The sequence below is a fragment of the Lampris incognitus genome, chromosome 2, assembly GCF_029633865.1.
Source record: "Lampris incognitus isolate fLamInc1 chromosome 2, fLamInc1.hap2, whole genome shotgun sequence".
NCBI lineage: Eukaryota > Metazoa > Chordata > Actinopteri > Lampriformes > Lampridae > Lampris > Lampris incognitus.
Window position 1 is genome coordinate 4,873,078 of NC_079212.1, and position 144,179 is coordinate 5,017,256.

General features: G+C 46.8%; 3 protein-coding genes across 7 annotated transcripts; 1 reads left to right on the top strand and 2 right to left on the bottom strand.

Annotated features, from left to right (window-relative positions):
- The first annotated feature begins 11,526 nt into the window (after nt 1-11,526).
- Nucleotides 11,527-59,115, top strand: LOC130107674 (PDZ domain-containing protein 4-like). Its single transcript, XM_056274386.1, has 8 exons — nt 11,527-11,586; nt 37,652-37,705; nt 43,410-43,723; nt 45,304-45,391; nt 45,523-45,621; nt 46,083-46,145; nt 47,816-47,917; nt 57,184-59,115. Exons 1-8 carry the CDS (start codon nt 11,527-11,529, stop codon nt 59,113-59,115), a joined length of 2,712 nt encoding a protein of 903 aa, XP_056130361.1.
- A 6,225-nt stretch (nt 59,116-65,340) lies between these two features.
- Nucleotides 65,341-101,175, bottom strand: kdm5c (lysine (K)-specific demethylase 5C). Of its 3 annotated transcripts, none has more exons than XM_056302190.1 (29): nt 100,749-101,175; nt 98,895-99,042; nt 98,689-98,766; nt 98,466-98,588; nt 96,529-96,699; nt 96,220-96,354; nt 92,195-92,251; nt 90,851-90,974; nt 90,334-90,623; nt 86,446-86,604; nt 86,225-86,344; nt 79,710-79,868; nt 79,406-79,587; nt 78,446-78,608; nt 78,190-78,309; nt 77,846-78,040; nt 77,492-77,673; nt 74,811-74,935; nt 74,546-74,693; nt 74,211-74,301; nt 73,628-74,010; nt 73,338-73,476; nt 72,928-73,107; nt 72,152-72,280; nt 71,267-72,016; nt 71,088-71,130; nt 70,796-70,995; nt 66,353-66,541; nt 65,341-66,215 (listed from the first exon to the last, which is right to left on the bottom strand). In XM_056302190.1, the coding sequence occupies exons 2-29, from the start codon at nt 99,036-99,038 to the stop codon at nt 66,207-66,209; spliced, it is 4,788 nt and encodes a 1,595-aa protein (XP_056158165.1). In that variant the 5' UTR covers nt 99,039-99,042; nt 100,749-101,175; the 3' UTR covers nt 65,341-66,206. The 3 variants fall into 3 exon arrangements, with proteins under 3 accessions (XP_056158165.1, XP_056158164.1, XP_056158166.1); XM_056302189.1 differs by having other exon boundaries at nt 100,439-101,175; XM_056302191.1 differs by lacking the exon at nt 92,195-92,251 and having other exon boundaries at nt 100,439-101,175.
- Nucleotides 101,176-119,794: 18,619 nt separating this feature from the next.
- iqsec2b (IQ motif and Sec7 domain ArfGEF 2b) lies at nt 119,795-138,416 on the bottom strand. 3 transcript variants are annotated; one of them, XM_056273239.1, is made up of 14 exons: nt 137,631-138,416; nt 136,871-137,162; nt 133,447-133,764; nt 131,376-132,427; nt 129,690-129,851; nt 127,511-127,633; nt 127,248-127,414; nt 125,209-125,348; nt 123,124-123,249; nt 122,882-122,981; nt 122,178-122,339; nt 121,743-121,934; nt 121,459-121,508; nt 119,795-121,110 (listed from the first exon to the last, which is right to left on the bottom strand). In XM_056273239.1, exons 1-14 carry the CDS (start codon nt 137,675-137,677, stop codon nt 119,926-119,928), a joined length of 4,116 nt encoding a protein of 1,371 aa, XP_056129214.1. In that variant the 5' UTR covers nt 137,678-138,416; the 3' UTR covers nt 119,795-119,925. The 3 variants fall into 3 exon arrangements, with proteins under 3 accessions (XP_056129214.1, XP_056129215.1, XP_056129216.1); XM_056273240.1 differs by lacking the exon at nt 122,178-122,339; XM_056273241.1 differs by lacking the exon at nt 121,459-121,508 and having other exon boundaries at nt 120,978-121,110.
- Between the last annotated feature and the right edge of the window lie 5,763 nt (nt 138,417-144,179).

Here is a 144,179-nt window from a genome sequence, read left to right on the forward strand (position 1 = left end):
AGACGTTACACACTGAGACCTGACGCTGAGACGTTACACACTGAGACCTGACGCTGAGACGTTACACACTGAGACGTTACACACTGAGACATTACACACTGAGACCTGACGCTGAGACATTACACACTGAGACCTGACGCTGAGACGTTACACACTGAGACCTGACGCTGAGACATTACACACTGAGACCTGACGCTGAGACGTTACACACACTGAGACCTGACGCTGAGACGTTACACACTGAGACCTGACGCTGAGACGTTACACACTGAGACCTGACGCTGAGACGTTACACACTGAGACCTGACGCTGAGACGTTACACACTGAGACCTGACGCTGAGACGTTACACACTGAGACCTGACGCTGAGACGTTACACACACTGAGACCTGACGCTGAGACGTTACACACTGAGACCTGACGCTGAGACATTACACACTGAGACCTGACGCTGAGACGTTACACACTGAGACCTGACGCTGAGACGTTACACACTGAGACCTGACGCTGAGACATTACACACTGAGACCTGACGCTGAGACATTACACACTGAGACCTGACGCTGAGACGTTACACACTGAGACCTGATGCTGAGACGTTACACACTGAGACCTGATGCTGAGACATTACACACTGAGACCTGATGCTGAGACATTACACACTGAGACCTGACGCTGAGACGTTACACACTGAGACCTGACGCTGAGACATTACACACTGAGACCTGACGCTGAGACGTTACACACTGAGACCTGACACTGAGACGTTACACACTGAGACCTGACGCTGAGACATTACACACTGAGACCTGACGCTGAGACGTTACACACTGAGACCTGACGCTGAGACGTTACACACTGAGACCTGACGCTGAGACGTTACACACTGAGACCTGATGCTGAGACGTTACACACACTGAGACCTGACGCTGAGACGTTACACACTGAGACCTGACGCTGAGACGTTACACACTGAGACCTGACGCTGAGACGTTACACACTGAGACCTGACGCTGAGACATTACACACTGAGACCTGATGCTGAGACGTTACACACACTGAGACCTGACGCTGAGACGTTACACACTGAGACCTGACGCTGAGACGTTACACACTGAGACCTGACGCTGAGACGTTACACACTGAGACCTGACGCTGAGACATTACACACTGAGACCTGACGCTGAGACGTTACACACTGAGACCTGACACTGAGACGTTACACACTGAGACCTGACGCTGAGACATTACACACTGAGACCTGACGCTGAGACATTACACACTGAGACCTGACACTGAGACGTTACACACTGAGACCTGACGCTGAGACGTTACACACTGAGACCTGATGCTGAGACGTTACACACACTGAGACCTGACACTGAGACGTTACACACTGAGACCTGACGCTGAGACATTACACACTGAGACCTGACGCTGAGACGTTACACACTGAGACCTGACGCTGAGACGTTACACACTGAGACCTGACGCTGAGACATTACACACTGAGACCTGACGCTGAGACGTTACACACACTGAGACCTGACGCTGAGACGTTACACAATGAGACCTGACGCTGAGACGTTACACACTGAGACCTGACGCTGAGACGTTACACACTGAGACCTGACGCTGAGACGTTACACACTGAGACCTGACGCTGAGACATTACACACTGAGACCTGACGCTGAGACGTTACACACTGAGACCTGACGCTGAGACATTACACACTGAGACCTGACGCTGAGACGTTACACACTGAGACCTGACGCTGAGACGTTACACACTGAGACCTGACGCTGAGACGTTACACACTGAGACCTGACGCTGAGACATTACACACTGAGACCTGACGCTGAGACGTTACACACTGAGACCTGACGCTGAGACGTTACACACTGAGACCTGACGCTGAGACATTACACACTGAGACCTGATGCTGAGACGTTACACACACTGAGACCTGACGCTGAGACGTTACACACTGAGACCTGATGCTGAGACGTTACACACTGAGACCTGACGCTGAGACGTTACACACTGAGACCTGATGCTGAGACGTTACACACTGAGACCTGACGCTGAGACATTACACACTGAGACCTGACGCTGAGACATTACACACTGAGACCTGACGCTGAGACATTACACACTGAGACCTGACACTGAGACGTTACACACTGAGACCTGACGCTGAGACGTTACACACTGAGACCTGATGCTGAGACGTTACACACTGAGACCTGATGCTGAGACATTACACACTGAGACCTGATGCTGAGACATTACACACTGAGACCTGACGCTGAGACATTACACACTGAGACCTGACGCTGAGACATTACACACTGAGACCTGACGCTGAGACATTACACACTGAGACCTGACGCTGAGACATTACACACTGAGACCTGATGCTGAGACGTTACACACTGAGACCTGACGCTGAGACATTACACACTGAGACCTGACGCTGAGACATTACACACTGAGACCTGACGCTGAGACATTACACACTGAGACCTGACACTGAGACGTTACACACTGAGACCTGACGCTGAGACGTTACACACTGAGACGTTACACACTGAGACCTGACGCTGAGACATTACACACTGAGACCTGACGCTGAGACGTTACACACTGAGACCTGACACTGAGACGTTACACACTGAGACCTGACGCTGAGACATTACACACTGAGACCTGACGCTGAGACATTACACACTGAGACCTGACACTGAGACGTTACACACTGAGACCTGACGCTGAGACATTACACACTGAGACCTGACGCTGAGACGTTACACACTGAGACCTGACGCTGAGACGTTACACACTGAGACCTGACGCTGAGACGTTACACACTGAGACCTGACGCTGAGACATTACACACTGAGACCTGACGCTGAGACGTTACACACTGAGACCTGACGCTGAGACATTACACACTGAGACCTGACGCTGAGACGTTACACACTGAGACCTGACGCTGAGACGTTACACACTGAGACCTGACGCTGAGACGTCACACACTGAGACCTGACGCTGAGACATTACACACTGAGACCTGACGCTGAGACATTACACACTGAGACCTGACGCTGAGACGTTACACACTGAGACCTGACGCTGAGACGTTACACACTGAGACCTGACGCTGAGACATTACACACTGAGACCTGATGCTGAGACGTTACACACACTGAGACCTGACGCTGAGACGTTACACACTGAGACCTGATGCTGAGACGTTACACACTGAGACCTGACGCTGAGACATTACACACTGAGACCTGACGCTGAGACATTACACACTGAGACCTGACGCTGAGACATTACACACTGAGACCTGACACTGAGACGTTACACACTGAGACCTGACGCTGAGACGTTACACACTGAGACCTGATGCTGAGACGTTACACACTGAGACCTGATGCTGAGACATTACACACTGAGACCTGATGCTGAGACATTACACACTGAGACCTGACGCTGAGACATTACACACTGAGACCTGACGCTGAGACATTACACACTGAGACCTGACGCTGAGACATTACACACTGAGACCTGACGCTGAGACATTACACACTGAGACCTGACGCTGAGACATTACACACTGAGACCTGACGCTGAGACGTTACACACTGAGACCTGATGCTGAGACGTTACACACTGAGACCTGATGCTGAGACATTACACACTGAGACCTGACGCTGAGACATTACACACTGAGACCTGACGCTGAGACATTACACACTGAGACCTGACGCTGAGACATTACACACTGAGACCTGACACTGAGACGTTACACACTGAGACCTGACGCTGAGACATTACACACTGAGACCTGACACTGAGACGTTACACACTGAGACCTGACGCTGAGACATTACGCCCAGACGTTACGCTGAGACGTTAAACTGAGACGTTATGCCCAGACGTTATACACTGAGACGTTACGCCCAGACGTTACGCCGAGACGTTACGCCCAGACGTTATACACCCAGACGTTACGACGAGACGTTATATACTGAGACGTTACGCTGAGACATTACGCCCAGACGTTACGCTGAGACGTTAAACTGAGACGTTACGCCCAGACGTTATACACTGAGACGTTACGCCCAGACGTTACGCCGAGACGTTACGCCCAGACGTTATACACCGAGACGTTAGGCTGAGACGTAAGCATCTGACGGCTGGTCTTCCCTAGCAAAAAGAGGCTTCTGCTGTCACAAGCCGCATCAGATCACGCCGCTCTGAGAGCCCTTAATCGGGGTCAAAGGTCAGAAGGGAACGCCAAGTGTTGCCCGCCGGGCCGGGCCGGGCGGGAGGCAGCTGCTCTTCCTCTGTGCCCGATGAAAGGTGAAGGAAGTGCAGGGAGGAGCAATGGATGGTGAAATGGCAAACATTGGTATTTAAGCTGGAAGTGGACTGTGACATGTGAGCTTTAAAGGTCTGTTCCCGTCCACTAAATGCATCCTGTCTTCTGCTCTTCCTCTGTCTCAGCGAACAGACAGCTGGTATTTTAGACTGCTTCGCCCCTTGGTTCTGACCTTTATGTTGAAATAGAGATCTGAGGCAGATTCATGTATTGGGGCGGATTTGCATGAGTAAAACGGATGAGGGCAGGTTCTGTGTGTGTGTGTGTGTGTGTGGGGAGATTGTTGTGTGCGTGTGTGTGTGTGGGGGGCTAGTTATAGCTGTGTGTGCATGTGTGTGTGTGCGTGTTTGTGGGGTGGGGGGGTAGTTATATCTGTGCGTGTGTGTGGGGGGGGGTAGTTCTCTGTGTGAGTGTGTGTGGGTGGGGGGTAATTATATCTGTGTGTGTGTGTGTGCGCGTTATAGCTGTGTGTGTGTGTGGGTGAGGGGTAGTTATATCTGTGTGTATGAGGGGTGGGGTGGGTATTCAGTATAAGAAGCTCTGCAGCATTCTCAGAGGCTGATGTGCGTGTAAGCCTGTTGAACCAGTGAACCAGACACACAATACACCGTGAAATCCTGTTTGAAACCAGCTCCAGAACGGGGTTTACAACAAATATGCCATCGGGTATTTTCATGCATAGGGGGATTTGTGTAGGCGCGTGTGCGTACATGTGTGTGCGTGAGTCTGTGTGTGGGCCAGAGGAAAAGTGGCAACACAGAATAGCAGACTGTCCTCCACCAAAAAAAACCACCCCATAGGTGGTCTGTACAAGCAGCATATTACCACCTATAGTGACGTTTTCAGCTACGTCCTCGTGGTCCTCTGTAATTATAATACGCTACTTCCCTGTAACAATAAGCGACCTGTCAAGAGAACGAGTATTCATAAAAGCAAAGTTTAATGTCACATAGCGGTTATAACGTCCACGCTAGCTGACTTTCTAACTTGTGGTTAACGTTAAGTTAGCTCTTATGACGTCATTCATAGGTAAACAATCTTAGTTACGATACTAGACGGTGAAACAACACAAAACCCCACTGACTATATTCTATTGTTCTCACGTTGTTTTAAAAACCCACAATGCACAGAGGCGAAAAGTATCTGTGGCATATCTTCTGCCGCCGGTAGGGGGCGCTAATTTAGGAAACGCTCCTGTGGGTCGTATTAGAGGACAAACGACCTACGCTATATGTACAAAAGTATTGGGACACACCTCTTAATCATTGAATTCAGGTGTTCCATTCAGACCCATTGCCACGGGTGTGTAAAATCCAGCAGCTAGCCATGCAGGCTGCATTTCCAAACATGTGTGAGAGAATGGGTCCTTCTGAAGAGCTCAGTGAATTCAAGTGTGGTACTGTCATAGGATGCCACCTTTGTAATAAGTCAGTTGGTGAAATCTCTTCCCTGCTAGATATTCCACGGTCAAGTGTAAGTGGTATTATTGAAAAGTGGAAGCGTTTAGGAACAACAGCAACTCAGCCACGAAGTGCCAGACCGCGCAAAGTCGCGTTATTATGGATCCCACTGCTTTTCTGGGCAAGACACGCCCTGCGTAGCATCCAGGCGCTAGGATTCTAGGAAGACCCACCCCTACTCTGCCTCTGATTAGCTAACCTTAAACCTAACTCCGCCCTAACCCTAACCTTAACCAACCCAACCAACGGAGGCAACGAGTACTGGCCAATCAGAGGCAGAGTGCCCAGAAAAGCAGTGGGATCCATAATAACGCCGTGAAGTCACACAGCGGGGTCAACGAGTGCTGAGGCGCACAGTGCGTAAAAGTCGCCAGCACTCTGTTGACTCAGTAACTGCAGAGTTCCAAACTTCCTCCGGTATTAACATCAGCACAAAAACTGTGCACCAGGAGCTTCATGGAATGGGTTTCCATGGCCGAGCAGCTGCATGCAAGCCTTACATCACCAAGCATAATGCCAAGTGTCAGATGGAGTGGTGCAGCACGCTGCCACTGGACTCTTGAGCAGTGGAAACGTGTTCTGTGGAGGGATGAATCACACTTCTCTGTCTGGCAGTCGGATGGACGAGTCTGGGTTTGGCGGACGCCAGGAGAACGTGAACCTGCCTGACTGCATTGTGCCAACTGTAAAGTTTGGTAGAGGAGGGATAATGGTATGGGGTTGTTTAGGGGGGTTGGGCTAAGCCCCTTAGTTCCAGTGAAGGGACATCTTGATGCTTCAGCATACCAAGACATTTTGGACAATTCTATGCTTCCAACCTTGTGGGATCAGTTTGGGGAGGGCCCTTTTCTGTTCCAGCATGACTGTGCCCCAGTGCACAAAGCAAGGTCCATTAAGACATGGTTGGGTGAGTTTGGTGTGGAAGAACTTGACTGGCCCGCACAGAGCCCTGACCTCAACCCCATCGAAAAAACATGGGGATGAACGAGAATGGAGATTGCGAGCCAGGTCTTGTTGTCCAACATCAGTGCCTGACCTCACAAATGCTCTTCTGGATGAATGGGCAAAAATTCCCAGACACACTCCGAAATCTTGTGGAAAGCCTTCCCAGAAGAGTGGAAGCTGTTATAGCTGCAAAGGGGGGGGGGGCAACACCATATTAATGCCTACTGAGTTAGAATGAGATGTCATTAAAAGCTCCTGTAAGGGTAACGGCCAGGTGTCCCAATACTTTTGTACATATAGTGTCTGTGGCCGTATGGGTTGGAGGACTTGTTGGAGAATAGGAAACACGTTTAACGTCCTCATTAAAGAAACCGCTGAGGTGTGTTGTTCGCGGTAGGCAGAGCTGTCTTCAGCCTGCATCCTCTCCTCTCATCCTCCGCCCCGTGGTCTGTCTCACTTCTTCCATCCCACAGATACTTGGCAGTGACACCGCCGTAAATCTGCCAGCAAAGCTGTTTTCAGGGCATCAAATGAGCCAGCGAGCGGTGTTACTGTGTGAAGGAGGAGGTTAAAGTAGGAGGTGACAACAGGATATGGTTTATAAATCTCTCTGTGGCTGAAGCAGGAGTGTAAATCTGTTTCCATCTGCCTTTCCTCTCTTCCCCTTAGCGGGTACAGTGAGACAGGCTCAATTTGTATAAGCAATTCATGTCGAGGGCTATCACAAAAAAAAAAACAAAAGCACACGTTTTCTGCTCCACCCCCTTCACCTCCATCGCTCTCCCACCCAGCCATTTGCATTTCACCCCCTAGGCTCTCACTCCGTATCTTCAAATTCATCCTAGCGCACCTGTTTATCCACTTCTTTTCTCTACTTTCTCCCTCCTTCTTTTCTCTCGTCCCTACTTTCCCCCTCTTCCCTCCTTCTTCCCCCCTTTCCCCCCTCTTCCCTCCTTCTTTGTGGCAGCGCAGCAGCCTCATTTAAATGCGAGGCCAGGCGTTGGCTCTCCACCTGCAACCGAGTGTCGCTATTTGTCTCGAGCGGTGTCTAGTCACCCCGTTTCCCCCCCCCCCACAACACCCCCCCCCAGCTATGGAGGCGACACGACGGGGGGAAGCGGGTGGTGACACGGGGTTGCTCGCACGCCGTCGGATGTGCGAATCTGTTCCCAGCTGGACTGGCTGCGTCTCAGTGACGCTATGCATGAAATACACTTTGGCATCTCCTTCACTTCTGTGCAGCTTTTGGCGGTTATCTCTTACTGTCCTGCACGCACGCACAGGCTTTCCAGTTCTCGTCCCTTCTCGGCTGCCTGCAGTGGCAGACTGGAAGAAAAAGAGGGGGGCAGGAGAGAGTATGGAAAGAGGAGGAGGGGGCAGTCAAAAGGAGAGCAAATGAGGTGTGGGCAAAGGAAAAAAAATGTTGGGGGGACTTGGAGAGAGCAGCAGCCCAGCCCTAGAAAGAGGAGGAGGGGGTGGGGGGGGGCAAGTGAGGGAGGGCGAGAGAGAAAGAGAGGGGGATTTTCCAGCGTTGGATCCAGTTGGATGCAGCTGTACTGACAGGGTGGCGCACAGATCGGCAAGCTCCTACACCGGCCGGCAACAGCCTCCTTTGTGCTCCCCGCCGCAGCGGAGGCTTGGTGGCGAGGCTGGGGGTGTGGGGGAGCACATTTACCCGTCGCGCCTGAGGGGAAACCGCCGAGAAGGGTCCTCCAATCAGCCGTCAGTGTTTCTCCCCGGCTCTGCGAGGCTCGCAGACCCCACCTGGAATACCCACCGAGCTTCCGGTCCTCCTTCACATCCGATGTTGAAACAGAATGATCCGACATACACCCTCACCCCCACCCCCCCCCCAAAAAAGAACAAGTGACTTGACGGACTAGAAGGACTTACGCACTGTCATTCTTGAATTTCTAGTTTTCTTCTCTGCAAGTCTGAAGACGGACTAACTTTCTTTGCTGGTTTGTGAAGAGCGTCCCGGGGGACGGGGGGGGGGGACGGGAAGACGGGCGTGCTCGCGCTGTCTTAGTGCCGTCTTCGGTCCCCTCGCCACGTGTCCCGCCGTGTCCGCTGTACGTGCGACCCGGCGCGGCGCGGCGCGGCGCGCAGGGGTGGATCCCACGGACTCCCGTTTCTAGCGGACGCGTGTATTAATTAACTAGACTCGCGGGTGCCGCTCGGGTGCAGTACGCCTCGAGCCGTCACACGGGGCACGGGGGACCGCTTTGCTCGGACAAGGTGAGCAGTCGGCACGTTTAACGCGCCTCGGTTGGCTCGTGGCGCCCGCTGAGGGGCGTCCGGCACGTCCCGCAGCGTCTTGGACCCGTGCGGGTTCCTCGCGTGGAGTTTCCCGTGTTCCGTGCCTGGGCCAGGGTGTGGTGGGCGCACGTATGCCTGTGCGTGCGTGCGTATGCTGGGAGACGAGGATAAGGGCGCCTCTGGAGAGAATCCGGATGCAGAGGTACCTTGGATGAAGATTAATGTGTTGCTGGCTGCAGAGATCGCGCCCCGCAGATCCGGTTCCTCATCCACGTGCCGACAGGCGGCTCTCGCCGTGGGGATTTACAGATAACAGGTTTTAAAAAACTAAGGCGATGAGAACAGGGAGGGACCGGCGAGTCCCGTCGCGACCTGGTTCCAATTCCCCGCGTTATTCCCGAGGGACACGAGGGGTTGGACGCTGATCCCGCGCAGGCCGGTCCATTGTAACGCGCGCGGATAAAGAGACTCGCTTGCCCTTGGATAACGGGTCGGACCCTTCAGTCGACAGGCTAACGTAGTCGCCCGTGGTGCGGGAGACCCGGGTTCGCGTCCCGGCTGCAGCGGTTCCCGACTGCGCCCCCCCCCCCGAATTCGCGCCATCATCTCGGTAGACTTAAGGCGATTTGCAGAAGCTGGAGAGGAGGGGGGGGCAAAGTACTGAAACACTAGGAAAAGCGCACGAACAGCCGGAATAAAAACGGATCGCGCGTAATTTGGAGAGATCCGTGGCAAAACGCACGTCAGGGCTCCGGGGACCGGAAGGTAAACTGTACTGATATAACCCTTCGTATTGATCTCTGCACGTGGCCGTGCTGGAGTGTGTGGTCTACTCTCCTTCAGAGGTCAGTCATTTCAACCCGTCATCCCGTCGCATCCCGGAGCAGGAGGCCCTCCGTCGTGGAGAGAACTGGAGGCGCATCGGCTCAGAGAATCAATGAGCAGCCACTTGTTGCGTCTGACAGCAGATTAGAGAAAACCCCGCGAGATCCCTGCAGCTCATTTACATCCATTCATTCATTAACAGGCTTTTCCACGCCAGTCTACCCCCCCCCCACGTCCCCCACAGGTTCACCCAGCGTGCTGAGGAAAAACTAGCCTTTGTTGAACATTTTAAAGTGGTCCTTGTGGGTGGCCTCTGCAGCCTTTGGGCAGATTATGTGCGCCACTGGCGAAAGAACAGGTGTTGTTACGTCACTCTGACGCATCCGTGTGAGTGCGTGCGTGCGTCTTCTGGATTTTGGGTCTCCTCTGCCACACGTGGCTTATCTTAGCGCCACAGCCAGGACTCTTACAATCCCGTTTAAGGGTTCAGTGGGCAGACCCCAACCCCCCCCCCCCCCACCTCACATCGCCACACACCTTTTCAGCCTTTCCACTCGGTGACTTTGAATGAACTTAAAAATCGACAGGCATCCTTCAAACCACACACACACACACACACACACACACACACACACACACACACCTCGGAGCGTGCGTTCAGAAGTCTTATTGATTCTGCGCTGAAGGAACCGGACCGATCCAGGCCGGCGTCTATTCCTCGGCGAATCTGGGGAGCCTAGAGTGGAAGGTGGGAAAGTTGATGTGGGAGACAGACACAGAGAGAGAGAGACAGAGAGACAGAGAGAGAGAGAGAGAGAGAGAGAGAGGGGGGAGAGGAAAAGAAGCTGGGCCGAGTTCTTCGACTGCGGCGCCGTTCGCACCTGGAAGCTTCAGAGTGTTTTCTATGAAGCGGCGCCGCCGGGGAGGTCTCGGCGCTCCGAGTGTGGAAGCGGGAGCGCGGCTGCGTGGGCGACTCTCCGTCTGACTTCCTGTGGGAGACTCTCCCGTCCACCCTCTGCAAACTCAGCACCGCACACACCGAGGACGGTGGACCAACACGGTCCACCCGTCATTTCCGTCTCACCTAGTCATCTTCTCCTCCAGCTCCCCCACCAGGTCACCTCACTGAAACATCATCTTCATCTTCATCTTCATCAAGAAAGAGTCCAAAGCCAAAGATGGTGGTGTGACCTGACCTGATGAAATAAGACTAAGTCACTCCAAGCCCACAAGCTTCTTTTTTTTTTTTTTGTACATGGACCATTTCTGCAGAAGATGGAGACGGAGACGGACGGGTGGACCTTTGACCCTCAGATCTTTGTTGACCCTTTCCAGCAGCGCTTGGATTACCGTACCTGAATTTGGCAAAGGAAAAGGATGAAGCGAGGAGAACTGCCACGCAGCAAGTGAAACTTCTCCAGTGTGTGTGTGTGTGTGTGTGTGTGTGTGTGTGTGTGTGTGTGTGTGTCTGGAAGGGATGCGCGGCGTGTCTTTCTGAGGAGGGAGTCGTGTAGAGGAGCAGAGCCCCGTGGATGAGGGTGGGGCTCTCTCCCGCAAACAAAGGCCTTGACAGAGAGCGCCGTTTGTGGAGACTTCTGGTTCGGATCTGGGGGCTGTTCAGCGCCAGGTCAAAGGTCACCATGGGGTGCAACATGTGTGTTGTTCAGAAGCCCGAGGAACAATACAGGGTCATGTTCCAGGTGAGCTCTCTCTCTCTCTCTCACCTTCAGTCTCTTTCTTAGTCTCTCTCTCTCGGTGTCTCTCTTAGTCTCTCTCTCTCTCTCTCTCTCTCTCTCTCTCTCTCTCTCTCTCTCTCTCTCTCTCTCTCTCTCTCTCTCTCTCTCACCTTCAGTCTCTTTCTTAGTCTCTCTCTCTCTTAGTCTCTCTTAGTCTCTCTCTCTCTCTCTCTTTCTTGGTGTCTCTCTTAGTCTCTCTCTCTCGGTGTCTCTCTCTCTCTCTTGGTGTCTCTCTTAGTCTCTCTCTCTCTTGGTGTCTCTCTCTCTCTCTTGGTGTCTCTCTTAGTCTCTCTCTCTCTCGGTGTCTCTCTCTCTCTCTTGGTGTCTCTCTTTCTCTTGGTGTCTCTCTTAGTCTCTCTCTCGGTGTCTCTCTTAGTCTCTCTCTCTCTCTCTCTCTCTCTCTCTTAGTCTCTCTTAGTCTCTCTCTCTCGGTGTCTCTCTTAGTCTCTCTCTCTCTCGCTTGGTGTCTCTCTTAGTCTCTCTCTCTCTTCCAGTTCAGTTCACTGTACTGGCATGGCGAAGGTGATGGATGTGTGTTACTGAAGCACGGTGAACATGTACATCACAAGTAAATCAAAACTGTGTAACTGACAGATGTGAGACCGACAATGTGGTGGAACAACAGCAGCTTTGATAGAAATAACAACAGTTAAAACGGCTTTGACAAAATAAACCAGTAATTTTGAACTTCCCACATCCAGGGAACACGAGATTGTTTACCCGATACAATCCCATTTGTGCTGTGTATCATGTCCCGCTGTGTGTGTGTGTGTGTGTGTGTATTGTCCACTTACTTTTTACTCATACCTCTCTCTCTCTCTCTCTCTCTCTCTCTCTCTCTCTCTCTCTCTCTCTCTCTCTCTCTCTCTCTCTCTCTCTCTCTCTCTCTCTCTCTCTCTCACTCTAGCACTCTGTCTGTCTAGCACTCCCTTTCTCTGTCTGTCTGTGTCTATCTCTCTTGCTTTGGCACTCTCTCTGTCTGGCTGTCTCTCACTCTAGCACTCCCCCTCTCTCTCTAGTAATCCCCGTCTCTTGCTCTAGCACTCCCTCTCTCTCTGTTTTCTAGCTCTAGCACTCCCCCTCTCTCTAGTAATCCCCGTCTCTTGCTCTAGCACTCCCTCTCTCTGTTTTCTAGCTCTAGCACTCCCTCTCTCTCTGTTTTCTAGCTCTAGCACTCCCTCTCTCTCTCTAGTAATCCCCGTCTCTTGCTCTAGCACTCCCTCTCTCTGTTTTCTAGCTCTAGCACTCCCTCTCTCTCTGTTTTCTAGCTCTAGCACTCCCTCTCTCTCTCTAGTAATCCCCGTCTCTTGCTCTAGCTCTCCCTCTCTCTCTGTTTTCTAGCTCTAGCACCCCCTCTCTCTCTCTCTAGTAATCCCCGTCTCTTGCTCTAGCACTCCCTCTCTCTCTGTTTTCTAGCTCTAGCACCCCCCCCTTTCTCTCTAGTAATCCCCGTCTCTTGCTCTAGCACTCCCTCTCTCTGTTTTCTAGCTCTAGCACTCCCTCTCTCTCTCTGTTTTCTAGCTCTAGCACTCCCTCTCTCTCTCTAGTAATCCCCGTCTCTTGCTCCAGCACTCCCTCTCTGTCTTCTCTCTCTAGCAATCCCTCTCCATCTCTCGCTCTCTAACACTACCTCTCTCTCTGTCTTCTCGCTCTAGCACTCCCTCTGTCTGTCTGTCTCTGTCTGTCTCTCGCTCTAGCACGCTGTCTGTCTGTCTCTCTCACTCTGGCATGCCCTGTCTCTCTCAATTCATTGAGCTTTATTGGCATGATGTATACGTGCATATTGCCAAAGCATGGATTTGATCATAAAAACAAAATAAGGTGAAATAAAGTAAATTGCAGTGTGGACTGACAGATTCCTCTTATAATTTGTTCTGCTTAGCAACCGATGATGTAAAAAAAAAAAGAGAGAAAAAAGCAGGATACCTGTGCTCATTAGGAAACAGATGGCAGAGTTCAGGTTCATGGCATGACGTTACACATCGTGCAGGGTTGTAACGTTTCAGGTGACACATCTTGAATTTCTCACTGTGCTGTATTCTGTTGACTTTCCTCTTTATGATACCCCTCCTTCTGTGCCTTTATCCCCAACTCGTCCCTTTTCCCCACTGATGGTGCAGTGACTGCTCAGACAGCCGTGGTGATGGTGTCATGCACCGTCTCTGCAGACATGGACAGAGTCATTAAAAAGGACGCGTCACGCGGACACACTCATTTACCCCACAGTAAAGGCCACGACTTGTTAATAACTCGTGGATTTAAGACCCAAAGCAAATTTTAGCACACGTTACTCACCGGTAACATCCTTACAGCTCTGTTACATGAAGTGACACTGAAAACTGCCAACAAGTCCTCCAACCCATATGACCACACAGGTCCTCCGACCCATACGACCACACAGGTCCTCCAACCCAACCATACGACCACACAGGTCCTCCAACCCAACCATACGACCACACAGGTCCTCCGCCCCATACGACCACACAGATCCTCCATCCCATACGACCACACAGGTCCTCCAACCCATACGACCACACAGATCCTCCATCCCATACGACCACACAGATCCTCCATCCCATACGACCACACAGATCCTCCATCCCATACGACCACACAGGTCCTCCAACCCATACAACCACACAGATCCTCCATCCCATACGACCACACAGATCCTCCATCCCATACGACCACACAGATCCTCCATCCCATACGACCACACAGATCCTCCATCCCATACGACCACACAGGTCCTCCGACCCATACGACCACACAGGTCCTCCGACCCATACGACCACACAGGTCCTCCAACCCAACCCATACGACCACACAGATCCTCCATCCCATACGACCACACAGATCCTCCATCCCATACGACCACACAGATCCTCCATCCCATACGACCACACAGGTCCTCCGACCCATACGACCACACAGGTCCTCCGACCCATACGACCACACAGGTCCTCCAACCCAACCCATACGACCACACAGGTCCTCCGACCCAACCCATACGACCACACAGGTCCTCCGACCCATACGACCACACAGGTCCTCCGACCCATACGACCACACAGGTCCTCCTACCCAACCCATACGACCACACAGGTCCTCCGACCCATACGACCACACAGGTCCTCCAACCCATACGACCACACAGGTCCTCCGACCCATATGACCACACAGGTCCTCCAACCCATACAACCACACAGGTCCTCCAACCCGACCCATACGACCACACAGGTCCTCCAACCCAACCCATACGACCACACAGGTCCTCCAACCCATACGACCACACAGGTCGTTTGTCCTCCAATACAACCCAAAGGAGCGTTTCCTAAATTAGCGCCCCCTACCGGCGGCAGGAGATATGCCCCTGTGCATTGTGGGTTTTTAAAACAACATGAGAACAATGGAATATGTAGTCAGTGTGTTTTTGTGTTGTTTCTCCGTCTAGTACAGTAAGTAAGATTGCTGTTGGCAGTGTGTGTACCTATGAAAAACGTCATAAGAGCTAACTTAACGTTAGCCACAAGTTAGAGAGTCAGCTAGCGTGGACATTATAACCGCTACGTGACTTTAAACTTTGCTCTTATTAACATTTGTTCTTGCGATAGCTTATGGAAGGAGATGCTTATTGTTACAGGGAAAGTAACGTATTAGAATGACGGAGGACCGTGAGGACGTAGCTTAAAACGTCACTACGGGTGGCAATAAGCTGCTTGTTACAAACCACCTAATGAGGTGGTTTTTGGTGGAGGACAGTCTCTGAAAACTGTGTATTCATTAAGCTCGCCAAATCCCATTCATTGAAAATAAAATGCACGGGAGAGATGAATTCAGTTCATAAATAAAGATAAAGATTAAATACTGCAGGCATCATGACGACGTGTGCTGCATTTTAGCCCTGCACACACACACACACACACACACAAGTGAAATGCTTTTACATACACAACTGAAACACTCTCACATAAACGGTGTATGAGAGGATTTCAGTTAAACCGGAAGACGTTTCAGGTGAAAGGAAGACATTTTAGCTGAACCGGAAGGTGCTTGAGAAAAGAGCGCAAATCACACTACAGGCTGTTGAGTGATGTTGGTTGTCCACACTTGGAGTTGCAACATCGATCGGTTGCTGCCCTGTTGTTGTGGCGTTTGACAGGGCTCTGAACGTCTCCGGTGAGGCCAATATAGTGTTAAGTAAAGCTGCCGCTCCGGTGAGATTGCTTGCAGGCTGCTGAGCAGACATCAGTGTAGCGAACAAACGCCACTCAACAACCTGTATCATGATTTGCACTCTTTTCTCAAGGACCTTCCGGTTCAGCTAAAATGTCTTCCGGTTCACCTGAAACATCTTCCAGTTTAACTGAAATCCTCTCATACACTGTTTATGAGAGAGTTTTTCAGTTGTGTATGCAAAAGCATTTCAATTGTGTGTGTGGTTTTCGGACATTATTCAGAATTAACTCGTTCATATATAGTATATGAACGAGTTAATTCTGAATAATGTCCCTCATGGCCCCTCATGGACACGGACCAGAACATAAGAGAGAGAGGTGTAAAATCATTTTGTACCTCTTCAGCGAGCCCTTTTAGCTTTTGTTTCTAAATAATTGCACAGGGATAATTATGATAATCATACTTTGCGGTTGTTATAATAATTATGATCAAAGAGACTACAGTCAAACTAATTTGCGTGAGACGGGGAGATCCGCGGTGAGGCAGGAGGCAAAGTGTATAGCGGTGCACAGAGGCTGGTGGAGGATGGATGGATGGTGGTAGCTCACTTAAATAGTTACGGAGGAGAATGGTTGCCACGGTTACGGCTAGCCAACCGGGACCGGAGGCGAGAACATGAGCAAGCTTGTCTGGGTCGTGCCATGCCTTAGGAAGCCTCGGCTCGGTGCGGGGCCGGAATCGGGCCCCGCGTCACGTCTCGCGTTCGGTAACGCGCAAAACATGCTCACGGTTCGTGGGTGTGTGGCGCGATGTGTCCAGCATCCAGTACGGGTGGCGCCAGAAGCCTCAGCAGAGTCGGTGCCGCTCGTTGGAGCCGGGGGTGTGTGTGCCAGTTAAACCGGGCTGCATCTGGTGCCCGAGGTGCTGCCAAGAGAGGAGGGAGAGAGGAGGGGAGCCATAATGAGAGAAGGAGGGATAAAAGCTGAATAGAGAAGAAAAAAAAAAAAGAGGAGAGAGAGTGAGAGATGGAGAGAGAGTGAGAGAGCTTTTTTTCTGTCGCTTTGCTCTCTTGACGACAGGCGTAATTGATTTGAGCACTCCATAGAGCGGTTATGAATGCGGAGGTCTTGAATGACTTCACGGCTCCCCTGGGGCGGAACGCCAGAGAAGGGGAGGAGGGAAGTGCAGTCTGGAGTACGATGGGAGGCAGACCTGGGGGTAACAGGGGGTGGGGGGGTGGGAGGGCGGAGCATTTCACAGTCAGTGACCCCATCTGACAGGGGTCGGCAGTGATGACACTGACCATACGCATGTCAGACTGTGTGGAAGTGGAAATCAAATAACTCCCACCGATCAGCCAGCGTGAAGTCAACCGAGCCCAAAGGGTCGCACCTCCGAGGGGAGTCAAGTCTGTCGAGCGGCCACAGAAATGCCCTGACAGCGAGGAATAACACCGGGACGATAATAACAATAAAAATAATATTAATATGAAGACCGAAACAACGCCAGTGGTCATCGGAGCTCTAGGGCCCACGAAGAAGGGAATAGAAAAGTTCACCAACCGTATCCCAGGCAACGCCAACATCCATGCGGTCCTGAAGATCGCCCTGATTGGAACGGCCCACATATTACGATGAGCACTGTCATCAAGTGACATTTGCGCTATAGTGCCTCAGGTCCATAGTTCGCACCCAGCTCTACAGGATGTAAAACAGGAAACACAAAAGAAATAATAATAATAATGATGATGATGATGATGATGATGATAATAATAATGGATTACATTTATATTGCACTTTATCTTGATATCCCAAGCGCTTCACTGTGAAGGGGGGAAACTCACCTCAACCACCACCAGTGTGTAGTAGTAGGGCGGGCCATACTCTGTATGTTGTGTAACTCAGTTGAGAGGGGACTCATAAGTGGAATAACACCATCTGACTGGTTTTGTATTTTTTAGTTCGGTTCAATTTCTTTGCAGGTTTGGAAATAAAAGTTGATTTCAATTTCTATCTTTTTGTTTACGTGACCTGACCACTGAAACCGTAACAATATCCACCATTCGGGTGTCCGGGTAGTGTGGTGGTCTATTCTGTTGCTTACCAACATGGGGATCGCCGGTTCAAATCCCCGTTTTACCTCCGGCTTGGTCGGGCGTCCCTACAGACACAATTGGCCGTGTCTGCGGGTGGGAAGCCGGATGTGGGTATGTGTCCTGGTCACTGCACTAGCGCCTCCTCTGGTAGGTCGGGGCGCCTGTTCAGGGGGGAGGGGGGAACTGGGGGCGGGGGAATAGCGTGATCCTCCCACGCACTATGTCCCCCTGGTGAAACTCCTCACTGTCAGGTGAAAAGAAGCGGCTGGTGACTCCACATGTATCAGAGGAGGCATGTGGTAGTCTGCAGCCCTCCCTGGATCGGCAGAGGAGGTGGAGCAGCAACCGGGACGGCTCGGTAGAGTGCGGTAATTGGCCACCACCCCCCCCCCCCAAAAAATTATATAGATAGCTCCACCATTCATCTTAAAATTACATTTAAATTCACAGATACCATTAAAATACCATCAATTTCAAGCAACATTTTCAACCATGATTAATGTGAACCAAACCTTTTTGTTATCGCCTCCGTTTTCCTCCACCATGACACAGCTGAGGTGTCCTACCGTGGCCCTTTGTGAAAACCGGAAAATGCTGGCATGCACATGTGAATTCTGGAAATTTTTGTTAGTGTGGTGCTAAACTACTTGAATATCTCACTTGTGAAACTACAATTTCCAGCAGGCTAAATGCTGCAAAACATACATGACTGTGCTCCATAGTCAACAGCACGCATAGGGTCATAGGATCAGTAATTGGACCGATCTTGATCAATTAGTTTGTTAAACACTGAAAATTAACCGAATTTTCTGTTCATCTTTCAGCACTACAGGCAAAAGACACATCTCTTAGAAAAGAAAATGGTAGAATTTTTGAGCGAGTGTACTCCCTGAATACATAAAAACCTAATATATCTGTTGGTGGGTGGTAGACAAGCAGATATTTTCAGTGGTGAAGCAGATAGTCTGCATTTTTTTTTTTTGTGGTGCGATGGCCTCAAAACTAAAACTCACTGCTTTCTTAAGGTAGAGAGAGATATTTGAAAGAGAAAGAAATTAGCATATGTGATGCTGAGAAAACAATGCCAACACTGCTGGGGGGTCTTGTCAGTGACGGATTGGCTGGAGGGTGTATCGACTGAAACCAGCAGATCAGAGTTGAAGCTAGTCGAAGGGGGGTCAATTTTTGTGTTTTTGAGGTCTTTATATCATTCTGTGGCTTCCCAGTAGTGTCCCCTATGTATTCAAATCTGAAAATTCAAATTTTGGTCAAAGTACCTATGTTTTCACATCAAAATGCTGTTTTCCCCGAGCCCTTCTCAAAACTTTTTCCCCATGTGACCTGACGTTGACGTAGGTTTCGGCACTATTGTTTATCATCATCATCATCATAGGTGGTCAATCAAAGCGAACATGACTCTCCTCTCCGTTGGGTTGTCTACTTGTGGGTCTTCAGATGGCTGTAGAGGCTGATCTGCAATCCACATATTTTGGTGCAGCGTGGACAGGGGAAAATGATGGTGGTTGAGCCTTTTTCTCCCTCTCCTTGTGGTGCTGCTGCTTTTTCTCTGAGGACAGTGGCGTTCCATTTCATGACGTGCAGCTCCTGCCTGCACGGATTTCTTCCAGGAGCACCTATCCAGTGCAATGTGTTCCAAAGTTGCTCGATGTGATGTTGAATTTCTTCAGACTGGTTTTGATATCGTCCTTGAAACCTTTCTTTTGCCTGCCAGGAGCTCACTGACCTTCCTTCAGAGACGTGTGTTGGACATGCGGATGACATGGCCTGTCCATCAGAGTTGGTTCTGCATTATTGTGGTGGTGATGCTAGTCATGTTGGCTTCTTCCAGAACGCTGATGTTGGTGCGTCCGTCCTTCCAGCTGATCCTCAAGATCTTTCATAAGGATCTTGGTGGTTGTTCCAGGGCTCTCCGGGGCCTGCTGTAGGTGGTCCATGACTCTGCTCCATACAGCAGGGCAGGGAGAACACCAGCTCTGTAGATCAGGAGTTTTGTTTGGGCCTTTAGGTCTCGGTCTTCAACAACTCTTTTCTGTCTGGCGTAAGCACCACTGGCACAACTCAGGTGATGGTGACCTCAGAGTCGATGCTAGCTTTTGAGGAGAGAAGGCTGCTGAGGTAGGGGAAGTGACCAACATTTTCAATAACTTTGTTGTCCACTTTTATGGTGGGCTGGGTAGATGGCTGGGTGGATGGAGGTTGATATAAGACCCGGGTCTTCTTGATGTTTAATGCGAGATCCAGGGCTCTGTATGCCTTGGTAAAGGCATTCAGAATGTCCTGGCGGTCTTCTGCGGAGTGTGCTGCGATGGTGTTGTCACCTGCATACTGAAGCTCCATGATAGTGGTGTTGCAGACTTTGCTCTCGGCCTTGAACCTATTAAGGTTGAAGAGCCTGCCATCGGTTCTGTGCAGGATTGGGATCCCCCATGGCAGCTCTTCACCAATCAGGTGGAGTATGGCAGCAATAAAGATGGCAAACAGGGTGGGTGCAATGATGCATCCCTTTTTGACCCATTTCCACAGTGAAGGGCTCTGACTCAGAGCTGCTGTTGCTGAGCACTGTGACTGACATGCCGTTATGTAGAAGCCTCAATATTCTGATGTATTTGTCAGGGCAGCCATATCTTGTTAGTATGCTCCACAGAGCCTGGCGGTCTACTGAGCCAAAGGCCTTTGTCAGGTCTATGAAAGCCATGTACAAAGGCTGCCTTTGTTCATGGCATTTTTGCTGGAGTTGGCGTGCTGTAAATATCATGTCTGCTGTACCTCTGGATGGGTGGAAGCCACACTGAGATTCTGGGAATACTTGGTTGCAGTTGGATTAGAGGATGCAAGCAAGGACTTGTTGACTGTCTGTGTCAATACTGAACCACAGGCTTGGACTCAAAACGCAGACTCAGTCTCAGTTCACAAAAATCAGTCCTTTTAATAAGAATGAGGTCGGTACACAGGTGATCAGGAAACCATAGGGCTTAAGAAACTCACACAAGGAAAAAAAATGCTGGAATAATGTTACAAGGAACAAGGCGAACTGGCACAGAAGGAAGGGAACACTAAGACTATATACTCTGGAGGAGGGGAGACAATGAGACACAGGTGCAACACATTAGGGCAGGGCAGGTAATCACACAGGAGGGAGACACATGAGGGCAGGAAGTAAAGGACCTGAAACAAGACAGAGGTGAGTATCAAAATAAAACAGGAAGTACAAGACAAAGAACACTGGGAGAAACAAAATGATAACTTAACTATCCAGACGGGGCATGACAGTACCCCCCCCCCCGCCCCCTCTACGGCCGGCCCCAGACAGCCCAGGGTCGCCAGGGTGGGCCCGATGGAAGTCCCGGATGAGGGAGGGGTCCAGGATGTTGCTGGCCGAGACCCAGGAACGTTCCTCCGGGCCGTATCCCTCCCAGTCGACCAGGTAATGGAAGCCCCGGCCCCGACGACAGACCGCCAGGAGCTTGTGGACAGTGTAAACAGGGCCACCATCAGTGAACCGAGGGGGAGGAGGGGGCCTGGAGGCAGGGACCAGAGGGCTCTCTATGGCCGGTTTGATCTGACTCACGTGGAAGGATGGGTGGACTCTCATGGCTCTGGGGAGTTTGAGCTTGACTGCAACTGGGTTAATGACTTTGGAAATAGGGAATGGCCCCACAAACCTGGGAGCGGGTTTCCGGGACTCCACGCTGAGAGGTAGGTCTTTAGTGGATAGCCATAACCTCTGGCTGCTCCTGTAAGTGGGGGCAGGGATCCGCCGTTGGTCAGCCGCCTTCTTGTAATGCTTGGAATTGCGGAGCAGGGTGCGTCGGGCCTGGGCCCAGGTGTGGCGACAGCGGCGAACCAGAGCCAGCGCAGAGGGCACACTGACCTCCTTTTCCAGGGCAGGAAAGAGAGGAGGTTGATATCCATAGGCACACTGAAAGGGAGACAGACCAGATGAGGAACATGGAAGAGAATTGTGTGCATACTCAAACCAGGTGAGCTGATTGCTCCATGTGTTGGGGCTCTGGGAGGCGAGGCAACGCAGACTGGTCTCCAGCTCCTGGTTCAGCCGCTCCGTCTGACCATTGGTTTGGGGATGGTGGCCAGATGAGAGGCTGACGGATGCTCCCAGGAGTGAACAGAAAGCCCGCCAAAACTGTGCCACAAACTGTTAGCCCCGGTCAGACACAATGTCCCTGGGGAAGCCATGGAGGCGAAAAAAATGATACAACATCACCTCGGCTGTCTCCTTGGCCAAGGACAACTTGGGCAAGGGAACAAAATAGACCATCTTCAAAAATCTATCCACCACTGTGAGGATGGTGGTGTTACCTTCGGAAGGGGAGAGACCAGTCACAAAGTCCACGGAGATGTCTGACCAGGGTCGATGTGGTACAGGGAGTGGGCGAAGCTGGGCGTCGGGAGACCTTACTGTGAGCCCACACAGGACAGGCTGCCACGTACTCCGTCACCTCCTTCTCCATGACCGGCCACCAGAACCGCTGTCGTATGACGAACAAGGTCCTGCGTACTCCAGGGTGACAGGATAACAGGGAAGAGTGGGCCCAATGGATGACCTGTGAACGCAAGACAGGAGGCACAAACAGCTGGTCCGGCGGGCAGCCAGCCGGAGGTTGACAGTTCACATTGGCCTCGTTGACCCTTCTCTCAATGTCCCAAGTGACAGAACCAACAACACATGAGGGAGGAAGAATGGGAGATCTTTACAAGAGTTCTCAAAGGGAAACAAATGGGAGAGAGCATCAGGATTTAAGTTCTTGGAGCCAGGGCGATAGGACAGGGTGAAATGGAACCGGTTGAAAAAGAGAGCCCACCTTGCCTGCCGAGAGTTGAGCCTCTTTGCTGTCCTCAAGTACTCAAGGTTTTTATGATCCGTCCAGATGAGAAAAGGCTGTTCGGCCCCCTCCAACCAGTGCCTCCACTCCTTCAATGCCACCTTGATGGCAAGCAGCTCATGGTTGCCAACATCATAGTTTCTCTCAGAGGCCGACAGCTTGCGGGAAAGAAAGGCACAGGGGTGTAGCTTACTGTCCTTAGCTGACCTCTGAGGAGGAGGGCGTGGATGTGGTACATGAGCTCTGGTCCACCTTCCTTCAAGAACTCAGCTGGGACTTCATCTGGACCGGCAGCCTTGTTGTTCTTAAGGCTCCTGATGACATCTTGAATCTCTGATGGGACTCTGGGGAATGTGGCTGGCAATATCTGGTTCAGCTGTGCTGTTGAGGAGTTCCTGGAAGGGCTCCTTCCATCGGGTATTAATGGACTCGTCCTTCAGCAGCTCCTGCTCATCCTTTTGAGTGCTGGGGGTTTAAGCCACGGTTGCTTGGACCATTAGTAGTGCTGAAAATGCCTCTGCTATCACCTGAGTCGGCCAGTCACTGGATTTCCAGAGCCTTTTCTGTCCACTAAGAGTTCTTAAGCTCCCTCACCCTCCTCTGGACATCCGCCTTGGCTCTGGAGTGAGCCACTCATTTAGCCTTGCAGGTTACATCATTTTTCCAGGCATAAAAAAACTTTCCTTTTCTTGGAGATGAGCTGTTCTATCTCTGAGTCATTCTCATCAAACCAGTCCCGGTGTTTTCTGGACTTGTACCCAAGCCCTTCTCAAAACTTTTTCCGATGTGACCTGACATAGGTTTCTCCAATTTCGTTTAATACTTCCGTCATTCTCCAAGCTTACACTGTCAGCGAACTGCACATGCGTACGGGTGTATGTGTGTGTGTGTGTGTGTGGGGGGGGGGGGCATCAGCACTAACCCGTGTCACTGCTTTTTGCTAATGGCCGTGTGGACGTTTCCATTTGACCAACCCGGAAAAGAACACAGATGGAGTCGCCCTTTAAAAATGGCACACGATAACCCCGTTTCTACAATCCTGTGCCTACAAAGTCTACATTTGCTGAGTAAAACCACCAGACATGTACATCTCTGAAGTAATCACAGCTGGGTTTCTCTTTTCCTTGTGTAGCAAAGGTTATTTGTGCATCCATAAAACCAAATCTCTGACATGACCTGGAGTGACTCTTGCTATGCAGATAGTCCATTAAAACAATCAACTTGCCGAAGAGAAACAATAACATTTGCAGTGTCTCATCATGAAAAAGCAACACATAATTACATTTTCCACACACATTTATGGCTTCACTGGATTTCAAGCGTCGTCTTTTTTTTTTCTCTCTCTTTTTTTACATTTTCTTCAACAAACACCCATAATTACACCTCCAAATTAGATTTGGTCCATAAAGTAACCCATGTACAGACGACAATCATCGCGCCCAACAGCTTTCCCTCCTCATCAGCCTGGTAAAACAGGCCGTTAAATTTGTCTGTATGAAAACACTTGGCTTTTTCTCCAAAAGGAATACCACTCATGCATTATACATCAGGCCTAAGCCGCACGTACGCGGTGTGCAGCGGTGGCTGGTACACACCCATGTTCATGCCTCGATCAATTCGGCCTCCCAAAAGCCCCCCAGTTAATGGGGCGATATGTATTTCACTTGATGAATTACATGCTAAGCTGTGGGGTTCGCGTGCCTGCAGAGCATCCTCAGCAAGTATTTTCTATTTTACATATCCATTTTACAATACCCCTGACCCGCACCCACCACACAGACACTAAACCTGAAGCACTTCAGCCTCTCCTTCCAATTTCTCTCTCTCTCTCTCTCGCTCTCTCTCTCTTCCTGTCGCCGTAGAGCTGGTTTCACAGGGAGGCAGTTTCCATGGCAACTCGATTCATTAAACACGCCTAATACATTTTCTTTTCACAATTACGTGAAGATGCATGCTGACATTCATCCAGCACAAACAGATGGGAATCAATACATATCAGTGACCGAATGACATTGAGTGAGATAACGAATGCTGGTAGGCACACACGCACACACACACACACACAGACACACACAAACACACACACACACACACACGCAATCAAGCACATGCACATAACACATACATTACAGTACATACTTGTAAATATGGCATTGGGGAGACGTTACAGAAGAGCATAAGTATTCAGTCTGGACAGTCTTGTACTGGTTTGATGCCCCAGTATGATTTTACTTCTATTAATCCCACATACACAAAATACTCCCCAACTCTCACCACCATTTTCTGACCACAGTCAACCATCACTCTTTTGTTTGGTCAGCTGTTGTGTTTCCAGTTTGACTAATTTCTTTTGTTAAGTCTATATTTGTATGGATATGCAAGTGTGTGTGTGTGCGTATATGTGTGTGTGTGCGTGTGTGTGTGTGTGCGTGCTCTAGACATCTATCACACTCATACTTGCCGGGCTTGTGACTGAAATGGAGGGCAGACGTGGAGACGGCTGATGGAGTGGATGATTGTAGGTTGCCTCTCTACCCACTCCCATCTTTTACTCACCAAAGACAGGAGTGACACATGAGAGAGAGAGAGAGAGAGAGAGAGAGAGAGAGAGAGAGAGAGAGAGAGAGAGAGAGATGGAGAGGGGGGGAGAGGGGGAGAGATGGAGAGAGGGGAGAGGGAGAGGGGGAGGGAGAGAGTGAGGGGGAAGAGGGAGAGAGAGAGGGAGAGAGAAAGAGGGGGAGGGAGAGACAGAGAGAGGGAGAAGAGGGAGATGGGGGAGAGAGAGGGAGAGAGCGAGAGGGGGGAGGGAGAGAGATGGAGAGGGGGGAGAGATGGAGAGAGGGAAAGGGGGAGAGAGAGAGAGAGAGAGAGAGAGAGAGAGAGAGGGGGGGGGGGGGAGAGGGGGAGAGATGGAGAGAGGGAGGGAGAGAGTGAGGGGGAAGAGGGAGAGAGAGAGGGAGAGAGAAAGAGGGGGAGGGAGAGACAGAGAGAGGGAGATGGGGGAGAGAGAGGGAGAGAGCGAGAGGGGGGGAGGGAGAGAGTGAAAGAGGGAGAGAGAGTGAGAGTGTGTGAGAGAGAGAGGGAGCGAGAGAGGGGGGGAAGAGGGAGATGGGGAAAGGGAGGGAGAGAGGGAGAGAGAGTGAGAAAGAGTTCACATACCTCTCTCTTTCACAGTAACCCCCCCCCCCCATGCCCCACTAACCCCCAAAAGAAGTTCTGCTGATTATTCATCTCTTGTTCATGTCAATCAGGATATTTACAGATATGAGGCCTGTTATTCTCCTCAACCCCCCCCCCCCCGCCCCCGTCACGCCACACAGCAGCATTTTGGATCAATAGCCTCTCATCGTTATCAGTTTCTAATACGCTTACATACACATTACACATACATTATATAGACATTACACATACATTATATACACATTACACATACATTATATAGACATTACACATACATTATATACACATTACACATACATTATATACACATTACACATACATTATATACACATTACACATACATTATATATATATTACACATACATTACATACACATTACACATACATTATATACACATTACACATACATTATATACACATTACACATACATTATATAGACATTACACATACATGAAGCTGTGTGATTTCGGATGAATGTGTTCGGCACGCGGGGGAGAAGGCCACCAACGTAACTGGATTAATTGATTTTCTGAAGGGGTCGCTGCTGCTGCTGCACTCCTCCGAGCGCGCGAGATGAGAAAAATCAATTACCGACCGAGTGGGATCCAGCACGTGAAGGGCACGTCTCGGTCACCCAGAGACCGTGGACCTAAGACGCCCTGTGAGAGCGTTCCTGACTAACCGTTTATTACGGATTCATTACACGGCTGTGTATGTTTTCCACATGCCGCACACTCCGGCATGTCGCCACACAGCTGTGGGCTCACTACATCCAACTCTTTTTTACCCACCGCCCCGTCCCACCCGTCCTGTCGGCTCTCAGCCTGTCATACAGGACATATCGGCTCAATTTCCCCCTCTTAAAACCATCTCAGATAAAAACTAATTATGCATCAACTGCTTAGTAATTTCCCCCGGGTTCCCTTGTTTCTGGTGTGTGTGTGTGTGTGTGTGTGTGTGTGTGTGTGCAGAGCCGGCCAAAGGTTTTACGGGGCCCTAAGCAGAATTTGATTTGGGCCCCCCTGCCTCACCCCCCATGCTAAACCCACCTCCCACCACCGCCAATATTATGTCCATGCTTGATCGTTGCCATCCCATCATAATGGGACCATGCTAGCCACATGCTAATGGGATATCATTCCACCTGGCACTAGGATAGGCCGAGGATCGAAGGAGAGGCTATCCCATTAGTATGTGACTAAACAGTGCCTTAGTTCATAAAACCGTGGTTACGTAACCTTCGTTTCTATTAATTACAGAAAAAGTAACCTAATCAGCAACAAGTTATTTCACACAGAAGAAACAATATGTTGCATTATAATACCCTGAAAACTATCAAGGACGTGATTCAAACACGAAGACCAGCTATGTTCTCTAGACGTTTATCTGACTAGCAAGCTAACAGTCGGTTACCAACCATAATGCCTTCTTTGGTCTACATTATATACAACATAACCTAACTAGCATGCCGGAAAGTTTGCGTGCTGTTTAGACATCCTAAAACAGCACTGACATCTTAAATCATCATAGCTCTATGAATAGTAACAATACACATTTCTATCTTAAAGGGGTAACTGTCGCTACTGGTATATTTCGTTAGCTAATGTTAGATTAAAGCACTAGCCATCTAGCTAGCTAACTATGCTAGCTGACGTTAGCTCACCATACCTTGGCTCGTTTGAGGCATCTATTTAACTAACATTATGGTTCGTGAATGTTCATGATAACATGCCGTAATTGGTTGTGGAAACATGCTTTTATCCGGCTGTTTTTTGTCCTCCTCTGCTTCCCTCCTCTTTCGCTTCTCTGCGCCAGACAGATAAACCCTTTTAGGTGACATACTGTCGCCATCTACTTGCTTACAGTTACGATGTGCATGAACCTGACCCCAGCTCTGACATAGGCAGCGGAAATTATTAAACCAGTAGCATAAATTTGTCAGTCTGTTAACAACATGATATCAAAATATTTAGTTTTTGTCTTTTGGTGATTACTACTGATATGTCACACACACAAAAATACATATATTTATCAGCCTGTCGTGTTTGACATTTCAAGCGCTCCCTAAGTGACTGCTTAGTTCACTTATGCCTTGGGTCGGCTCTGTGTGTGTGTTTGTGTGTGTGTGTGTGTGGCACTCACGTCTACTGAAACCACCTACCTTTTCGGGACATTTTATGGGTTGCCATGAGGAAAATTGTCTATTTTAGGGTTAGGACTTGGGTTTAGGGTTAAGGTTAAAATCGGCTCTGGGCATAACTGTGGTCCACTGGCTTCCGGTTTCTACTGCAGCAGTCATACCAATTTCCTGTTTGTTGGCGTGTGCTGTTGACAATGGCATATTTTTCTTGATGCCTGCAAGATTTACCATGGATAAATGTCAACGACATGCATGAGCATGAGTATCCTCATCCTCATAACTGTTGACGTGACTTGATATGTACAACTTGAACCTTTTCACCCGTTTGCTGTTAGGTGCAGGTGAAAGTTTGTCGACAATTCTGTGCATGTGGTTGACATTTATCCATGGTAAGTCTTGCAGGCATCACGAAAAATATGCCATTGTCAATAGCACATGCCAACAAACAGGAAACTGGTATGACCGCTGCAGTAGAAACCGGAAGTCAGTGGACGACAGTTATGCACAGAGATTAAGTTAAGGTAAGGGTTAGGATTAGGATTAGATTAAAGTTAGGGTAAGGGTTAAGGTTAGAAATAGGATTAGGATTAGATTAAGGTTAGGGTAAGGGTTAAAATTAGAATTAGGATTAGATTAAAGTTTAAATTAGAATTAGGATTACATTAAGGTTAGGGTAAGACTTAAGGTTAGAATTAGATTAAGGTTAGGGTAAGGGTTAAAATTAGAATTAGGATTAGATTAAGGCTAGGGTAAGGGTTAAAATTAGGATTAGGTTAAGGTTAGGGTAAGGATTAAGGTTAGAATTAGGATTAGATTAAAATTAGGGTAAGGGTTAAAGTTATAATTGGGATTAGATTAAGGTTAGGGTCAGGGTTAAAGTTATAAATGGAATTAGATTAAGGTTAAAGTAAGGGTTAAAATTAGAATTAGGATTAGATTAAGGCTAGGTAAGGGTTAAAATTAGAATTAGGTTAAGGTTAGAGTAAGGATTAAGGTTAGAATTAGGATTAGATTAAAATTAGGGTAAGGGTTAAAGTTATAATTGGGATTAGATTAAGGTTAGGGTAAGGGTTAAAGTTATAATTGGAATTAGATTAAGGTTAAGGTAAGGGTTAAAATTAGAATTAGGATTAGATTAAGGCTAGGGTAAGGGTTAAAATTAGAATTAGGTTAAGGTTAGGGTAAGGATTAAGGTTAGAATTAGGATTAAAGTTAGGGTAAGGGTTAGGCATGTAGTTATGATGGTTAAGGTCTAGGGAATGAATGTAGTCATTGAGTGGTCCCCACAAGTATAGGGTGACATGCTGTGTGTGTGTGTGTGTGTGTGTGTGTGTGTGTGTGTGTGTGTGTGTGTGTGTGTGTTTCGACGCGAGTGCTGAACTTTAAATCAGTCTCACTCACAATTTACATTCACCCCTACACTTCTTTCATGCCTGTTTTATTTTTTACCCCCTTTCGTTTTTCTCCTGCTTCATTAATCTTTCCTCACCTCTCCTCGTCCTTCACCCCCCCCCCCCCCGGTCTTCTTCAGTGTCTCTCCTTCACTTCTTTACTTTGAACTCGTTGCTTCTCTTTCATCTCTATCCACATCACACCCCATCATCCTGGGCTGAATACGCAAACACACACACACACACACACACACACACACACACACACACACAGCACCCCCTGCTGTGCAGCTCTGAATATTGAAGGGTTTGGTGTGGAAAGGAGCTTCTATCAATTTCACTTCCATTTCACAACAAATCAGCGGCGTGATTGTGGAGTTTGGGGACAAAGCTCACACGTTTAACTCCCAGCGGGTGTGGTTTGACTCTCATTGTGTTACATATAGTGTGTGTGTGTGTGTGTGTGTGTGTGTGTGTATTTTATATTTATCTAGCCTTATGGGGACCAAATGTCCTCATAAGGCTCATACTGATTCAAACCACCGACTCAGGAGGGGGCAGTCTTGTCCAGAAAGGGCCGGTGTGGGTGCAGGTTTTTGTTCCAACCAGCAGTTACACTCATGAACCCACTAAGCAACCAGTAGAGTCTTTGCTGAGGAACTTGATTAGGAGATACAGGACGTGTAACTGCTTGGTTGGAACAAAGACCTGCACCCACACCGGCCCTTTCTGGATGAGACTGCCCTGCCACCCCTGATAGGCACCATTTTTTTTTGCCTCCATGAGGGAAAATGTTATTTCTAGTGAGGGCATTAGTTTTTGGCACTTAACAACTGGGGTTATGGTGTAAGGCTTAGGTCTTACTCATTTAAAAAAAACAAAAATCTCTTTCTTGTGCTTTTACTTTAGCACTGGTTTTGCTCTTAGATGCTTGTTAAGATGCACTTAAGACCTCCGATGACTAGTAGTTCTCCTGATTTCCTACGTTAAATGATGCACTTATTGTTAGTCGTTTCGGATAAAAGCGTCGGCTAAATGACTGTAATGTAATGTAATGTCTTGTATTAAAGTTATGGGGGATCTGGGTAGTGTAGTGATCTATTCCGTTGCCTATCAACACGAAGATCGCCGGTTCGAATCCCCGCGTTACCTCCAGCTTGGTCGGGCATCCCTAGAGACACCGTTGTCCGTGTCTGTGGGTGGGAAGCTGGATGTGGGTATGTGTCCTGGTCGCTGCACTAGCGCCTCCTCTGGTCGGTTGGGGCACCTGTTTGGGGCGGGGACTGGGTAGCATAATAGTGTGATCCTCCCACGCACTACGTCCCCCTGGTGAAACTCCTCACTGTCAGGTGAAAAAAAGCGGCTGGATGGGAGGAGACATGTGGTAGTCTGCAGCCTCCCTGGATCGGCAGAAGGGGGTGGAGCAGTGACGGGGATGGCTCAGAAGAGTGAGGTAATTGGCCAAGTACAAGTGCGAGAAAAAGGGGGAAAAAAATCCAATAAAAAAAATAAAAAGCGTTAGGCTCAGAGGGGTTAAGGCCAGATGGCTATGGATCAGAGTTGTAAAAACCAGGTCCAGAAAGTAAATGTCCAAACCGTGTATTTGCTCCAACCATGTTACTAAACCAGTTGATTTCATTAGCTAGTTCTCCCTACCTAGTTGAGGAGTGGTGTTGTCTAGAATCTGCTGGTGTAGTGCATGAGTGGCGCAAATACACGGTTTGGACTTTTATTTCTGGACCTGGTTTTTACACCTCTGCTATGGATTATTTGGGGGTGGGGTTGTTGCGTTTCGGGGTACGGTAGGGTGAAGGTTTGGTGTTTAGAGTTAATGTTAAGGTAAGGGTGTTAATTTAAGGTTTGGGATGAGGGAAAGGATTTTGGCCATGTGTGTGTGTTTGACAGAGTGACTTGTTCAGCCAGAGCTGTCTATACATTATCACCTGAAGTGGAGGTACAGGACATAGTATGGGGTGTAATACACACTATATACTCTGTACTATATACTATATACTCTGTACTATATACTGTGTGAAATCATCTTCAAACAAAACCGTGCAGCTCTCATTGATAATGAATGAGATGCCTCCCTCTCTCTTTCTCTCGCTCTCCCTCTTGATATTCAGACCTGTCACTCATGACCACTGAGCGACTCCCTATTAGCCTCCATATTGCCCGGGAATGAAACCCTGTTTCCATGAAAACACAACAGCCGTTCCTGCCACCAGACAACACAATAGGTCCCCTCCTTATCGTGGGAGATGGGATCGTGGAAATAGGGAGGATGGGGGGGGGGGGGGTGGTAGAAAAAATGTGAGAGCGAGAAGAAATGGCGGTGGAATAATGGTTGGGTAGCGGTGGACAACGCGTCCATTCCCCCTTCCGGTCTTTGTCACCGTCGTTGAGAGGACGCGTCTCGCAGTGAAGCAGCTCATTAAAGGGAGGGACAGCAAGATTTATGAAGGGCCATGGGTGCGGAAAAGGACGGAGGGATGAGGGAGGGCTGAAATAGAGGGAGCGCCTCTCTGCCATCTCTGGGGAAGGAAGAGGCCCGGAGGAAAGAAATGCTGAGGCAGCAAGAAGAAGGGGGGGGGGGGAGAGAAAGGTGTGGAGATGTGGCGGCAGGGACAGAGTAACACACAGAGAACAAAAAGTGGCAGATAGAGGGAGGATGAGAGAAAGAGAACAGCGGGAGGATTTGGGGTGGGGTGGTACGAAAGATGGAAATAAGGGCGAGCGTGAAAATCACAGGGGTAGTGGGGGACGGCAGGGGACGAGGGAGGATGGTAAGGGTATGAGACGGGTAACCAAAGAAAAAAAAAAAAAGAAGAATAAAATGTGACAGAAAAGTTTATGCCGTGGGCCGAGCGAGGGAACATTGACTGGACGTCTAATTACTGGAGGAGGAGGAGGAGGGGGAGAGCGAGCGAGGGAGCGAGAGAATAAGGCAGGGAGGTGAAGACATGGAAAGAGAGCCGACAGCCAAGGTCAGATACACACTGGTGCAGTCTGGCTATGTGTCTGTCAGTCAACACACCCCACAATCAACCCCATGCCGTGTGTTTGGGACCCTCTTGTCCCATCTTAAAGTAACAGTCCGCATTATTAGAAGTCTATCCCTATTTTATACTCACCGCTCCGCTCAAGTTGGACATGGGTAGACTTCATTTTCACTGGCCATCCATCCTCTCCTTCATCCTGGACATGCAGCTGCAGCTTGCCACCTATGGTTAAATGTAATTAATGTAGGATAAATCCCGAATTTTCATTCAGTGTAAAACCAAAATACTCCACGGTTCAACCAAAGCTAACGTGATGCTACAACATGCTAGCATAGCGAATTTGAGTTGTTATTTTAAAAATTAATTGAATTTAAAAAATCTGATTAGGATGCCTCCTAGGTGCCTTCCTTTGGAGGTTTTCCGGGCACATCCAACTGGGAGGAGACCCCAGGGTAGACCCAGAACTCGCTGGAGGGACTACAAGTCCAATTTGGCCTGGGAACACCTTGGGATCCCCCAGGAGGAGCTGGAGGGCGTTGCTGGGGGGGGGACGTCTGGAGTGCCCTACTTAGCTTGCTGTCACTGCGACCCCACCCCGGAGAAGCGGCTGAAGATGAGATGAGATTTTAAAATTTTAGTTTTTAGGGTCATTTTCCTACCATGTTGTTTCTTGCAACACAGCCTACAAGAAATAACCAGCAGGAGTCACTCCTCTGCACACCCAAGCAAATGCTAAAGCTAAAAGGCAGCAGGAATGAAAGAAAGGTTAATGGAAAGCTGCCACTTGTGGCTTTGCTGCACTGGGCAACTTTATGGTGGGGGCTGAAAAATGTCCAACTCCTGCCATAAAGTCGCCTGCAGCAAGAAAGTGACAGCCAATAATTTTTGTTTGTGATCACAAGGCCAAACCCCCAGTGATTTCAAGACTGTAGAAGAGAAGCTGTAATGGAGGACAAACTTGCGCTATTTGTGTTATATTTGCACGACCTACCCCACAAAGGACCGCTGTTGCACCGGCACGACACAATGCCACGCTTAATAAAAAGTTTAGTCATTTTTTTAACTGCTTGTCACAGACGAAAGCGGTACAATGCATTTTAAACCAGAGATTTTGACCTTTATGACAATGTAGCTTGTCTTACTTGGACACTCAGAGCCACCGCAAGGCAGCATTGGAAATAGGACTCCACCTTGAAGGGATGGGCAACGTGATCCAGAAAGGGCTGGTGTGGGTGCAGGTCTTTGTTCCACTCAAGCAGTTCCACACCTGATTCTATCAGTCAACCAATAGTCTTGTTCCAAACAAGCAGTTACACAACTGATTCTATCAGTCAACCAATAGTCTCGTTCCAACCAAGCAGTTACACAACTGCGTCTACAAATCAAGGTCCTTAGCAAAGACTATGGGTTGACTAATAGAATCAGGTGTGTAACTGCTTGGGTGGACCAATGACCTGCACCCACACCGGCCCTTTCTGGCTCATGTTGCCCATCCCTACGAGTCACCAGGTGGCCAATCTTATCCAGAAAGGGCCAGTGGGGTGAAGGTTTTTGATCCAACCAAGCAATTACACACCTGTGTCTCCTAATCAAGTTCCTCAGCAAAGACTCTACTGGTTGATTAGTGGGATTAGGTGTGTAACTGCTTGGTTGGAACAAAAACCTTCACCCACACTGGCCCATTCTAGATAAGATTGCCCATCTTGTTCAAGCAATTCATACTGCACCTGTGTAATCTATGTGTTCTTTGAAAGCCACAAGTGTCCTGAACAGAATGAGCACAAACACCACATTCTACAATGTTTCTATCATTGCCATTATCTACCTAAAGTGTGTAAAGTGTGCTGAAGAGAGCTCCAGCCAAGTACACTGAGACACAAGATAATTATCTTGTTGCTGATTTATATGGATTATAATCAGTAACTGAGACACGTGCCTTTTAATTAGTTTGTGCTGTCAGCCCGGCTGGCCTCGCTGATCAGCAGTGTTTTGTTGTTTACAAATCTACAAATCTGAATTCAAGAGCTTGTTTCACCACTCGAGAAAGTGGAAATGTCCACTGGAAGGGGGTGCACCGGCTTCTGCTCATTGTGATGATCAGAAAGAGCATTTAAAAAAACAACTTTGAAATTTTTTGTTTTTACGTGTTTGATTACATCAGTGTGTAGAAATCGATTCGCTGCCGATCTCTTGGGTTTTCCTGACGCAAAATGAGTGATTTTAGAAAGTTATGTGCGCAGTCTATTTGATCAATGATCCATCATGTCAGTCATCAAATTAAACTTGTGCTGGAAAAAAACCCCAGTATAACATTTGCCGTAGCCATAAATACACAGATAATATGGTGATGTGTGCAACGAGAAGCAATGTGGTAAAATCGCCCGTTCAACTCAAGAAGCGCAATGTTGGATTTACAGAAAATTTACACGGAAGCTAAAAACACCTCGATGCAACATTTTTCACTGAAAAAATGTTACATTTGTTTTGTGTAAATTTGCAATACAATACACAAGGGTTTTTTGATACTTTTTTTATTGTCAATTTTGGCTTGCTCTCACAAAAATAACTGACTTGGATTGTGGCAGACAGAAAGCCTGGGTTCTCCTGAATAAAATTACTTGTTGCTGACAGCCAGAATGAGCTCAGAATAACAAAATCAATACCAATAGTGTCAGATGGCACTCAGTCAAATTCCAGGCCAAGTTGTAAGATAAGACTTTGTCAGTGTACAGAGGCTGAAATAATGAGTTAGCTTGGTGAAAGGCTCTCTGGTAAGTTTTAGTTTGCTTTGAAAACAGCCGCTGTTGCAAATGCTAGTGCTAATGCTGTATAGTGGTGTCATCAAATGAACTTATTGGTACGGCGCCATGGCGATACTCGAGCTACTTGGTAGCAATTTGGTTGGTAGCGTGAATAAAGCTACATGTAGCTTTTGGAGTGAAATGAGCATAAAAAGGAATTTAGCAATAAAAACAATTTTTTTGGGGCAGTATGGTGGCCCAGTGGTTAGCACTGTAGGCTCAAAGCAAGAAGGTCCTGGGTTCGAACCCCTGCCATCCCAGGTCCTTTCTGTGTGGACTTTGCATTTTCTCCCCATGTCTGCGGTGGGTTTTCTGCGGGTGCTCCGGTTTCCTCCCACCATCGAAAAGACATGCATGTTGGGTTCAATACTGCTGCCCGCGCCCCTAAGCAAGGCAATGGAAAGAAGAACTGGAGTTGGTTCCCGAGCGCTGCAGCTGCCCACTGATCCTATACAATAGGATGGTTAAATGAAGAGAATACATGTCACCGTAACCATACGATGACAAAATAAAGTGGCTTTCTTCTTTCTAAAACAACTGTAAATTTTTCGGTGTCGGAGGTTGAGTTTTATTTGGCCTGGATGAGTGTAGTTCAGTCAGTTTGAATCCGAATCACGGCCATGGGCGTCAGTTTGTTTTGAAAAGTACTGGGGGCAACGATGGGTTCAACGTGTACGCACCTTTTTCGGTGGGCCACGTACTGCCGATCAATGTAAACAGCATCCCAATAAGGATCGCCTTTAAAAGCTGCTTAACTTGTGACTGACTGAAAGGTTGTTTCTACCTCAAAATACCTTGGTCTACATTTTAAAGACAAAACCTTGTTAATGAATATTCAAATGAACATAACAACAGAATATTTAAATAAATAAACGGATAGTTTGCAGACGACAATCAGTTTTCGGCGGATGATCACTTTTTGGCAGGATGTTCCCACCCTGGAGGTGTTCCGTGTCTAAACTAAAGCTACGTTGTCGTGTCATACATAATAGAGTGCACAGGAGCAATGTAAGTGTTTCGATTTAGATTTACCGATCAGAAAGAATGTTGCCTCTCTCTCTTAATGACATATGTACCAACGTCAATTTATTCCTTATTAAGTTCAACTAACTAAAGGCTTCCAAAAAGTGATGGGGATGTGTCCCCAGCATAAATGACGCCTGACCACGGCTGTAATCAGATTACTTTAGGACGGTTTACTCTCAGTAATCTTTAATTTTTAGTCTCCCTGTCACAAACTAGCCAAGGTGATAGCTCAGAGAGGATAAATCACATGTTTTACTGAACTGCCGCAGGATCTGGCTATGAAATGAACTAAAGAGGCGGCGGTAGCTGCTCCATGTACACCTACATGTAGACTATCGATGGGATTTATGACCCCTGCAGAGCGAGAGAGACGGAGAGGACAGAATTTCACCGAATATCAATTATTATGATTCATGCATACAAATAACCTGTTCCCTTACACAAATCACTGATTTTACATCAATATATATATGTGCTGCCCTATTTACCATCCAAAAATTGCCTCGGTTATGTCAAAATCAGTTCTGATCATAAGCAAACAATAACAAAATAACTTCTTTCCGAACCATAATAATTTAAATAGTATGAATTTTAATAAGGTCCAAAACACATCATATTCAATTTAGTTCACATCAATCAGGCAATATACCAGACAGCAGACACATTTGGGCCTAATCTAGAGCACTTCTGGTAGTTACGGCTCACTTACGGCACTGGCAACTGTTGTGTGGGCCAGACATGGCCCAAATGTAATGAACTGGGCTTGACTTGGGTCACAGCACATACCATGTGGGCCAGATGTGGCCCAAATTCAACGAGCCAGGCTTGACTTTAGTTAAGGCACATGCTGTGTGGGCCAGAAGAGGCTCACACACCTGAGCCTGTGGCTGAGTTGAGGCAGCCAAACTCACCCTGAGTCAACGCCATCATTCAAGGCCAAATGTGGGCCGTAAGATAACTGCAGATGTGGGCCATATTTGGGCCAAAGATTATTTGCTATCTAGGATATGTAGTATAAGACACATGAAGGGTTAACACCTCTAAAGCTCAGAAAGATGGAATAAGCTATTACATGAACAAACCGATGGCGAGTGCATTTCCCCCATTTCTGCATCGGATGATTATTTTCTGATGCCAGAAAAATAAGGTCAACCACTTGTAATGTGAAAAGAAAACCACTTATTTAAGCCAACAGCTGCACGGGTGAAAGGCCGCTTCCTTGCTGCCTCAGAAGTTCCGAGTCCCTGATGGCATTTAGTATTTCTGTAAAGCTCGTCTGCCTAACAGTCACGATTGTAGTGGTTTTCTAACAGCGACTCATCTTCCTGTTTTTTCCTTCCCTCTCTCCACAGAAGGGTCACATAGGAAACATGCTGCGCTCTCTTGATGCTGAGGGCCGAATGAAGGTTTCAGTATACGGCTTTCGTCTGTGCTTCTCAATGTCACGTGGTGTCTTAACCTTATACAGTCTGTGTGTGTATGTGTGTGTGTAAGTCCTTTTCATTGTGGAACAGCTCTAACACACTGTTAAACCGTACTGTTGGCACCGCTGTACAATAAGTCATGCTTCATAAATGGTTTATAAATGGTTATAAAATACTTTATTGATGGTAATAACTCATTTGTTGATGCATCTTAAATCAATGTTGATGTTTTAAGCATTAATAAAAAGATTCTCTGGGTTGGCAGGTTGGAAGCCCACACTTTATGTATTTAATTACCCCCCCTTTTTTTCTCCCCAATTGTATCTGGCCAATTACCCCCCTCTTCCGAGCCGTCCCAGTCACTGCTACACCCCCTCTGCCGAGCCGGAGATGGCTGCAGACTACCACATGCTTCCTCTGATGCATGTTGAGTTGCCAGCCGCTTCTTTTCACCTGACAGTGAAGAGTTTCGCCAGGTGGAAGTAGCGCGTGGGAGAATCACGCTATTCCCCACAGTTCCCCCTCCCCCTTCAACCGACCACAGGAGGCACTAGTGCAGTGACCAGGACACATGCCCACATCCAACTTCCCACACGCAGACGCGGCCAATTGTGTCTGTACGGACACCTAACCAGGCCGGAGGTAACACGGGGATTCGAACCGGTGATCCCCGTGTTATTAAGCAACGGAATAGACCGCCACGCCACCCAGACACCTACACTTAAATCCATGTAAGACAGTCTCCAAAGACATTCTCTTAGAAACCACGTGGCTGACGAGGAGCGCCAACTCAGTCTCAGTGAACAAAGTACAAATAACGCAGTTTGAAAATGTTTTGCAATGTCTACACAAAAGTTAATCTTCATGCAGTAGCGAAGGCAAATAGTTGAGGTAGTAAAGTCGGGGTTAATGTTAGGTAGTCGTTAAGTTTAGGGTTAAAGGCAGGGATGGACCGGGAATGAAAAATGGCCCTTTGACTTTTGGACTCAAACTGGCCCACCAACCAACCAACCCCCTCCCCCCAAAGCGATACACCACCACCCACACCACACTTTATGTAAAAGATTACTGAACAATATTTATAACAATAACTTTAGTACACTAGATGTAAAATAGAACAAGGGGAACGTGTTGCTCTTAGGAGGCGGCTAGCTAGAAGGAGCACATTTTGGCACAATGCCACTCGCAGCAAGATGGCAAGAATCTCTTGAACCATCTGACCAATATAAGAAATAATACTGGAAGAAATGTGTTGAGGAAAAGACTGGTGAGTTGGCAAGTCATAGAATAAAATAAAAATACACATATTTCCTACCTCATTAAATTAGCAATTTCTGCAGCAGCTGACTTCTCTCAGCAATGCCATCTATACCCAGGGCACTGTACAAGGCCATTAAAACGTCTCGTTCAGTAGCCATGAGCATAAAAGTCTCCAGGTGCTGTTGAGATAGAGTGCTCCTGAGCCTACTCTTGACGAATTTCAGAGTAGAGACGCTACGCTCGCAAGCTACCTGGGTTACTGACAGGGTGAGTAGGAATTTGAAAGCAAGGCCCAGGATGTGATATGCGTCAGTCAACCGGTTGTACTGACTAAGAATATGGTAGCAACACACTGGACAGTCCTGGCAAGATGAACAGATCTTGTTCACCACCTCCACCTCGTCTTAATTTCCTTCAGGTTCATGATCACTCCACAGTACTGGTTGTCTAGTCTTCAAATCCTGATTGTTTTAACCTAGTCCACTGTTTTGCCAGACTCAAGAGCTCACTTTGTAAATTGGCCACTGTCGCCCTGCTACCAGATTTGATCAAACATCTGCTTAGTTCTTGGGGGACTGTCTGTGGAAGGCCACTGGCACTGGACGTTAGCTGGTTAAAGTTTTTAGGGCCCAGAAGAGCCATGTCGACATACAAAGTGCCATTTCTCAGAAATCGCTGACGGACGCTATCTATAACTGTATCCAGAATTGATTATGGACACCAATCCCGTACGCACTCCCTGCCCCAGTAAAAGTCTCGTCATGTAGCATCTCTCCAGGCACGGTTTTCTTCTTCGCCACTTCGCCACGCCACTTCCGGTGCCTAAATGCGCGCGCTATTTTTGATGACGTCGCTGTCACTCACTCATTCACTACTCTCTGCTCCCTTTATAGAGGATTCTATGCAGAGGAGTATATAGTGAGCTCATCGGCAAAATGAAAAAACACTTTCGGACACTGCTCGGGTCATTTTCTCTACGTCGTTAATTACGTCATTGCTGTCGCACAATTAAAACGTGCCAGCTGGCGAGCTGGGTCGCTAGCCGTGATTTGTGCCGTAATGGCGTAACGCATTCACAATGTATTACGCGGCTAATAAACTGTTAAATAAACTTCAACGCACCATCGAAAGTTAAACCGAAAACTGCTTACATTTGTCGGCAGCTCCCTCCTCTCCTCCGACGGCCATGTTTCTTTCCGCGCAATGCATGACGGTATTAGACGCATTTTCGCGCGTGCGTAAAACAAATCCGGTTTCCGTTTTTTTTTCTTCTTACTTTATTGATACTTCAAATACGTTCAAACAGAGCAAAATAGAGACACACGAGACACCACAAACACAATGGATTGAAGATTAAAAAAAACCAATAAAGACACAAAAGAGAAAAGCAAATTATAAAAAATCGGTTTCCGTAAGGTTGACGCTAGATCCAACATGGGTGTGGGCACGGAAGTAGACGTGATTGGTTGCTGCGTCGGCCAATAGACAGCGCGGAACCGCGAAGTGACTGACGGGAAATGGCACCAAATCTCTTTTAATTTTGTTTGTTTGTTTGTTTGTCCGCATTACTCCGCTCCACTATTTGGCGGCCCCTTACCAGAGACGGGGAAAGGGGCGGGGCCCAGGAAACCGTGGACTGGACCGGACCAAAAGTAATTGGCTGGGAGAGAGAGACTGACAGATTTAATAACCAATCCGCAGTGGGCCGGTCAGACACACGACACTCAGCTATTGGGCGCGTGGGGTTATTTATTATTATTATTATTATTATTATTATTATTATTATATTTGGCGTTGCGTCGACCCCAGATGTCAAGTGGCCCATCGGGAGAACTCCCGGTGCTCCAGCTGGCCAGTCCGCCATTGGTTAAGGGTTAAGTTGTGGTTTGTGGTTCGACTATCTTCATCTAAGCATTGTACAAAAAAACAAAAAAACAAGACAAAACTTTCACCTTAAATAAATGTTTATTTATTTCAAACAAATATATATATATATATATATATATATATATATATATGTTTATTTATCTAATCAGGTGGTTTCCAACAGAACGTCTGTGGAGACTCGCTTCTGACCTGGCAACCCAGAAGTCTTTCAATTAGTGCGTCATAAGATGTCATTAGTGGTTTATAATGCATTCATAAACTAGTCATTAACCATCAACAAAGAAACAAAGATATTAGTAGAAACTTAGAAACCCTTTATAAAGTATCCATTACGGTTAAGTGCTACCTATGAGGTACAGTGTCATAATGTCTGTGACTGTTGAGGTGTACTTCATTTGGGTTTTTGTGTTTGGTGATTAACCCTTCCTTAGTAGACCTTGTGTGTGTGTGTGTGTGTGTGTGTGTGTGTGTGTGTGTGTGTGTGTGTGTGTGTGTGTGTGTGTGTGTGTGTGGTGCGTTACAGCCGTGTGCACCTTGTGTTTTTGTGAGTCAGCCTTCCTCACGTCTGTCTGATAGAGCTGCTGATGTGGGTCGGTCTTATTCCCCCTCCCCCCCCCCCGTCCCCCGTTTCCCATGACAGCAACCACCCAGTTCGTCTCTTCCCCTTCTGACATCTCACCCTCTCCAAAGCTGCCACTCAGCTGCCACACACCTGTTTATTCTGGGTTGTATTGCAGCTTTTCATGGTGTGTGTGTGTGTGTGTGTGTGTGTGTGTGTGTGTGTGTGTGTGTGTGTGTGTGTGTGTGTGTGTGTGTGTGAATACCGGTGTTTTTGCATGTTTGATGCTATCCACAGATAATTGTGCATACTTCACATTTCTGCCGAGCGTTTTGCAAAGCATGCCGTGGTGTTGTAGGGTTTTCTGAACGCGTTCTTTCCCACCTCCCAGACAGGCCCTGCTTCCTATCCATGTCAACACAGCATGAAAAGAAACCTGCAGACACTTGAAACTTGCTTCACATCAGCACAGTGAACCTTCTGTCGCCGTTAGTTAGTTAGTCAGTCAGTCAGTCAGTCAGTCAGTCAGTCAGTTAGTCAGTTAGTCAGTTAGTCAGTTAGTCAGTTAGTTAGTTAGTTAGTTGGTTGGTTGGTCGGTCGGTCGGTCGGTCGGTCGGTCGGTCGGTCGGTCAGTCAGTCAGTCAGTTAGTTGGTTATTTAGTAAGTTAGTCAGTCAGTTAGTTAGTTAGTTAGTTAGTTAGTTAGTTGGTTGGTTGGTTGGTTGGTTGGTTGGTTGGTTGGTTGGATGGATAGTCAGTCAGTTAGTTGGTTGGTTAGTTAGTTGGGTGGTTGGTTGGATGGATGGATGGATGGATGGATGGATGGATGGATGGATGGCCAGTCAGTCAGTTAGTCAGTTAGTTGGTTGGTTAGTTAGTTGGGTGGTTGGTTGGTTGGTTGGTCAGTTAGTCAGTCAGTTAGTTAGTTAGTTAGTTAGTTGGTTGGTTAGTTAGTTGGGTGGTTGGTTGGTTGGATGGATGGTCAGTCAGTCAGCTAGTTAGTTAGTCGGTCAGTCGGTCGGTCGGTCGGTCGGTCGGTCGGTCGGTCGGTCGGTCGGTCGGTCGGTCGGTCGGTTAGTCAGTCAGTCAGTCAGTTAGTTAGTTAGTTAGCTGGTTGGTCAGTCAGTCAGTCAGTCAGTTAGTTAGCTGGTTGGTCAGTCAGTCAGTCAGTCAGTCAGTCAGTCAGTCAGTTAGTTAGCTGGTTGGTCAGTCAGTCAGTCCGTCAGTTAGTTAGTTAGTTAGTTAGTTAGTTAGTTAGTCAGTCAGTCAGTCAGTCAGTCAGTCAGTCAGTCAGTCAGTCAGTTAGCTAGTTAGTTAGTTAGTTAGTTAGTTAGTTGGTTGGTCAGTCAGTCAGTCAGTCAGTTAGTTAGTTAGTTAGCTGGTTGGTTGGAAAAAGAATATATAAGACACTTCTAAACGGTATAAAGTAAAGTTAAAGTCCATTTTCATATACAAAGAACAGTATATACGTGTGTGTGTGTGGGGGGGGTGTGTGTGTGGCTGTCAGTGAGTGGGGGGCTGGGGGGGGATTAGTCCAACTGCAGCAGGGAAGAAGCTGTTGGTTGTTGTGGTGTGAGGTCTGGCAGGAGGCCGAGGTCCATCAGGACCTCCTGCTAGAGGGCGGAGTCTCATAAAGGTGGTTTCCAGGGTGGGACGGGTCGGCAACGATCTCCCCTGCCCGCCTCCAGGTCCTGGAGAGATGGGAGTTGGTTAGTTATAAGTTTTTGAATAAAGTGTGTGTGTGTGTGTAAATTGGGTGATAATCCCCCCAAACTACGGTATGCTTTTGAAAACGGCTGGGATTAGTTCAGATTACGTGAGAATTGCAGTAAATGGGCTAGAGCACACAAAAACACCGGTATAGCCCTTTAAATCAAATGAATATCATTGTTACAGGCCACCTATGTTGGTCTTTCCTCCTTAGTCCCCCAAACCCCATCACCCGCTCAGCCTCCATATTAACTCTGCCATCCATTTCCAGGTGAATGGGAAGGAGCTGTCCCGGCTCTCCGGGGATCCAACCCTGGACATACGGGACCCTGTGTTGTCCAACATACTGAGGAAGGAGGCCCGCAGGAGGGCCGGTGTGGCGGGGGTGGTCCCCGGAGGACCGGGGGTCGTGACTATGGGGATGGCCGACTGCGTGGACAGCTGCACCCAAACAGACATCAGCTTCCAGCATATGTTGACTCTGGGCAAGAGCAACCAGCACCCCTGTGGAGCACCACCTCCGCCAGACCCTCCTCCTTCTCCCCCACTGCCACCGCTACTGGACCCATACCTCCTCAATGAGCTGTGAGTGAGGGCGAGAGAGAGAGACAGAGAGTATATCAGCTTTATTTATACAGGGAAAAACAATCAACTGAGCATTAATGAGGATCACATGTTTTTAACGCGGGTCCCCTGTGTCCAGATTATGTGAATAAGAACATTTGAAAATGATTTGTCTTTGAAAAAAATCATCCATCCCCCCATTATCCACACCACTTCTCCTGCTCTCAGGGTGGCGGGGGATGCTGGAGCCTATCCCAGCAGCCCTAACCCTAACCCTAACCCACCCTGGACAGGCCGCCAGGCCATCACAGGGCTAAATAGTGTGTGAGAGGGTGTAGCTGAGAACCACCGCCTACACACCCTCTCCTAAGCCCCCTGTAGGCCTCAAAATCCATATAATACACGGCCTCTCATCAGGCAGTGGAGGCCATGATGAGAGTTGTGGCCTACACGGTCCCTCACCAGGCCACAATTCCCATAATTCTCAGCGACACTGGCACACAATATCAAACCCTCTCATGCACACTGTCAGACACTCACACTCACACACATAGCGTTTTATGCTTGTGTGAACATGTATGTGCATGTGTGTGTACTGTGTGTGTGTGTGTGTGTGTCTTGTGAGAATGTGTGGGGGTGTAAAAGGGTTTGAAAAAATACATACTAAAACTGTACTGAACTATGAATCATGCAAAAAATTGAGGCCAAACTAAAAAGACGATAACGGACAAGTCAGTGATGGTAATACAAGGTAGATCAATCTGTCAATCACAATGACAGGCATAGATCAAACCAGAAATTTCAATTGAGACCTTTAATTCCTATTTGACAGTTCAGTTTGAGATTATTTTGTAATTCACTCCCTTTTAACGGAGTAGCACATTTAAATCGTGTTTTATTCCACATCTGATGTAAAGTGGGGACCCTTAAAGGATAATTCCAGGTTTTTACAAGCCGGCTCTTATTTGTGTAGTTTTGCCATTGTGCGTATTCTGATCTAATTGTACTCGCTAGCTTCATTTTGGAGAATTTGGACACGAGGCCACTCAGTCAGTCAGTCAGTTGTAAACTTGTAAAGTTGTAAACCACTCATTTGTAAACTTATACATATGAGTGTTGTGTTTATCATTTTGTCAACACCCACTGATATGACTCAAGAGCTGGGAGGGCGTGGTCTATTCCTCGTTAATATTCATGAGCTGACCTTTGAGTGTCAAGTACACAAGCGATGGTTGGCGCTGAGGGTGGGCGGGGCTTCTCAGCTGAGCGACTTTGATCTGATTGGCTGTGTGTAAACTAGTGTGTCTGGTGACGTCACGAGTAGCAGAAAACTAGATTGGCTGAGAGAAGACGAACTGGGGGGCGGGGCTCTTGAAAAAAATAGAATCCAACCTTTAGTGGGGGATTTTTTTTCCCGGTAGAAAGAAACTGTACAAAATAAACAGTGATTCAAGTCAAAGCGATGTTAGAAAATATTTGCGTTTCACTTTCGGTCCATCTTTGTCCGTGCCCACTGCCAGCTGTTTATCTTTATCTTTAATATTTGATACCAATCTGCTGCGGCCAATGAGACTCTCTCACTTGTACGTTTCTGTCCTCAGTCTCATAGAGCCTGAGTACTTTGACCCCAACGACTACTTCGACATCACCCAGCACGAAGTGGACCGGCAGGATGAGCTGGAGTACGAGGTGAGGACCCCCTGTAGGCTCTGCACGTTCATGTACACGAGCCTCTATTGACACACGTGCCAATGATCACCCCCCGCCCCCCCCCCGCTGTTTCCACCTGTCCTCACCAACCTTTTATGAAACCCCACCAGGAGGTGGAGCTGTACAAGTCTCGTCAGCAGGACAAACTGGGGCTGACGGTGTGCTACCGGACAGACGACGAGGAAGACCTGGGCATCTATGTTGGAGAGGTGAGGAGGATGAAGGACGTAGAGATTGATTGGTTTGTTTGCAGAGATAGTGAAAGTAACACTGACAGTGCGCCCTCGCGCCGCTGGGCGCACGCGCTTCCGGTGGCCTCACGCCTCCACCCTCCCACGTCTGACGCCAACGTGGCGAATTCAGGGGGCAGCCGGGGCTCGAACCCGGGTCTCCCGCACCTGATTAGCGCAGTCACCCCGGGTTCGCGTCCCGGCTGCGGCGGATTTCCGGCTGCCCCCCCCCCCCGAATTCGCTGCATCGGTGTCAGAAGTGGGAGGGTGGAGGCGTGAGGGCGCTGGCATGCTGAAGGAGGGGGGCAGTGTAACGACCACGGGTGACGAGACTCGCTAGGGTCGGACCCTTTAGTTGACCAAAGAAATGACAACGAAGTGTTCCTGATTTCCCATCAGTTCCTAACCTTTCCAGGTGAATCCTGCTTTTTTTCCCCCAGGTCAACCCAAACAGTATCGCTGCGATGGACGGCCGCATCCGCGAGGGGGACAGAATACTGCAGGTACGGTTCCCCAGCGGCCATCACAGCCTAGCAAATACACGTCTTCACAGACCAGCATTGCTGCCAGCTGAGGTTTAGTCTGCACCCTTCATAGCGGCGAGAGGAGCCTGTAGTCCAGCTCTGAACTAGCTGCCAGCTTGCACGGAGGTGTTCAGCTCAGTCTCAAACAAGACTGCCCACACACCCCGCCATAACCCCACCTTAACTCCATCATAACTCCATCATAACGCCATCATAACGCCATCACAACCCCACCATAACGCCATCATAACGCCATCATAACTCCATCATAACGCCATCATAATGCCATCATAACCTCACCGTAACTCCATCATAACGCCACCATAACTCCATCATAGCGCCATCACAACCCCACCATAACGCCATCATAATGCCATCATAACCTCACCATAAGTCCATCATAACGCCATCATAACTCCATCATAACTCCACCATAACGCCATCATAACTCCATCATAACGCCATCATAACTCCATCATAATGCCATCATAACCTCACCGTAACTCCATCATAACGCCATCATAACTCCATCATAACGCCACCATAACTCCACCATAACTCCATCATAACTCCACCATAACTCCATCATAACGCCACCATAACTCCATCATAACGCCATCATAATGCCATCATAACCTCCCCGTAACTCCATCATAACTCCATCATAATGCCATCATAACCTCACCGTAACTCCATCATAACGCCATCATAACTCCATCATAACGTCACCATAACTCCATCATAACTCCACCATAACTCCATCATAACGCCACCATAGCTCCATCATAACTGCATCATAACTACACCATAACTGCACCATAACTCCATCATAACTGCATCATAACGCCACCATAACTCCATCATAACTCCACCATAACTCCATCATAACTCCACCATAACTCCACCATAACGCCACCATAACTCCATCATAACTGCATCATAACGGTGGGGGGAAGTGTGGTTCATGTGCTGGCTGGAGGTGTTCCTCCTCAGGTCTTTCACTCCAGGGTGGGACATCAAGACCCGCTCATGTCCACTTCTTCCTGTGGGCTTTTAAAGGCTGAAGCAAGTCCTGCTGCTGGACGCACTGAATCCACAGTTAATCTTAGGGCGTCCGGATGGCGTGGCGGTCTATTCCGTTGCCTACCAGCACGGGGGTCGCCGGTTCGATTCCACGTGTTGCCTCCGGCTTGGTCGGGCGTCCCACCTGCAGACACAATTGGCCGTGTCTGCAGGTGGGAAGCCGGATGTGGGTATGTGTCCTGGTCGCTGCACTAGCGCCTCCTCTGGTCGGCCGGGGCGCCTGTTCGAGGGGGAACTGGGGGGAATAGCGTGATCCTCCCACGCGCTACGCCCCCCTGGTGAAACTCCTCACTGTCAGGTGAAAAGAAGTGGCTGGTGACTCCACATGTATGGAGGAGGCATGTGGTAGTCTACAGCCTCCCCGGATCAGCAGAGGGGGTGGAGCAGAGACCGGGACGGCTCGGGAGAGTGGGGTAATTGGCCGGGTACAATTGGGGAGAAAAAAGGTGTGTGTGTGTGTGTGTGGGGGTGGGGGTGGGGGGGGTTAATTTTAATCCAAGCCCTGAGCCCTCGTCTCAAGGGCCTCGTCTTGCCCCCTCTTCTCCTCTCCCTCTCCCCTCCCTCAGATAAACGGAGTGGACATCCAGAACAGAGAGGAGGCGGTGGCCATTTTGACGCGGGAGGACAGCACCAACATCTCCCTGCTGCTGGCGCGGCCCGACATCGAGGTGAGGACGCGCGAGACTCGGTTTGGAGACTCGGTTTGGACCCTCGCGAGGTCAGAACGGATTTCCTCCTGCTCCCCTTTTGCTCCCTTTCGTGTCCGGGGACACGTGGCTGGAGCAGCTCCGCCTCGCTTTACACGGGGCAGGTCCTTATCACGGGAGAGAGGGAGGAAGGAGACGCTCAGACGAGGAAGGAGAGGAGGGGACATGGGAGACCCCCCCTCCTCCTTTCTTTTCCTCCTTCTTCTTCCTCCTTCCTCTTCCCCCCTCTCATCCGACCTGCTCACATGTATAGAGGGACAGGGAGGTGAGTGGTACAAAGGCATGATGGGAGCACAGATAGCACCGCCCAGCTCTGTTGTTTCTCTCCCCCCCCCTCTCCCCCCCTCTCCCCCCCCCCCCCGGTGTGTGTGTGTGTGTGTGAGTGTGTGTTCATTGTTTCTCTTTGAGCATACAATTCTGTTATGTACCAGGAGAGAGAGAAGAGGGAGAGAGGGAGAGAGAAAGAGACCGATAGAGAGAAATATATAGAGAGAAATACAGAGAGAGAGAAAGAGAAATAGAGAGAGAGAGAGAGAGAGAGAGAGAGAGAGAGAGAGAGAGAGAGAGAGAGAGAGAGAGGGAAAGAGAAATATATAGAGAAATATATAGAGAAATACAGAGAGAGAGAAAGAGAAATAGAGAGAGAGAGAGAGAGAGAGAGAGAGAGAGAGAGAGAGAGAGAGAGAGAGAGAGAGAGAGAGAGAGAGGGAAAGAGAAATATATAGAGAAATATATAGAGAAATACAGAGAGAGAAAGAGAAATAGAGAGAGAGAGAGACTGAGAGAGAGAGAAATAGAGAGAGAGAGAGAGAGAGAGAGACAGAGAGAGACAAATAGAGAGAGAGAGACAAATAGAGAGAGAGAAATAGAGAGAGAGAGAGAGAGAGAGAGAGAGAGAGAGAGAGAAATAGAGAGAGAGAGAGAGAGAAATAGAGAGAGAGAGAAATAGAGAGAGAGAGACAAATAGAGAGAGAGAGACAAATAGAGAGAGAGAAATAGAGAGAGAGAGACAAATAGAGAGAGAGAGACAAATAGAGAGAGAGAAATAGAGAGAGAGAGAGAGAGAAATAGAGAGAGAGAGAAATAGAGAGAGAGAGAGAGAGAAATAGAGAGAGAGAGAGAGAGAGAGAGAGAGAGAGAAATAGAGAGAGAGAAATAGAGAGAGAGAGAGAGAGAGAGAGAGAGAGAGCGACAGAGACAGAGAGAGAGAGAGGGTGAGAGAAAGAGAGAATTTTGAATGTTAAAACGAGTCTTTATTCAACAGAAACAGGCTTGAAATCTTTCTGAACACATAAACAATACTTGCCAACTTACACACACGCAACACACACCGCTTAACAATCCCCCAAACAAGCATCCACACAAACACCAGGCACCACCCACCCCTTCATCCCAGCTCTGCAGGAGCACACAGACAAACAGAGATGGAGAGAGAGAGAGACAAACAGAGAGAGAGAGAGAGAGACAAACACAGAGAGAGAGAGAGAGAGAGAGAGAGAGAGAGAGAGAGAGAGAGAGAGAGAGAGAGAGAGAGAGAGAGAGAGAGAGACAGAGAGAGACAGAGACAGAGACAGAGACAGAGACAGAGAAACAGAGACAGAGAAACAGAGATGGAGAAATGGAGAGAAACAGAGATGGAGAGAGAAACAGAGATGGAGAAATGGAGAGAAACAGAGATGGAGAGAGAAACAGAGATGGAGAGAAACAGAGATGGAGAGAGAAACAGAGATGGAGAGAGAAACAGAGATGGAGAGAGAAACAGAGATGGAGAGAGAAACAGAGATGGAGAGAAACAGAGATGGAGAGAGAAACAGAGAAACAGAGATGGAGAGAGAAACAGAGATGGAGAGAGAAACAGAGATGGAGAGAGAAACAGAGATGGAGAGAAACAGAGATGGAGAGAGAAACAGAGATGGAGAGAGAAACAGAGATGGAGAGAGAAACAGAGATGGAGAGAGAAACAGAGATGGAGAGAGAAACAGAGATGGAGAGAGAAACAGAGAGAGAAACAGAGATGGAGAGAGAGACAGAGATGGAGAGAAACAGAGATGGAGAGAGAAACAGAGAAACAGAGAAACAGAGATGGAGAGAAACAGAGAAACAGAGAAACAGAGATGGAGAGAGAAACAGAGAAACAGAGAAACAGAGATGGAGAGAAACAGAGAAACAGAGATGGAGAGAGAAACAGAGATGGAGAGAGAAACAGAGAAACAGAGAAACAGATGGAGAGATGGAGAGAAACAGAGAAACAGAGATGGAGAGAGAAACAGAGATGGAGAGAGAAACAGAGATGGAGAGAGAAACAGAGAGAGAAACAGAGATGGAGAGAGAAACAGAGAGAGAAACAGAGATGGAGAGAGAGACAGAGATGGAGAGAAACAGAGATGGAGAGAGAAACAGAGAAACAGAGAAACAGAGATGGAGAGAAACAGAGAAACAGAGAAACAGAGATGGAGAGAGAAACAGAGAAACAGAGAAACAGAGATGGAGAGAAACAGAGAAACAGAGATGGAGAGAGAAACAGAGATGGAGAGAGAAACAGAGAAACAGAGAAACAGATGGAGAGATGGAGAGAAACAGAGAAACAGAGATGGAGAGAGAAACAGAGAAACAGAGAAACAGAGAAACAGAGATGGAGAGAAACAGAGAAACAGAGAAACAGAGAAACAGAGATGGAGAGAGAAACAGAGAAACAGAGAAACAGAGATGGAGAGAGAAACAGAGAAACAGAGAAACAGAGATGGAGAGAGAAACAGAGATGGAGAGAGAAACAGAGATGGAGAGAGAAACAGAGATGGAGAGAGAAACAGAGATGGAGAGAGAAACAGAGATGGAGAGAGAAACAGAGATGGAGAGAGAAACAGAGAAACAGAGAAACAGAGAAACAGAGATGGAGAGAAACAGAGAAACAGAGATGGAGAGAGAAACAGAGAAACAGAGAAACAGAGAAACAGAGATGGAGAGAGAAACAGAGAAACAGAGAAACAGAGATGGAGAGAGAAACAGAGATGGAGAGAGAAACAGAGAAACAGAGAAACAGAGATGGAGAGAGAAACAGAGATGGAGAGAGAAACAGAGATGGAGAGAGAAACAGAGATGGAGAGAGAAACAGAGAAACAGAGAAACAGAGATGGAGAGAGAAACAGAGATGGAGAGAGAAACAGAGAAACAGAGAAACAGAGATGGAGAGAGAAACAGAGATGGAGAGAGAAACAGAGAAACAGAGAAACAGAGATGGAGAGAGAAACAGAGATGGAGAGAGAAACAGAGAAACAGAGAAACAGAGATGGAGAGAGAAACAGAGATGGAGAGAGAAACAGAGAAACAGAGAAACAGAGATGGAGAGAGAAACAGAGAAACAGAGAAACAGAGATGGAGAGAGAAACAGAGAAACAGAGAAACAGAGATGGAGAGAGAAACAGAGAAACAGAGAAACAGAGATGGAGAGAGAAACAGAGATGGAGAGAGAAACAGAGAAACAGAGATGGAGAGAGAAACAGAGATGGAGAGAAACAGAGAAACAGAGAAACAGAGAAACAGAGAAACAGAGATGGAGAGAGAAACAGAGAAACAGAGAAACAGAGAAACAGAGAAACAGAGATGGAGAGAGAAACAGAGAAACAGAGAAACAGAGATGGAGAGAGAAACAGAGATGGAGAGAGAAACAGAGATGGAGAGAGAAACAGAGATGGAGAGAGAAACAGAGAAACAGAGAAACAGAGAAACAGAGATGGAGAGAGAAACAGAGAAACAGAGAAACAGAGATGGAGAGAGAAACAGAGATGGAGAGAGAAACAGAGATGGAGAGAGAAACAGAGAAACAGAGAAACAGAGAAACAGAGATGGAGAGAGAAACAGAGAAACAGAGAAACAGAGATGGAGAGAGAAACAGAGATGGAGAGAGAAACAGAGATGGAGAGAGAAACAGAGAAACAGAGAAACAGAGAAACAGAGATGGAGAGAGAAACAGAGAAACAGAGAAACAGAGATGGAGAGAGAAACAGAGAAACAGAGAAACAGAGAAACAGAGATGGAGAGAGAAACAGAGATGGAGAGAGAAACAGAGATGGAGAGAGAAACAGAGATGGAGAGAGAAACAGAGAAACAGAGAAACAGAGAAACAGAGATGGAGAGAGAAACAGAGATGGAGAGAGAAACAGAGATGGAGAGAGAAACAGAGAAACAGAGAAACAGAGAAACAGAGAAACAGAGATGGAGAGAAACAGAGAAACAGAGAAACAGAGAAACAGAGAAACAGAGAAACAGAGAAACAGAGATGGAGAGAAACAGAGAAACAGAGAAACAGAGAAACAGAGAAACAGAGAAACAGAGATGGAGAGAGAAACAGAGATGGAGAGAGAAACAGAGATGGAGAGAGAAACAGAGATGGAGAGAGAAACAGAGAAACAGAGAAACAGAGATGGAGAGAGAAACAGAGATGGAGAGAGAAACAGAGATGGAGAGAGAAACAGAGAAACAGAGAAACAGAGATGGAGAGAGAAACAGAGATGGAGAGAGAAACAGAGATGGAGAGAGAAACAGAGATGGAGAGAGAAACAGAGAAACAGAGAAACAGAGATGGAGAGAGAAACAGAGATGGAGAGAGAAACAGAGATGGAGAGAGAAACAGAGAAACAGAGATGGAGAGAGAAACAGAGATGGAGAGAGAAACAGAGAAACAGAGAAACAGAGAAACAGAGAAACAGAGAAACAGAGAGACAGAGAAACAGAGAAACAGAGAAACAGAGAAACAGAGAAACAGAGAGACAGAGAAACAGAGAAACAGAGAAACAGAGAAACAGAGATGGAGAGAGAAACAGAGAAACAGAGAAACAGAGAAACAGAGAGACAGAGAAACAGAGAAACAGAGATGGAGAGAGAAACAGAGATGGAGAGAAACAGAGATGGAGAGAGAAACAGAGAAACAGAGATGGAGAGAGAAACAGAGAAACAGAGATGGAGAGAGAAACAGAGAAACAGAGAAACAGAGATGGAGAGAGAAACAGAGATGGAGAGAAACAGAGATGGAGAGAGAAACAGAGATGGAGAGAAACAGAGATGGAGAGAGAAACAGAGAAACAGAGAAACAGAGAAACAGAGAAACAGAGAAACAGAGAAACAGAGATGGAGAGAGAAACAGAGATGCAGAGCAATAGAGAAACAGAGATGGAGAGAGAAACAGAGAAACAGAGAAACAGAGATGCAGAGAAACAGAGAAACAGAGAAACAGAGAAACAGAGAAACAGAGAAACAGAGAAACAGAGAAACAGAGATGGAGAGCAATAGAGAACACAAAGCTGGAGGAAGGTGTGTGTGTGTGTGGGGGGGGGGGGTGAAGACAGGAGGGGTTTGAATACACGGGGCTAATGGTGGGTTTGGGGGGGGGTCGTTTCCCTCAAGGTCGCTTTGCCAGCAGATGAGGCCGCGGTAACACTAACACAACACAACACGACCCGCAACACAACACCAACACAATGGCACACACAGGGCTCGCCGCCACACACCGCCAGACACGTCACCACACGCACACTGCCGGCTGGGTTGTCATAGTTAGCAGGGCTGCAGACACACACACACACACACACACACACACACACACACACACACACACACACACACACACACACACACACACACACACACACAGAGCGGTGCTCCACTTGAAAAAGCAAAAGCTGCTGCTGACACGTTGGTGAAGGGGCTGGAGGGCGGAGGTCAGAATCACTCATTAAAATGTGATCTCGGTCAAAGTCACACACGCACATGGGGGATCGCCGGTTCGAATCCCCGTGTTACCTCCGACTTGGTCGGGCGTCCCTACAGACACAGTTGGCCGTGTCTGCGGGTGGGAAGCCGGATGTGGGTATGTGTCCTGGTCGCTGCACTAGCGCCTCCTCTGGTCGGTCGGGGCGCCTGTTCAGGGGGTGAGGGGGAATTGGGGGGGGGGATAGCGTGATCCTCCCACGCGCTACGTGGTGAAACTCCTCCCTGTCAGGTGAAAAGAAGCGGCTGGTGACTCCACATGTATGGGAGGAGGCGTGTGGTAGTCTGCAGCCCTCCCCGGATCAGCAGAGGGGGCGGAGCCGAGACCGGGACGGCTCGGAGGAGTGGGGTGATTGGTAATTGGGACTGTCGGAGAACAGGGATTACATCATCCTGCCGAGGCAGACTCCAAGAAGCGGAATATATAGGAGAGATTAAAGGCGTGATCCAGCATCTGGGGAAAGGGGGGGCGGGGTACGAGAGGAGCTGCGAAGAACGAATGAGAATGAAGACGAATGCGATCAATACTCCCTCGTCTCGCGCCCCGAACGCAACTCACATTAGACTCAAATCAATTAGACGAGATCAGCTCGGCTCGGCTCGGACCGTGCCGAGCTGATCTCGTATTTGCATTAAGCCCCGTCCGCCTCTCAGGGGGAGTCGATTAAAACGGCCCGAGGAAGGTAGAAACACCGGCAGCGTTTCTGTCCAACCAACCTTTGGCCAGCGAAACCCTCCTTCAGAACACCTCTTCCAGAACCGTAGTCCTTCATCAGTACCCACACTTAAAAGCTATGAAGGTTCCAGCTCCTTCTTAAAGAGGCGGGGATAACCTCACCTTAGAATCCCGGAGGGTTTCATCCGTTCATCTGGACACGACGTTTGTTGGGGAAGGTTTCATCATCATCTCAGTGACCTCTTCAGTCTCACCCTTATCTGCAATACAGTGGCCCAACGACCCAAACCAACGATGGGTTTCATGTGCAAACATGGGCGTGACCCTTAACTAGAGTTACAATGGCCATGTGTAGTGTTCACAGAGGATTTGGGAAGAGTTGCGATCACAGCGTTGTAGGATGGTGACGGATTTACTCTTAGGCCCTGCCTCTCGGTTCAGGGATGGTCGTTCCCTCTTCACACGGACAACCTCTTCGACTCCCTGTTCGAACCATCATTCCTCCCTATCAAGGATGTGCACACCCTCGTCCTTCAGAGTGGCCACTGGCCTGTAGATGGTGTAGACCGTGGAGTCCTGGCCTGACATGTCAGTTCTCCTGTGTTGTACCACCCTCTTGGCCAGCGTCCGTTTGGTTTCCCCCATGTACAAGTCACGGCAATCCTCCCGGCACTTAACAGCGTACACTATATTGCTCTACATTGTGCCGTTTGTCCCGGGGGACCCAATCCTTGGGGTGGACCAATTTCTGGTGCAGCGTGTTGGTCCCCCCTCAGATCAAAACATGATGACCTGCAGTGATTGGGGTTGCTTCGTTGTGGTTAAGAGAATGATTAAGTGTCACATTCTGATATAGAAATGAAGGTGTAGCCTAGCTATTAGCACAAAATATAAGATTAATAATTTTATTAAGTAAATTATGTATCAGGGTGGCACGGCGGTGCAGTGGTAAGCGCGGTCGCCTCATAGCAAGAAGGTCCTGGGTTCGAACCCCGGGGTAGTCCAACCTTGGGGGTCGTCCCGGGTCGTCCTCTGTGTGGAGTTTGCATGTTCGCCCCGTGTCTGCGTGGGTTTCCTCCCGGGGGCTCCGGTTTCCTCCCACAGTCCAAAGACATGTAGGTCAGGTGACTCGGCCGTACTAGATTGTCCCTAGGTGTTAATGGGTGTGTGTGTGGGCCCTGTGATGGCCTGGCGGCCTGTCCAGGGTGTCTCCCCGCCTGCCACCCAATGACTGCTGGGATAGGCTCCAGCATCCTGCGACCCTGACTGGGATAAGCGGCTTGGATAATGGATGGATGCAAATTGTGTATCATTTGTAAAGACTGCTTATGATTTCAAATTCTATTGATTTTTGTCAATTGTGGTTATAATATGCTGATGTCATTTAGATACAGGTTTTCTACATCATTTTGTAAGACTCTGGACTCTAGGATTCAAGTGGTTCTTAGGCAGCTCTAAATTTGCTTGTACAGCCAAAACAAACTGACGAAAACTAAAATGTTGCTTCAAACGTTTGCTAGCAGGGTTTAACACGCTGCTAGTGAATGAAGCCCGCAGGGGTGGGCAATCTTATCCAGAAAGGGCCGGGGTGTGGGGTGTAGTTCTTTGTTTCAACCAAGCAGTTACACACCTGTGTCTCCTAATCAAGTTCCTCAGCAAAGACTCTACTGGTGGATTAGTGGGATCAGGTGTGTCACTGCTTGGTTGGAACAAAAAGCTGCACCCACACTGGCCCTTCCTGGATAAGATTGCCCACCCCTGCAAGAGCCTGATGAGTGAAGCTACAGCAAAATGTCTACATCACTTCACACCACGTGAGCGCCATCTAGTGCTAGAGCCTTGATGGTACGTTATCCTGACAGTCTAAAAACAATGTAGAATACATAGACACCCTTGTGGTGACCCACATCTATATAACTAGAGACATTCACCTAAGAGGACAGTGTACCTTTAAGGGAAGAGGTGAGGGGTCAGATAATGAACTTCCGCTTCCGGTGCACAGTTCAGTGTCGTTGTCGAACGTATGACATGCAAAGTTGGAGCTGGTAAACTACCTCGACTACGTCTACTCTCACGTCTCCTGTCTCGTTGTTTTCTAACTCCACACCCTACAATATAATCACGGCGTTTACTGTCATTGAACAAGTGAGAAATAAAATGTAAGTCTTACTCAAAACACAAATTACCATCTAACCCTAAACCCATACCAACATCATACCATCTCATAGCTAGCATTCTTTCTAGCTTGTCTTGTGCTTCCTAGTTTGGAGCTCTTAGAGATAACAGATCCGAACAACGCAAAAAGCAACAGGGCAAATCACAAAATAAACTTGTCTCTTACAGCACACAAACATATGAACAGGACACACGACCAGTTTAGTTTCATGCTTTTAACCATACCTTCGGCGATGCTTAGAAAATAACCTCGCACCAAGAGAAGTCGGAAGTCTCCAAAAGGAACAGACCACGGGGGGGGGGGGGGGGGGGGGGGACTGTAGCGCCACATCATCTGGTATTGTAACCCATCCCTACATAAGGCAATATCCAAATAATTTAGCAGTCGTTTGCCCTGAATACTGTACCATCTTTACTTGCGATTTGACTTGGACTTCAGTGTTGAGAATTACTTGTCACGTGCAAAATAATGACTTGGTCCCACCACTGTTGATATACTAAACATCTGACGCATTTCTCTTTGTCTTTCTTTTGTCCTTTCAACATTCAACTCGACGACCCTGACTCTGCCATCACGCGAATGCCAAACACGTGTGTGTCGAACGCCTCTCAGAATGACAACCAGCTGGACCAAGATGAGCTGGACCTCGAGCTGCTGGACAATGCTGCCCACCTGCCCAGCCCTCCGAAACTGAGGAGCAGCCGGTCCGTCCTGACCGCTGGAGCAGGAGGGGTCACAGGCGGCGGCATGACGGGAGGCTGTGGTCGCTCCCTGAACAGGGACTCGCTAGGCCTGCTGCAGACAGTGCTGAGCAACAGCCAGGAGCTGGACAGCGGTGTTGGTCGGACCGACGAGAGCACGCGCTATGAGGAGTCGTCAGAGCACGACCTTCTGGGAGATGACCACACCAGTGCCTCCAACACCAATGCCACCAATACGCCAGGAAGCATGCGCAAGTTCCTCTCTGGCCGTGGTGACACGCCCCCCCTGCTGCACTCCAGGGACCTCCAGTTCAGCACAGACTCCCTGCTCGGCCTGGACAGCATTGGTGGAGGAAGCCTGGAGCAGGTGGAGAGAGGCTACACAGGAGACGTGGTGAGGATGATGATGATGATGCCCGGGTTGACAGAGGAAGAGTGCGACAGGTACCGGGAGCTCCTGGAGATCAAATGTTACTACGAGAAGAACAGCAACGCTCCTGTGCTGCTGGGAGGCCAGGGCCAGGTGGGCGAGGAAGGAGGTGTCGGTCTGGACGTCAACAGGAACGAGAGCCTAATGCAACACGAGATGGCACTCCTGGAAGAGGAGCTACGGCACTTGGAGTTTAAGTGCCGCAACATCCTGAGGGCACAGAAGATGCAGCAACTACGGGAGCGCTGCCTAAAGGCCTGGCCTCTGGAGGAAGAGGGCGGAGCCGGACGTATGGGCGGCGGTGCAGGGGGCAGTTCGGTTGGCGAGGAGTCATGTCACCATGCTCTCTCAGACATCAATGAGCTTCCAGAGAGAGAGCGCTCGGACAAGGACAGCACCAGTGCCTACAACACCGGGGGGGAGAGTTGCAGGAGCACCCCCCTGGCAAATGAACAGCACCCCTCACCCTCCACACAGAGCTTGGTGGCAGCAGACTCGTTTCCTTCTACAACTGCTGTGCGGCTTCCGTCCTCTGCTCGGCACAGAGAGAGGGGGAACAGGGGGGAGAAAGGACACCTCAAACAGCCCCACTCCCCCAACACGCACAGAAGAGGAGCAGAGGCCAAGACCTCCAGCCCCGCCACCAAGATTAGGTCGCTGTCCCGCGATGGAGAGGTTCGGAAGGCCCCCAAAGCCAGCGGGACAGTGGAGCCGGTGGGAAGGCGGAGTGCAGAAAACAGCCCTTATCTGTCCCGTCGACAGAGCGGTGGCCAAGTGCCTCAACGTTACCAGAGCTGCATGCAGCTGAGATCTCCCTCTGCTTCTGAGGGGCTGGAAGGACCCAGAGATGGGAGCGATGCCAGCCCCATGAGCCTCGGCAGCACATGCAAAGACGGCCCCCAGGGTCCAGTGGCCGATCCTATGCACCTCCTGCCAGCCTCCCCCCGCATGGAGTGGAAAGTGAAGATTCGCAGCGATGGCTCGCGCTATGTGGCCAAACGGCCCGTGAGGGACCGCCTCCTCAAGGCCCGTGCCTTGAAGATCCGAGAGGAGCGCAGCGGCATGACGACAGATGACGACGCCGTGAGTGAGATGAAGATGGGCCGCTACTGGAGCAAGGAGGAACGCAAGCAGCACCTCCTGAGGGCACGGGAGCAGCGCCGACGCCGGGAGTTCATGATGCGGAGCCGTCTAGACTGTCTGAGGGAAAGGGAGAGGGAGCAAGGCAGCACCGGCGGGGCACAGCAGGAGCCAGCCTCCATCCTGGAGCTGTGCCACCGCAGGAGCATGAAGAAACGTAGCCGCAGGATCCTGGACAACTGGATAACCATCCAGGAGCTGCTGGCCCACGGGACCAGGTCTCCCGATGGGAAGAAAATCTATAACCCCCTGCTGTCTGTCACTACAGTCTAAGATGGTGAGGGATGAGGGAAATGGAGGAGACAAAAAAAGGAAAACCATGCACATAACTGCCCAAAAAAGACACCTGCACAAGAGTACAGCTACAGCAAGAAATCTAATTGTTAGGAGTTATAAGTTTATGCCAACATTTCAATTATTATGTACACAAGGATATCGGTAATGCGATTACTCAACTAGGTTTATTTGCGAATCTTTGCATAACCGCTGTATGCTGCACAAAAACGCCATGTTTACCGCTTCTCTACGTCTCTTCACTCTTTAGCACGTGCAATGGATTTCCATCACTTTAATCTATATGCACTTTTACTTTTGGTCTTACCACGAAATTAGTTCACAGCGGCATTCATTTTAGTGAAGATGACATTTTCGTCCGCTTGTGCATTTGGCTGCTGTGATTCCTGTCACGCCACAGCCGTGTCTGTTGTCATCCAGGATGTGCGACTTCCCCCTGTCATGTGCAGTTTCAACAACTGGAAGAATCAAGAGTAAGACATTCACATATAGTATATCAAACGATTTCAAAGACTGGGCAAAAAATCCAGTGGTCTTAATCAGGTTTTGAATACGCTGATTAATCCTTAAAACAGATACAGCTGAGACCTTCACGTTATGGTTTCTATAATCATAGTGTTACCATAATTAGGGTAAATCAGGGCATCAGTGTGCATGTAAACACACCCATACCGAGTCCTATTAGTTTGAGTCGGTATGAGCTTTCTTCAGTAGTGTACATACCGTAACGTGCACGGATGAATAGACTCGCTAGCCCTTGGCTAACGGGTCGGACCCTTTAGACGACTGGTTAACGTGGTGCGGGAGACACGGGTTCGTGTCCCGGCTGCGGCGGTTCCCGGCTGCCCCCCTGAATTCGCTACATTGGTGTCAGAAGTGGGATGGTGAGGCCATCGGAAGCGCGTGTGCCCAGGGGCGTGGGGCAGTTGATTCCCGAAGGAGGAGGTGGGGGTAGTGTAACGTGCATGGATAAATACAATTGCTAGCCCCTTGGCTAACCGGTCGGATCCTTTAGTACAGTGGTTCTCAACCTTTTGGGGTCCTGGACCCCCTGCGTATTTTTGATCTACCCTGAGGACCCCTCCACCTGATCTTGGGGGAGGGGGGTTGCAATTTGTAGAAACAGTAGAAACTGCATTTTAAATTGCATTATAGCATTTATTCACTCTTTGGGGCAAAAATAAGAGCTTTCAGTTGTAACTTAGATATATGTAACAAAACAGAATTCTTATGCAGTAACTTTCAGATATATGTAACAAAACAGAATATGTATTCAGTAACTTTCACATATATGTAACAAAACAGAATATGTATTCAGTAACTTTCAGATATATGTAACAAAACAGAATATGTATTCAGTAACTTTCACATATATGTAACAAAACAGAATATGTATTCAGTAACTTTCAGATATATGTAACAACAGAATTGTTATGCAGTAACTTTTAACAATGCAAACGGGAGCGAGATCTCTTATTAAAATACAATAAATTACACTTGTGAAACAGATGTAATTAGAGAAAAAAGTCCTGTTACCCTTTATAGTTTAGGTAGATAAAGGTCTCAGTCACATTTGAGTAAAATAATCCTATTTCTATACATGTCATAGGATCTTTTTTTTAAAGATATTTTATTTTCACGGACCCCTTGCAATTACACCACGGACCACTAGGGGTCCGCGGACCCCGGTTGAGAAACACTGCCTTAGTAGACTGGTTAGCGTTCTGGCTGCGGCGGTTCCCGGACTGCCCCCCCCCCCCCCCCCGAATTCGCTACAGTACGCACAATTTACACACATCTGAAGGGATGCAACAACATTCTGTCATGAGAAATCCCATTAACGACATTGTGTTGTCGGTGGTTAATGTATTTCGGGCGCTACTTCCGATGACGGGAGAGCCGTTGGTTCTGACGATTCTGACTACAGACCGTACGCTGTAGATTAATACTGAGGCGCATTCGGGGGGCAGTCTGGGAGACCGTCGCCACAGCCGGGACGTGAACCCGTGTCTCCCACTTTGCAAGCGACAACGTTAACCAGTCGACTAAAGGGTCGGACCCGTTAGTCGAGGGCCAACGTGTTTACTTATCCATGCACGTTTAAAACATACTATTTCAGACAGGATACGGCAGTTAGATGAGGTTAAATCGGCTCTGTGTTTAAGTGTAGTCCCCTGACTTCCGGTTTCCACTGCAGCGGTCATACCAGTTTCCTGTTTGTTGGCGCGTGCTATTGACAATGGCCGCGTGCTATTGACAATGGCATATTTTTTACGATGCCTGCGGCACACGCCAACAAACAGGAAACCGGTATGACCACCGCAGTGGAAACCGGAAGTCAATGGAATACATTTATGCATTTAAGGATACATTTCAAGAAGGTTCAGGTGGGGGATAGGGATCCTGGGGCGGAAGTTAGCAAGAGCTGCGAATCCGCCGCCGTCTCACTTCCGCCTGAGAACCGCTTGAACACGCGAGCTGATGGACAGCAAGTAGGGACCAATGGAGACGCCGGCTTGCAAAGCGCTCTCCTGATTGGCTGATAAGGAGCCGGGGAGCTCTCCGTGGAGTCAATAGGGCGGAATGGATGAACGCCAGACAAAAAATCGTCATACGTCAGCTGTAGTTTTATCGAGGACAGACGTTGTTGTGATACAGGTCGCGGTTTCAGCTCCGAAAAGGGGATTATTACAAAAACTGGGCGACGACGGTTCACACGAGCGTCTACCCCATTGCCACACTAAAACCGGAACTCCCCCCCCGCAACGGAAGTATTACGTCAGCAAAATGGACGCCTAGGCAGCGGCCATTACACATCCCATCCACTTACCCGGTTGCTGTCGGGATGAAGGAGGGAGCTGACCAAATAACAAACTGTTCTGGATCAAAATCGCCGACAGTTACTCAAAGTTCAGGTTGGAGACTTGGTTTAGACGGGTTTGGTGGGGGTAAGAGGCGGATTAGCACGTCTTTCTTCCCTGTTGCAGTATATACTTTCTATACCTTACTGAACAATTCCGCATCACCCAAGTGTCACTCAGTTCTGAAGCGAAGGGCTGGACGTCGAGAGGAAAGCACACATCACTAAACAAGCACACAAAAAAACAAACAAACAAACAAACAAAACGACCGACCTGAACAAGGCTGCGGAAGAAAAGAGGCAGAGGAATGAAACGCCACCCTTGCGACGAGCCACAATGCTCAACGCGAGGTGAGCGACAGCGCCACCTGCTGCTGATGACTCGTAACGGCGGCGGAAAAAAAAGCAAGGCAAGAAATCCCTCCGTTATCCGAACCGCTTCTCCTGCTCTCAGGGTGGCGGGGATGCTGGAGCCTATCCCAGCAGCCACTGGGCAGGCAGGCGGGGAGACACCCTGGACAGGCCGCCAGGCCATCGCAGGGCTAAATAGTGTGTGAGAGGGTGTAGCTGAGAACCACGGCCTACACACCCTCTCCTAAGGCCGTGTAGGCCGTAATTCATTATACATGGCCTCTCATCAGGTCATGTAGTCCATGATGAGAATTGTGGCCTACACGGCCTGGTGAGAGGCCATGTAGGCCGTAATTCATTATACATGGCCTCTCACCAGGCCGTGTAGGCCATGATGAGAATTGCGTCCTACACGGCCTGGTGAGAGGCCATGTATAATGAATTACGGCCTACACACCCTCTCCTAAGGCCCCTGTAGGCCGTAATTCATTATACATGGCCTCTCATCAGGCTATGCAGGCCATGATGGGAATTGTGGCCTACACACCCTCTCCTAAGGCCATGTAGGCCGTAATTCATTATACATGGCCTCTCATCAGGCTATGCAGGCCATGATGAGAATTGTGGCCTACACACCCTCTCCTAAGGCCATGTAGGCCGTAATTCATTATACATGGCCTCTCATCAGGCTATGCAGGCCATGATGAGAATTGTGGCCTACACCGCCTGGTGAGAGGCCATGTAGGCTGCAATTCTCATCATTCTCAGCGACACTCGCACACACTATCAAACTCTCCCTCACTCACACACACACACACACACACAAGGCACGAAATGGTGCAGTCAAAAATCGTCGCCTCCAAGTCATTCAGGCTTTCTTACAAATGTTTTGGAGGAATTTAAAATTAAAACAGAAAAGCAACAGTACATCTAGGGGGGAAGATTTAAAAGTGAAGAGACAGTTAACGCATTTTTAAAATATCTGCATTCCTCGGAGGGAAAAAGAGCAGAAAAGTATGTGGACGAGGCGTTCGCCCCCTCCTCACAGCGGTCACTTCTAGAAAACTCCCTCCCTCCTCGTGACAGATGGAGGCGACGTGATAAGCCACAGATGGCTTCTGGTGATCGTCGTGACTTCAACCGTCAAGCTGTGCCTTCTTTATAGGCAGTCTTGTTGTGCAGCACATTTTAGTTTTCTTTTATTTAAACAGGAGCACACCCGAGAATTTAAAGACGAAGTGGACAGCGCCGAAGCACACGAATACCGAGACACAATGCTGTAAAAATAAAGCCTATTGTATCATAGACCAAGCACAGGACCCCCCCCCTCCCCCCATTTCAAAATGAAACCTTTTCCCTCGAAAGGGGACGAAATTACACTCAAAATGTTCTTCTTCCAGGACACAGAGGACGCCAATGCTCACGCACAGCCTTTGTACACATTTTCCAGTTTGAATCATATTTGTCCTACCCAGATAGCAAAACTGCTGCGGCCCGGTCCCGCCCCACACCCGACTTTCATCTTTCCTTCATCTGGCCCACATACTGCGTGGAATGATGGCACTTGGGCGGTCCACTCCTGTTTGCCAGATCTGGGCCAGAACCGAAACATAGCAATGCCGCATGTGCCACATGTTTGCCAAAGGTGGCCCATATGTGTTTTGTGATATTTGGGCCATATTCACCATTTACCACACGGGCCACTTCAGGGTCACATCCAATTACATGTTGCCCAGAGCACCGCGTCTTTGCCAAAAAAGGCCCACATGTGATTTGGCATATTTGGGCCATATTTACTATTATACATGTGGGCCACTTCAGGCTCACATCCATGTTGTCAGGGCCAGAAGAAGACCATCAGTGCTGCATTACTGTCTGAAGTGGCCCACATCCGGATGCTGTCTGGGTAGGTTTTAACTCCAACAGTGAATTCAACACTGACTTGTCAACAGCGGCTGGGCAACATGATGAAGCTGGGCTGCAGCTCTTGATGAGGATGAGCGTCCACTGATAACAGAGGAAGAACCCGGTCTGTCCATTACAGTAGTACTTGTGTGCACGCTCGTACCCGCGCCAGATTTTCATACCTTTCAGATGTGTGGGTGCCATTTTTCAGACTGTTAGGATCTGGAAAATCAATCAAAATCAAAACTTCTAATCCTAAATGAGCCCTTGGTCCCATTTTGAGCAACTGGCCCTGGTCGGGCGGCGGGTTTCATCCATTTTTACAGTGACGGGGTGGTTCCCTATTTGTAACGATGTAAAGCTGCAACAAGTTTTATTCTTTTGACATTTGACTGACATGCATGTTTGGTATTGAGGTAAAAAGGGATTTTTCTCGACTCCTGCAGAAGAAGAAAAAGGCGGAGCGGGGATGTGTGTTAACTGTGGATGTGACAATGTGACGTTCTGTCAACTTGCTTCAGTTCCTAGCTAGAACAAGTCGTTGTGCTCCGTGTCCGTTCAGTGTTGTCTGTGATGTCTGGCATTTTACAGTGAAAGCTTTTCTAAATAAACCAACCGCTTAAGGAAACGGATGCTGAAAACACGTGTGCAGTCTTTCCACACCGTTGTACACTCGTGTTATTTCACACTGATGGACGGGACAAATCTTAACAGTCATCCCAGGAGGAACGCCTTCCGGTTTGAGACGAAAAACAAGCCAAGATGTCCTAAACAATTCTAAACCTTTATTTTCTAACAAGAGTGAAAAGAAACAAAAGGCAACATTGAAATGAAAAGTTTATACACAAATTCTTGACAACTGTGTCTGCAATATCAATAACAATAATAATAATAATAATGATCAATATCTGAACCCAGGGAACAAAGTAAAATATGGTTAAGTGAGTACAGTGAAGAGTTACTTAATTCTGCAGAGGAAGAGAGAGAGAGAGAGAGAGAGAGAGAGAGAGAGAGAGAGAGAGAGAGAGAGAGAGAGAGAGAGAGAAGTATGTGGAGTCAGAACCAAAGGAACAGAATCAAACATGGAGTTTAGAGGATCAGAATCAGAATCCGAAATACTTTATTAATCCCCGAGGGGAAACTGGGAACTGGATGGGACCTGTACGGAGAGAAGGACAGAGAGAGAGAGAGAGGGAGAGAGAGAGAGAGAAAGAAAGAAAAACCAGGAGGTACAGATATCCATTTTGGGAAAGTAGCACCAAAAACACGAATACCTGTTTTTCACACTTCCCAAAACAGTCAAGGGGCTTTATGCAAAATCAACGTCCCTTCAAATGGTCTCGTCTAACACAAGATTCAATACAAAAGAACGAAACTTCTGAACACGGTTCCTTTAGTTCGGAGCGGCTGTCAAAATGTTCCGCCGTGGTTTGGTGGTTAGACCCATGGCCCTCCTACGGAAGGGTCTAAACCAACCCAAAGTTCATCCGACTTCAGTGCGCAGGGGTCGGGTGAAGTGAATGTATAACGTCCTGTGTGTAGATGAGCCTCATTTGAAATAGCAATTAATACAGCCTGGAAAACAGAGCATACTGACCTCAGACACACGACTTTAACCCGAGACTCTCCTGGTAAAACGTCCGTCTCCTGCACGCCTTAACACGTTCAATGGGAGTGGGTGGCAGGGAGGGGGGCGAGACTGGAAGTGTGATGATGAGTGGAACACAACTGGGGTTTAGGACGAGGCGGTGGAGTGTGGATGAAGGGGGGGCTCAAAATTACCATCACGCTGTTAGTGTTTGAATGCACGAGAGAGGGATGAGGAGGTGAAGCCGGGAACAGGGGGGATGTCCAGCATCTTTCTAAATCTTGACACTGTCTTCTGGCACAGAACGATCCATCCATGCTATCCCTCTACCAAGCTCGACCACTCCGAGTTCCAGCGTTGACAATATCACAAAATCTGAGAGAGACAAATGTTGACTCACATTACTTTGGCTGCTGGTCACTGGGTTAGGGTTCATCTTTGGAAAGGCAGAGCAGTGAAAAACCAAATTAAAAGCAGGTGTAGAGAAACGAACTGAGGTGAGTTGGTGTTACCTCCGGTTGGGGCTGGATGGGTAATTGAGGGGAGGGGCTGTGACTGAGGGGCCGGGTTTTCTTGGACTCTGAGACATCCAGAGACCTGGGGCCCCCCTCTGCCCCGGTGCCTCCTCTGTGGCTCTTCCTCTTCCGTTTGGAGTCCTTGGTTCGTCCGCGCCCGGCTCCTCCCTGCTCCTGAAGCTCAATCTGACAAGAGGACGGGGAGAAGGAAGCGCAGCAGCAGTTACTTAAAGGTACAACCCCTAAATTGAATGAACAGAAACGGGTCACCCTGTTACCAAAACACAAAACAAAGGACAGGAAGCTGCTTACTCCCAAACTGACTGACAGGTTTTTTTAAACACGGCTTACCACTAAAAATGAACTTAATCTGAGTTCCAAATGTTTTTTTGGTGCTGTTGAAGGTTTGTTTACGTCAGTAAAGTAGAAAAATACATTCACTCAGATTTTTGACATCTTTTAGAGTTATTACAGTTTAAGTCTTGTGCTTTCCCCCTCACAGTTTTTGAGTTTATAATGGGTGTGTACTGTGCAGGATGTTCAGCCTTCAGAGTGTCGACGCTACGCAGCGATGTCACCTCCTGCAAGCTTCTTATGTGTGAGACTTATAAGTCTCACACACGTTGCTTCCATACACAGTTTAGAGAACTGTCTGCTCTTTCAGGCCGTCTGGGTAGTGTAGCAGCCTATTCCGCTGCCTACCAACACAGCGATCGCCAGTTTGAATCCCCGTGTTGCCTCCGGCTTGGTCAGGCATCCCTACAGACACAATCGGCCGTGTCTGCAGGTGGGTAGTCGGATGTGGGTATGTGTCCTGGTCGCTGCACTAGCACCTCCTCTGGTCGGTCCAGGGTCGGTCCCCAATTGCATATGGCTAATTACCCCACTCTCCGAGCCGTCTCAGTCACTGCTCCACCTCCTCTGCCGATCTGGGGAAGGCTGCAGACTACCACGTCTCCTCCGATACATGTGGAGTCGCCAGCTGCTTCTTTTCACCTGACAGGAATTTTACCAGGGGGATGTAGCGTATGGGAGAATCACGCTATTCCCCCTCCCCCCCGAACAGGCACCCTTGACCAACCAGAGGGGGCGCCAGTGTAGCAACCAGGACACATACCCACAATCCAGCTTCCCACCCACAGACATGGCCAATTGGGTCTGTAGGGACGCCTGACCAAGCCGGAGGTAACACAGAGATTTGAACAGGTGATCCATGTTGGTAGGGAACGGAATAGACCGCCACCTCACCCGGATGCCCCTGAAAAATATAAGCTCAGCTGAACTAACACAATATTTCAGGATCATTATGCGATTAAACATGTTATTTTAATGTTTCTCCTACGTGATGCAGCAAATCTGCAGTTATTTTATGTTCAGCTTGACATTGTGTGCCATAACCTAATTTTTGTTTGAGGGAGCAAAAAGTTTGAAAAAATTTGCTGCCCAGTGTAACAGGTCGGGTGGGTGCAGGTATTAAAAAAACCCTGACCCACACATCACTAATAGGCACACATACACACAACCAGACAGAAACACACACTAGGGGTGTAACGGCAGACAACAATCATGGATCATGGTTCGGTAGGTACCTCAGTTTTTAAGTCTCAGTTCAGTATGGGAGGGGGGGCATAAAACTGTTTCTTTTCTTCTTTATTAAGTGGTGGTTTACTGAACAAACTATGGCTCATTCTTAAATAAATAGGTGGCACGGTGGCGCAGTGGTTAGTGCTGTCGCCTCACAGCAAGAAGGTCCTGGGTTTGAATCTCAGGGTTGTCCAACCTTGGGGGTCATCCCAGGTTGTCCTCTGTGTGGAGTTTGCATGTTCTCCCTGTGCTCTGGTTTCCCCCACCGTCAAAAAGACATGCATGTTAGGGTTAATACTCCTGTCTGTGCCCCTGACCAAGGCATGGCAAGACGAAGTGGAGTTGGTCCCCGGGTGCTGCACGGCGGCTGCCCACTGCTCCTAGCTACACAGCTAGGATGGGTTAAATGCAGAGTGTAATTTCCCCACGGGGATCAAAAGAATATATATATATATAAAAAAAGTGTCAATCCTGTGGCAATAGTCAGTACTGCTGGCACTGAGCTCTGGTTTATCTGCGTTCGCCACAACTACGAGGCTGCGCTGTGCTAAATTACTGGAAATCTCTGTGGCATGCGTGCACATGCTTAATGAATGGGTGGCTGAACGTACAACATCTGGACCTTTGCAAAAGTTGCTGGGGGGGGGGGCTCCCCCCACACACAAAACCTCCCCACATGCAGGTGTTAATTCGTTTGGTACATATGCCAAACCCAAGGCCCATACTGACATTTTCGGTATGAATACGTGTGCCGTTACACCCCTAACACACACAGGCACAAGAAAAATGATGTCTGAAATACGCCATGATGGACGCGCGTGTGTGTGTGTGTTTCATCGTAAAGCATGGAGAACAGTGGTTACATGTATAATCAGTGAAACTATTTTCCGAATCATGTGTTTACACTTTGCCCAACTGGCACTCAGCTAATGTCAGTCATGTTCACTGTTGTCTGCAGTCAGTCAGCTGTTCGCAAAACTGGAATAAACAACCGAAAACCCTTTTTTTCCCTTACTATTCATGTTGCACTTACCCAATGTAAAACTCCTTACCTTAAATTGAATGTTCAACACCTTTTAGTGAATTTCACGTCATATATACAAATTTTCAAATAAGCAGCTTGAGATTTAACTTGTTTTTGTTTCTTCGTTCATGTATTTATCTTACTTTACATTGGAAAATAAAATAAAATAAAAAAAAAAAGTTGTTTTTTTGGGGGGGGGGGTCATTCAGCCTTTCAGCTTCTTCAACAATGCCTGTCAGCTCCATGCTCAGGCAAAAACATTTAAGTTCTCAGCTCTTTAATTTCCAAAATGGATTTTCTTTTGGGAATGCAGTTCAGCTCACAATCCTGCCAGTAGGCGATTCTGCCAGTAGGTGACTACGTTTCAGCTTCCAGCTTTTTTCAGCAATGAAGCATTTCAGTTTTCAGCATTTTCAGCTTCTTTAGGTACTGACTTCAGCGTCCAACTCCACCACCGTTACACTTCAGCTCGCAGGATTTTCAGGAAAGCACTTCAGCTATTTCAGCTAATTCTGCTCAGATTTCAGCTTTTTTCAGCAGTGCTTGACCAATGATTTCAGTTTTCAGCTATCCCATGCAATTTCCCCACAAACTGCACTGTTCTAGTTTGTACTGCAGTCTACGGGGCAGTTGGATGGTACTCCTGCCACTTTGTGGCTCGTAGTGCAAATTCTGTAAGTCACTGTGCTTTGGTAGTCACATTACCTGAAAAACCAGAAACTTTTCTACATTTTTTTACGTATAAACTGTGTATGGAAGCAAAATTTGTGAGACTTATAAGGGATAAAGTGTGAAATTTGTATGTAAAGCAGAACAGTTGAAGTTTAGAGTAGGTGACATCACTGTGTGACCTCAGCCACTCTAAAGGCTGAACACTCTGCGCAATAAACAACCATTATAGACTCAAAGACTGTGAGGAAAAAAAGCATAAAACTTAATCTGTGATCATTCAAAAAGTTTAAAAGACATCAAAAATCTGAATGGAAGTTTAATAGTTCAGTCTTGTGACCCGTTTAAAGTTTAAATGGTTTCGTATGTGGAGGTAGTCGCAGTTCAAAGTGGAGTATGTCTGAAAGGGATTTGAACATTCCCTCCATTCACTCCCATCATAAAAAAATGCTGAAAAAAAGCTGAATGTTTTAAAAATGATAAACTTATAAAAAAGTTGAATGAAAGCACTCCTGTGCTCACAGAGCTGAACATTTTCATATCTGAATGGTTTCTGTAGCTAAAATTACGCAAAGTAGTTAAGAGTCCAAAAACGTGGAGAATAAATACAATAAATAGTGGGAAGACCATTAAGTGTGCTAGCTTCCAGCTAGCCTCCAGCCAGCTTCCAGCCAGCCTCCAGCCAGCTTCCAGCTAGCCTCAAGCCAGCCTCCAGCTAGCCTCAAGCCAGCCTCCAGCTAGCCCGCTAATTAGAAGTGGTGGAGAAAGACGAAATTTAATTTGCAATCTACAATGCAAAGGCTTCAATTACGAATGTAAATATACCTCAGTTTTACATGGTCAAATCAGACTGGTCAATAAACAGCAAGCATTTAGGAACTGATGAACAAAATTAAGATTTATAGTGTTAACTGAAAGAGACTGACAAGTTAGCACAAGTTTGCAAACCATTTTGACACATTGATGTAGCTGCCAAAACTAAACTCTACCCACTTTCCTCTCTGCAGACAGCGGTGTGGGGATGAATAGAGAAGTAGGTGATACTGACTGTTGAACCAGCCATAGTAATGATGAAATCAGTTTGTGAGTTTGCGTGTTTATGTATTTCTCATCATTGTACTACATGGTAAAAGGTAGAGGTTCATTGTGGGTCTGTCTCTAACCTGGATCAGTGTGTGCAGTGTCTCTCTGGGTGGCACAGAGGCAGCCTGCAGGACTCTGTGGATGGTGTGCATCTGGTCCAGGGAGACTTCCAGCAGGTCTCCCTCCAGCTGCAGCTCTTCTAGCCGAGTCCTGGTGGCTGGCAATAGCTTCACGACCTGGCCACGCAGCGACGGCAGCAGGGGCAGCAGAGAGGCAACACCTGATGAAAAGACAACACAGTCAGGTGTCTGGAGAACACTGTGCATGGCATCATACTGCACCATCACTTTGAACCAATACACTGAACTTTACCTCTAGCGTTTGACCTCTTTTTGACACCATTTTCACATCCGCCCTGGGCACAAACACAGACCACAAATGACACTGGTTAGCATTCATCTAAAGATGGCAGGAAAAGGGTAAATCCCTGTGGTATTAACATGTAAAGATAAGAGGCACACAGATAAGAGGGAAATCAATGGCATACATACCTGTGTGCCATTGGTTTCCCTGCTGGCCTTCTTCGGAGAGTTCTCTTCTGTCAGATCAATGACTCCATCCTCTCCCTCAGAATCTGACAACACAATCACCGAGCTCTCTTTCATCTCAGTCTCCATCTGTTCGTTCTTCTCCTCGTCCGGGTCATAACGGAGACTCTCTCTGAGCTGCTGCATCCTCTTTAGCACCTCCTGTAGCTCAGCAGTCTCGAGTGCCTCTTTGGCACGGCCCTGCCATGTAATAGCCCTCTCTGTTAGACACTGCAGTGCCTCTCCTTCGGGCAAACGCACTGGCAGCCTTTGCAGCGCCACCAGCAGCGCCAGAATGGTCTCCAGGCGCGGGCGCCGCGAACGCTGGCACTGTGGGCATAAGAAGCGCAAGTCCCAGTCCCACCAGCAGAGGGGGTTGATTGGTGGGCCAGAGGAGGGCAGGAGAGAGGGGAAGGGGACGCATCCACCATGGAACCAGTCTTTACAGAGGTGGCAGCGGAGCTGAGGGGCACGCGGCTTCCCACCACATACACACACCGACAGAGGTGCACCGCTGTTGATGTGGTTACCATTCTCCTTTACAGAGTTCTGTGACTGGCTAGATGTGTCCAGGTCCATGGTGTCACCCCACCCCCCGTTCTCCTTGTCCTCCCTGCAAGCTGTGGCATCAAGTCCGGCTTTACACATGTTCACCTTCTGTATCCTCAGCAGCGCTTCCTTTTCCTGGTGCTCCCCTTCTTTGAACGCCATTACCTGGGATAGAAGACCAGAGAATGACCTCACAATCTAACAGCTAATAATAACGCATGGAGGATGTTTAACCCTCAGCCTGTAAACACCATCTCTAACTTAAGACTTTAAGCAGACTGTTTTGCTCAGTGAACTCACGATAGCTCCTGGATCCCTCAGGTCCTGAGCAGAGAGGCCCAGAGTGTTTGTGTCAGAGTCATCTAGTGGATCATCTAAAGGCTCAATCTCCTCCCCCCTCTCCTTCCTCTTTGCACAAGGACACAACACCTGCAGGGCGACACTAGAGTTTAAGGTGACTGTACAAATAAATTCAGAAGGATTCTTTTTTTCTTAATATATATATATATATATATATATAAATTTATTTCTGGTTTTTCCCTTTTTTCTCACAATTTAGTGGCCAATCGATCCCTATTTTAGTTCAAACACCCACCCTTGTACTGTATGCATTCGCCAACTTACTGCATACGTTCGCCAACTGCATCTCTCCGGCCGGCAGTCTCAAAGGAGACGCCTCCCCACTTTTGTGACAAGGCGAATCCAGGCCGAACCACTGCTTTTTCCGACACACACAGAGACGCATTCATGTGACGAACACAAGCCGACTCCCCCCCCCCCCCCCCCAAAAGACAGCGTTGCCAATTGCTGCTTCATCGAGTCCGGCCATAGTTGGATCTGACGAGACCGGGGCGCGAACCCCGGTCCCCAGTGGGCAACCGCATCCACACAAAGCCGATGCTTAGACCACTGCACCACTGCGGACTCAAGATTCTTTTAATATTTTAAAAAAAAAAAACTAAATCAGTAATTTCCCATTTGTTCATTTCATCATTGATTCTCCTTGACCCCTTCCACTTATACCCCCCCCCCCATCTTCCTCCTCCTCCTCTGGACCCCTGCCTCCAACTGCTGACCTCTAGAAGAGTGTGCTGGCTGCTCTTCTTGAGGAAGGTCTTGCTGGCCTTGTCTCTCCAGGAGTGTGCGCTGGCCACCTGCAGTTCCAGCTGCCTCAGCTCCTCCATACACACCGGCAAGTCCCTCCCAATGGCCACCAGACCCTCCAAGTCATCTAGACATGGGTAGTGCTCTCCATTCTGCAGAGGGAAGAAATCAATTCAGTTTCAAATATGAGGAATTCACTAATGATCTTCTGGAATAACTTCAAGTAGAAGTGAATTTGAATTTTTCTGGAATTACAGCAGTGTATGTCAGGGTGAAAAAGGGTCCTATTTAGAAAGTAAACAAGGCAGGAGAATGGGAGCCAGCCATCAGTCGAGACAGGTTGATACTGTGGTAGTAAAAAAGAGCTTTTCTTTTTTCTTACCTGGATTTCCTCCAGGTCTGTTACCCAGGCCCGGGCTCGGTTCAAGCAGCCCTGCAGAGACAGGATGTTGGGTAGCTTGACCGGGATCAGTTGGGCTTCGTTCACTATGGCCTCCAAGGTAGAGAGAGGGTGTTTTTGCCTGCAAACACACAACCAACACAGAGAGACACGGCGCCCGTCAACATGTAGCCAGACTTGGAACATGATAGTCTGGTTTTTAAATAACTGGGACTTGTATGGCAGGGCCAATGCGGTAAACATTCAGCATCGGTAGCCTGTGTTTGTCTCACCTTTGCTCCAGACAGATCTGGGCCTTTTCCTCCCAACGCTCTGCGATCGTAAGCAGCTCCTGGAGCTCTGCCATGGCTGTCTCCACTGACACACTCTGGGGCACATTGCAGCCTGCCTCCATCAGGTTCCTCAGGACAACTAAGGTCACCTCTCCTCTTTCTCCACCCTCTGCACCCAGGGTTCGCCTCACCTCACTCAGCCAGCAGCCCTGTTCCTGCAGACCCCGGAGAAGGTCACTTTCTGGCACCTCCACAGGCAGGTTAGCCCCCTCTTCCAACAGGGCCTGCAGTTGTTCTGGTGGTGTAGAGTCCCTCCTCCAGTCCCTGTCACTGACTGCAGCTTGGGCCCGGCCCTGGAATTCTTCTACTCTCTGCAGGACCGCCTTAATGAGAAACAGAGGTATTAAAAAATGAAACGTAAAGGTCAAAATCATGGTTAAGTCAGCAACCTTAAAATTATTACTTAAAGCTTTGCTTGCTGAAATTAATTTAAGTATGAGCGATATGGAGGACTTGAAGGATAAATCCAAAAAGAGACAATTTGTCTTACGTGAGGAGCTCTGTAGAAAAACTGTTTGCTCACCTGTATCTCCTCCAGCTGGCTCATTACACAAGGCAAATTCTGCATCTTCTCCACCAATGATTTCAGCTCTGCCAGAGTCATCTTACCTTCACTAAAACACAGCAGTTTTTAGAGATAAATTTACATTTAATTTGGGAAACAAAAGAGGATGTTACAGTGCAAGCAAGCAAGCGTGTCCAATTCAACCGGACAGGAGAGAACCAATCAGTAAAATCAGTTCATGCAGTGTTAGGTTGGAATGAAAACCGGCATACACATAACTCTCCATGGCACATCATGATTGGACATGACCGGCCTTGTGCAAGGGTTAGAATTGAGTTTATGTTTCATCTTACCTAGTCTTGGAGTTACTGAGGAGGTCGGTGCTGGTCTGCTGGCAGTGTTGTATGTCTTTAAGAACACCGTTTAGTTTCTGAAGGAGTTCGTTGTCAGGAAATTTCTTCTCTGCCGCCTCCTTCTTCAGCACCTCCAGATCATTGATTTCTATAATTTGACAGAAGATTGCTTTTACCTTATTTAAGAAAATAAATTTTGGCAGCATTTGCTTTTCATATGAATAGAAACTTAAAAGTGAAGGGTGTGCCTAGGTTCATGTCTCACCTATCTTGTTTCCTTCTTCCTGTTCAAGAGCCTCTTTCACTCTGTTGGCCCAGGAATCAAAGGACTCAGACCGCACTTTCAGCCGGTGTAACATGGCCAACAGCTCATCCAGGGTATACCTGTACCTGCAAAGTAAAGAGAACACAGCTGGTGTGAGTGACGAATAGTCTTAAGAGTCTATGGGGCAAGAGTGATAAATATAATCAATCCATTCCACCCACCCACACCCACACCCACACACTGTCCCAAATGGCACTTTTTGGGTTCCGGAGCTTCAGTTGTAATCAACAGCGAATATTCAGAGCTTTTGCGGTGGGGGAATGATTCAGGAAGGACTCAGCCAGACATTTCTCTGTTCTCGGCTGAGATGGATGGCATAGCAGTGCAACACGTGTCTTTCGATTTAATTAAAGGCATTAATTGTTAAGGACTCTGTTATTCTGCAGTATTGTTGTTTGTGTTATTTGTTAATAAAAAAGGTTTTCAAAAGGTTTCGATGGATCTGATGTATGTTTTTAATCCCGAGGGATTTGGTTGAACAAGGTCCTATCTATGCACTTCTTGTGACATAATTACTTTGTGACATTTTTTCTTCTTATCATGGATAAATTATAGACCTATATAAATGCTCATAATATCAGGCTCAGAATCCAAGACAATGCCCAACAAAGCATTGTGAAACTAAGTGCAGAAACAGTATACCAGCCCCAACAAATTTTAGATTTGAGATTTGTTTATAAAATTGATCCACCCATCCATCCATTATCCAAACCGTTTATCCTGCTCTCAGGGTCATGGGGATGCTGGAGCCTATCCCAGCAGTCACTGGGCGGACAGGCCACCGGGCCATCACAGGGCCCACTATTGTCATTTGTCAGTACTCGCGAATTCTGTCGCCTGCATTTAACCCTTCCTATACACTGGGAGCATTGGGCAGTCGCAGTGCAACACGCAGGGACCAATTGCAGTTCCAGATTTCAGTCAGCTATTAGCCTAAGTCTGTAACGTTTTACAACGTGAACCTAACAAGAGTCAAACAGAGATACAAAACCCCCCCCCCCCATATTTCTGTTGTAACAATACTTTTAATGAGATAGCCCTAACAGTAGGTTTAATAGTGTAATACTCTGAAACTTTTCTGGCAAAGAAATCACTAATCACTCAGAAATACAATTATAATTTTTACCAATTACCGACAGTGAAGAACGAAAAATAGATGAACGAATTGTAATAAAGAGAACAAGGTATCACATTTATAATAACAGCAGCACAGCTGAGGTCTTCAGCATTGTCTTCCCTTTAACAGCCAAGGTGAACTGAAGCATGTTGTCACTACTGTGAGTAGGGATGCCGCCCGAAACCCGGTTCTAAATGGGAACCGGTTCAAAATTAGTAAAAACCGGAGCATTTTTAAGATCCGACGTTTTTGGTTCTGCTATCGGTTGTCGGTAGTCGGTAGGTACTCGAGAAATCATGGAGTGAGATTTATATTGTGGCAATTGTGTTTTTCGAGGAATTTAAACGTCGCGAACATAATCTTGTTTGCCGTTTTCTCCATCTCTCTGTCTCTCTCTCTTACTGCTCGAGGGGCGGGGCTGTGCTGTGCTCCACACACTCGCTCACACACGCGCAGACAGCTCTGCTCAAGCGCTCATCATGGCGGAGAGAACTAAACGTTCAGAAGTTTGGGTATATTTTTCAAAAGTCGATGACAACAACGCTCGTTGCCACAAGTGCAACAAATCATTTGCCAGTAAGGGTGGCAATACAAGCAATCTGTCGAAACATCTTTTGTCGAAACATGGTATTAATCTGCAGAAATGCGGAGTTTTCCACTGCTTTGCTCGTAGTGTTCCATCCACGACCACTGCAGGTAAGCCGTATGAGCCATAGATACGGAGTTAGCTAGGCTAATAGCGAATTATTACGAATAGGCCAATAAATAAAATATAATTGCTTAGCTAATTGTTTAGCTACAAATATATAAGCCATAGATACGGAGCTAGCTAGGCTAATAGCCGGGGACACTATAAGTCAGGAGAGATCACGACTCCTGCCGGAGAAGGCAGATATGTTGATTTTTCTGCAGAAGAACTGTTAGCATAATGTTCTAGGTTCTTGTTTGTTTGAACTTCCGTTAGCCTTTTGCTGTAAAAACGTATTTTTAATATATATATTTCTTTCTTTATCTTTATCTACTTTTATTTTCTTATCTTATTTGTTGTTGTTGAATGTTGATTATAAAGTCTATAATTCAGACGCATTTAAAACATTGCTGCTGCTGTTGCTGCTGAATAAATAATATTTGTTTATATTTATATAAAGTTATATAATAGAATAATAAAGCAATGTCGATTCTGTTCTTAATTAAGTGTCTTTTTTTCTTGCATAATAATAAAAAAGAACCGATAAGAGTATCGATAAAGTACCGAACCGATAAGCAGTACCGATAAGAGTAGTAGTATCGATAAAATCCTAACGATACCCATCCCTAACTGTGAGCGAGAGGGATGTCATGTGCCCAAGCTGAGACGGTATATATTTCCACATTTTAACAGTTAATTAAAAACAGAATCCCAAAATGGAAATATCTGCATAGCCGAATATTTGGGTCAAGCCCTAACATACACGCACGCACGCATACACGCACAGACAGACAGACAGACAGAGGTGAGCATTACCTGAGGTAGAGTTTTTCAGTGGGGCAGTTACACAGATCCTGAGTGTGATATAGGCAGACCAGGCGCTCAGGACAGTTTGAGCAAGCCAGAGCAGAGAGGAAACAAGTTGTCTTGCATTTATCACATTGTCTCTCATCATCTGGCAACAGCTCAAAGGCCTCCCTCTCGGCTTCAGTGATACCCTATGACAACAGGCATGCACACAGACAAATACAATCTCGTTCAACGTTTCACAATGGCATTGCTTTTCAGAGCTAAAACCTCATTCACAAACAATCTCAGAAAAAAATCTATCAAAATAAAGATATTCTACTGCTCTATAAAGAGTCACAGAGGAAGTTATGTTTGTCTCACCCGTTCCATTAGGCTCTTTCGAAGCTTCCTCTCCTCCTGAACAATAATAAACATTTCCCGGTGTGTAGCTGCTGCCAGATTAAGGTCCAGTCTCTCTGGGCAGGCAGCCATTTTACAGGTAAGCTCCTCATGAGAGAATACACAATACCTACGCAGACGGCGGTAATGCTCAATACAGGATCGGCCCGCAGGAAGCTGAGAGGGAGCAAAAGGAAGGGGAAATAGTGGAGGAAATGAGGCGATAGAGGGAGAGAAAGAGAGAGAATAAATATCTTAGTGACACACAGAGTTAAGGTACTCTGGTGGGAAATTTGAGCCTTTAATAAACCCAATATTAATCTTACCCAGTCTGCAGTGCAGAAGTTGACAGCTTCAGCAAAGTTATATCCCTGATTGAAGCCACTGTGATAGGCTCTGGGGAAGGTGATGACAAACTCACCAGCACACTGGTTGGTACGCACAACCTGCCAGCCAAACACATCAGGATCAGTGAGATAGTGATAGGGAAAAAAAAAAAAAAATTCAAGGAAAGTAATTTGTGCGCCACAGCATCCTCACAGGAGAAGCCAACTGTGTTGAGTGTGTGATGGTATGACTAACCGGTACACCGTGAGCCATGAGGATATTTGGGTTCATGATGGTGACCAACTGGTGGAGGAGGTCAGGCTGGAACTCAAAGAGCTCTGGCGTCAGCTTCTTCATCACCTCCTCAAGCCGCTCAGCTGCCACAGATGGAACCCCATACCATGTTTTGGGTTCACCCCTGGAAAGCAACACAGACAGAGGAAAGACAAGAGGAGGGAAAGAGGGAGGGGACCATTACATTGCTTTAATCAAAATAAACATGGATGTGATCTTATCCTTTACACTAGAAGTTCCCAAACCTTTTAGGCAACGCACCCCCCTCCTACATCCCGACCGGGTTGACGCACCCCTAATCCCACACACCTTTAAAAAAAAAAAACCCAACATAGCCTATTTATAGCTGCATTAAAGGCAGCAAGTTTAATCATGCAAAAATAATCAGAACACATGTAAAAAAATATTCGAGATCGCAACAAAGCACTCTCACATTCAATGAAACTGAAACCACACTGCAACAACGTTTCAATAAATTGCAACAAGGTTTCACACAAGCTGTCACTTTTAAAGAGCAAAGCAGATGGGTGGGCGAGGACACTCGCACAGGCCCAGAGGCAGATAGGACCATCATGAGAGAAGATGGGGTATAATGCTTTTCAGCCACATTAAAGAAAAACTGCATTGTTTAAATTACAATTAACCATACATAAGGCTACAGAAATTAGAACACCAGTAATCTGAATGAAATCGCAATAAAGTTACACATGATCCACCATGTAAAGAACATTATTACACCACCATTACATTTTTCCTCTCACCCACCCCCTTGAAGCAGCCTGAGCACCTCAACGGGTGTGTGCACGGCACTTTTGGGATCCCAGCTCTACACAAAAAGGTTACAGTCATTTTGAGCCTACACAACATATCAACAAGCCCAACGATAATCATGGCAGACACCCAACAACAAGCAATCATTACCAGTGCAGGTAATTAATGGAGTAGCTCCAGTGGTCCTCAATGTGCCAGCAGAAGGCTGAGAACACCATACCAACATACAGCCAGGGCACCTTCATCCCAGAGATGTCTGCATTAATATGGCACAGAACAGACTGTTCCAACACCGGCATCACGTTCAAGTTCCACCCACTGCGGGCATACTCCTAATGTCAAAAAAAAAAAAAAAAAAAAAAAAGGGGGGGGGGGAGACAAATGCCATTGTGGATCAAAATACACCAATCCCTCAGAAAATTGACAGAACAGAGAAAGACGAACTTGGACATACCTCCTCTTCTTCTGTGAGGAGCCTCTTCCCATTGTTCATGGGAAAGCCACTGCCAAACTCTTTGGAGTGTATGTCTGCTCCATATTCCACAGTCACGTCCTCCTCTATGCTACTGACGAGTCTCCAGAACTCCCTCTCCACCAACTCTGTGGGAACCATCTACAAAGATCATAGCACACAGGAAAGTCATGAGTCTCCCATATTACGCCTACTCAAGAGGTAGCAGAGCTTTGGACTGCACAGGCACTAGGGCTACGTGATTGTGGTAAAATAGTCCTTTTAATTTTCCAAAATGCTTTGATCACGTTTATGAGTTTAAATTTTTTATACATTTGAAAGTTATACCTTCATTTCAGTGCACTATTTTTCAGTGTAGTCAAAAGTCTTCACTCTTATTTCTATAGCATGGTTCAACAATAACGATTGCCCAGGGCAAGTAAAATGCCACATCGGGCTAGTAAATCTAGCAACTCACTGATTGGGCAAGTGGTAAAAAAAAAGAAAGAAAGAAAGAAAGAAAGATAAGAACATTTCAATATTTTTTTTTCGATCATCCTTGCATCATAAATTATGTTCTCATTCTTTGGCAAACAGTATAGCCCCTCCCCTTGCACGCATCAGAGAATATTGGCACGCGCCGTTAGCCAATCAAAAATTGAGTAGGCCGGGGCGCCCTGGTGGCTCACGTCATAAAGCGTGTACCACATAAGGCTGAGTCCTTACCGCAGCAGCCTGGGTTTGAATCCAGCCCAGGCCCTTTGCTGCATGTCATCCCCCCTCTCTCTCTCCCCTACCTTCCCTGTCTCTCTCTACTGTCACTGTTAAAATAAAGCAAAAAAAAAAAATCTTAAAAAAATTTTTTTTTTGAGTAAGGCTAGTCTTGTGATGCATGGCTGTCAGACTTGTCACGAGAAAATGGCGGCAGATAAAGACAACATTTATGAACTGAAGTGCAAAAGAGTATTTCAATTATCCTGTAAACAGAAGTTTAGTTGGATTGCTTTAGATGATGTGGGCAAAACCCCAACTATGTATAGCACAGTATGCTGGAAGCTTGAGAGCAAGGCGGATAAAACGGGGTCGTTTTTCAAACGCATGTCAAGTTTCCGAAAAACATCGCTGGAGTGCCATAACAAGAGCCGACAGCATCTGGCCTGCATGGCAACTAAGAGGGCTGCCGAGAACCCCTCCTCCGGGGCCTTGCCAGTGCTTGCGCGAAACATGAACGCTGAGGCAAGTCAGGTAATTGCTAAACTGATCACCACAGCGTATCATGTTTTAAAAATGTGCTGCCGTTCACTGTGTACTCCAGTGTGATTGCTCTTCAACCGAAGAACTGGACGGACCTGGGTACGCAGTACACCACACCAACATGGCTTGTCGAAGGAAAGTATCTATCTAATGTTACACTACGTCATTCTGTAAGCCAAATCTTGCACTGCTCGCAGTTCATTTTCTATGGGTTTAGCATTTTGTGTTTTCCAGAAATATATTTGTTGATCAAACTGATTATTTTACAACTGGTGTTATGAATAGCTTATCATTCCACTACATCACAACCATGAAAAGGTAACAGACAATTAACAACACCACATATACATGGTACTCACATAAATGATTAAAACACAGAAAAAGTTGATTTTGTATTTTGTCCATAGAAAATGAATTCTGAGTGTAAGGTTTATGAAGTGTGTGTGTGTGTGTGCGTGGGGTGGGGCTTAGGCTTAGGTCTGGTCAACTTCTGTACTATTCTATAAATGTTGGGAGCGACAGACCGGGAATTCTAATAGGATTCATGAAAGCTACCCATTTGTCTCTCTTAAGGTTTGCCATGGTCATATTTGATGACCTTTGGGAACCATTCTTGGGAGGACCTGAGAGCTGCCAAGTTCCTCAGTGTTCTGGCAGACTCCGCCACTGATGTGCGCATCCGTGACCTTGAGGGAGTTTATGTCAGGATCCTGAAAGAAGCCAAAGAATGTGTTCTTGGCAGTAGAAGAACTCCACCATGCCACTGCTGTCGGATACTGTGCAGCTGTTAAGTTAAGTTTTAAACTCATTTGAAGAAACATTTGTTGATGATTTTTTTTTCAACAGATGTTTGATTGTAGTTAAAAAAAATTGACTTAATTAACTTGTCACTCTGTAAACAGTAATTCAGAAAGTTGGCCTCTCAGAGTGGAAGCAGAAGTTAGTTGGCTTCGGATCTGATGGAGCCTCAGTGATGGCTGTGAGATGTGTGGGGGTCTCTATGCTACTCTGGGAAGAAGTCCCCCACCTCATTAACATCTAGTGCTTTGCCCATGGACTAGAACTGCCAGCCATGGATGCCATAAACAGGGATGGCAGAATGAAGAAAGTGTTACTGCATGAATTAATTTGAAATTAATGTATGCTTAACCCAGTAATCGTTTATTGCCTATTCTAATTTATCCTTCTCTTCATACAGGCGACTGAGCTCCTCAAAGGCCTCTACAAACAGTACCACTATTCGCCCAAAGCCTGCAGAGAGCTCAAAGCGCAAAGTGGGGTCCTGCAGCATAAGATCTGGAAGCCGACCAATCTGGAGGGAACAAGGTGGCTCCTGCATATGGAGAAAGCTCTTCAGACACTCATGAAGGACTATGCTGTGGTGTTGGCACATATGGAGAACACCGTTGAAACCAGGCAAGTCATTGTTGTGGCAAAGAGGCATCTATTTTTCAATTTGGATTCGCATTACTGGGTTGTATTCTCATTACTGAACAACTGTGATGTGTGTGTGCTTTTTCCAGATCTGCCAGTGCAGACATGATCAGGAGAGCCAAGCAGTGTGTCCAGATCTTGAAGGACTACAGCCACCTCCTGTTTATGGTCTTGGTACAGGATATTCTAAAGGTTTTGAACTGGTCAGTTTTGTTTTGTTTTTTTCCCTCTATATTGTTTTGAGTGATTAGTATAGTGTAGCGTTAGTATTAGTGACATTGTTATTCTTTGCAGTCCAAGTCTGAAGCTTCAGGAGGACAATGTTACACTCCCCAAGGCCTTACAGGCCTTTTGAGACTGCACTAATCATGCTCACAACCATGCACTCAGCAGCTGGAGAGAACCTTGAAGGCTTTCTTCAGGACTCCACAGAGGGCCAGTTCCATGCAGTACAGCTCCAGAGCTTTAGCCAGGGGAGCAGAGATAGATTCGACAGGTAGCAAATGGAAAAAGGGAAGATAAGGGCATTTGTTGATCTAGTTGTTCATAAAAGGGCTCACTCAAATCGTGTTCACTGCGTGACATGTTTCAATTGCACACTGTCCCTGCCTTTAAAACAAACTATTTAAGATTAAATTTTATGCTGATAGACTGAAGAGCCAAAACCTTGATGCAGTCAAGTTTGTTGATGATCAAACTGATTATTTTACAACTGGTGTTATGAATAGCTTATCATTGACTACATCACAACCATGAAAAGGTAATGGACAATTAACAACATCATATATACACTACCGTTCAAAAGTTTGGGATCACCCAAACAATTTTGTGTTTTCCATGAAAAGTCACACTTATTCACCACCATATGTTGTGAAATGAATAGAAAATAGAGTCAAGACATTGACAAGGTTAGAAATAATGATTTGTATTTGAAATAAGATTTTTTTTACATCAAACTTTGCTTTCGTCAAAGAATCCTCCATTTGCAGCAATTACAGCATTGCAGACCTTTGGCATTCTAGCTGTTAATTTGTTGAGGTAATCTGGAGAAATTGCACCCCACGCTTCCAGAAGCAGCTCCCACAAGTTGGATTGGTTGGATGGGCACTTCTTTGAGCAGATTGAGTTTCTGGAGCATCACATTTGTGGGGTCAATTAAACGCTCAAAATGGCCAGAAAAAGAGAACTTTCATCTGAAACTCGACAGTCTATTCTTGTTCTTAGAAATGAAGGCTATTCCATGCGAGAAATTGCTAAGAAATTGAAGATTTCCTACACCGGTGTGTACTACTCCCTTCAGAGGACAGCACAAACAGGCTCTAACCAGAGTAGAAAAAGAAGTGGGAGGCCGCGTTGCACAACTGAGCAAGAAGATAAGTACATTAGAGTCTCTAGTTTGAGAAATAGACGCCTCACAGGTCCCCAACTGGCATCTTCATTAAATAGTACCTGTTAGAGCCTGTTTGTGCTGTCCTCTGAAGGGAGTAGTACACACCGGTGTAGGAAATCTTCAATTTCTTAGCAATTTCTCGCATGGAATAGCCTTCATTTCTAAGAACAAGAATAGACTGTCGAGTTTCAGATGAAAGTTCTCTTTTTCTGGCCATTTTGAGCGTTTAATTGACCCCACAAATGTGATGCTCCAGAAACTCAATCTGCTCAAAGAAGTGCCCATCCAACCAATCCAACTTGTGGGAGCTGCTTCTGGAAGCGTGGGGTGCAATTTCTCCAGATTACCTCAACAAATTAACAGCTAGAATGCCAAAGGTCTGCAATGCTGTAATTGCTGCAAATGGAGGATTCTTTGACGAAAGCAAAGTTTGATGTAAAAAAAATCTTATTTCAAATACAAATCATTATTTCTAACCTTGTCAATGTCTTGACTCTATTTTCTATTCATTTCACAACATATGGTGGTGAATAAGTGTGACTTTTCATGGAAAACACAAAATTGTTTGGGTGATCCCAAACTTTTGAACGGTAGTGTACATGGTACTCACATAAATTATTAAAACACAGAAAAAGTTGATTTTGTATTTGATCCATAGAATATGAATTGTGAGTATAAGGTTTACAAAGTTTGTGTGTGTGTGTGTGTGTGTGTGTGGGGGGGGGGTTGGGTCAGGTCAACTTCTGTACTATTCTACAAATGTTGTATGGCTTTGGTTTAAAACAAAGGTGGCTGAATGAATTTTGATTAAATGTTATGACAGACAGACTTGAGTTTTGTTTTTTTTAATACGTTGATAGATTGAAGAGCCAACTCCTTGATGCAGTCATCAAAAGCATGAAGAGCCGTTTCAAGGACGTGGAGAGTGACAAGCTTCTTCTGGCAGCTGCGAGTTTGTTGGACCCAAGGGAGTGGCCTGCAGAGGAGGCAGACCTAGCCGGTTATGGAGCAGACCATCTCCGTGTCATCACAGACCACTTTGCTGACATACTGGATAAGGTGGGCTGTGACAGGGGTCAGGCAAGGCACCAGAAGTGGCCAAGTGCAAAAGTGGTGATCAAAGCGTTGCCCCAGATCCAACAAAGCAAGGTATAGGCAGACTTTTTAACAGACCCTGATAGGCTGCAGAGCTTCCCCAACTTGCTGATGGTGGTTGAGTCGATCCTCGTGCTCCCATTATCCACCACTGCCTGTGAGCGTGGATTCAATGCCATGAAGCGCATTAAAACAGATTAGCGGCGCAACCTTTCGGTTGAAATATTGTGGAAACTGTTATACATTAGCATTGAGAGGCCAGCTGTTGCCAGTTTCGATGCAGAGCGTGTTGTACAAAAATGGCTGTCAGTAGCGCAGAGTACGTCGGTGTAATTAAGATTTGTATTTGTATGGTTTCATTAGGTTTTTGGATGCAAAACATCTGTTATAGCCTGTTCTTTCACTCACTCACACACTCAACCACTCACAGTTAATGAGTCTATCTCTGGGGAGAAAGAGGGATGGATGGACAGGGGGATGGGTCATACCATTTTCCATAGCAAGACTGTTGTTGAGACACATCTATGACACACTGTGTCCTTGTTATGCTTCATTTACTTAAATAAAGATTAAACATGACAATTAACCAGAGTCTTTGTTGTTATTTGATAACCGCTAATAAATAAAACAATTTGTATAGGTGCAAGTAAAAATTGACTTTGGGCAAGTAGATTTTTGACCCACTTGCCTAACCAGGCAAGTGAAGAAAACGAACATTAACGCTGAATCCTGTACAGTGACCTTTATTCACATAACTCATGTTGATGCTATCTAAGTCTGTGCCACAGGGAGAGAACGAACATGAGTTTTGTACTGAAGCCTTTGTCCTCATACATTCGCCGTGTTGGATTTTGTGATTACTCTTGAGGTGGCTAAATTCAATGGTGTTGATACTTTGGGGTATCCCTTGCCTTCTATGACAAACTTTTTAAGTTAATTGTACTCGTCTTTTGGTTGAAAACCAAAGTATTTCCAATACATTATCATAATCAGAGTCAGTGGGAGGATTTAGCTCCCTGATGCTGAGCCTTATCCATTCTTTTTCACTTTACTCATCAACACATTTTTCCAAAAATGCTCTTGGGCTTCTCCCCCCATCAGTTATTGCCCACTTCTTTCATTTTGGTTGCATGGGTACACACTGCAAAGGTTATGATTCGCCAGGCATAATAAAAGCACTCAATTCAACACACAGAGACTCTCAGATGTGTTGAAAATATGAACACTTCAGCATTGTCAAGTTACACAATTATTAACTGTGGAAACATATAAACATCCCAATATCACATAATTTACAATGAATTGTATAGCTGCATTACCCACTGTTTCATGTGGATCCACTTACATGGACAGGCATGTTGAAGTAGTCTGCTTTGAAGGTATCAGCCATTTCCCCAAAACTCTGTAGGGTGTACTCGCAAGTAGCCTGCTCAAAGCCAAACGCCTCTGCTGGCCTCTTGCACTCCTGTTGAGAAATAAAAGGGTGAGAAAAAGAAGTGTAAGAACATCAACATTCTGTGCTCATTTAACATACTTAGGCAAGTGTTCTGAAATAGCCTCACTTACTTCTGCCACGCATTTAGGGCAGCGCCAGTTTCCTTTGGGAGGCTCAGCGAGCGGGGGCAGCAGACAGAAGGTGTGGTAGTTATCGTCACAGCTGTCACACAACAGGAGTTTCTCATCGTCATCTCCACGACCGCACATTCGACACACAAAAGAATCCACCTTGGAGAAAAAGGGAAAAATAGAGAATATGTTGGCTACAAGGTTTGGAGCGAGTTTCATTTGAGGGACTCAAAAAGAAAGGCCACTTTATTTTGTCATTGTACAGTTGTGCGGTTACAATGAAATTTGTTCTCTGCATTTATTCATTCATTCATCATCAGCCGCTTCTCTGGGGTCGGGTGTCGGTGGCAGCAAGCTAAGTAGGGCACTCCAGACATCCCTCTCCCCAGCAACACCCTCCAGTTCCTCCTGAAGGATCCCAAGGCATTCCCAGGCCAGATTGGACATGTAGTCCCTCCAGTGAGTTCTGGGTCTACCCCGGGGTCTCCCCCCAGTTGGCCGTGCCCGGAAAACCTCCCAAGGAAGGTGCCCAGGAGGCATCCTACTCAGATGTCCGAACCACCCCAACTGGCTCCTTTCGACGCGAAGGAGCAGCGGCTCTACTCCAAGCTCCCTCCAAATGTCCGAGCTCCTCACCCTATCTCTAAGGCTGAGCCCAGACACCCTACGGAGGAAACTCATTTTAGCCGCTTGTATCTGCAATCTCACCCTTTCAGTCACTACCCAAAGCTCGTGACCATAGGTGAGAGTTGGAACGAAGATTGACTGGTAAATTGAGAGCTTTGCTTTCCGGCTCAGCTCCCTCTTCACTACAACGGTCTGGTACAACGTCCGCAGTAGGGACGAGAGGGACAGGAGGGATGAGAGGGTGGAGGTAATCAAGAAAAAATTGCCAGAGTAACAGCATACACGACGCTTTGTATAGGTAGCCCAGAGCCTTATGTAATAATAATAATAATAATAACAACAATAAACTTTATTTGTATAGAACTTTTCAAACAAACAATGTAGCCCAAAGTGATTTTACATTTCAACACAGAAGATACTATAGTAGGCTAAAGATATAGAGTAAACATATGTCTGTTGAAAATATATCAATACATACCATAATAATAATAACTTTATCGTGCACTTTTTGCTGTTAAGCTTATTGTTAAAGTCCATGCTGTTGTATCTCAGTCCATGTTTAACTGTACGATATACAGGTGAAATCTCGCACGCAGCAACTTTGTAATTTTCAGTAGTAGTCGTGGCGAAGAACTTGCTAATGCTAGATGGACCTTTAGCTTGTGTAGTCCTCTTGTGCGTGGCGGCATGTTGTTTCACGTCATTTTCTCCTCCATGGCTGATCAAAATTTCCCGACGACACAGGTTGCAGAAATCTCTAGCCAAATCGCCACTGACAGGTTTAACCCAATTATAGACCCTTTTACAGTTGGTAAACAGTGATCACGTGATTTTGCTGCCAAAATGCACACGCATACTATGCGTGACGGGTCAAAGAGTCTTTTGAACGGTATTTTCTCTGAAGGAATGCGGTAGAAATTAATACCTTTCGTTTTGCTAGACCTGTTCTGGCAACCCACAACACAACAAGACATTTTAAAAATGTAAATATCAATCGATCAAAAATCCACTTGCACTCTGCATTGACTGGAGATGGAGAAGGTGCCTCTGTTGCTGCCAAAATGCGCATGCATACTATGCGTGACGTATTTTGGCAGCATAAAAGGGTCTCCACTTCTCTTCCCACTGCTTATTGTATGTGCACAATCTTTTCTTTTTCGGAGGGCCCGAATCACCATCTACACTTGCACTAATTTTTCCAAACAGGATCGGGAGGAAGAGACGAGTAAGTTACACATACGGGCCAGTTAGTTTAAAATGATGCTTCTTTCCAACTGAGCGCCACCCATCGGTATTCCCACACAGCGCACATAGGCCAGATTTAAAGGCAGTATACGTGTATATATAAAATATGTTTTAAATCATTCAGATACGGGACAAATGTCTTCCCATACAGGACGAACCACTTTTGATCTAAATATGGGGCGTCCCGGCTAATACGGGACGGCTGGCAACCCTACATACTAGTGCTAGCTGGCTAACGTTAGCTACAGCCAGCACTTTGTTTACGCTGTAAAAGGATATTTTGAGATGACAACTAAATTCACCTACTCGCACAACCATTCGAAGTCAGTAATGTGACATCTGGAGGTCTCATGTTCCTTGATGTTTTCTACCTTCATTATCTTGTTACTGATGCCAAATTAATTGCTGCGGTTTTTGGCATACTGGCGACAGACGGAGCAACTCATTATCACAGTCTGTGCATTATACTCCAGCCAGCCTCTCGCAGCTCCTTTATCGTCATACCTCCACTTTTCACTAAAATTTATTTTTTTCGGTTTGGTGGTGATGGTGGCTTCTTCCTCCTCTTCGGGGCATGGTTGTCTTTTTGATGGTGGCTTTGTGCCTTCTAAATATCACCACATAACTGGTGTTACTTGCTAACGTTAGTTAAAAGAATACAGTAGGCTAGTACTGAGTTTGACGGGTGCTGCTGTCGTTGTTCCTCTCGAGTGTGTGCGTAGTTACCCGCCAGTAGCATCTAGCAACATTCTAATGCACTTTGATTGGTTAATTTCTGTTATTGTTGTTGCTATGTTATTGCTGTTGCTAAGGAGAGAGAGAAAGCGAGAGGATTAAGTGGTTGGATTTTACTTTTTTTTGTTACTCGCCATGTGGCGGGTAGGCTTCTGAGATTTACTCGCCAATCAGAAACCTACTCGCATTTGGCGGGTGGCGAGTGTTAATTTCGGACCCTGCTCTACCTCCTCCACTGAGGACGTGTTAGCCGGGTTCAGGAGCTCCTCAAAGTGTTCTTTCCACCGCTAGACAACATCCCCAGTCTGGGTCAACAGTTCCCCTCCCTGGCTGAACACAGCCTGAATCAATGTTTTCTGCATTTAACCAATCCTACTGAAAAGGATTGTGCAGCTGCAGCGCCCAGGGACAAAATCCAGTTCTTTTTCCCATTGCCTTGGTCAGGGGCACAGGCAGGAGTATTAAAGAGAGACCGACATGCCCTTTCTGAACACATTTTTTAACATTGGGAGTTTGAATCATAACCGAAAATAGGTGTGGTTTGATGAATTCAAAGCTATTGGCTCCTCCATGTCAAAAGTCACCACGCTACCGCTAATGTCCGCCAACATGATAACTGACCGATAAACGTCGAATAATATCACAATTAGGTGAGCATTTTGACTTCATAACTCAAAATCTGTTACAAACAACAATACACACAGGTACGTGGACAAAGTTTTTTATTTTAGGGTTTTAAACATGAGCGGTAGCACGGTGACGTTTGACATGGATCCAGTTATCCACAGCTCTCATGTGTAGTATAGAGGGCTGTGTAACCCTATATGCAAATTGACTGGTGTCTACATATCCACCGACACAATTTGTCATTGGACACCATCTACAGTCAATCACAGATCTCGCTTGAGCGGCTGCAGACGTGCCGTTTTGGCCACTGAATTTCTCCGTGGTCACATTCCAACTCGGAACACTGCTTTATCAATAAGAATTTTCAGATTTTGATGTCAGTATCACTTTAAACCTAATATGCATGTCTCTTTTGATGGTAGGAGGAAATCAGAGCACCCTGAGGAAATGACGCAGAGATGGGGAGAACATTCTAACTCCACACAGAAAGGACCTGGGACAGCCTGGGGTTCGAACCCAGGACCTTCTTGCTGTGAGGCAACAGTGCTAACCACTGGGCCACTGTGCCACCTGAAAGTTCAAATAAATAACTCACCACTTTCACCTTATGTGAATGAGGTCAGCCCACCCAACCAACAGAAGCATTTTACTTACAAACTGAGGGTTGTTGAGGTTGCGTCTCAGCCTCATCGTCATCTTGGTGCAGGGTCCATCTGCATCATCTTTCTCCTCATCGACGTCCTTCTCACCATCCCGCTCTGGCTCCTCTTTCTTGACTTCTGCCTTAATGGACACACTAGAGGCAGACAGAGGGGGTGTGGACGTGCTCCTGTTGCACGGCTTCTCCTGAACATCCAGTGGCTGCACAGTGGCTGAGGTGTTGTCCAGGGTGACAGCTGTTGCAGGCACACTGTCCCGGATAGTAACAGTCTGAGGCAGATCGTCTGCAAGAGGAGCAGTGGAGTGTTCAGTATCAGGGATGGCCCGCAACAATCACTGACGCATACAAGATGGTGGTGAAATATATGCTTTACTTTCTCTAGCAACCAACAGAATAAATGTTTTAGACTAGCCATAGTGTTTGTTGACTGTCCTTGGCTAGACTGATAGCCTGTACACCTGTAGTAGCATTAATTGAGAAGATCGGTTTAAAGGGGATGATAATGCCTACCTTTCTTCCTGATTCCTTTGTCCCTGGCCACCAGACCCAGTCCCATCATCTTAGGACCTGCTCCATAGATCTGCAGTTTCTTTAACTCTGGGTTCTTCTCTATGTCCTCCTCCGTAGGTTCGGGCTGTGGGCAGAGTTCAACAGTCAGCATGGGGTCATGTGGACAAACCACAACTACTCTCCAAGCACACAGAGAGCAAAGCAGGCATCTAGGCCAAAGACAGACCATAAAGTGTCACAGAAGAGCATAGCACTGCATCACAAAAAAGGATTATTCTAGGTTAGAGGGGAAGGGAAAAGTTAGCCTACACCACTGTGACAGCTGCAAGGATAGGCCCCACGAAAACAGGATGCAACTACCACCAGCTACACCCAGAGATTAAAAATAATAATAATAAAAAAATAAAAAACATCACTTGCCATCATGCATGAACCTTTTATTTAAAAGTTTTACCAATGGAACTGCACTTTAGTAGATGTTCTGACCTTTAATCTACAACACCTACTTGTTCAAAAATGAAAAAGGTGTATTTTTATAACCTTGCTGCTTCAGGGCACATTTTCTAAATACTTTACAATGTCAACAGACTACATCACGGTGTTAAGAGAATGCTAAACTTACCCTACTGGCTTTTTAAGAGTGAAAGGTGCACTCCAAAAGAACGCATGCTGCCACACAATAATGCTGCAGTACTAAGCAGACAGCAAGGCAAAACAGCAAAGCGTAAAGGGGGCACAGGCGGCCTAGCATTTAAGCCATCCAAATTCTGAACCAGAGTTTAAGCACGAGTGTGACAATAAATGAACACCCCCCACACATCTTTTTCTACCCTGAGACTACTTGGTTCTCTTGAACCTCATGTTTTCAGAGGGAATTATGGATGGCATTCAGAGCAGTTGGCGCAAATCCACAAGGAATAAATAGCTTCGATGAGAACTGGAGAACAATGGCAGAGGAATGGGGAGACATCGATTTCCAGAGTTCAGGGAGCTTTGTGTCCATCCGATTCAATTCTGAGCGACTTAAACAGCAAATGACAGGTCTGTCACCCAACAAGAACTTTCAAATTAAAGACAAAAGGTTCAGAGATTGGTGATAAAGTCTAGCAGAACTTATTTATTATATGAACTTGTCTGCATTCCCATCAGAAAAGTTGTGTGTCCCCCCTTTTGGGTCACAACCCACTGGACGAAAATCACCGATCTGATGTATGACTGCAGATTACCAAAAAGGGGTTTTTGAGTTAGTTTGAAACAAAAAAAGCTAGATAGCCGCAGGAGGGGAAAAAAGGTGGGTAGAGAGAGAGGGGTGGAAAGTGAGCTCGTGTGCTCAGGAGGCAGTACCGCAGAGATGAGTTGAGAGCCAGTGGTGAGAGGATGGGGGGCCAGATCCTCTGTACCCTGCAAGGGGAGACAATAACAGCAAAAATAAACTAAGACAAGAGGGGGGAGAAGGGATGAGAGAGGGAGAGCCAGGGAAGAACAGAACCAGTAGTTTCAGGGAAAACATCATCAGGGACAAGTTACGAGGAAGGGATCACATTTATTGTATCGACTTAAAAGAAACAACCTGAGGTTTTGGCAACTCCAGATACCAGTTTCTTACGTTCAAAATACAACTAGAAACGATTCATGGCGACTAATGAAATCATGACGAAAAATTCAAAAATGGTAAGTGTAGTTAATTTTAGTCAGTTGTCCCTGTCCCGCCTGCAACTGGTCCAGAACACCGCAATCAGGCTCCTGATAGGTACCCGGAAGAGAGACCATATTACCCCTATACTGGCCTCTCTCCACTGGTTGCCTGTGCAGTTCAGAATTGATTTTAAGGTTCTCCTGTTTGTTTAATAAGTCCTAAATGGGCTGGCCCCTTCTATATCAGACCTCTTAACCCTCTATTCCACCTCCAGGTCCCTCAGGTCTGCTGACTTGGGACTCCTGGCTGTTCTGCGAACTAAACGTAAGCTCAGGGATGACCGCGCCTTTGCAGTTGCAGCCCCTAGAATGTGGAACAGCATTCCCCCTCCCTATAAGATCTAACCTCCCTCCATCGACTCTTCAGTCCCGGCTCCAAACTTACTTTTATTCTCTAGCAGTTTGAATCCTCCTAATGTGGCTTATTTCTGACGTGTGCCTATGCCCATATGTTGTTTATTTGTGCCTACGAGATATGTGCCTTGTTATCTATGTCGGTGTTTCTTGTATTTGTTTTAGCTACCTGCTGTGGTCTGTTCTACACTTTGGTCAACGTGGGTCGTTTTTAAATGTGCTCTATAAATAAATTTGACTTGACTTAATTCCAGCTCAGATACCCAGAAGGGGTCGGCATTACTCACAATTACAAGGCTTGGCTCACCTTCTCACTGGGGACTAATGAGTAGTCTTTAAATGAAGTGACGGGCAGCGTTACATATATATTCACTTCAGGGATGTTATAAGTGATATAAGTGATACCAACCTATACAAGTACTCTGAGGTGTCATACACTTAATATAAACACCTTGTCTTAAAAAAATAAAATTAAAGCATGTTGTCCTCTCTTCCCTCACTTGTCCATCAGTCCATTTCCGACTGCATGTCTGGTCAATCAAACTTCACAAACTTTGATTCCATCCTCCGACAGACTAACTGACAGCCATTACCAATATTTTTCCAATACGTCTTCTAGGCCAGGATTAAATGTTAAGAGAAAACATTCTTGGCTTTTCTTTTTTTGCCAACCAGGTCTCCGTTTTTAATCTGTGGGCCCACAAACAGCCATAAAATGAGATCCAAATCATTTTGCTAGGCTAACCAATGCCAAGGTCACAGAATGTACAGTATTTAACACGATCCATGGCCATTCATATGTTATGATGAGTAATGAGGTATCTGAATGTCCTGAGATGAGTCTTGAAAAATATCTTTCTAAGAAGTTTTTCTTCCATTCATATCAATTCTGTGTATGAAAAATGCTCTATATAAATGTACCAAAAATAAGTCCATAATCCATAGGTGAGTAATCTAAACAAAAAGATGTACTATAATGGATAGGTGACACGGGGAGTTTAGAGCAAAAAAATAAGTAAAAGAAAATAAAGAACAGTCTCAAGCATATGTTAGGAGCATGACATAAACAGTGAACTGGGTCAGATTGCATTGTGTACCAGCTACATACACAAAGTGGTTTCATGATAGCATGTAGCACATGAAATACATATTTCTTGGCGTTACTGTCTGAGCAAGGGAAGGAAGTGAATGAAAGAACAGCCAGGCAAAAGCAGAGCAGCATGGAGGGACAGACTGCAAGCTTGGTAGGATGCGTTCTTGAGTGCAACATCACATCTTCCACATACACTCCTTTAATGCTGATACACCAGGACAAGGTAACGAAAATACAAATGTTATATGCACCAATGATTTCACCACATCTACCCATGCTCTTGAGAAGTGAGGGCGTGTCCATTTATTTTTTCCTAATAAACCTTTGATCAACAAGGTGACATCAAGTAAAACACTGGAGGGGAACATGTAAATTGTTAACACAACATACTATATCCCAACAGTCCATTCATTTTTAAAAGAATGGATCTCCATGCAAAGCCCTATCATCAGGCTTAAATGTCAAGTTGACTCGGCACCGACTTGTGGTGAGGTTCAACCTACTAAGTGAGGAAAAAGACAGGGAAATGATGTGTATGATGTAGCTGCACAATGGTTTAGATCAATTCAAAACCAATTCACCGCCAGTAGAATGTGTTGCCGATTTCAACTTATTACTATTATGACTGAAGAAACTATAACGTGACAGCTACACATACTTGGTGAATCCTGTGCATCACAGCCATATATATGAGCTACTTGCACTTTAAAACAAACCAGCCAGAGTTGGCTAATTGCATACTTGCTCCTAGTTTCCCAGAGACTTGCAAATGCCCATGTAGTGGAAAATTTGGGAGCACTGTGAGATACAAGCTGGACAGAACTATTAGTTTAGCTCGTAAAATTTTATACATTTTAAAAGACAACATAGATTTGTCTCGACATTTGGCAGATTCTGTCTGTGTGCCATAAAAAAATAAAAAACTCAAACCTCGAGTTTTGATTTTTAAGTTACACTAATATAGCCACTGAAAGTCCCAAAGCCACCTAAATAGCTTGGAAATTTTGTCTTTGTACTTTGAATGGACCTTTGAGATACTGGTAGCGTTATTAACAAGAGGGTGTGCCCTGCAGTTACCTGGAGGGCGTGCATCTATGACATGATGTTGAAAATGGAATTAATGGGTTCATTGTACTGGGAAATGGCATTCAATTTCATCAAGTATAGATTATCAGCAAAAAGACAACATGAAGTTCACTGCCACATAATTCATGGAGCTAGGATAGTAATAAACACTTAATGTTTTGATTAACAGGACACAGGAAATAGGTAATTAATATCAATAAGGACATTTTTCTGTGTCTTATGGTCATGAGCCCTGCAGAAAATGTCATTGATAAAGTAATCACAGGATAAGTCAATGTGACAAACTACTTTTAACAGTGAGTGCTTATGAAACTAAATCTTACCAGGCAAGAGCACCACTTTCACTTCAGATGTCAAAGGGGAAATCGACTCAGAGCCAAATTATAGCTCAGGACAATTAGTATACAGCTGTTAAAAATGTCTTGCTCCACATCACAAATTTAAAACAGAGATTCTGTTTATGTGCCATAGGTATTTAATTTTTTAATTATTTTAACAATTTGTAAATCTAATCCATTTTTTGAACTCTAACTATGATGGTATAAGGCATCCACTCCCTGGCCTGCAAAGAGCTTTTAGGGTGTCTGCATTTTAAATCTAAGGTCAGCATTGCTTGTTCCTACACTACAGTTTAGTATAAGTGTCCTGCATTTGTTAAGGTAAATTCAGAGGCACAGAGATTCCAACTGGCACAGTAAAGAGCACTTAACTTGAACAGTTAGCTCTACTACAGCTCATGGTTACAGCTGGCATAATTTAAATGCAACTTTTGTCATCCAGTCATGCTCGGACACATTAAAAATCGGAATTTGCTCCAATTACAATAAAATCTTCAAGGTCTGATTTTGAAGTAATCAGACTCACATTTTGATTCTGCAAAGACTGGACTGAACCTGACACAGAGTACATGCAAATAATGTAAACATATAAGGAAGAATAGAAGCAAACTATACTAAGGATTAAGATATACAAAAAAAAAACAAAAGAAAGGGCATGTACTCAGTTATCGTAGCATCAGATCTTTGATAAAATTCTAGACATCTCATTAAAATGACCCGAGTAATGAAGGTTAGAGACTGATGATCGAGATAATGGCAGTGATTTAATGACAATCACAGAGGCAATAGGAGCTCCCACTCACATCTGGCTGGCAGCGATTAGCTCTGCGCCCGTAACTGCTCATTTTTGAGGGCTGGACTGACTGACGCAAGGGAATGGAGTGCGGCTTATACTCCTTTTCCACATCCTCACCATCATAGTGCTTTGGCTTGCAGTGCTAGAAATAAAGGGGAAAGATAAAACACAAGCTTGTCAAAATACTTCTGAAGAAATTTTTCAAGTCATAGGAAAAGTCAAGTTTGGTTTGATTCAGCTCTGTTAAAGGGCATCCATGACACAATTCTAATAACTCCTGCTAATGCAAGGGAGTGGAGTGCATGTATAGCTTTACCGGCAGACTGGCACCAGACTGGAACATTTCAAAGGGATGAACGATTCTCTCGTAGTGCGAACGCAGAAGGGAGCCTATGTTTTTGCCTGCTGGGTAACCAAGCCTCTGAGCAATACGAGCCCAACGTCGTTCCTTACAGACCATCTCAAACCCTCCTTCTTCAGTCACAATCTGGAACATAAAACCAATTCATTCATCTATGTGTTTGAAATGTATAGTAGAATCAAAATCATGTTTATTGACCATGTAGATTTGCACATGCATGGAATATGACTCTGGTTTCATGGCTCTGTGTACTTAACACTACAACACAAGAATCTTTATATTTATGATTGTTGTGTTGTGTGTGTGTATATATAAAAAAAAATTATATATATATATATAAAACTTTGTTTAAAGAAACATTCAATGGTAGGGAAAGTGCTCAACAAATAAGGAGCAATGACTGCAATAAGGACAGCTGATAATGGCTTATGGCATGAAACAGGCTTGTACTGTCTCATAAAGAATTTACTTGACTCACTGGATTTTATATATATATATATATATGTGTGTGTGTGTGTGTGTGTGGGCCATGTGCGATAGTCTGGCGGCTTGTCCAGGGTGTCTCCCCACCTGCCGCCCATAGACTGCTGGGATAGGCTCCAGCATCCCCGCGACCCTGAGAGCAGGATAAGCGGTTTGGAAAATGGATGGTTGTATATATATATACATATATATATATATATATATAAATAAATGTGTGTGTGTGTGTGTGTGTGTAGCAAATTTGGGGGGGCAGCCGGGAACTGCCACAGCCAGGACGCGAACCCATGTCTCCCGCACCATGGGCGACTACATTAACCAGTCGACTAAAGGGTCCGACCCGTTAGCCAAGGGCTAGCAAGTCTTTTTATCCATGCACGTTACACTACCCCCCTCCTTCCGTAAGCACGTCCCAGCACTTCAGCATATCAGCTCCCTCACGCCTCTGGGCGCACACGCTTCCGATGGCCTCATGGTCTCAGCATCCCACTTCTGACACCAATGTAGCAAACTCAGGGGGGGAAGCCGGGAACTGCCATAGCCGGGACGCGAACCCATGTCTCCCGCACCACGGGCGACTACATTAACCAGTCAACTAAAGGGTCCGACCCGTTAGCCAAGAGCTAGCGAGTCTATTTATCTGTGCACGTTACATACATCCATCCATTTCCATTTTCCGAACCGCTTATCCTGCCCTCAGGGTCGTGGGGATGCTGAAGCCCATCCCAGCAGTCATTGGGTGGCAGGCTGGGAGACACCCTGGACAGGCCGCCAGACTGTCACACAGGGCCGACATACACCCCCACACACAATCATACCTAGGGACGATTTACTACGGCCGATTCACCTGACCTACATGTCTTTGGACTGTGGGAGGAAACCAGAGCCCCCAGAGGAAACCCACGCAGACACGGGGAGAACGTGCAAACTCTACACAGGACAACCCGGGAAAACCCCAAAGGTTGGACTACCCCGGGGCTCAAACCCAGGACCTTCTTACTGTGAGGCGACTGTGCTAACCACTGCGCCACCACGTTTTACACACACACACACACACACACATATATATATATATATATACACACATACATACACACACACACACAAGGTTTGACATATATACAGGCGAAATAAGAAGTGATAAAGTTTAATGGTGCAGAGAATATATCAGAGATGTTGAAATAGATGTTGGCAGGTTACTTACATACATGCCTGAGGTAGATGAACATGACAGAGCGGACCAGTATATGTACAATGTACAGCACAGTATATATAATATGGTTGGATTTATTTGACAGTGTTAAGCGTTCATTTGAATGACAGCCTGCGGATGCAATATGGATGCAAAACAAGAAAAAGCTATTCCTCTATATAAAAAGTTTACACTTTAGGTAAACACAGTTCAAATTTACCTTTGACAGACTGAAAATATCAAGGATGCGCCTTTCAATGTTTGGGATTTTCAAAGAAGATCCCTGAATCTCCCAAAACTTTGCAATGCGATCCAAATAATTCAGCTTCACTCGTGTCTCCGCCTAGAGTGAGTAGAGCGTCAGAATAACATGATTAAAATGACAAAAGAGAAATAGTGACCTTTCAGCCATGCACATCTATTTAAAAAAAACAGAAACATACCTCTAGCTCATTAAGCCTCTGAATACGGGGTGTGAAGTGGAAGCTATCCAACTCCACTGAAAAAGGAGGCTGCCAGTCCTACAGAGAAGCAGAGATGTAATAAAAAAAAATTTAGGCTAAACAATAATGTAAGAAGAAATTATTTTAATGTTGAAGTAAAAACAGTACACATTCAATTCAATCTTAATACATGAGTAAATATCTACCGGAGGAGGTCGAATCTTGCAGATTCCAGACTTCTCTGCAATTGGACGGATCTTGGCAATGTAGCCCAGGGGATCTTGAAACTCCTCCCATGATGGCTCAAACACTGGGCACTCCGGTGGAGGTACAAACTCTTCCCCTTCCATTGCCCTAGAAACAAAAAGTTCCGAAATGCAAAACAGGCTTATGAATGCAAACGATTAACTGAAACAAAATACTACAATAATTGCAACTTGAACAATATCTTAGCCTGTCTCGTAACATGTCATGGGGTTCGATGTATCAAAGGCCCATCTTTTTGAGCAGATCTCATTGACTGAATAAAATGCTGTAAATCCACATGACTGCGCACCACACAACTAACCCCTAACCACACGCAATGTGTTCACTGACAAACACATTTTTCTTCAGAAGAAAACCGACCTAAATTCCCTTGGTAGCATGCAAGTTCGTGTAATTTAGGTTTACATGGTGTTGACTGATTAAAATGTACAAATAATAGTAAGTTTCACAGAAGACTGTAATTTCAACGGTTCACAAAGTAGGCCTACAATGTCAAACAAGACAGAATTTTACAAAGCCCCCAAATTAGGCCAAGCCATCCATTCATTGACAAAAGCAAGCTTCCTGACCCGGTGCAACACTGTACAGTCATAACACAGACACCTTTAGTTACGTCGATGAAATTAGCGTCCACAAAAAGCCAGCTCTCCACATGCTCAAGAAATGCCCAGACCTGAGGTAAATGTAAGCAGGAAGAGGAGTTCTTGTCTTCAACTGGTAGCCGTTTAAAACCCCTCCCCCAACACCACAGACTAAACAAAATAAACGCCATGCCCTGCTGAATTTACCAAGGCTCATAATGAATAAAATAATAAAAAAAACCAACACTTCAAACATTTCATTTATTAGTGATGCTTAAAAGACAAAGACCCCACGACAATAACTGAACTATTAAAGTGTTGAAGTGTTACCCTGCACAGAAGTAACTGAATCATGCCATATTACATAAACCACGCACAACTAGTATATGTAGAGTTCACCACCAAATCAGCTCCAGACTGACATTCATACCAAACCCAATAAACTTAAAACTGGGGAGTTTTTTCTTTCTTTTTACATGTGGGTCAAATACCAATCTCCGACTGTTCACAGGCCCAAAACACAAACAATGGCGTGGAAGCCACGAACTCTGGCATGAAGAAGGCCAAGAGGAGAGCATCACCACTCGCAGGTGGGCTAAGGTTGAATTCGTGCCAAGCCGTTTGACACTTAAAAGGCCTCAAAAACTCTGCCGCAGAATTTGGAGAAGCCAAACAACGTTATTCCACATCGTGTGATAAGACATATGGGCCAGCAGAAAGACCAGGTAGCTCACAACTGCTAGCGTGCAACAACTCTTGACAAAGCAGTGGGCACACAGGTGTAAAACGCGTGTCCTCGTTTATTAACGGTGACGGACCGACACGGGGGGATTTGCTCTTCCCCCCTCGGCGCAGTGGTAAAATGTAAAGTATCTTGGATTCAAACCCAAGTCATGGCTTACTTCTGCTTAAGACAGCTAACCAGCGTTAGCATCGCGGCCTTGGTTTTTGCCTTCCGCCCGTTCTCAGCACCTCCCCGCGGTCTATGTAACCCACTACCTTGCTGGCGGACGCTAGCGAAGAAAAACTTGGCGAGCGTTATCTGAGCGAGGTTAGCCAAGTGCTAAGTTAGATAACGTCCCACACCAACGGCAGCGTCCCTGCGCCTGCTAACTAGCCAACCAAATATCCCCCCTGTCTGGTAAATGTTAGCATGGTTAACAACGGTACAACTTTGTGTGCGTTAAAAAAGCGATATTCCCCGCGACTGACCCGTCCCTTAGACACCCCGATGTCCCGGGCAATGATAGGGGCTGGCGACGACCGTCCTCCCTCTTGTTGTTGTTGTTGTTGTGATGACTGGCGGCTAACGCTAGCTAACGGGCTAACGCTAGCTTGACGCTAGCTAACGTCGGCCAACTGTTGTGGTCCGGCTGGCTAGCTACTGTTAGCCCGGCAAAGTCGGCCGTTTTCCGTCTCGCGTCACCATATATTCCGTTCCGCCAAACGCCCGGCGCGACGCATTAACATGTAGACGGCCGGTTTAATCATATGTGAGAGTTTCTGCCTTTGGGTAATTGCGCCGCTCAATTTCGGACCAGCATCACCATCATCACTTGTCTTCCGACGCCATCTTAGATTTTTTTTTTTTCTCACGGCCGAAGAACAACCTCGAGTCTCGAGACAACCTGCTACGTCAAATCCACGACGGACCACTGAGCACGTAGTCACACACGCGCTGGTATTTTACCCAATCCAAGTTGCACCGCGACCTCGATGTTGCGTCGATAAAGGAGAAAACGGATTGCAACGATTTAATTCTGGTTCGACTGAATTAAAACGAACATTTAAATGAGCACTGGTTGATCATTTAACGGAGCACTGTACCCCAAAACAACCAGACATAGAAAAGTTTCTTTCCACGGCGGGCTGTCATTCAAATGAAGGCTCAACACCGTCAGATCATTTTGTATATGCTGTACTGCAGTGGGCGGCACGGTGGCGCAGTGGTTAGTGCGGCAGCCTCACAGGAAGAAGGTCCTGTCCTGGGTTCGAGCCCCGGGTAGTCCAACGTTGGGGGGGGTCGTCCCAGGTTGTCCTCTGTGGAGTTTGCATGTTCTGCCCGTGTCTGCGTGGGTTTCCTCCAGGGGTTCCAGTTTCTTCCCACAGTCCAAAGACATGTAGGTCAGGTGACTCGGCCATACTAAATTGTCCCTCGGTATGAATGTGTGTGTGTGTGTGTGTGTGTGTGTGTGTGTGTGTGTGTGTGTGTGTGTGTGTGTGTGTGTGTGTGTGTGTGTCAGCCTGGTGGCCTGTCCAGGGTGTCTCCCCACCTGCCGCCCAATGACTGATAGGCTCCAGCATCACTGCAACCCTGAGAGCAGGATAAGCGGTTCGGATAATCATGGATGATGGATGGATGGTACTATTCTGTAGTTTGCATGTTCCCCCCGTGTCTACGTGGGTTTCCTCTGAATGCTCTGAATTCCTCCCACAGTCCAAAGTTAGCCGGTCAGGTGAATCTGCCATACCAAATTGTCCCTAGGTGTGAATGTGTCGGCCTTGTGATGGCCTGGCGGCCTGGCCAGGGTGTCTCTTTGCCTGCCACCCAATGACTGCTGGGATAGGCTCCAGCATCCCTGCAACCGTGAGAGGAGGATAATGGATGGATGGATGGATGTACTGTACATTGTACGTATACTGGTTTGTTCTATCATGTTCATTTACCTCAGACATGTATGCAAGTATTCACTCAGCTGCAGGTCAATACGTGTGTTTCCAAATGTTTTCAGAGAAACGGTGGCACGCAGGTATCCGGGGTTGGACTGATGTTCACTTTAGCTGCTAATCTGAGAATGTCTTTGGTAGCTCTTGGTAGCTTGCACCAATCATGGCAAGGTGGGTGATGGTCGACCTTTCTGGATTATTTCTAGGGTTCAAGATCTCCACAGCTTCAAGCCAACAGGCTGTGAGAACACCGTGGTCTTCGCAAAGATAAGAGCTAGCTTTATCTAACTGCCAAGGTTTTTCCTGCACAGAGGATGTTTTGGCGCCCCCTAGAGGTTTTAGCCGGCGCCAAAGGAAAATCACTGGCGCCAAAACGACAGAAACTGAGAATAAAAATAGCAATTCAAATCCTCTCCAGTAGTGTTTAACAGCTTGTTTCAGCCCCTCTTTTTTGCGGTTTCGCGGTTTGGACCAGCAGTAATCGAGTTAATAGACAGATCATCAGCATCTTAAACATGTCGGCTTCATGTCTACGCGTCCATTTCGTGTCATGTCGGGGATTTCCCGCGCGATTGCGAAGCGCGAGCTCGGCGGGTGAGCTCAGTGACCGCGAAGCTTGTTGGAAGATGGCAGCCGGTCCACGCTAGACCACGGAGCTGCTCTGGAGACAGCCTTCCAGTCGGATTTTCGAGAGATCAGTTTCCAGCGAAACTCAGCTTATTTTTTATTTATTGATTTGAGTACATGTATAGCTACATGTTTTATTACGGATTGCCGGTTACTGACCGTGTAGCAGAGTTGCTGTAGGTTCCAAACAACGACGCCATTAGCTTCTGACGGTCCGAATGCTAATCTTCAATCTCCCGTCTTCCGTTTCCACGTAAAAGGGAAATCCACGGACCACGAAGTAAAATTAACCGTTTAATTATCAAAATCAAAAAGGTTGATATATATATTTTCACGATTCCTAAACTTAAAGAGAGGAGGCTAAATAAAGCCGAGAGAGAGAGAGGTCAAAAGACTGTCCGGCTCCACTCGCATACTTCGCCTGACTAACCGGATTCATCTGGATATATCTTACTAAACTAAACTTGACCAGAATACAACGCTTACGTCTTACGACAATAAAGTCCCATCTTCAAAATAAAAGTCCCCTATACTATGTCATACTATTATCATCTAAAAACGAACTCTACCCATGAAATCAGTGTCTAATCAATAAACATTAACTATTTCTTAACATTTTATCTCCTGTAAATACTATACTGTACCTATTTATTATCATGACTTATCCTATCCACGAACTAAACGTACAAAATTATTTTCTTATTCATAAGAAATCTTGTAAATGAACTTAAATTATTTTTATTTATACAAACTATGCATTTAGGCACCTACAGTTACGGTAGACCGAAATCACCCCCACCAGACGCTCGTCGTCTCAACAGGTGCACATTAATTAAATTCAGCTTGTTTTCAATTTATAAATATCATGAGTAACGTTTGGCTATAAAATATGTATACACGTATAACCATCCCGTTCTTACATTAAGAATTTGCATGTTATTGTATTGTCTGTATTGTTGTTGCGGAGAAAAGAGAAGGGGTTGTTGAAAAACGGTTGAGAAGAGGGAGAAATTTTTTTATGGTAAACTGTTGAAAAAGACTGAATAGTTTGTATTTGGGGGGCCTGCTGTATCTACATTAGTCTTAAAGTTAAATGTCTTATATTCCTCTATAAGAATGGAACAATGTCAGTCATCTGTGACATTATTGTGTTGTAACTATGTATTATAGGTGACAGCACTGAAGGCGTCCCTGGTCCTACTCAAGGAGAAGACCCTAGTTAGGGACAGCTGGAACTCCTGGCTGACCTCTGACACCGGGCTGAAGGCACTCCAGGAAGGTTCCAGAAAACGGTAAGATATATACTGTATATATATATATATATATATATATATATATATATATATATATATATACACACATACACAGTATATAAATATACAGTGTACTGCTACTACTACTACTACTTTGTGCTGCTCCCGTTAGGGGGCGCCACAGCAGATCATCCATTTCCCTTTCTTCCTGTCTTCTGCGTCTTCCTCTGTCACACCAGCCACCTGCATGTCCTCCCTCACCACATCCATAAACCTCCTCTTTGACCTTCCTCTTTTCCTCTTCCCTGGCAGCTCCATATTCAGCATCATTCTCCCAATAAACCCAGCATCTCTCTGTAGCACTGTAGATGTTGACAGTTGACTAGGACCAGTTCTAGGTTCGTAGGAGCAGTTTATAACTAGCATCAAATGATTGCAGACCACAGACCAGGGAATAAAGTTTGAACTGCCAGCTTGTTTTTATATAAAGAATTGTAAACATAGACAGAGAAACATACACAATTACACAATAACACAATGAGAATGGATAAATTCCTTGAAACCTCTTGTTTTATGATTTAACCCTTATTAAACCACTATTTTGAGTTTCAGATTTTTTAGATAGATATTTTAGTTCTAATTTAGGATCCTTTTAATTCTAATTTGAAGTTATCTCTTGTTTGAATTGACAAATTATGTTAATTTGTTTATGTTCTATTTTGTTCTATTAGGCCTTTAAGTTTCAGTTCTAATTTCCATTAACCTAAGTTACTTAACCAGTAAATCAGAATGCCAAAAGTAACACACAATTGCATTACCCCATGAACAGTATGAATGAGTAATAAACTCAGCCGATACAGCAATTAACAATGCAATATCAGATCAACAATCAAAATCAATAATCAATGTAGGCTATAATCAGTCCTTTTTGGAAAGTCCGTTGTTGCTCCACTGAGTCCAACTGCGTTTTGCAGTAACAAACTGGAAATTTCAGTCCTACCACAATCCAGGTGCTGGAATCTGTAGGGTACTGTCCTGAGAATGAGCTGTCTGCAGCCGCAGACAGACCACATGGATCCAGCAGGTCTCCTATGGGTGGCTCGCCATCTTGTTTCCAGCTTGGGGTATGAAACACCAAGCGCGATCTTTGAAACCCCCAAAAAAACCTGGCCTGCATTATAACAGGCACATCACACATGCAAAGACATTAGTTTACATATCTCTCAATAAAATAATCAAAAGAAAACAACAGAAGTACCGATTGACATAGTCAATCTACCAACCGCTAAAACGTGATGCAGTTTAATCTCCTATGCTAGTGCACGATGCTACTACAGCCTGGCTGCATGTAGCTAGCTGTGACGCAGGTCAATTTTCTGTGCTAATACACCACCACAGGCTTTGCTATACATCTTCTGGCCTTCGCTTGGCCTGCTAACATTAGCTTTGCTAACATTTTTCACTGTGCCTGATTTTTTGTGTGCTGCGTGAACTTCATGGCTCTCGCTAGCCATAGCTTTTAGCATCACTTGTGCTAGCTCATAGGAGCTGGTTATATCGATTGCCTTATCCAGCGTTAGCTCTGGTCCTTGACTAAGCAATTTTTCACGGACTCTAGGTGAGTTGGTTTCGAATACTATGCTATACTATACTGACCATCTCTTTGCTATTTGCATAGTCACAGACTTTAACAAGCAGTTTGAGCTCTGTTACAAAGTGCTCAAATGACTCGCCACTCCGCTGCATCTTCTCATGGAATTTGCACCTGGCGAAGATGGGGTTAGCTTTCGGCGTGAGGTACGCTGAAAAACCGTCATAATACATGTTTAAACACTTAAGCATCGTCCTCCGTTAAGGTAACACAGGGATTTGACCCAGCGATCCCGTGTTGGTAGGCAACAGAATAGGCTCTGAGCCCTTTCTTGTTTGCAATGGTGATGGACAGCTTGACGGAGGAGATCAGGCAGGAGTCTCCATGGACGATGATGTTCGCGGATGACATTGTGGTCTGTAGCGAGAGTAGGGTGCAGGTTGAGGGGACCCTGGAGAGGTGGAGGTATGCACTGGAGAGAAAAGGAATGAAAGTCAGTAGGAGCAAGACAGAATACCTATGCGTGAATGAGAGGGAGGACAGTGGAATGGTCAGGATGCAAGCAGTGGAGGTGACGAAGGCATATGAGTTTAAATACTTGGGGTCAACTGTCCAAAGAAACGGGGAGTGCAGAGGAGAGGTGTAGAAGAGAGTGCAGGCAGGGTGGAGTGGGTGGAGAAGAGTGACAGGAGTGATTTGTGACAGAAGGGTACCAGCAGAGTTAAAGGGAAAGTTTACAAGATGGTTGTGAGACCAGCTATGTTATATGGTTTGGAGACAGCGGCACTGACGAAAAGACAGGAGGTGGAGCTGGAGGTGGGAGAATTGAAGATGCTAAGATTTTCACTGGGTGTGACGAAGGACAGGATTAGGAACGAGTATATTAGAGAGATAGCTAAGGTTGGATGTTTTGGAGACAAAGCAAGACAGAGGTAAGATTGAGAAGACTTGGACATGTGTGGAGGAGAGATGCTGGGTATATTGGGAGGAGGATGCTGAATATGGAGCTGCCAGGGAAGAGGAGAAGAGGAAGGCCAAAGAGGAGGTTTATGGATGTGGTGAGGGAAGACATGCAGGTGGCTGGAAGGAAGATGCAGAAGACAGGAAGAAATGGAAACGGATTATCTGCTGTGGCGACCCCTAATGGGAGCAGCCGAAAGTAGTAGTAGTAGTAGTAGTAGTCGCCCCTTCATCCTGCAGTACTAAACATTACAACAATGATGGAAAGAATAGAGAAGATGCAGGTGGAAAGTCTACGAAAACTATGCTTTGTTGAAGAAACTGTCAAGGAAAACACAGTGACCTCTAATAGCCTCATGGACAGACAGGATGTCACGGACAAACGGATGGAAGATGTCACCTCCAGGATGTCGCGATCTCAACAATTAATATCAATTCAGCCAATCCCCGTGAATTCTGCATGATCTTGCATCCAATCACTGCAACTTTTCTGCAAATTTGACGAATCATCGTAGTTTCCCGCGAGTTTCACCAATCATAGCAATCCCCCGTGCAAATCATTGAGCCATACGTCACCAAACTCACTTCCTTGATTCTGGTCATGAAGATGCTTTTTTTTTTTTTTAATTGAGCAATATTTTCTTAACATTTCAGTAGAACAGAAAAGTAGAACAGAAAAAAGACCAGGGTGATTAGTTCCACGCCAGAAAACAAGATCAAACAAACAAACAAACAAACAAAAACAACAACATATGGACCCACACAAGAGGTTTACTTCCATCCATCCATCCTCCATTATCCAAACCACTTATCCTGCTCTCAGGGTCACGGGGATGCTGGAGCCTATCCCAGCAGTCATTGGGCAGCAGGCGGGGAGACACCCTGGACAGGCCGCCAGGTCATCATAGGGCAAGAGGTTTACTTAATCGGGTATAATCCTGAAGAGTTTGCATACATTGATAGTTTTGGTTAATTTCTTATTACAGGTTTTTAAATGTGGTAGAGTTTGAAGATATATGCTTAGATCTGTTTGTTTAAATGTTATATAAAATGGTAACTTCTTCAAAAATGTCATCTTATGAATATAGAATTTAGCTAAAATAATGAGCAAGTTAATAACATATTGTTCATTGCTGGAGAAATTAGGATTGTTGAATATCAATAATAAATCATGTTTTTGAGTGAAATGTCCCTGTCAAAATATGTTTTAAGATCCAACTGGAAATCTGCCCAAAAACTGTCACATGTACACATTGAATAAAAACATGTTCTAGAGTTTCCACCATATAATTACAAAAAGAGCATTTGTCTTCTATTTTAGGGATAAATTTACAAATAATGGAATTGACAGGGTAATATCTATGTTTGACTTTAAACAAAAATTCTTTGATTTTGTTAGGTAACACATATTTGTAGGGGAGAGTAAATACGGTGTTCCATGTTCTACCATCAAGAGCTTGGTCTGTCCATTTATATTTAACAGGTATTATTGTTCTTGGATTAAATGAGACTGATGAAGCTGTTATTGATTTTTTTGTTGCTGTCACAGATGGAAATTCCGTCAACAGTAATGTTGTAATTGGTTAAAGTAACCGTGTCACGTATGTTAGAATTGCAACGTGATAAGTTTATAATGCCAGTTGACAGTGCATTAATAACAGTACTATACTCCTTTTGGGAGACAGGAACACTATATTTCTCTATAAAACCCTCATATGAATACAGAAGCCCTTCACAGTTAAATAGCCGTTTTACAAATAGAATGTTATTGTTAAACCAATTTCCAAAAAAAACCCAAAACGATTTGTTTCTGTACGTGACATTGACATTGTTCCATAAAAATATTTGTGAGGAGAATAGTTGTGTTTATATGGAAGGGACCAACACAGAAGAGCTTGCTTGTGAAAGTTGGAGAGTTTGATAGGAAGTTTACCAACAGCATATCGGCACATTAATAACAAATTAAGACCATGTGGAGTTAGAAAACAACGAGACAGGAGACGTGAGAGTAGACGTAGTCGAGGTAGTGTACTAGCTCCAACTTAGCATGTCATACATTCGACAACGACACTGAACTGTGAACCGGAAGCGGAAGTGCATTATCTGACCCCTCGCCTCTTCCCTTAAAGGTACACCGTCCTCTTAGGTGAATGTCTCTAGTTATATAGATGTGGGTCACCACAACCACCTACTTTTTTAAACAGAAAGTTTGGGATGATATTCCACATGCCATCAGGGGCTTTCAGAAATCTTCTGATCCAGTTAATTTTGATAATATCGTTAAATGATGAAAAGTCCAACACATTAGGACCACCCTGTGTTAGAGACATAGACATAACCTCCTTTTTAACCCTGTGTGGCTTATTTTTCCAAACAAAGTTAAAAAGAAGCCTGTCTAAACAAGAGGTTTTATGTTTGGTGACCTCAAGGGGGGAAAAGACATAAGAGGCTCTTGAAAGGCCTTCTGCCTTGCTTAGTAGTACTCTACCATAGAGAGATAAATCTCTGGCTAACCAAGAATTGAATTTGACTCTAATAGAATGAATTACTGTGTCCAAATTATTGTTCATCAATTTTTATCCTCCTTAGTGATCATAATTACTAAATATTTTACTGTATATTTTATTGGGATATTGCATATCTCTGTGTCTGCAATGTCTTTTAAAGCAAGTACTTCACACTTGTTTAAACTAAGTTTGAAACCAGATATATCTGAAAAGTTTTTGATGACAGATAAGGCTTGGGAGACTTCAGTTTTACTTTCTAAAAATAAATTAGTATCATCAGCTAGTTGTGATATTTTTATTTCCCTACCATAAAAATTAATACCTTTAAAGCGATGTTGAGTTATTAATACATTAAGAATTAGGCCTACCAGTAAAAAAAGGTAAGGAGAGATGGGACAGCCCTGATGAATTCCCTCTTTATGTCAAATCTGGGTGATGTGCCATAAGGGAGTTTGACGGAGCTGTCGTTACCACTATATAAGGTTTTGATTGCCTTAATAAAAAAGTCACCAGATCTGAAAAAATGTAGGGTATTAAAAATAAATTTGTGGGACACCGTATCAAATGCTTCTTGAAAATCCAAAAATAAAATTAACAGACTGCCATCAAGTAAATCTTTATAATTAACTAAGTCAATAATTAGAAGAATATTATTTGAGATATGACGGCCACTTATGAATCCACATTGGAATTCATAAATTATTCCATTTAGGCCAGTCTTTAGACGCTTCGCGAATATAGAGGCAATAATTTTATAATCATTGTTAAGAAGCGTAATTGGTCTCCAGTTATCAATGAGTAAGGGATCTTTCTTTGTTTTGGGAATCAAGAGTGAGAAGTCCTTTCCTTAATGACGGGGGTAATTCTTCTTTACAGATAGCGTCATTATAAGCAGCGAGTAAACATTTTGCAATTTGGTTGGCAAAAACTTTATAAAATTCAGATGTAAGCCCATCATTGCCTAGTGATTTATTGGTTTTTAAATTTTTTATTCCTTAAAGTATTTCCTCTAAAGTTACCTTGTTGGAGCATTCTGTACTAAAGTTAATGCTCGCCGATTTTGCATCTTTAATTGAGTTCAGAATATTAGAGCTTTCATGGGAATCACAAAGCTTAGCATAGAAGTTGGCTATATACGTAGAAATAACATTACTATCTTCACAGATTGTGTCTCCAACTTTTAGTCTTATAAAGTTTGTTTCTGCATTTCTTCTTTCTAAATTGAAGAAATGCTTGCTGTTTTTTTCACACACCATTTCTGTTGAGAGCGCACAAAGGCCCCTCTTGCCCTCCCTGCATAGATTTCATCCAGTTCCTGTTGTAATTTTTCTAATGTGATAGCATGGTTTTCATTGTTTGTATTATGATCCAAAGTTAGAGCAGAAATATCTTTAATTATTTTTTTATATTCTGGATCTCTTCTCATATACATTTTTTTTTGCCATATAAAATGGCCAACTTTCTAATTTCATATTTTAAAATTTCCCAACACTTTCCATATCCATTACTTACTACAGCCATATTCTAAAACTTTTCAATAAGATTATTGATATCTGATACCAGCTGTTCACTTATTAGGAGTGAGCTACTAAACTTCCAATAACCCACATTCCTTCTATTGTGACAATTATTATTGAGATTCAGTCTCAGTTTAACTACTTTGTGGTCTGTCATAATAACAGGAGAAATTTCTACCTAACTTACATTAGGTTCAAGCTCTGTTGAGATCAGCCAAAAATAAATTCTTGACTGAATAGTGAAGTCTTGTTTGCCCAAGTGAACTGTCTATCTATTGCATTTTGTTACCTCCAAATGTCCAAAACGTTCAATTTATTACAAAAGTGGATTAATTTATTTTCACAATTCATTGTCCGTGACGGATAGCGGTCAGAGATATTGGACCAAACCATATTAAAATCCCCCCCAAATGTAAGTTTAGCCAGGGATATTTCTCTAGAAGGGATTTAATTAGTTTCTCCTATTCTTCAAGGATATTCTATATCCTATTCAAAGATATAGAATAGGATATAGAATATTCTAGGATATAGTCTATATCCTAGAATAACCTATTCTATAAAGTTCAATGCAGGAAAATATAGCCATAAGCATTACTTAATACAAACTGATTTCCTGCTGTTTCAATGACAAGTAAAATCCAGGGGCGTTTTGAACAACTCCTTGATTCTAAAATGTTACCTTTAAACCGGTCTTTGAGGATGGCTACCCCAGCAGAACGGTTTGAGCCATGTGACAGCCAAATCTCATTGCCCCACTGATTCTTCCCAAGTTTCAAATCATCTGGGCATGAATGACATTCCTGTAAAAAGATCAGATCAGCTTTAACCTCTTTGCAAAACCAGAAAAGCGCTTTCCTCGTTACCAAGTCACGTAAACCTCTTGTGTAAATAGACACCATCAATAACTCCATTAAACTACTCAGACTGCTGAGAACGTCAACCAAGTAATAACAACTCCTATATCAAATCCACGAACCTGTGTGAATAATGACATTCCTTTTAATGTTATGGCTTACTGCCAAAAAGGCTGTTTTCTCATGTATTCTCCTTTAACATAAGGTATAGCCAAATATATGCCTGAGCAAAAATGTTGATCAGGAATAAATCCCTTCAGGGTGTCCGGGTATCATAGCGGTCTATTCCATTGCCTGTCAACATGGGGATTGCCGGTTTGAATCCCTGTGTTACCCCTGGCATGGTCGGGTCTCCCTACAGACACAGTTGGCCGTGTCTGTGGGTGGGAAGCTGGATGTGGGTATGAGTCCTGGTCGCTGCACTAGCGCCTCCTCTGGTCAACCAGAGCGCCTGTTCGGGGGGGAAGGGGAACTGGGGGGAATAGCGTGATCCGCCCACGCCCTACGTCCCCCTGCTGAAACTCCTCACTGTCAGGTGAAAAGAAGCGGCTGGCGACTCCACGTGTATCAGAGGACACATGTGGTAGTCTGCAGCCCTCCCCGGATTGGCAGATGGAGTGGAGCAGAGACCGGGGCGGCTCGGAAGAGTGGGGTAATTGGCCAAGTACAATTGGGAGGGGAAAAAAAGGGGGGGGGGAATAAAATAAAAAACAAAAAAAGAATAAATCCCTTCAATGAGAAATCATACTAACTACTACTACTACTTTCGGCTGCTCCCGTTAGGGGTCACCACAGCGGATCATCTGTTTCCATTTCTTCCTGTCTTCTGCGTCTTCCTCTGTCACACCAGCCACCTGCATGTCCTCCCTCACCACATCCATAAACCTCCTCTTTGGCCTTCCTCTTCTCCTCTTCCCTGGCAGCTCCATATTCAGCATCCTTCTCCCAATATACTCAGCATCTCTCCTCCACACATGTCCAAACCATCTCAATCTCGTCTCTCTTGCTTTGTCTCCAAACCGTCCAACCTGAGCGGTCCCTGTAATATACTCGTTCCTAATCCTGTCCTTCTTCGTTACTCCCAGTGAAAATCTTAGCATCTTCATCTCCACCACCTCCAGCTCCACCTCCTGTCTTTTCATCAGTGCCACTGTCTCCACACCATATAACATAGCTGGTCTCACAACCATCTTGTAAACTTTCCCTTTAACTCTTGCTGGTACCCTTCTGTCACAAATCACTCCTGACACACTTCTCCACCCACTCCAACCTGCCTGCACTCTCTTTTTCACCTCTCTACTGCACTCCCCGTTACTTTGGACAGTCGACCCCAAGTATTCAAACTCAAATGCCTTTGTCACCTCCACTCCTTGCATCCTCACCATTCCACTGTCCTCCCTCTCATTCACGCATAGGTATTCCGTCTTGCTCCTCCTGACTTTCATTCCTCTTCTCTCCAGTGCATACCTCCACCTCTCCAGGCTCTCCTCCACCTGCTCCCTACTCTCGCTACAGATCACAATGTCATCCGCGAACATCATCGTCCATGGAGACTCCTGCCTGATCTTGTCCGTCAACCTGTCCATCACCATTGCAAACAAGAAAGGGCTCAGAGCCGATCCTTGATGTAATCCGACCTCCACCTTGAACCCATCTGTCATTCCAACCACACACCTCACCATTGTCACACTGCCCTCATACATATCCTGCACCACTCCTACATACTTCTCTGCAACTCCTGACTTCCTCATACAATACCACACCTCCTCTCTCGGCACTCCGTCATAAGCTTTCTCTAAATCTACAAAGACACAATGTACCTCCTTCTGGCCTTCTCTATACTTCTCCATCAACATTCTCAAAGCAAACATCGCATCTGTGGTGCTCTTTCCTGGCATGAAACCATACTGCTGCTGCTGATCATCACCTCTCCTCTTAACCTAGCTTCTATTACTCTTTCCCAGAGAAGTCATACTAACATGACTAATAATTCCTCATAAACATCTTAGGTGATCATAGTAGCCAAACATAACAGTGTTCAAAGCGGTGTGATGCAAACTTTCCCTCTGGTCATTCAGTCAGCAAAAGGTTTTTTTTTAGTTTTTTTTTTATAAATTTATTTCTGATCCTCCCCTTTTTCTCCCAATTTAATGGCCAATCGATCCCTATCCCTTAGTTCAAACACCCACCCTCGTACTGCATGCGTTCGCCAACTGCGTCTCTCCAGCCGGCAGTCTCGATAGAGGCTAGTTCCCATCGATGCAGAGAACGGGAATGGAATAGAGCAGTGGTTCTCAACCTTTTTGGGGTCCTGGACCCCCTGCGTATGTTTGATCTACCCTGAGGACCCCTCCACCTGATCTGGGGGAGGGGGGTTGCAATTTGATAGAAACAGTAGAAACTGCATTTTAAATTGCATTATAGCATTTATTCACTCTTTGGGGCAAAAATAAGAGCTTTCAGTTGTAACTTAGATATAGTTAACAAAACAGAATTCTTATGCAGTAACTTTCAGATATATGTAACAAAACAGAATATGTATTCAGTAACTTTCAGATATATGTAACAAAACAGAATATGTATGCAGTAACTTTCAGATATACGTAACAAAACAGAATATGTATTCAGTAACTTTCAGATATATGTAACAAAACAGAATATGTATTCAGTAACTTTCAGATATATGTAACAACAGAATTTTTATGCAGTAACTTTTAACAATGCAAACAGGAGCGAGATCTCTTATTAAAATACAATAAATTACACTTGTGAAACAGATGTAATTAGAGAAAAAAGTCCTGTTACCCTTTATAGTTTAGGTAGATAAAGGTCTCGGTCACATCTGAGTAAAATAATCCTATTTCTATAAATGTCATAGGATCTTTTTTTTTAAAGATATTTTATTTTCACGGACCCCTTGCAATTACACCACGGACCACTAGGGGTCCGCGGACTCCCGGTTGAGAAACACTGGAATAGGGAACGGTCAACCCTGCTCCCCCCCACACACACACACACACACAAACACCCACAGGCGCGTTCATGTGACGAACACAAGCCGACTCCGCCCCCTCCCTCCGCCATCTTGCCGCTTCCGACAGCGTTGCCAATTATCGCTGCTTCCTCTGGCGAGACCCGACTGAGCCATGTTTTTGAAGCAAAGTTGATGAATGCCCACCTGTTTTTTCAATATCTTAAGACTCTCGTCATCATTTGAACAACAACAACGAAAATACCAGAGTGGCTAAGTTAGATCAAAGGCAGCCGACTCGCCTGAGCTAACTTGGCTAATGGCTAATGCAGCATGGCGAGACACTCGCCGGAGAATCCGGGTAAAAGAACAGAAAACCCTCAAGGGCAGTCCTCAACGAAACCTTCATTCATACTCCAATCAAACAACAAAAAATAACTTAAACTTTAGTGGCTACGTTTGTAGACTCCAATCATAGAATTTAGGTCAACTTACTTGCGTCAGTAGCGTTCTGCAAGCAATCTGTGGCGGTGGTGCACTCAGGCAAGTATAGTTGTAACTAGAAGGACCCCGCTACAATGTAGCGGTTTGGTTCTCCACCCGTCTAAATCTCCCTCCTCCTCTTCATCCTGCCAGCTAACCGCCTTCCCCCTGCCCCCAAACGCTCAGAATCACCTGAAATGCCGAGAAAAGCGGTTTTTAGCTATTTTTAGAAAATGCATATTTTGCATAATTATGCATAATTATTATAATCATTTTAATTTTCTGCTATGTGTCTAGTCCTCTCTGGAACAATACCTACCACCTCCAAAAAAAAAAATGAGGATCATAAGTGCATTTATGCGAAAATGCATATATTTTGCATAATGCCAAAACATTTCTAAGCCCCAGAAATTTTTTTTTTATATAGGTGAAAAAAATCAAAGATGCTCAGAATCATCTGAAATGCCGAGAAAAGTGTTTTTTTAGCCATTTTTAGAAAATGCATATTTTGCATAATTATGCATAATTATTATAATCATTTTAATTGTATGCTATGTCTCTGGTCCTCTCTGGAACAATACCTACCACCTCCAAAAAAAAATGAGGATCATAAGTGCATTTATGCGAAAATGCATATATTTTGCATAATGCCAAAACATTTCCAAGTCCCAGAAATTTTTTTTATATAGGTGAAAAAATCAAATATGCGCAGAAAAATTCTGAAATACCGAGAAAAGTGGTTTTTAGCCATTTTTAGAAACATGCATATTTTGCATAATTATGCATAATTTTAATTTTCTGGGATTTTTCTTGTACTCTCTGGAACAATACCTACCACCTCCAAAAAGAATTAGGATCATAAGTGCTTTAGTTTTCGGTCCCGCTATCTACACTAACACCACACACACACACATTACGAAAATATATGTGTAGATGGCTTATTTTGGTTAACATGTGCGTTTCAGAAGCTATTAAGTATGGTTGGTCTTGGACGGGTTGGGCCACCTGATTTTCTCTGTACCCACCCACACTGGGATTTCTGCCTACGCCACAGATGAACACTCAACTAATATTACAGGTAAGATAGGTGTGTTGAATAAGCTATTACTATGAGACACTGTGTCATTATGTTAACAGATAATACTAATAATAAAAGTAGTAGTGAGATCTATCCATTATCCAGACCGCTTATCCTGCTCTCAGGGTCTCGGGGATGCTGCAGCCTATCCCAGCAGTCATTGGGCAGCAGGCGGGGAGACACCCTGGTAAGATGAAAAAGAAAAAGAAAACAAAACAGGTAGGCCCACTGTATTTTATTCCAAGATTTTACTTTTGTTGTCCCTGAATTTTCATATTCATAGACTGTTTATGGTCGAAAAAGATTGTTAAAATGTTCCACATTCATACATTTCTGAAAGATGCCTCAAGTAATCGCCCTCCACAACCACATCCCAGTTTCTGAAACTGGGGAACAAATGTTAGCTTAAAAAAAAAAAACCCAAAATGATAATTGTGTATTGGCCTCTTGGAAGATAATAAATGGGATCACAGACATGCTTCAGAAGGTAATGGCATCTTATAATTTAAGATGACATATATTATAAAGTTGACCGATTCTTACCACTTTGCATCCTATTATGGTCTAAGCATTTTGCAAGCCATTCATTGTATAAGTGATGGAAACAGACTTCCAAATTATTTGCACACTAAACACACAGATTATTTCACTGCAAGGACACTTTTTAATTTATCAGAAGCAATAAATATTAATATCTCAATTCTCTATTCTTTCATAACACAAAATACAGACACAAATGAGAATCTCAAGATCCTATGTTTAAAATAATATCAGTTAGCGCTCTGACATATAAACACATGTAGCCTTACATTTTTATGATGCTAACACTCTCTCACCTTCAGTCTAAAGTAATGATAAGGGAAAAATAAAACAACTTTCATTTTGGCCGACAGGTCCTGTCCCTCTTCCCCCCTTCGTATGTACATACATGGTGGCGCTCACATGCACACACCCGAAAACAGGAGTTTTATGTTGTTTTTTTATCCCATAGTGATCAATAAGAAGGCTATGTATAGTATAATATGTACATTCAGGTTTATATAGTACAATCCATTAAATAACTGCAGATATATTCATGCAAGAAGAGTCAAAAAGGACACCATAGAGGGAATTAGCTAACCAACACATACCCCTAAAAACTTCTTACATAAAACATGTCAACATCTCTCCACACATCTTGTCCTCAATCCTTTAGGATGTTGATGTGGGTATCTTCTTCCTCTTCAGCATCTCTTACTAAATAGTTAGTTCCATGGATGTTGCATCCGAGATAAACCTTCTCTCCTCCGCCTTCGCTCACACATTCTCTCCCTGATTAAAATACATTTTCCCCATAATTAAGAAGCAATTTATTGTGTCAGTCCGACTAAAACTGGACTTTTAAAATACATGTAAACGCGTTAGTCCGACTGAAATCGTACTAAATCGACTTTCTGGAAGTTGGACTAACACACCTAGATACTGCGGTTGGGGATGGATTTAATCTGGCATGTATACGTTTCAATCAGCCCCGAGCTGGCCTAGGCTCTGCGCATGATCCATAGTTCCCGCGGCAGTCTTTCATCCAGTAGCAACTAGCTGAAAGGAGGCGTATCGCCACCTACCGTACCGGGGTCGGACATACTTCCGTCAATAAAACGGTTCTCCCCTGGGTTCTTGTATACTGGGACAATGACAGTAGTCCACTTACACGGCCTACCTAACTGTGCATGTAAACACAGTCATTGGCACCGGTGCTGTTCCAGTGTCTTCACCCTGGTGCACGGGTACAACTCAGGGGGGAAAAGCGCCGTAGCAAAAGGTGTAGCACACACAGGAGGGTCTACTCAGAAAAAGGAAAACTCTATTTTACATTCTTGACTTTATCTTAAAAAAAGAAATTCATTCGTTAGGATGCCAAGGTGTCCGCAAGTGTAAGAAGAGTTATGTAACAGTAGTAGAAGAGGGAGGATTGTAAGGAAGGTCATTGCTGACTTAAGACATCACGTGTGCAAAACCACAAAACTGCATGTAAAAGCGTGCTTATTTATAGACGAAGAATGTCAGAAAAACACACGCAATGAGTAACTGTTGATGTTTGTGAGGAAGTGAGCATGTATATGCCCTGAATAACCTGTGAAGTGCCGTTCCCTAGAAACAAGAATCTTGGTTGGTTTTTCCAAATTCCATGGCCAGGTTGAAGCCCTTTTTTTATGTGGGGAGTCTTAAAAAAAAAAAAAAAATCAAAATCAAACACCGACGACTCAGATGGCCTCTCTGACTGCAGCTTTGACGTGTTGACCCATCTGAGAAATGTTGCCCCGGTCGCTCACGTTATCACCTCATACGAACGAGAAAGGGAGGAATGCAGCGGGTGTGGCAATCATTCTGAACATCCATCCATCCATTATCCGAACCGCTTATCCTGCTCTCAGGGTCGCGGGGATGCTGGAGCCGATCCCAGCAGTCATTGGGCGGCAGGCGGGGAGGCACCCTGGACAGGCTGCCAGACCATCACAGGGCCCACACACACACACACACATTCACACCTAGGGACAATTCAGTACGGCCGATTCACCTGACCTACATGTCTTTGGACTGTGGGAGGAAACTGGAGCCCCCGGAGGAAACCCACACAGACATGGGGAGAACATGCAAACTCCACACAGAGGACGACCCGGGACAGCCTCCAAGGTTGGACTACCCCGGGGCTCGAACCCAGGACCTTCTTGCTGTGAGGTGATCGCACTAACCACTAGGCCACCATTTTAAACATAATAATTATTTAAAAAAAAGGAAAAGGAAAATCAAGGTAATCATACCGCGGAAACGGGTCACACTGCACATATCCTAACACCCTCAAGCAGTAAGCCCAGACTGAGGGAATTAACATATGTGCAATTCCTTTCTACAATCATACACGGTCGAACATCTGCTGATATAATTAATCACTGATCAAAACAAATATTGGACAATATTCATCATACTTATAGCAGGTATAATATAATATCCATACAACAGCAAAAAGCTTCAGAAACATTCAAATATATTACTGTTTGTGTCATGAATCCCCACACCCCAGAGGAAAGCATGCCAGTCGTTCAGAAGCCTCGATGACTCCGGCTGACATGTAAAAGACCGCCGGGCAAGCGACTGCGGGGAAGTCCGTGCACTGGTCCAAAAGGTTCCGAGACAAATCAAACGTATCTGAGGCCCGCATCAGAAAAGGATGCCTTTCAGCAACGCAGCAACCTGCGAGACTCGACGGAGACGCCGTGAAAGCCTGGTAAATTATTGCAGAGTCAGGGGACATTTTCACGGCTCTCCGCTGTGACCGTTCGCCGTGTGACACCCCGCTGGATCGCAGCGAGCGTTTGAGTCTCTCTTACATCCCCGAAGAGCATGTGGTGTCTTTTATGGTCAACTTTGCCGGCACTGCGTCACTCAGTGTTGGGCTGCGTACTACAGTCTGGGGGCTCATGTCTCGCACAGTCAGTCCACTCAACAACACTCAGCTGAAACCGTTCAAACTGAAGCTACAGACCTACAGACCGAGCTCCAGCGTCAGTAATATGGCTATCGGTTTATTTGGATTGTGTGACTGAATTCATCAGATTTTGTGGTGATATTGTGAATGTGCATGTTTCTGTGCATGGTTAGGGGTTGTTGGGTTTTTGGACGTTCGCACACGCCGTTCATCCGCCCTCTCCGCTTGCAGTCTTCGTCCTACATGTGCGGAAAGCGGAGGTGAAAGTAACATAGACGGAGCAAGCTGCGCTTCTTCTTGTCGCTTGTGCTGCTGCTGTTGCTCTCCGTCCTCGTAGACCTGCTCCTGGCCCTGGCCCTGCCCATCTCCTCTACCCTCTCGTCTGACCTCTTACCCCTGTAGCCCCACATCTGACTCAGACTACGGTACTTATCCGGTTGATAGGCTTGGATTTGGAGCTGCCCCCTGTACCGGTCCCCCCAGCAGCTCCCGTCACCTGCGGCCCCTGCTGGGGTTGCCCTGGGTGCTGGGGGGGGTGAGGGGAGAGAGGCGTAAGAGGGGTAAGGGGGGAGGAAGGGGGGGGTAAAGGGGAGTGTGGCGGGGGAGGGGGGATGGAAGAGAGAGGAGGGTACTGGGGCAGATACGGGGCGGCGGGCGCTACGTGATGGGCATTGACGGAGGCAGCGGACGGCTGGTGGTGCGGCAGCGTGCCAAAGATGAAGTGGGTCTGGTGTGTAGAGTGGTTGGCCGGGTGCGGCGTGTGCACGTGTCCTGGGTGGGTGTGGGAGTGTGCGTGGGGGTGCGGGTGGGAATGAGACAGGGTTAGGGGCGGCTTGGTGCCAGGGCCGCCGCCCCCTCTGACAGAGTGTGTGGGCTGCACGTGGTACAGGGCGAACTGGGGGTTCTGGGAGAGTTGGGAGTGAGGAGAAAGGGGGGGAGGGCAGCCCACCACCATGTTGGCGTAACGACCTGGAAGCCCATGCTGGGAGAGCTGGGAGAGATGGGCCAGCGGTGAGTGTTGGGCGTGCAGGGGGCCAAGCAGTGGGCGACAGGGCAGCTGGCCTCTCTGAATAGCGTGGGGGGCCACGCCCTGCAAAGGAGGCGTGACAGTTTGGACGTGGTAACGATGGTGATGGTAGTATGGGGGCGGTGGCTGCACGGCGCCCGTGTGACAGTACTGTGCATGTAGGGCCTGGATCTTGGAGGGACCCCCCTCCAACTGGCACAGAGATGAAGGGGAGTGAGGAGGGGGCCCTCCCGTAGTCGGTGGGGGGACAGGAGCGGGGTAAGGTGGCCCCGGTGGAATAAGGGGCCCAGGTGGTTTGGTGCGTTTGCTGCCGAACAGGGACCCCAGGAAGGAGCCACTGTTGTTGTTGCTCCCCCCGGGGCTGCTCCCCGCTCCCGCTCTCTCTACACTGCTGGAGACTCCCCCAACTCCTGTCCCAGCAGTGGTGTGTTGCTGCCCCGGCCCACCCCCCACCCCCGTCCCGGGGCTCAGGATGGGGCGGTGAGGCCGGTAGTCTTCTGTTCCGTAGCAGCCGGGGACCACGCTCGGCACTGGGTAGCGCTGGTGAGGCTGTGGGCTGCTAATGATGGAGCCCTGACAGGATGAAAGAGTGAATCATTTCTGTTAAAAAAAAAAAGCCCTCAGCGCACCACACTGGAGATCAATCTCTGCAGCACAGTAGTACGACTCCGTTGTCTACTTACATGATTACACACAGGAAACATCTGAAGCTGAAGGTAAGGACACGCTCAAATATATTTTGAGAGCACACAGGCAAGCAGAGGGTGGCAAAGTTACTGCAGGTACAGGTGCCCACATGCAAACACACACACACACACACACACACACATTGCACATGCTGAGGAAGGGAGCGGCTATGCATTCGTGACCTTAGTAAAGAAAGGGAGGTGCACACATGCACATTTGCCCACTGAGACTTACTTCCATGGTACTGTCCAGAGAACCGACACTGTTCCTGCGCCCACGTTTCCCTGCACCCCACCAGGGAAGAGTTAGGTTAGCCAAGAGTGGAAGGACAGGATGTGTGTGTATGTGTTGTCTGAGAGAGAGACACACAACCGCAGCCATGTGGACAGCTTATAGATGTCGTGCGCGGTGGAGGAAATTGGTGTAAGTGCTGTGCTACCCCGCCCAGTCCAGCTGGCAGGAAGGGGAAGTAGAACAGACCCCACTGGGGGCGGTTGTTGTTGTTGTTGTTGGCCCACCTGTCTCTGATAGGTCCCTGAGTGACGAGCTGAGCGCCGTGCGTTTGAGGCCCTCCCCGGCCGAGTAGTTGTCGTCGAGGCTGGGTCTTCCCAGAGTGCCGTTCACAACATCACTCTTCACGTTTACACCTCCAACCACACCTCCGGTCAGCAGGCTGGGCCGCATCACGCCTTTCTGCTTCTCCAGCTCCGCTGTGAAACGCAGCACAATGAGAGGGGCACCGTGTGCACACACATCACAGACACGATCCCTGACGGCGCTCCAGGTGTGCAAACACAACTGACCGCCGTTCTGTTCTCTGGTAAATAAACAGAACTGTTGTTGTAACGCAGAAATAAAAAACAAAACACCCCCCCCCACCCCTTAAAATAAGCACCAGTACGCCCACATGAAAGTTACAGTTCATCACAATGAACAGCAGGTGGGGTGCTTACACTCGACTCGATATTTCTCCATCTCCTGCACCTCGGCAATGCTCTCTCTGAGGTCACTGACAAAGCGGGTGCGGTCCTGTTGACTGGGGGCCATGAAGACGATGAGGACCTTCCTCTCCCCGCCCAGGACCGCTGAGGTCAGACGGACACCGTGAGGATAGTCTGAGGAAAGATTGTGAACGAAAATCCAAATTTATCAAATGTCAACACGTTTGCCCTGTTATCACAAATCTCTTTCATTAAGAGCGAATTTGATACCCCCCCCCGCCCCCGTTCTCCCCGATCACCCCACTCTTGCAGACTACCACATGCCTCCTCCCATACATGTGGAGTCGCCAGCTGCTTCTTCTCACCTGACAGTGAGGAGTTTCACCAGGGAGACATAGTGCATGGGAGGATCACGCTATTCCCCCCAGTTCCCCCTCCCCCCTGAACAGGCGCCCCGACTGACCAGAGGAGGCGCTAGTGCAGCGACCAGGACACACCCACCTCCGGCTTCCCACCCGCAGACACGGCCAATTGTGTCTGTAGGGACGCCCGACCAAGCCGGAGGTAACACGGGGGATTCGAACCGGCGATCTCCGTGATAGTAGGCAACGGAATATTTGATATTTCAACAACGGCATTTTCACTAACGCCATAGGGAATGAGAGGGAAATAGTGATGTAATGAGGGTTGAGGATGGATCAGCTGGTTTTTCTTACAGGAGTTTTGGAACATGTGGACTTGCATCTCAACCAGAGGGAAGGACTGTCTGAAACTATAAGTCACCGAGGTTTTCTTCTTCTGGAAGATCTTCGTCACCTGGTACGCGATGAGGAAAGCAGAGGGTTAAAAAGAGAAAACTCTTGACCACGGCCCGACTTCTCGCCAAGCCCGTTGACGGATGTGAATCAAGCAGCAGGTGCGTGTGGGATGTCAGAGCAGGCGCTGAAGGTCAGCTTACCACCAGAAGGTCGTTAAAGAGGAAGACCTCTCTCTGATGCACCCCCGCCCTCTGAGGTCTGTTTGGATCCGGCACCTCGTAAAGTTGGCAGCAACACACCAGCCGACGGTGGGGAAGGGACAGCACCTGCAGACACACACACGCGTTTGTTTATCTATACTCGTGGGGACAAAAAATCATGTTAGAAAAGTAAATGTCTGGAAACAAGTCACATGATTCTTGAAACGAGCAATAACATCTCACAGAGGGTTACGCAACGTTGAACAACAACTTAGTTTTGTATCGCGCCTTTCAAGGAACCCAAGGACGCGTTACACTAGATAAGAAAGGAAAAAGATAAAAAGAAAGATCATCTGACTACAGACCAAAGGCCTTAGTAAAAAGGCGGGTTGTCAGTAGTCTTTTAAAACCTTTAGTGTGGCAGCTCCACAGGGTGGGGCTGCCACACTAAAGGCTCTATCCCCTAAAGTCCGCAGGCTGGTGTCGGGGATGGAACGCTGGCCCGTGTCTGCGGACCGCAGATTCCGGGATGGAATATTGGGGTTGAGGTCGTCTGATAGTAGGAACTGGGGGGGCATGGAGGGATTTACAGGTGAGGAGGAGGATTTTATAGGAAATGTGGGACTTGACTGGGAGCCAGTGAAGGTGGATGAGGGTGGGAGTGATGTGTTGCCGGGGCTTGGTGCGGGCACCCTGGCAGCTGAATTCTGCACATACTGAAGCCTGTCTAGGGCTTTGCTAGGTACCCCAGACAGGACTCTACTGCAATAATCCAGACACGAGGTGATGAAGGCATGGACGAGGGTCTCTGCCACGGAGTCTGAGTAATGGCCGGAGTCTGTAGATGTTTTTGCGGTGAAAGAAAGCAGAACTGGTGACAAATTTGATGTGTGACTGGAATGAGAGGGTGGAGTCCAGAATGACACCAGGGTTGCAGACCTCTGGGGATGGGCAGATGGGGCAGCCATCCACGTCGAGGAGAAGATCTCCAACCTTCTGGAGCAGTGCCTTAGAAGCCACAACCATGAGCTCGGTCTTATTGGCATTTAGTTTGAGTAGATTTGATGACATCCAGATTTTTAATTGGGGGAGGCAGTTAACAGTTAACGAGGGATTGTGGGGGGAGCTGAGAGGATGGTCTACTAGGATGGTCTACTAGCAATTTCTTGAATTAAGCATTATGAGACTCAAAACAAGATGAGTTATCTTAACAAGCTCGTTTCTTTTTGCAGCGTAACCCTAACCTTAACCAAAAAATGAACTCACCCCTGCCCCCCCCCAAAAAACCCCAAATTTAAACCCGACCTTAACCACTGACCTTACCCCTAAGCCTAATTCAAACACCTAACTTTGATACTAAACCTAAGCTGGTCTGTAACCCCAGTTGTAAACCTAACCCTGGGCCCAGAAATAACCCTTTTCCTCGTGGGGACCTTATGAGGACATTTGGTCCTCACAAGTGTAGATAAATGAAACACACACAGACACACTGGTCAATCAACAAGAACCACATCACCATCCATCCCTCCATCCATTATCTAAACCACTTCCCCTGCTCTCAGGGTCGCGAGGATGCTGGAGCCTATCCCAGCAGTCATTGGGCGGCAGGCGGGGAGACACCCTGGACAGGCTGCCAGGCCATCATACGAGACCCCCACACACACACACACACACACACACACACACACATACCTAGGGACAATTTAGTGTGGCCGATTCACCTGACCTACATGTGTTTGGACTGTGGGGGGAAACCAGAGCACCCGGAGGAAACCCACGAAGACACTGGGAGAACATGCCAACTCCACACAGAGGACGACCCGGGACGACCCCCAAGGTTGGACTACCCCGGGGCTCGAACCCAGGATCTTCTTGCTGTGAGGCGACCGCGCTAACCAGTGCACCACCATGCCGCCCAGAACCACATCTCCTCATCCTAAAACGTAAACCAGTGTAGTGAGGACCTACATGTGTCCTCATCCTGTCACAACATGGGACCATGTGTCAGTCCAGACCCTGGTTCAAACACCATGAACAAACCAGGAAATGTGAACGAGTGAAATTTTTCCATCGCTGAAAACTCACAGGCTTTTTGCCCACGACGACCCTCTCCACCGCCTGCACTTGGGACACGTGGTCATCATTGGTCCTTAGCTCCCACTTCTGAATGCGCTGGTAAATCCCAACCAGCAGGTCCCTGGGTATGTCCTGGCCGTTGTCAACCCCTGGAATGGACACAAGGTAAGAAAGTGATTAAGACATTATGACTCCTCACGTTGAAGAGGTTACAATTCAAACATGTGTTTGAAGCATTTCATATACACAAAACCAGAGGTGGAACCAAGTCATTGTCTTCCAAGTCCCACGTCAAGTACCAAGCTGAGTAAGCCTGGTACCGGACTGACTGGTACTGACCTGTGGTCTTCAGCGGATCATCAGTTTACACACAAACACACTCGCACAGACGTAGCTTGGCATACGCAAACACAAATACACACACATACGCAAATTTATTAAGGCTGGGCCCACACACACACACACACAGCACCCTACATACACCACACACTATGTATTATTATTACTGCTTTTTTGTTGTTATTTATTACTATTGTTACTGCAGTGTTGAGGAGCTGAAACACAAGAACCCTCTTGTGTTTGTACAATGAGACGCAACAAATAAAGAATGTTGAATCTTGAAGTCTTAAACCAGTCATTATGGGCTCGTCATCAAATTAAACACCATTTCAAGTCAAGTCAGTTTTACTTGTACAGCCCCATATCACAAATATCACAAATTTAAAACTAGAGTAATAGTTAATATACCAAGTTCACACAAATCATGAATGTCTTTTCAGGTGAATCGGCCGTACTATATTGTCCCTAGGTGTGCGTGTGTGTGTGTGTGTGTGTGGGCCCTGTGATGGTCTGGCGGTCAGTCCAGGGTGTCTCCCCGCCTGCCGCCCAATGACTGCTGGGATAGGCTCAAACATCCCCGTGACCCTGAGAGCAGGATAAGCGGTTTGGATAATGGATGGCTGGATGGATGTTTTTTAAAATGTGTATTTATTACAGCTCAATTCAAAGTGAATCTGTAACTATGGAAATGAAGGGTTAATTGGCTGCACACTTTTTAAAAGCGTTTTATCTTTGGGCTTGGAGAAGGTATCAAGGCTCAAGTCTAAGTGAAGTCATGAGTCAAAGTCGAGGTGCAAGTCTTTTTCAGTTTGTCAAGTCTAAACTCAAACTTGTGACTTGAGACTTACTCGAGTCCAAGTCACATGACTCGAGTCCTCTACAAAACAGACGAGAATGGAAGGAGGAAAGGCAAACAGCAGTAATTATAATTTTACCAGTTTGATCCAGAGGGGGGCGCCCTCACCCCAACAGCCACCTATATACAACTATCCATCCATCCAGCCATCCATTGTCCAAACCGCTTATCCTGCTCTCAGGGTCGTGGTGATGCTGGAGTCTATCCCAGCAGTCACTGGGCGGCAGGCGGGAAGACACCCCGGACAGGCCGCCAGGCCATCACACAGCCCCCCCCCCCCCCACACACACACATTCACACCTCGGGATAATCTAGTACGGCCGAGTCACCTGACCTACATGTGTTTGGACTGTGGGAGGAAACCGGAGCCCCCGGAGGAAACCCACGCAGACACGGGGAGAACATGCAAACTCCACACAGAGGACGACCCGGGACGACCCCCAAGGTTGGACTACCCAAGGGCTCGAACCCAGGACCTTCCTGCTGTGAGGCGACCGTGCTAACCACTGCACCGCCATATACAACTACTCTGATGCTTATTTGGACAGTGATATGAGTCATCACAGAGAACTGTATTTTCTCCATGTCTCTTCGTACCATGGGCCCGTGCTGTCACAGAGACACCATGTCTCATTACATTCCGTGTGAGAGTGTGCGTATGTGGGTGTTTATCATAAGACTGGCTTGGTATTCCTGTGAAAGTATGACTACACCCTGGAGTCAGCCCTGATCTGGATATAGTCGGTGTCATCATGCATGCAGATTTAGCTTTTTTGCTGAGAATGTATGACGTGGAAGTGTTTTGTGCGAGCTGGTGTGTGTGCGTTTGTGTGTTTTCCCTGCTGAGCAGCACCTCTCAAATTCTTGATGAAGTCTTCTATCTTCATCTTCCTCTCAGCTTTAATGTTGGGACTGTACATGTCCGTGTTGAGTAGGATTATGGCAAAGGCCAGAATGAAGATGGTGTCGGGGTTCTGGAACTGGCGCACCAGGGTGGGGTTACACATACAGTACCTCTGACTGTGTGGAAGACGGGAGAAGACAAATTCAAGTAAACCAGTTAAAAGTGAAATACATATCCGTGTAAAGTTTCAGTGGTGGCCAGAACATACACACCTGAAGGCCTCTATGAGCCTCTCTACTTTCTGGGCCTCTCCCTGAACTCTAATCTGAGCCTGGAACTTCCTTAAGGCGTCATCCAGGTCCATACCCGAGAAGTCCATCTCATCCACCACACAGCTGAAACACACAAACGGAAGCTTCTCACAATGGACAATCACCACAATTTAGTCGGATTTGGTCGCAAATCATGGAGTCCGATATCATCCCAGACACAAAAAAAGTCACAGCAGTGTCAAAGAAGAGTGAATCAGCTCATCTGGATACAATGTTACTGACAGATACGTTTCATCATCTGTCAGTAAACGTTGTATCCAGATGAGGTGATTCACTCTTTGATTTTCTTACCTGGATTACTGAGCATGCATCAAGACATCACAGGAGTGTGTGTGTGTGGACACACTTTGCACTAGGTACACATTTTATTTATTTTCTCTGCTGAAACTTGGTTAAGTTTGTGGTGAAGTCCCCCCCCCCTTTATGTCCCAAATTGTATCCAGCCAACTGCCCCACTCTTCCGACCTGTCCCGGTCACTGCCCCACCCCCTCTGCTGATCCAGGGAGAGCTGCAGACTACCACATGCCTCCTCCCATACATGTGAAGTTACCAGCCGCTTCTTTTCACCTGACAGTGAGGAGTTTCACCAGGGGGACATAGCGCGTGGGAGGGTCACGCTATTACCCCCAGTTCCCCCTCCCCCCCGAACAGACGCCCGACCGACCAGAGGATGTGCTAGTGCAGCGACCAGGACACATACCCACATCTGGCTTCCCACCCACAGACACGGCCAATTGTGTCTTTTGGGACACCTGACCATGCTAGAGGTAACAGGAATTCGAACTGGCGATCCCTGTGTTGGTAGGCAACAGAATAGACCGCCACGCCACGCGGATGCCCGAGTTTATGGTTGAGTTTAACCCAGTTTCACATTAACCCATTAAGATGCCCCCTGTTTTCTGAGCCCAAGGCCAAAAAAGACGGCTCCAAACTGAAGTGGCTGGAGCCGCATGTACGTATAGCCGTGGCCTCTAGAGAGCCGACCCTTAGTAGTTTGTTCCTCTAAGTGTCAGATTTAACCAACAGTATTACTGAAATTGAGTTGCACAAATGTAAATTGAATTTTTCTCATCACCTCAAACAGAAATAATTATGTGAGTGAAAAGAACTTGTTTTGGCTTTGTCTCTTGGGTCCATGACTCAGTGGAGGAAGTCTTACCAGCTGCCTCTTCCAATTTGATTACATAGCACCAAAATATGAGCATTTTACATGGTTTTTACTATGAATATGTATAGCCAGATCCCCAAAATGCCCACATGGAATATCCAAGTGGCCACTTTGTGCCAAATGTCGTTGTGAAGTTTTTGGAGTGTGTAAGACATTATTGTCTCATCTAGACCAGTGTTTCTCAAATGGGGGTATGCGGACCCCTGGGGGTACGTGGGGGTACTGCAGGGGTTACGCGAGAAAAGTTCTAAATGTGTGAAAGTCTTTATCATAGTCATGAATAATTCACAATGAATATACCAATATAATAAATTCAATTAAATTCCATATTTTAAAGTTCAATAATCACCTTTCTGCAACACTGATGTGAACAATGTTGTTTCCAATAGCAGCGAGCACAATCACGTTATCAGTAGGCTAATGTTACGTCGACGGACGTCGTTCACTTTGAATGAGTTTTCGAATTAACGTTAGCAAGCAAAGAAAATGGATGGGTGGCTGAATGATGTTGTGTTTACACAATTTACACAATACAACATCAAAAGAGGATAAACAAAATTATAATGGACTTATAAAATTAAAAAATAATGACATTTATGAAGATTCACAATAAATATATTATAAAAAATAATAATAAAATTGCATATTATTTATTTATTCATTTTCTTTTCTTTTTTTATAAAAAATGTTTTGGGTTGGTCAAGGGGGTAGTTGGTTGAACAATAATCTAAGCGGGGGTATAGTAGCCAAAAAAGTTTGAGAACCACTGATCTAGACACCCTCATAGAGGGGGGGCTGCATGTGAGAAGATTACGTGAACCTTGTGTTGTGGAAGTCTACCTCTTGGAAACATTTTCTTTTTAAATGTCAGAAGACTGTCCCAGCCCCCTTTTTTAGCTGAAAGTTCAGTGCAGCTCCTGTCAGTGAGCTGACACTCCTGTACTACTTACTCTAAGACATCCTTGTTGAATTGTTTCTGCCGGTTGCCCAGAAATTCTCCAATCATCTGTCTGCTCAGACCTTTCCTCTCCAGGATGAAGCGAGCGATCCCAACCGGGGTGTCGGACACAAACCCCCTCTCTATCAGGTACTGGATCCCTTTCTCTGGCTTCCTACAGGCCGGCAAAAGACACAAACAAATCAAACAGTTTTCCTCACCCAACACTGAAGCTGGTTTTCCCGGCTGTTACTTCTGCATATCTGGTGTAAGAGGAGTTAGTAGCACTCCTGTCTGTATTTTTAGTGACCTACTTTAGCCAGGTTACATGTTCACCATGTGGACCAGAGACTGTCCCTTTAAGACAGTGGGTTCAGGGGTTAGCAGGGGGGATTATGGGTAGGTGCGAGGTTGAGGTTTTGATGGTTGTTGTCGTTGTCAGCTGTTAACTTGAAGCTTGTTGGAGGAAATAAACAGCCCCACGGTTGTGTGGGCAAAAGGAGAAGTGGTCTCGTCTCCTTTCTGTCATCCTCCACAATACTGCTTTTTAGATGGGAAGCTCCTCATCAACCTGGGTTTACTTACCGACTCACAACCTGAGTCTCGTGTTTGGTTTTTTACACCCCCCCCCCTTTTCTCCCCAAGGAAATAAAGTAAAATAAAGGATTTGTCAGACAGAGCTGGCTTACAATGGGAGTACCGGGTCCATGGTCGACCACATCAGACTAAAACACCCGAGTGAGAAGTTACGGACAACAACAGACGATGCTAGCTTTCGCGAGGTGCTGTGACAAGGCGCGGGGCGAAAAGATAACCGACTTCATAGTGGAAATGGTTGCCCTCGACATGCAGCCCTTGTCCATCATCGAAGATGTGGGGTTTAAGAGGCTAGCGGAGTACCTTGAGCCAGGTTACTCTATGCCCTCTAGGAAGACCATCACCACCAGGGTGGGAAAGATGTACCAGGATTGTGGATCTAAAATCAAGCGCCAGCTACTGCACACGCCTCGTGTAGTAGCACTAACGACCGACTGCTGGACCTCCCTGAACACGATGTGGTATATGACTGGGACCTGTCATTTTATCCAGGAGGGATGGGAAATGCAGTCGTGTGTACTAGCCATACAGAACATGGAAGAGAGCCACACGGCAGACTACATCGAGAAGGATGAATAACCACAAAAGACATATATCATTACGGATTTATTGTAGCCTACAAAGACACTGAAGTTCGAGGTCGGATTAGAAAGCTTCTCAGCGGGATCTAATCGCACCGAAGGGCTTCGCGGAAGCGGTAAGCCCCCCCCCCCCCCCCCAAAAACCAGCAAGTTTCTAACGCATATTCATCCAGAGATGTTCGATCTTTTGTAAATGGTGTAGCCTAGTTGTGTCATACGATATCGGCGACCTTAACAGCGGTGAATCTATGGAATAACAAGGCTACAGCGACCTCTACAGGTATAGCACCGACATACTTTCAAAATTCACAAAAATCCTGAAACGTGTACACCTTTAAACGGCAAACACTGCACCGTGTAAACGTGTACAGATTTTAGTGCACGTTCACATCCCTGTATGCACACCTTATTGCTGTAACATAGCCAGCGGTTTATCTTGTTCCTTGGTGTCAGTCAGCTGGGATCTGTGTACGTTTCAGTATTCCTGTGTATTTCTATTCAAAGCATCCTTGCGGTCTTACTTGTTGAAGAGGTTGAGGCCTATGCGGTACTGGCGTCTCTGCACCACATCGTTGTTGAAGGGCGGAGAGTCCCAGCTGTGGCGACTCTCCCTCTGGTAGGTCTGCTTGCCCAGAGGAGGAAGGGGCTCCCGTAGGCTGTCCTGAGATGAGGAGCCGGAGCTGCAGTTGACTGTCTCGTTGGAGTTGGTGGTGGAGTTGAGCGAGTCGTTGTCGCCGTCAGAGCAGCACGGCTGCTCCAGACCACCGGGGGGCATGGCCATGGAGGAGGAGGAGGACAGAGGCGTGGTGGGGGGCTGCTGAGGGGAGGATGACGAAGAAGGCATGTCTGGGTACTGGTGGTGATGGATCGGGTGGTGGTGATGGTGGTGATGAGCAATGTGGTGAGGGATGTGCGTGGGTATGGGTCTGCCGGGGGCCCGGGTCTGACCCTGGGCAGCCACTGTGGAGGAGGTACGAGTGCCTGTGTTGGGAGAGTGCTTGAGGGTTCCCTGAGGGGAGCCGGCCCCGACCCCCGGCTCCTGCTCGTAGACCAGCTGTCTGCTGAGAGAGCCGCGGTCCGAGCGGTCGCTCATGTCCACCGAGCTGTCGCTGGGCGGCTCTATGGTGAGGAGGGGCAGATGGGTGCTCCGCAAGCGATAGTCGCGACACTCGGTGCATGGGGTGCTTCGGCGGCTGTTACTGCTGCCACCTCCCTCGGTGTCCCGGCTGTCCTCACGTACCCCGACACCACCGCCGGGTCCCCAGTACTCCGTGTCTGTACTGCTGGGGGCCCGGTCCAGCGACAGTGGGGATGAGGGCAAGCAGTCGTCCATGTAGAGTGTGACGTCACTGTAGGAGGTAGCCGTGCTGTCCCCGTGCATGCTGAGTCCTCCGCCACCTGCCCGTGCTCGCTGCCCGATGCCCCTCTGGGAGGACGGGTTGCTGCTGCTGCTCCACACACACTCCCCGAAGTCCTCGCCGATACCCCCGCTCTCCCTGCTGCCCTCCTGGGAGTCATCGCGACCTGCGCGGCAAGTAAGGGCGTCGTCTATGGAGTCAGCCAGGGACTTCACCTTCACAGGGCCGTAACACAGAGAGAGAGAGAGAGAGAGAGAGAGAGAGAGAGAGAGGGGACTCAGATGGATACAAGGAAAAGGTCTCGACAGAAATATGACAGCCATGTATTTTTTATCAATGTGTGCATTGATTTATTTATACTACAACCTCCGAAATGGAGGGACGAATGTCCCCCGGCCTCCGTCAGAGCTATGGACTCGCTTAATGCCCATTACAAAGAGCTAAAGATGTTCGTCTTCCACGCTTTAATTCTTAAATGGTCTCTAATCAAGACTCAAACTGACTACCGATACTTACCAGCTACTATGAATCACAAACTTTGTTCGCTATTGTCTATAACGGTGCCCTTCAACCTGCACTTTACATTACTACTACTACTTCACTTAGTACTACTATATTACTATGTAGAAAATGTACTACTCTATTTATAGTATTTCATGTTGTATTACAATGACATGATTCTATGTAGCAAATGTACAACCACTATTACTTCACATAGTACAACAATGATTGCTACATAGCAAATGTACTATTTATATGATTTTACTTTTTACTACTGCGATATCATTATTATGTAGCAAGTCTATTTCTACTACTACTACGTCATATGGTACTACTATTTTATGATTACTATGTAGCAAATGTACTACCACTATTACTTCATATAGTAGTACAATGATATGATTACTGTGTAGCAAATGTACAACTACTACTGCTACTTCATATAGTACTACAGTGATATATGATTATTATGCCACAAATGTACTGTCACAACCACTTCATGCAGTACTACTATGATATGATTACCGTGTACCTCTCTATGATGCTTGACGGTAACACTCAAGGTAATCTGCTGACTCTGTTGTACGTCCCTTTGGACAAAACCATCTGCTAAATGTGTAACTGTAGATTAGTAAGACTCAGTTCTCTCAGCTTTGACCGAAGTGTCTCGTGCAACTGTCTCGTTGGAGCCATCGAGCCATGCGGCGATCAGACCACCCCTTTACGAAGTTACCTGTTTGGAGAAGGACTCCTCGAGGTGTGTGTAGTCGCCGGGCCGGTCTGGATCTGGGGAGTGAGGCGGTCCGATAGCCACACTGTGGGTGAAGTTGGTTTGCGTCTGGGCCTGCTGCTGAGGCTGACGCTCGTCAAAAGAATACTGCAGCCTCATGTTTGAGAGAATGATGCGGCGCGTCATGCGGCTCTCGGAGGCGGAGCTTCGGAGGCGCTCAAAGTTCTTGTTCATACGGTACTGGCGGAAGGCTGTCTGAATGGTCTTGGCGGCTCTGCGGCTTACGAAGGACCCGCCATACTTCCTCTCCAGCATCTCCACCTGGCGAAAGGGAGAGGAGCAGGAAAAGAGAATCGGGGACAAGGTGGTTGAAGAACTCCTGCATCCATGAACCTCTGGTGTTTCTGCAACCACAGAGTATGTTTGGGTAACTTAGTCGAGGATATAATTACATGCACGGGATGGTAGTTTTGATACTACCAGAGCAAATAAGGCAAGTTTGTGTCAGAGCGTCACCATTTATGAGAAAGTTATGAGCATTTTTGTATTTCTGCTCTAATGCCACTAGGAGGTGCCATGCAGTCTGTTTAGAGCAAAGGAATGGTGCAAAAATCATCAATGCTGAGGGGATTCTGCTTAAAGAAAGAAGACTACGATTTTCAGCATCATCCCTCTACATATGTTGTGGGGATAACCCTCCAGTAGCAGCTGTAACACCGAGCAGTCGTCTGTGTCTCTGAAACGCCACCCAATATGTGTCCGCCAGTCATGTGACTATCCGGGAAGTGCCGTCGTCATGTGCCATACGATGGCATTTGCTCCAGCAGCTTTATGTAGCGCTGTTACTCACATTTTCCTAAAAAACCCAAGTCTATTTAGAGCCTTCCTATATGGAGCCCACCGAAGGCAGCAGCAAACCAGGAAGTAGGGTCGTAGTTTCCACATTCGAAGACTGTCCATCAGTGATGTCACTGTTGGACACATTTCCACACAATTTCAGCGGCATCTCAAAGACACTCGAAGCCACTGCTCAGTACGATGGCTATTAATAGGCTGTAAAACATAAAGATGATGTTGAAAATTGTGATTGTTTCCAGTAAAAATACCCCCAGAGTCTAATCAAGAGTTTGCAGGAAGATCTATTCCGCCCGGCTGAGGTTTTTATAATACGTGTAATATCTGTTTATCTTGATAGCCAACCAAGTCTGCCTGGGAACTGGCTCACTGACAGTAGTCTAAAATTCAAAACCGCCGGGACATCAGAAGCGCACGACGACGGACACCTTCAGTGGCACCGCCGGAGCAGGGGCGACCCACGTGAGCCCGGTCAGGATCGAAGTGCAGACTAGAAAAGAGGTTTACATTGCACACCACACTGTTTTTCAGGTGAAAGATGGTGCAATTCCAAATTTCAGCAGTACAGTGGGGTTTTTTGGTAGCTAGTGGAAGCAAGCTCCAGGGTCTGGATTATATCCAAAAACTGCACTCTACTGTGTTGGCTGTCAAAACTTCACCATGCTAATGCAAACTCCCTCTCTGCACTGACAAGTCCACTCCACGCAGGACGTTCCATGTTTCTTTGCCCGCCCTGCATTTGCATATTAAGATAGTGATTGGCTTTCGGTTTTGTTTTGTTTTGGAATTTCCCCCTTTTTCTCCCCAACTGTATCTGGTGAATTACCCCGCTCTCCCGAGCCAGTCCCGGTCGCTGCTCCACCCCCTCTGCTGATCCGGGGAGGGCTGCAGACTACCACATGCCTCCTCCCATACATGTGGAGTCGCCAGCCACTTCTTTTCACCTGACAGTGAGGAGTTTCACCAGGGGGACGTAGCGCATGGGAGGACACACACCCACATCTGGCTTCCCACCCGCAGACACGTCCAATTGTGTCTGTAGGGACGCCTGATCAAGCCGGAGGTAACACAGGGATTCGAACCGACGATCCCCATGTTGGATAGGCAATGGAATAGACCGCCATGCTACCCGGATGCCTGGCTTTTGGATTTGTGACGTACCAAACCTAGCTGAGCTGGTGTAGGTTTGAATCTCAGATTTTTGGGAAGTACACAGACAGGTCAGGTGCTCCTCCAGTGGAGGAATGTGAAGACACCGCTCTAGTGACAAACTTTGCACAGACACACGTCAGTACAGTCAATGCCAGACATGTTAGGGGATGCAAACATAAGAAAAACACATTTTTGAGCGGAGGGGTACTTTAAGCTGCCGGTCACACAGCCATTATAAAAGCTATGTCCCACACAGGACTCAGTCCAGCTGGATTCAGGTCATTTGAATGGAGTCACTGGGACCAGTGGATCTGTTTCCAGTAAAAAGTAAAGAACTCCATGCGACGTCTTCGCGTCACCCTCACATCTAGTGAACTTTGACACTTGCACCCCCCCCTCCCCTGTCGACCAATAGCAGACCTGCTTTGACTGTGATGACCTCTGATGGGGCAGTCGCTGGGGTGAGAGTCCAAAATGGAGACAGCTAACGTTTTATCATTTTAGCAGTGTCACAACACCCAGTTTTATACAACTGCTCTGCCAGAATATTAACTGACTGCATGGTCTGCAGTCAGCTGTAAAGCAGGAGTAGTATGACTACGTTCCCTTCATCTAACTGTGTCTGGTGTTTTTGGCCGCCGAGCCTCCAGTACCCCGAGAGACTCGCGAATATGTCAGTTTTAATCTGCCGATTTCTGGTGCGACTGGGGCCGAATACGGTGACACAACTTTTCTGACCAACAACTCCCCCGGTACCGGCGAGGCAAGTTTGTTTATACTGCGCATTTCATACGCAGAGGCGGTTCAAAGTGCTTTACATAAAGGCATAAAAAGGCATTAAAAAAGAGATACAGGGGTGTCTGGGTGGCGTAGTGGTCTTTTCCGTTGCCTGCCGACACGGGGATCGCCGGTTCAAATCCCCGTGTTACCTCCGGCTTGGCCGGGCGTCCCTACAGACACAATCGGCTGTGTCTGCGGGTGGGAAGCCGGGTGTGGGTATGTGTCCTGGTCACTGTACTAGCGCCTCCTCTGGTAGGTCGGGGCGCCCGTTTGGGGGGGGGGGGGACTGGGGGGAATAGCGTGATCCTCCCATGCACTACGCCCCCCCCTGGTGAAACTCCTCCCTGTCAGGTGGAAAGAAGCGGCTGGTGACTCCACATGTATGGGAGGAGGCATGTGGCAGTCTGCAGCCACAGGGGTGGAGCAGAGACCGGGACGGCTCGGAAGAGTGGGGTAATTGGCCGGATACAATTGGGGAGAAAAAAAAAAAGGGGGGGGGGGTCAAAAAAAAAAAAAGAGAGAGAGAGAGCGATACAGAACAAGATGAAAAGACTGAATAAGAAGAAGAATATTAAGAGAAACAAGGAATGAAAGGATATTGAAGTATCATCATAATCATAATCATAATCCAACACGATACCTTCTTGTCCTGCAGGTCCGTCGAGAGCTCATAGCTGTCTGAGAGGGCCTTGCATCTCTTGTTCTCCTCTTCCTCCTGCTTGCGGAGGGCCAGGCTGGCCGGTTGATGGCGCGTGCGCAGGGACCAGGCCAGGCTGGTTGAACTCGGGGTGGACACGCATGTGGGCCCCCGGGGGCCCGAGGCCGGGGCGCTGCTGTCGCTATAACGCTCCGAGCCACGCAGGTAAGGGGCCTGGCTGTAGGAGCCGTCTGGGTGGGGGCCCGTCTCTGGGCACTGGGACTCCCCTTCCACACTGGAGGAGGAGGAGGAGGAGGAGGAGGAGTTAGATGGTAACATGGAGAATGACTAAATTACTACGGACTACATCTTATCTACGTGGAAACTTTCTAAACATAGTTACACAATCCTTTACCATAAAATGGACCCAAAAAAGAAGAAATGAAAAGACACACGATCCAAGCAAACAAACCAATAAAACACCCGAGGAGAGCCGAGAAAAGATGAAACAGAAAACAGCATTAAAATGAAGATAAAAATGCTCAAAGACAATACATACACAATAAAGAGACGACTCGCGCTACCGTTAAGACCCTAAAAAGCCTCTTCGTGGAAGTAGGAATTTGAGGGAGATGTAAAGGAAGATGGTGAGATACGCTACGGGAGGCTGGGTGGTGAATTGGATCTTGCAGTGTGCAGAATGTCTACACCGAACACATTATCAATGAAAATGCAAACCAGTTTCCACAGCAGGAAGACTCACGTGTAGACTTCAGAGCGGTGAAGAACGAGCCTCTTGGCGGATCTCATGACAGACGAGCGCCGGACCACAGCAATTTCCTATTATTGGACCTACGGCCAAGTCGGATTGATTTTTATGGCCCTAGATTAAATCCTAATTTTGTCTCCGAGCGCTTTCCAGTCGCATTCTGTGCAACAGCTCGTATCCTCAGACCCGTGATCCGGATGAGGAAAAGCTCCACAAAACAAAACCTTATCAGGAGAGAAAAACGGGAGAAACCTCGGGAGCGGCATCAGAGGAGGGATCTAGACGCGCGATAGAAAATACTTTGTCCCATCTCTGAGAGCTGTGTAAGTTTTCAGGGTCACGGGATTGTTGTGAGACTGTTCTACTGTAGCAGGTACAGCCCAGGCAGTCGTATCTGAATAATCCGAACAACAACACATCATACGACCGGGTGATGTGATGAGAATCCCGTTCCTTAAGAACAGCACCCGCTTTTCGGACTCGACCCCGCATCTGCTGTTGTTTCCTGCTCTGTGACATGAATTCTGGTAGCTGAAGGGGTCTTCGCCCTCTCGTGTGAGGGCTGGTCTACCACTAGGCTCTCTCTCTCGTTCTCTCACACATACACAGTTGAGCAGTCATAAGCCACGCCATCTCCGCTGAACCGCACCGGCGAGTCCACACCGACAGGAAAACCCAGGCTGTTACACAACATCCCTGCAGAACAGTCACTCACAGCTCTCTGACACATCAATGGGACAAAACACGCACTGCAAAAACCATTTCCTGCTATTGACGCGGTCCCTCAGCCCCTCTCTGCTCGGGTAAAAATATAAAACCAGGCGGTCCAGCAAACCGGTGGCAATGAACCCGGTTTTTCCAGTTTGTTTGGGAGTCGGCATTAGAGATGTGTCAGTGACACGTCTCGTCAACTCTTAACCGACTAGTCCTCCGGCGTCCTGACGTGAGGCATCTCCATCCACTGCCAGCGTCTACCCGCAGCCCCTTATTAAGTCAGTGTGTGGTTGGGAGAACAACCGCGGTCACATGCTTGTGTCTGCATTTCCTCCGAGTCCTGACCACACCTCCGTCCACTGCCGGGACCCGTCCCATAACAAGTCACTGAGGCCGGGTCAGTGGAAGTGTGGGAGGCTCAGTTATGAGTGCAGTTACAGTCAGTATGTAAAACGGGCAAACCCCGCAGCAGCTCGTTTACTCGTGTCGTTTCCCCCCTCACACGGGGAAGAAAGAACACCCAAACAAGCAGATGAGACAGACGAGACAGTCGACATGTTCAGGGAAAAAAAAAAAAGAGAGGCATTAACGCTCCAAAAGCTTGAAGTTCCTCCTCCCTTTCTCTTTACGTTGCCCCGCTGTTCCGCCGGGCTTCCGGGATTTCCTGTTTTAGTGTTCGGCTGGCAGAAAATACGACGCAGGAAAAAGGGACATCATGGAGAAGCAGAAGAACTGCAGGGGTTCAGTCTGAAGCTGCCGGAGCGTGCCGGCGGCGGACATGGCTTCAAACTCCGACCTAGAGTCAACACGTCGAGATGAAGAGCAACGAGACAGCAGAGGAGAGAGCGAACGATAGATAGATAGATAGATAGATAGATAGATAGATAGATAGATAGATAGATAGATAGATAGATAGATAGATAGAGAGAGAGAGAGACACAGACAGACGGATAGATAGAGACAGGGAAAGACAGACACAAAGACGGATAAACAGGCAAAGACAGAAAGAAATAAGGAAGGAAAGAAAGGAGGAGAGAAAGACTTTCTTCACCAGGACTTCCCGAGCCCTCCAACAACACGTGACCCCACGGTAACACGAGAGAAGCTAACGGCTAACACCACCGGGGGCCCTCGCTGCGTTGCATAACACAGGAGTCACACAAAGGGCCACAGGTGAAAAGGCGCAACACTGACCCCTACTGGACGCTTCACCTCAGTACAGGTGTCACCATGGCTCGTTTATTCTCGGAGTTGGATTCACAACGAGGGAATTGACGAGGAGGTTCATTTCCACCGTAGGGCTCTTAATTGCTCTGAGCAGCAGGATGTCATGAGAGCTTCTCCGGATGTATTGCTCCTGTTGGGGAAAAAAAAACCCCCAAACAAAACAAAAACAAAAACAAAAAAAACATCTTTCCACACGTACCATCTCACTTATCATCCCTCCTCTGCTCCTTAAATAGAAAGAAACCGAGAAGAGGGAGGGGGTCGCTCGGTGACGGTTGCCGTTGGACCTTTGTGGGTGGCGAGGCAGTTGTTAGGATGAGAAGTGTAGTTGCTATGGCGATGTATTGACTGTTACCATCACATAAGTGGGTGTAGAAGATGCTGCTCGGTTGTGAATGACCGTCATCAGAACGCTTGTTTTGTAATAAACTCGATAGAAATACCAGCACAGCTCTGCAAAGTACAAACACACAAGAGTGGAAAAACTACTTAGTCTCATAAAAAGAAGAAGAAGACTATTATTGCCTTGTGAAGCAGACCAGTGTAGACGGGTCTGAGTAGATAGGCCAGTGCGTGAAGTAGACCAGCTGTCTGACCGTACAAATAGAAAAGGCCACTCTCCCTGAGAGCTCCTCAACCGACTCCTTGTAAGGGATGGAAAGCGGCCTCTGCTCAGATCCAGCAGGTGGACAGGCAGGATCTGCCGTTCTCGCCAGCGGGCCGGGGCAGATGGTATGCTCACTTCGCCGGTTCCCGTACACAAAGCTGCGCCCGGGGAACATTTCACACAACACCAGAGAGCTGTGAACCCGGGCGTCAGTCAGTCAGCACCGACTTCACAGCTCCCCCTCCCAGCACCCAGCCTCTATTTCTATTTACTCCCGTGTCCCCTCGGCTCCCGTCTTTCACGCCTTCCTACGGGGGGACGAGCCGCCATGTATTCTACAGGGCCGCCCGCGTGCCTCCTGCCGTCGTGTGTGGACCCTTCTGGAAACACCAGTCTAATTCTTCAGTCGTCGACACACACGGCGGCGTCAGGGACCTCCACCGCCAGCTAACGGGAGGCAACATTTCGGAGAGACCTGAGACGGCGTCCATTTAACGCTTCAATAAAATCCCATTAGCGCGCTCTAGAGTTTGTAAATCCAGCCTCGGATTCGTGTGAGGCAGCTCCTGCACGGGTCACACGACAGGCCCGAGTTCTGGATTCGGTTCGGGTTCGCAGGACTGGTGCAGTGATTCAACGTTATCGTCGACGGTCCTCCAGCAGTACCGTATCGGCATGAGATCCAGGTATTGTCGTTTTGTGATGCACAACTGCGTCGTCTGAATGAATAATGAGAATCTATTCCTCACAAAACGAGGCCTTGAACGTCTGAGAGATTATCACTCGAAAACTAGCTTTGCTTTGACGCTGAACTTGACGCTGCCCAACAGCTCAAAGTCAAGACTCTGCTGGATTCCTAAATACGGTGTTGTTCAGGAGAATCGGGATCAGGATCAACTTTGTTGGCCAAGTGTGCCTACACACACGAGGGATTTGAGTCTGGTTTACAGTAGCTTCTAGTACTTACTTATATTACTCATAAAAGTACAACAGAAAGTAAAAACACAGGGATAATAAATAGGAATACTGGAGGTAAGTATGGACGTCACAACAACACAGAGTTTTGTTATGGCTGAATAATTTACAACTTATTATACTTATATATTATATTAATCCAGTTAGTATGCTTATATATTATTATGATTAACACATTATTATTATTACATTATACTTCTATATTATATACTAATAATGTACACTATGTATTCTTCTATTCTGTTCCATTATCCAAGCCACTTATCCAAATTGGGGTCCCAGGGATGCTGGAGCCTATCCCAGCAGTCACGGGGCAGCAGGCGGGGAGACACCCTGGACAGGCCGCCAGTCCATCACAGGGCCAACACACACACACACACACACACACACACACACTTAGGGACAATTAGTACGGCCGAGTCACCTGACCTACATGTCTTTGGACTGTGGGAGGAAACCGGAGCCCCCGGAGGAAACCCACGGACACGGGGAGAACATGCAAACTCCACACAGAGGACGACCCGGGACGACCCCCAAGGTTGGACTACCCCGGGGCTCGAACCCAGGACCTTCTTCCTGTGAGGCAACGGCGCTAACCACTGCATCACCATGCCGCCCATATTATATTATATACTAATAATATATACTATGTTATTTATCTATTTACATGTATATATAGCCATCCATTATCCAATCCGCTTATCCTGCTCTCAGGGTCGCGGGGATGCGGGAGCCGATCCCATGCTGCTGGGATGTATATACTATAATTACATACTATGTATAATTACTAATTACTAATTAATAATAATATATATAATTACATACTGTATCATATACATGTATTATAACAATAATGATAATAATTTGTAGCCAGTATACAGCAGTTGTATGTGTATTTACAGACGTACGTTTGTATTGCACATGTGGTTTAAAAAGGTGGTGCACATGGTAGATATGCAGGTGAGACATCTTGACCAGAGGGGGGGGCTGTTTACAAACGGTCATGTTTACTTAATAGGTGTCTATTCCTGCGCCGTACTGTCAAGTGTTCATGAGACGGATGGCCTGTGGGGGAAAAACTGCTCCTGTGTGTAGTGGTTTTGGTGCTCTGTAGTGCTTGCTAGAGGGCAGGAGTTCAAACAGACTGTGCCCTGGGTATGGGGTGGGGGGTGGGGGGGTGGGGGTCTGCGCTGATTTTGCCTGCCCGTTTCCGGGCTCTAGAGGTGTACAAGTCCTGCGGGGTGGGCAGGGGGGGGCGCCGATGACTTTTTCTGCCGTCCTTACTGCTCGCTGCAGTCTGTTGCTGCTCTGAACCAGCCCGTGATGGATGTAGATGTAGGCGGAGTCCGCGACTGCGGTGTAGAACTGGCCCGGCAGCTCCTGCGGCGGTCCACACTTCCTCAATTACCGCAGAAAAACAAAACAGCAGCGATATCATCATATCTCAGTACTGTGTAAAATGCCCTACCACAATCATATTGTTTATTTATGTTTGCCCCTTTTTGTATCCAGCCAATTACCCCACTCTTCCGGGCCGTCCCGGCCTCTGCTCCACCCCCCTCTGCTGATCCGGGGAGGGCTGCAGACTACCACATGCCTCCTCCCATACACGTGGAGTCGCCAGCCGTTTCTTTTCACCTGACAGTGAGGAGTTTCACCAGGGGGACGTAGCGGAGGATCACGCTATTTCCCCCAGCCCCCCCCCCGAATGACCAGAGGAGGCGCTAGTGCAGCGACCAGGACACATACCCACATCTGGCTCCCCACCCATAGACACGGGGGCAATTGTGTCTGTAGGGACGCCCGGCCAAGCCGCAGGTAACACGGGGATTCGAACCACCGATGGAATAGACCGCTACGCTAGCCGGATGCCAACAGTCATATTATTTTGGATATGGCCGAGCAGCAGCTGCAGGACACAGCTGTCCATGCTAGTGGACAAGCCCACGTAAACTTAGGTCCACTTAGACTGAGACAGCCTACATGTCAAAGCACACAACAGCCCTCACACAACTCACAAATTATATGTTAGCATGGATTTGCCCTTCAGGAGTGAAACCCCGTAAAGGCCCGATACCCCACCTCTCCGATACCCCACCTCTCCGATACCCCACCTCTCCGCGTGCACGCGTGAAACATGGCCGTCATTCGGTTTTGCCCACAGCAGCACGGCGCCCGCAATAAGTGTTAGGTGACTCAAGGCGAGGATGACATCCGAGTCAAAAGTTTGTTGTATAAATGATGAGCGGGGCCATATCGCGGCTGGCATCTGGACCTCATTACTAATGTAGCAACCCCGTGGTCCTGTTACAGCGCCATGGAGAGGCCTTTCTGTGGCGGCGTGCTCGCCGAGTCCCTCCCCGACTTTCACTGCCTCCAACGAGCATTTTCAGGTGAAGGCTGAAAGAAGAGAGAGGGCGAAAAGTGAGCGGAGAGGATGGAGGGCGAGATTCAACCTGAGGTGTGTGCTGTGAAGTACACCGTCAACTCCACACAACCCCCTCCTCTTCCTCTCTCATCCATTATGGATGTGCTGTTAGCGCAGGAACCTCGTGTGTGTGTGTGTGTGTGTGTAAGAACCAGCAGTGGGTCTGACTGTGCAACTGAACCATCGGATCAGCAGGACCTGGATGTTGGGATATTACTCTCATCCTCCACCTGCTGCGGAGAGGCCAGAAAGACTGCACTGATCCGTCTCCCCACCACATCTTACCAGCAGTCACAGACATACCGGTTATTTCTTCTTCTTTTTAAATGTATTTTTTCTTCCCAATTGTACCCATCCAATTACCCCACTCTTCTGAGCTGTACCGGTCTCTGCTCCACCCCCTCTGCTGATCCGGGGAGGGCTGCAGACTACCACATGCCTCCTCCCATACATGTGGAGTCGCCAGCCGCTTCTTTTCACCTGACAGTGAGGAGTTTCACCGGGGGGACGTAGCGCGTGGGAGGATCGCGCTATCCCCCCCCCCCAGTTACCCTTCCCCCCCTCCGAACAGGCGTCCCTACCGACCAGAGGA

Excerpts from the sequence above, each read along its gene's own strand:
- iqsec2b (XM_056273239.1), bottom strand. The coding sequence starts at position 137,677 with ATGAGATCCGCCAAGAGGCTCGTTCTTCACCGCTCTGAAGTCTACAC. Across the intron at positions 133,765-136,870 it reads CGGACCTGCAGGACAAGAAG|GTGGAGATGCTGGAGAGGAA; the intron begins GTATCGTGTTGG and ends CCCTTTCGCCAG. Across the intron at positions 129,852-131,375 it reads GGCCTCAACCTCTTCAACAA|GAAGCCAGAGAAAGGGATCC; the intron begins GTAAGACCGCAA and ends GCCGGCCTGTAG.
- LOC130107674 (XM_056274386.1), top strand. The coding sequence starts at position 11,527 with ATGGGGTGCAACATGTGTGTTGTTCAGAAGCCCGAGGAACAATACAGG. Across the intron at positions 11,587-37,651 it reads AATACAGGGTCATGTTCCAG|AAGGGTCACATAGGAAACAT; the intron begins GTGAGCTCTCTC and ends CTCTCTCCACAG. Across the intron at positions 37,706-43,409 it reads ATGCTGAGGGCCGAATGAAG|GTGAATGGGAAGGAGCTGTC; the intron begins GTTTCAGTATAC and ends ATCCATTTCCAG.
- kdm5c (XM_056302189.1), bottom strand. The coding sequence starts at position 100,470 with ATGCTAACGCTGGTTAGCTGTCTTAAGCAGAA. Across the intron at positions 86,345-86,445 it reads GCCCTAAATGCGTGGCAGAA|GAGTGCAAGAGGCCAGCAGA; the intron begins GTAAGTGAGGCT and ends ATTTCTCAACAG. Across the intron at positions 77,674-77,845 it reads GAAAGAGCCTAATGGAACGG|GGTATCACTGAAGCCGAGAG; the intron begins GTGAGACAAACA and ends CTGTTGTCATAG.